At 40.1% G+C, this 121,896-nt stretch overlaps 10 protein-coding genes across 23 annotated transcripts; 6 read left to right on the forward strand and 4 right to left on the reverse strand.

Moving 5' to 3' along the window:
* Window positions 1-3,630: 3,630 nt before the first annotated feature.
* Window positions 3,631-23,379, forward strand: LOC134867258 (follistatin-related protein 1-like). The gene is made up of 11 exons (XM_063887687.1): window positions 3,631-3,869; window positions 3,978-4,034; window positions 15,911-16,012; window positions 16,149-16,278; window positions 17,979-18,011; window positions 18,302-18,432; window positions 19,000-19,118; window positions 19,509-19,621; window positions 20,314-20,424; window positions 20,548-20,642; window positions 22,005-23,379. The coding sequence occupies exons 1-11, from the start codon at window positions 3,867-3,869 to the stop codon at window positions 22,044-22,046; spliced, it is 936 nt and encodes a 311-aa protein (XP_063743757.1). The 5' UTR covers window positions 3,631-3,866; the 3' UTR covers window positions 22,047-23,379.
* Window positions 23,380-24,332: 953 nt separating this feature from the next.
* LOC134867156 (leucine-rich repeat-containing protein 58-like) lies at window positions 24,333-30,384 on the forward strand. The gene is made up of 4 exons (XM_063887513.1): window positions 24,333-25,088; window positions 27,913-28,041; window positions 28,186-28,463; window positions 28,661-30,384. The coding sequence occupies exons 1-4, from the start codon at window positions 24,616-24,618 to the stop codon at window positions 28,852-28,854; spliced, it is 1,074 nt and encodes a 357-aa protein (XP_063743583.1). The 5' UTR covers window positions 24,333-24,615; the 3' UTR covers window positions 28,855-30,384.
* Window positions 30,385-35,238: 4,854 nt separating this feature from the next.
* On the forward strand, window positions 35,239-45,882 carry gpr156 (G protein-coupled receptor 156). 5 transcript variants are annotated; one of them, XM_063887508.1, is made up of 10 exons: window positions 35,239-35,373; window positions 37,981-38,133; window positions 41,336-41,463; window positions 41,546-41,681; window positions 41,760-41,870; window positions 42,170-42,295; window positions 42,513-42,608; window positions 42,731-42,967; window positions 43,599-43,757; window positions 44,011-45,882. In XM_063887508.1, exons 2-10 carry the CDS (start codon window positions 38,017-38,019, stop codon window positions 45,343-45,345), a joined length of 2,445 nt encoding a protein of 814 aa, XP_063743578.1. In that variant the 5' UTR covers window positions 35,239-35,373; window positions 37,981-38,016; the 3' UTR covers window positions 45,346-45,882. The 5 variants fall into 5 exon arrangements, with proteins under 5 accessions (XP_063743578.1, XP_063743580.1, XP_063743577.1 ...); XM_063887507.1 differs by having other exon boundaries at window positions 35,245-35,490; XM_063887510.1 differs by lacking the exons at window positions 41,336-41,463; window positions 41,546-41,681; window positions 41,760-41,870; ... (3 more) ...; window positions 43,599-43,757; window positions 44,011-45,882 and adding an exon at window positions 39,394-41,190.
* A 2,199-nt stretch (window positions 45,883-48,081) lies between these two features.
* On the forward strand, window positions 48,082-77,796 carry gsk3ba (glycogen synthase kinase 3 beta, genome duplicate a). Of its 2 annotated transcripts, none has more exons than XM_063887090.1 (11): window positions 48,082-48,927; window positions 56,242-56,435; window positions 64,106-64,189; window positions 69,320-69,430; window positions 70,794-70,924; window positions 71,657-71,763; window positions 72,442-72,539; window positions 72,688-72,795; window positions 73,953-74,139; window positions 74,284-74,382; window positions 74,790-77,796. In XM_063887090.1, exons 1-11 carry the CDS (start codon window positions 48,840-48,842, stop codon window positions 74,858-74,860), a joined length of 1,278 nt encoding a protein of 425 aa, XP_063743160.1. In that variant the 5' UTR covers window positions 48,082-48,839; the 3' UTR covers window positions 74,861-77,796. The 2 variants fall into 2 exon arrangements, with proteins under 2 accessions (XP_063743160.1, XP_063743161.1); XM_063887091.1 differs by having other exon boundaries at window positions 72,688-72,783.
* Window positions 77,797-78,327: 531 nt separating this feature from the next.
* On the reverse strand, window positions 78,328-86,557 carry nr1i2 (nuclear receptor subfamily 1, group I, member 2). Of its 5 annotated transcripts, none has more exons than XR_010166087.1 (10): window positions 86,414-86,551; window positions 86,146-86,318; window positions 84,940-85,130; window positions 84,490-84,620; window positions 84,117-84,286; window positions 83,815-84,041; window positions 83,583-83,728; window positions 81,870-81,999; window positions 80,075-80,180; window positions 78,328-79,047 (listed from the first exon to the last, which is right to left on the reverse strand). XR_010166087.1 is itself a non-coding variant. In XM_063887088.1 (10 exons), exons 3-10 carry the CDS (start codon window positions 85,122-85,124, stop codon window positions 78,891-78,893), a joined length of 1,239 nt encoding a protein of 412 aa, XP_063743158.1. In that variant the 5' UTR covers window positions 85,125-85,130; window positions 86,059-86,318; window positions 86,414-86,557; the 3' UTR covers window positions 78,328-78,890. The 5 variants fall into 5 exon arrangements, 4 of the variants coding, with proteins under 4 accessions (XP_063743158.1, XP_063743157.1, XP_063743156.1 ...); XM_063887088.1 differs by having other exon boundaries at window positions 81,883-81,999; window positions 86,059-86,318; window positions 86,414-86,557; XM_063887087.1 differs by having other exon boundaries at window positions 81,883-81,999; window positions 86,051-86,318; window positions 86,414-86,557.
* A 962-nt stretch (window positions 86,558-87,519) lies between these two features.
* Window positions 87,520-92,841, reverse strand: cfap91 (cilia and flagella associated protein 91). Its single transcript, XM_063887085.1, is given in 18 exon segments — window positions 87,520-87,815; window positions 87,931-88,022; window positions 88,112-88,260; window positions 88,397-88,618; window positions 88,700-88,846; window positions 88,987-89,058; window positions 89,148-89,267; window positions 89,343-89,482; window positions 89,596-89,772; window positions 89,873-90,030; window positions 90,454-90,466; window positions 90,469-90,630; window positions 90,828-91,006; window positions 91,100-91,156; window positions 91,315-91,374; window positions 91,489-91,646; window positions 92,485-92,561; window positions 92,666-92,841. Coding segments are annotated over 18 exon segments (2,262 nt in total). The 5' UTR covers window positions 92,754-92,841; the 3' UTR covers window positions 87,520-87,624.
* Window positions 92,842-95,117: 2,276 nt separating this feature from the next.
* Window positions 95,118-100,649, forward strand: si:ch211-214p13.9 (cell surface glycoprotein CD200 receptor 1-A). 3 transcript variants are annotated; one of them, XM_063887650.1, is made up of 7 exons: window positions 95,118-95,431; window positions 97,521-97,574; window positions 98,073-98,381; window positions 98,679-98,945; window positions 99,140-99,230; window positions 99,317-99,374; window positions 99,457-100,649. In XM_063887650.1, the coding sequence occupies exons 1-7, from the start codon at window positions 95,362-95,364 to the stop codon at window positions 99,544-99,546; spliced, it is 939 nt and encodes a 312-aa protein (XP_063743720.1). In that variant the 5' UTR covers window positions 95,118-95,361; the 3' UTR covers window positions 99,547-100,649. The 3 variants fall into 3 exon arrangements, with proteins under 3 accessions (XP_063743720.1, XP_063743722.1, XP_063743721.1); XM_063887651.1 differs by having other exon boundaries at window positions 95,119-95,431; window positions 99,317-99,359; XM_063887652.1 differs by lacking the exon at window positions 97,521-97,574.
* A 292-nt stretch (window positions 100,650-100,941) lies between these two features.
* Window positions 100,942-104,562, reverse strand: si:ch211-214p13.7 (uncharacterized). Of its 2 annotated transcripts, XM_063887656.1 has the most exons (5): window positions 104,507-104,562; window positions 103,734-103,826; window positions 103,036-103,052; window positions 102,913-102,947; window positions 100,942-102,341 (listed from the first exon to the last, which is right to left on the reverse strand). In XM_063887656.1, exons 2-5 carry the CDS (start codon window positions 103,751-103,753, stop codon window positions 102,153-102,155), a joined length of 261 nt encoding a protein of 86 aa, XP_063743726.1. In that variant the 5' UTR covers window positions 103,754-103,826; window positions 104,507-104,562; the 3' UTR covers window positions 100,942-102,152. The 2 variants fall into 2 exon arrangements, with proteins under 2 accessions (XP_063743726.1, XP_063743725.1); XM_063887655.1 differs by lacking the exon at window positions 104,507-104,562 and having other exon boundaries at window positions 103,734-103,876.
* An 878-nt stretch (window positions 104,563-105,440) lies between these two features.
* si:ch211-214p13.8 (uncharacterized) lies at window positions 105,441-108,261 on the forward strand. Its single transcript, XM_063887654.1, has 6 exons — window positions 105,441-105,868; window positions 106,315-106,632; window positions 106,722-106,760; window positions 106,845-106,994; window positions 107,086-107,126; window positions 107,509-108,261. Exons 1-6 carry the CDS (start codon window positions 105,769-105,771, stop codon window positions 107,785-107,787), a joined length of 927 nt encoding a protein of 308 aa, XP_063743724.1. The 5' UTR covers window positions 105,441-105,768; the 3' UTR covers window positions 107,788-108,261.
* Window positions 108,262-110,451: 2,190 nt separating this feature from the next.
* On the reverse strand, window positions 110,452-120,702 carry zgc:113337 (uncharacterized protein LOC503741 homolog). Of its 2 annotated transcripts, none has more exons than XM_063886997.1 (7): window positions 120,479-120,702; window positions 119,831-119,943; window positions 119,404-119,724; window positions 118,428-118,757; window positions 114,372-114,656; window positions 113,762-113,863; window positions 110,452-112,358 (listed from the first exon to the last, which is right to left on the reverse strand). In XM_063886997.1, the coding sequence occupies exons 2-7, from the start codon at window positions 119,910-119,912 to the stop codon at window positions 112,351-112,353; spliced, it is 1,128 nt and encodes a 375-aa protein (XP_063743067.1). In that variant the 5' UTR covers window positions 119,913-119,943; window positions 120,479-120,702; the 3' UTR covers window positions 110,452-112,350. The 2 variants fall into 2 exon arrangements, with proteins under 2 accessions (XP_063743067.1, XP_063743066.1); XM_063886996.1 differs by lacking the exon at window positions 110,452-112,358 and adding an exon at window positions 112,365-113,494.
* Window positions 120,703-121,896: the final 1,194 nt, after the last annotated feature.

Raw genomic sequence — 121,896 nt, forward strand, 5'->3', positions numbered from 1 at the left:
GTGTGTGAGTGTGTGTGTGTGTGTGTTTGTGACCTCAATGGCTTCTCTTAAAGAAGGTGTCCTTTATTCTCATGGGAACATCTGTATGTGTGACGGTTTAAGTTTAAGGTGTGTGTGTGTGTGTGTGTGTGTGTGTGTGTGTGTGTGTGTGTGTGTGTGTGTGTGTGTGTGTGTGTGTGTGTGTGTGTGTGTGTGTGTGTGTGTGTGTGTGTGTGTGTGTGTGTGTGTGTGTGTGTGTGTGTGTGTGAACACTGAAGGGTTTTCTTTAGTCCAACTGCCTGGTTAACGAATGAGGTCCTCGGTAATGGCAGTCAGTAGAGGCCCCTTGGTCATATTGACTGAGTTAAAAGAGACTGATAGGCAAGAAAAGAGAAGATTGCTTTCAACAACTGCAAATTAATCCCATCAGCATTATCTTATTTTCCTTACATTTAACAAAAAAACCTTCCAAACCGCGTGTCTTCACACGACAATGATCAGAACTGATTAGCTGTTTGGAATGAGTTTGTTATCCCTTCTTCCTGCTCTTCAATACTTGCAACAGGGAAATCATGAGGGCGCAGCAATATAGTGAGCACTTCAGATGGAAACTGCAGTCCTTATGCATGATCATATTGTCGGATTCAGCAAGTTCTTCCTACACACAAATGCACCTACCACAGGAAGCCTCAAACCTTAACCCTAAACAGTCACACATAGACATGTTGTCGCTCACAGAGAGTAAAGGACCCCTTGTTTAAGAGAAGTCCTTGAGGTCCACACACACACACACACACACACACACACACACACACACACACACACACACACACACACACACACACACACACACACACACACACACACACACACACACACTCTCCTTCCTGAATACTGTATGATTCGCTTGTGTGTGCATGCTTGAATTCAAATCAGTAGTAGCAGAGAGCATTGCTTACTCTTAAGGATTGGAAAGGGAATATGTATTGTTTGTTAGATGTTACAGCAAGAAGACAGATTTAATAGTTTGTCTGATTGTCTGAAGTATTCATCTTCTCCTGGCTGCTTGCAGATTCAACACAGTGAAAGCTAATCTGCTGGAAATATGTGTAGTGTTCTAATTTTGTGTTTAATATTTCACACATATACACTTGTGTATGTGCAGGCAAAGTTTAAGAAGAAAGATTGCAAAAACAGAAAAGGGCATGACAGGATCAGCTTTTACATCACAATTTGCTCTTAGGAACAGGCTGTTTGCTTTTTAGTGTTGAGGTTTTTTGGATGGTAAAATAACAGGAAATTAACAGGGAAACAGAAAAAGGAACAAACATATATGGTGTTGATTTCAATCCATTTTTAAATGAACACCTTTTTCTGGAGCTATATTTGCATCTTGATCTTTCACACAACTTTTTTTCTTTGTTCTGATGGACACGTACAAAGCACAGGACACCAGACCAGAGCGGGGTTTGCATATTGAGTTTTCCGTGTGGTTAAGTAAAGGCAAGATGGTTTTGGTTTTGAATGTAAATGGAACAAGTTTCTCAGGCCTCGTGACACTTTTGACTTTTTCAAAATGTAACCAATGACTGATTTGGATGTGTGAATAAAACAATGAAATACAGTAACAGTATGCAGTTGTTGCTTCGGGTAATTTATTAAAAGAGTGGCGCAAAAACTCAGAAAATACCTTTCCAGTGAATGCTTTGGAAATAGGTTAAAATAGTACTTGACAGACTCACCTTTACAACATTGTTGGACCAAAATTTCCTAGATTTCGCTCAGCCCTCTCTGGGGCCACACGTTTGAAATAGCATCCTTGTTGCAGTAGTTTTCCACAGTCTGACTGATGTGTAAAATCTAAAGAGTTTAAGAATGAGCATTTTGCATCAGGGTCTAACCTGGAACGTAAGTAGCAAACACTAAGTCACCACACCATGATGCTATTAGATGCTTGCTTCACTGTTCAAGTTTTTTTTTGCAACTCCCAATGGGAACGGAAAGGCAATCAAAGGTCAGAGAAGTCAGTCAGAAAGTATTTTTAAATAGAAAATATAAAACAGATATGATATGCATGCATTAGTAACAGACAACTTAATGCAGCATGGTAAGTCAACTTCATGTCAGGTAGAATAAAATCACAAATACAAAAAAAAACCTGGTTGTAAAATAATCACATCATCATTAAACAGGTGGATATCCTTATAGGGGATAAAGTTTTATATAATTGATGGCTTGCTGTAGAAAGAAAATCATTAATCATCTGCTTTCTATTCAATATGCAGTGTGATGTGGTGTTCAATGTCTTACACTGCTCTTCTCAATCACATTTACAGTAAATTAGCCTTCTCCTCGCTTGAGCATGCACATGAATGATGGTGAGTAATCATGAAATACTTAAATCATCAGAATATTTAAACTTTAATCTTTCAGTACGAGAGCTTTCTACACAATATTTTTATTGGATGTAGGATCTGATTGGAGGAAATTGCTAGAAAGATACTTGAGCTTGAACTGGCTTTTAGATTATTGATGTAACAGCTGAAATGTGATTTTAGAGAGAAATACTGAGACACATGAAGGACCTGCAAAGGAAATCTAAAACAAAAACCTATCTTTTTTACCTCTTAAATAGTATCAACTATTGTGAAATAAATGGGCCCTAGTCAAGTAGAATCAAAAGAGACACATTTTAATACGATTTATTATCCCATTCAATTGCATCTATTTTAGACAGAAGCTACAACAGCAACACAGAAGTATTATTGGCTTAAGGGTAACCTTTTTATTTTGGCGATTTTTATCTGCATTACAGATACGTTAAATAATTAAATAAATACCAATCCCTTCTTATGACATAAAAAGTGGCTCCTAGATTTTAGCTGGATGAATAAAATATTGAGAAATGTTCAGTTTTGGTCGGTTTTAAACATGGAATTATATCTAAAATTAAATAAGGATGGTAACATTCTTTACAAGCTGTGTTAATATTGCAAAAGGACAAGACACATTTTAAATATACTATGGCTAGGTGTAATGTGATCTTGGTCTTTGTTGTGCGTGTAGTTTCATCCTCTCCTGTGTCTTTATTGTTTTTAAGGCTATTTCAAGCTGCAGTACTTAGAGAGTTTAAGCTAAAGATAATATCCAAACATGAAATGTACATTTAATGTTTTTAATGTCTACTGGCTACGCAAATACACATTTGACTGTAGCCATGCTACTTCATTCACAAGGATGTGCATCTCTCAGCTTGGTTTGTCTGGTTATTCCCCCCCCTAGTGGCTAAACAGGCAGTTTAGTCAATTTATAGGCAATTTCTACAGATTCAACTAAGACATGAAACCAACTTTTACCATTGATTACTAATAGCACAACTTCAAAAACACAAATACCTGATGGTTTGACAAATGTTTTAAATTTTAATTTGCATAGAATAAATATTGGACCACTGGAGGCATGTGATTGTATCTGAAATAATGGTCCCCCCCACGCACACGCGCAACAGTAATAATAGTAATTGTTCAGGAGAGGTTTAAACACAATACACACACGCACACACACACACAAACACACACACACACACACACACACACACACACACACACACACACACACACACACACACACACACACACACACACACACACACTTTCCTCTTTTCCTCCCCCTCTTTTCCTCCTCTTGTGTAAACGTCCTCGGAGGACTCCAGACGTTTTGATTGGCCGCGGCGGGCAGAGAGGAGGAGGAGAGACTGACGGACTGGCACGAATTCCTCAGTGCTCCTCAAATTTCCTGAAATATCGGAACCTCCTGCTCGCCTCCGACAAACGTCCAGCTCCCTTTTTCCCCCGACCACAGATCCGAACCGAGCAGCTTCTACAAAAATGGTAACGTAGTGCAATGAATGTAGCCTTTTCCTTCAAGTTTCCTAATCATGCTGAGGAACTGGTTTGATTGATTTGCTTAACTCTTACTTTTTCTTTTCTCGTGTCCAGATGTTGCAAAGTGTCGCCGTGCTGCTTCTGCTGGCTGTAGCTGTCTCTAACGCTGAGGTAAGTTTGGCTAAAACGATTTTTCTTACTCTGAAACTATAGTAGTTTTCTTAGTGGGATTACAGCAGCACCAATCGTTGCCTTACATCTCTTCTAAACGTCTGCCACAAGAAACTCTGGAACGTCTGGAGGCACATTAACACCGCAGCTTTGTTAACAAAGCTAGATGAGCTAGAAAACATCTGGAAAAAGGTCTGAGTCAGTATATTAGACGACACAACCCGGTGCTGTGGGGAACATTACACATTTACAGCTCACTGTGCTTGTCATAGATGTAATGTAGTTCTCAAGGAGAACCATTTATGCCATTGTTGTTGCCATGCACGCGCAATTGTGAAGACAATCTGACTCAGGTTTTAAATAAATTGCCACTGGGACGTTTTATTTACATAGGGACTTAATTCTTAACCCTGAAAAGTTTTGCACAAAAAGGCCTAATGCTGTTTCATAGGCATGTATTTGTGTCTGTAACCTGAAATAAAAACGCACATTTTGCATGCTGCTGGACCACACACACAGACACACACACACACAGACACAGAAATAAACCTAGTCTCAGTTATATTTTGTGGAGTTGTGAAGTTAACACAGCAAAAGCTGCAGTAAGAGGACACAGGAGTGACAGGCAGTTGTGCAAAGAAAAGAAAGGAGGACTGGAGTCTGTGTACATCTCACCACAACCTCAGCGCAGTTTCATAGCCCTCATCATCAATGTTAACGGATGCTTCAGCACAAAACGCTCCGCCGACTGGCAGCTGCTCTGATGGCAAACAAATACTGTGTTTGGGTGGTCAGTCTGAGAGCATGTGTGTTTGTCTGTGCACACTCAGGGGTTGTGAGTGTGCTCAAGAGCTGTGAGAATACTCACCTTATTGGTCTAACACTGCAGCCCTAAGTAGTCCAACCTCTGAGTAAACCCAGAGATAATGTGCTGTTAGATTATCTGGCCTGATGGCACAGAGAGATGTACACCTCCATATTCTCATTAAACTGCTGGGGAGAAAGTGAAAATACATTTTCCTGAAATGTCAAACTTCTCTTTTGAGAAACAGAAACACACTCGCAAACACACATACACACACACACACACACACACACACACACACACACACACACACACACACACACACACACACACACACACACACACACACACACACACACACACACACACACACACCAGGTGGTGGTTGATGGTCTTAACCTCATCTGACACAGCTGTTGAACACCTGGTTTTGTGTTGACTCCACTGTTGACCTGCTCAACAGATGCATGCTGAGGAAATAAACAGGGGGAATAGCTTCAGCCTAATTAGAGGATAGATCTTTCAAACAGCTACACCAAATGTGAAACTCTAGATAAACCAATTGTTTGCTGCAGTCTATCTTTACAGCTTCACACAGATGGCCATTAGTGTCTCAGCTATGACATCACTCATAGCCTGACATGCAGGCCCTCCCCACTGACCTTCAACTGCTTTCCCTACCTTTGCCCAGTGGCTGGAAAATATGCCATTGTGTTCGCTTTTATTGGATTCATGACCGTGATCTGTGAGGTATGGCATGGTAAAGACAGAGCACACAGCAGAGTCTGTTGAGTGTGCCCACCAAGTTAATGGGGAGGCATTAGAAAGGCATCTATTCTCCAAAGGTAATTACCCTTATAATATATGGCCTGTGCACTGGTCTGTGGGAAGGGCCTGTCCTGGCATTCCTGTATGTCATCTAAAAGAGGTCAACAAGTCTGAGCAAAACTGGACCTAATAAGCTTGCAGGGTGTATTTAGGTTAAGTAAGGGAATGTGTGTTACATAAACAGTATGGAGAAGCTGGACAAACTGCTGGAAATAGGGCTTGTGTGTGAACTGATGTGTTTATTTTCAGGATTTTAGTGAAGGGTATTAAAATCTGGACACTAACTAATATTATGGAGGAGAATGCCTGTGTGCTTCCTGAAGTGAGAAATTGCACCGTTTGATGAAAAGCTGGGGATGGGACTCTGCATGTGTGCAGGCAGGGAACCAGATACGCATGTTGTGAATAAAATGTTGATGTTTTACTCAAACACGCCGGGAGCTTGATATGCAAAGGAGGTCGAAATGCAGGCGTAGTGAAAGTCATAAGAGTTTTCAGCCTCTGGGGATATGTTTGCGCACACACTTGCATATATAAAGAGAGAGAGAAAGCAGTGTTTACTTTTCTTGTTTTGTGACATGCAGTGTTATTGTTTTATCCTGCATCCTCCGCTGTGACAGGGTGGAATGACACAGTGGTTAATTTAGTTATCTGCAGCGGCTCTGGGTCTTGGAAAACACAGATGGCAGGAAGAAGTCAATGCAACAAACTCTCTTTCCTCTTAGGCAGTCCAAGAGTTGAGACAATTAAGAAGACAGTTTGAAATATTCGGAGCTGGTTCCCTTGTTGAGGCCCTGAATCTGTAGCCGACTCTGATTGAGTGTCTCTTGCACCCCGCCATGTTGCCATGTTGATGCCTGTTCTCGCTCATTCAAGGTGGGCTAAAAATATCTACCCAGGTGGAGGGAACATGAGGGGACGCTGTGTCCTCTGTCTGTATCAGCCTGCTCTAATTACTGTAGCCCAACATCCAGTCATAGATCCTGCGCAGGGATTGTAGAGGGCGTGATGTAAAACAGAAAGGAGATGGAGCCACAGTCATGCAATTATAGCAGGGGAGATTGGGGGTGAGGTAAGACTTGTGTAGTGAGACAGAAAGAAAAGGGGGGTATACTTGTTTCATCTCCCTGCAGTGTGTTCTCTTCACTCTTGGCTTGGCTTAAAAGGAGTCCTCATTTAGCTTACCAGCTGTACTGGTGTCTTATCATTACCGGCAGTCTGCACTCAAAGACACTACACACATAAATTAACACACACACGCACGCACGCACGCACACACACACACACACACACACACACACACACAAATGACAAGGAGCTACAGAAAGTCTACTAAAGGCGTATGTGGAGAACAGATAATGAAAATGTGACATACTAACTCATACAGAAAGTTAAAACGTATAGTGTATGTAGTAAAAGGGGCCTCCCTTTTTTCCCCTCTTTGTAGCTCATGGGCAACAGCAATGAGTTATGATTGTGAAGTGTTAAGTAATAGTTTGACGCTCTGATTTACTTCAGTTCAAAATTGCCTGGAAAAATTCTGAGTAAAAAAAACTTGTACTCTAGATTGACTTCCACCACATATCATCGTTGTTTCCAGCAGCCCGTGTAGGGCACGCACCTTGAGATGAGGCGCTCCATCTCAAATGTAGTTTGGTGGTGAAAACGGGGTCATTGAAGAATGAGTGATTGACTGGCATTATTCTCTGCAAATGTCACTGTTAAATGTTTCTACCATTAACTAGAGAGCCTCGACAACTGCTACAGCTTGTAAGTGTCTCGCTCATACACTTTTAATTCTGAAGTGGTTTATTCAATAGATGCCTTTTCTCTTGTGATGTGTTATGACCAGAGATGTGTGCTATAGCTCGGCAGCCATTCAAAAAAAAAAGTATTATCCAGCCATCAATGTCAGCTACAGAAAATACTTTTCAAACTTCAAAATAATAGAACACACTTAATATAGTGATTCAGTTTGTGAGCAGTTCAATATATGTTGGGTATTTAAGCCACTTCAAAAAGGACAACATCTAAAAAGTCAATATTTCTTTGTTTGCAGTATTTAGAACATTTATTCTGCTTTACCTTGCCGTAACAAAAAGCCCTCTCAGGCAAGGTACCACCATACTCCATTGGGAACAAATGGGAATTGCTGGTCTACCACTGCCTTGAGTGTTTAGTTTGTTTGTGTTATTGTGTTGCCATGGTTTTTTTAAAAGGTGAGTTAGAACCAAAGTTAACACTGTAGTTAAAACACTTCTTACTGTTTAAGTTCCTCAAACAATCTCACTTTAAAAAAACAAGCTAAACTATCTCTTTGTAAGGTAAAGTTGCAATATCATACTTTAAAAACACTTGATTACAAGGAAATGTTTGTTTAGTAAAAGTAAAGTTTTATATAAGTAACTTTTATAAACAAGGCATGGCCCCTGTGAGTTCAACATTAGGTCAGAATCGCTAGGAAAACCTTTAATGAGAGTCCTGTGGGGATCATAAATCCAGTCTCCAAATTAAGTTAACAAGCTTTCCTCTCAAACGATTAAGATGTTTAAGCATGGAGCTTTCCTGACCTCTGAGTTCATCGTACTAGCTTTTCTGAGCTTTAACCGCATACTTTATTTAGCAAATGGAGCTGTTTTAAATGTGTTGTGCCTATACAAAATATGTTGTTGCTTTAAAGTATACAAAAGTGTACAAGAAATGCAAAGCAGAGTAACAAAAATGAATGATTCAGTAGTATGGAACAACATTGATAAGGTCCATGAATCAATGTCATTACTGAGGTTTAAGGCGGAGTAGACGCTGAATTTAGGATCACACTTTTGCAAACGTTTTTTTATTATTGATGAATTGGCTTCGATTTGTCAAAGTTGAACCCAACATAAAAGATTTTCTAGAAAGTACAGGAAACAATAAGATGCAAACATGCCTTGTTAGAGTTGATGAGAAAATGTCTTTGTTCTATGGATTTATCATCACATCCCCACTGTTGGACATGCACATGGTAGAGGTCTCTAAACACTTTTGACATGGCTTCACACATCCCGCAGTCTCTAAATGAGCCTTTTCCTTCTACAAACATGTTCCAGTGTTTAGCCCCAATTCTGGCCTCAAAAAGGGAGCAGAGAAGAGGGCAGGGAATATACTCATTCTCTTGGCCTGAGCCTAGCGTGAGCCTTCCCTCCCTCCTTCCTCTCTCCTTTCCTGCCAGTGGAAAAATGCCCAGAACCAGCAGGGGTGGGAGAGTAAAGGGGTGGGAGAGGAGGGTGGGAGAGGAGGGGGGGAGGGGGTAAAGGTGGCAAAGTACATGGAGGACATGGGGAAAATTAGGTAGGATTATTGGATCAATTATTAGAGAACAAACAAACACAATCCGTACTTTATGTAGAAAAAGATGACAAGTATAACGTAGATGACTTGAGGATTGGACGGATTAAAGTGTTATAGTTCTGTCGGGGATTTCCAAGGTGAGGTGGTGAAGAAGGGACACTTTTTGTCCCAGCAGGGTGACAACAGTGTGCACAGGGGAGGGGAGGCTGGGGCCGGTGCTGTTCATAGCATTTTATGTTCTCCGCTGACATTTTAACTGCTAGCAGATGTGGCTGTGCCCAGAATGTGACTAATTTCCTGCTTTTCTTTATTTTCCCTCTCTCACTTTCACTGTGTTTTACTTTATCCCTCTTCCTTCAACCCTTCCTTTCTTTGTCTGTTCTTCTTTTTGTTTGTGTTCTTTTCTGTTTCTTCAGTTTCTTGTCCCTCTTTCTTTCAGGGTGTAGTTTTACATTTCAGCTCTTGAACAACGGGGCCTGTGGGTGTAAAATAAGAGGCTGCAGACTGGGTGACATCATCCTGTCCGTTGGTGCATTCCTTTCACACTGAATAAGAAACACGGAGAAGAAAACAGGCAGATCTGCGTGTATACTGGTCATTACCCAGAGTCCCTCTGTTTCTGCAGGTTTAATCTCAGACGTCGCCCTCTGGAAAGCATTCCAGATCACTCCTACTGCTCATATCTTTAGTACACACTCACATTAATCTCACTTTGGCCTCATTATGGTGTCGTTGTTGGGGGTTGAATGAGTATTTCTGTATGTCTGATCTCAGGAGGCTGAGAAGTACAAAAGCAATGAGGCTCAAACCTGATTTGGTATATACAAAGATACAGTTGAATGGTTTTACATGGAAGAAAATGCTTGTCATTTGAGAATGAAGTCACTTGAATTATTGATGGGAAATGCTACAGCTTTTAAAAACTGGAACCGATGATCGTCTGTTATGTTTCTCCCCTGTGGGATGGATTAAGTCGCAAGCTAGTTTAAATTCCTTGTGGTTTTTAGCAAGTGTAAGAGTGGTTCTTATTCTGCTTTGGCTGTGCTCCACTTCTCTTCTGGTTAGAAGGAAAGAGAAGTGAGAGGGAGACGCAGACGAGGCCTCCCTGTCTTCTCGTTGCTCCTGGCATGATCCTACGTCTCATGTAGTTGACAGAGCTGGACAATCTAGATCTGGAGAGACAGAGGGAATGGAGGGGGAGCCGGCACCTCTCTGACCTAGATACTGAGGAGATTTTGGCTCAAGACGAAATCTGTCGGACCCCAGCTGAGGTTAAACAAAGCTCCGGAATGTACACCCCCTACCTCCTAATCCTGTCCTTCACCTTGCTTCGTGTTTTTCCACCTTCATTATTTCTCCTACTGAAAACAGGTTTATCAAACAGTGGGTTGCATTGCCTTGCTGTGCGTGCATTTTTCCGTCCATCTGTCCGTCTCAGAAACATTTTTGTGCCAGTGAAGTACATGATGTAGGAAATAGTCAAAGTCAACTTTATTTTCAATCTTTCAGTTTGTATGTACAGACAGAGAGATCGAAATAATGTTTCCCACAATCCCAAGGATAAAAAATACAAATACCAAAAAAGAAAAACACAACAGTCAATAGGATGTGGATGAATGTGTTACAGCAGCAAAACATGTAAATAGAGTCATTATAGTTCGGAAACAAACATTCACACTTAAACTCTTTATACTTGTCGATACTCTGGACAAACTGCGTACAATTCAAAGAAATAGTTCCTACAACTTGGCGTTTTTTTCTTGCTTTAAATGTTTTGACTTTGGAGGTTTGTTCGTCGAGAGTCAGGCTAGCTGTTTACCCTGTTTCCAGTCTTTCTGCTAAGCTACTCTGCTGCTAGCTGGAGATTTATATTTAATAAACATGAGAGTAGAATTTTTCCTCTTTACTTTCAACAAGAAAGTGTTAAAGTGTATCTCCCAAAATGTCTATGTATTCATTTAATGCCTACATAAGTACCAAATATTAATTTGTGATATAAACAACCATATGAAATCAATTATACTGCACTTTTCATTAATGGCAGCTTAACATTTTAATTGAGACAGGACACAGATGAACGCTTTAATGCCTACTATGACTTAACAGCCTCATCTGCTCCTGTCATTGTCATTGTATAAACTCCCTAATGAGTTCTGAAATATACTTTATGTTTTCGGGAGTAAGAAGCCTGAAAAACATCTTAACCATTCTTAAATCTTGTAATCATTTATTCTTTTCTTGTTTCTGTTGGCAGTACTTTAACTTTTTCATAGGGTGGCATACAAAATGGAAATGTATATTAGTGGCTGAGCGAATAGAAACCACATTAATCTCCAATATTCTTGCACCCTTCTGAGATGATTTTGTTTTAATATTTCAAGTTGTCAAAAGCGTGATATTTTATTTATAAAAACACTCACCCGTCTTACTGTACCGTAGGGGAGAGAGGAGCATGTTTTTTTTCTTCCGCTTACTTGATACATCTAGCTTCATGCAATACATCTCATAAAAAAACAGAACAAATCATACCTTTCTGCAGCTTATTATATTCAGTTAACGGAAACATCGCATAGAGAAAAAGCAAAAGCTAAAGCTGAACCACTTTTCACCTTTTCTGTGATGTGTTACAATTCTACAACCACGGAAAGTAAAACCTCCACAATGAGCCAGGCGCTGAATCAACATCTCTTACACAGTGTGGAGAAAGCTCAATAGGAACAGCGTTTACTGCTGGGCTGTTGTATTGGATTGCATTAAGTGAAGCTCTGTGTGCTCAATACACCAATCAAGCTGATTAAACTGATCTTGATTGCTACAGAAAGTCATTGTGTTTTATAATTACTAACACAAAGTTTGATTGCAGCATTTAATAATTAAAGTTAAGTATTGTTTTTTAAAGTTATGTCCAGTAGGGTGTTTATCACTGCAGGCTCATCCGGGGAAGGGTGTTTACAACCCGTAAATCAATGTTGTCTATGTTAATGAGGGGCAGGGTGCACTGTAGGAATGGATTCACCGTGCCTCTAAAGTGACACCCATGGGAGAGAAGCATCGATTCACCGGCTAGATCAATGGAGCGTCACCAAGATACACACCAATATGCACACTCACACACACAGTGACACACAAACACATATGCACAAAACATGCAGTGAAGGGCGGATAGGCTTCATTACTCATAAGGTTGTGCATGGACAGATGAAAGACATGCAGAATGATGTTTTAATGTGTTTGTGGGGGCAAATTTAACCTTTCTGTGCAGCCTGCACCCTTATCAGCAGTGAATAATTAAATAGGCTTTTTAAATTTTTTAAATGAAGCAGAAATATATTGCCCTTCAACTACAGTCGGCCTTAGCATGAAGCCATTCAACAAGTAGAAAGGGTGGAAATGTACCTTAGAGCGCACACAGTCTCCTGCCTATCGTCTTCACCAGCTACCTGTTTCTTCAGACTTTATTTTTATCCTCTTCTTCCTCTTTTTGCTATCCAGCCCTGAAAAACTGGTCTCGGATCACTGACATGTCTCTTGCAGCCTTAAAAGGGCATGGTACTGAGAGTAGGATGACAGGACAGAGAAAGATACCGCAGAGTGGAAATAAAAGTAGTCGACTTGAATTGTAAGACACCACGCAGAGATAGGAAGATTAAATGATGCACTTAAGGGTTTTGAGAAATATCACTTGTATCTTTTAATCTTCTTCAAACCTTTAAATAATTTTAACGTCTTGACTAAAAGATCAAAACACAAAGAAATTGAAGAAAAAGGACTCAGGGAAATGAGCTGTGAAATGTGTATACAGTATATGCAATCAGTTTAATGCTTGAGGCAGCTCTCTGTATTAACGCCTCTGTTTAATCTATTTTGACTCAACAGTCACTTACCACAGCCACAGCTCCAGTGATTGGTTTTAAATGTGAAGGAAAATATGGAATCATTTGTTGGCTGTAATGAAAAATGTATATCATTTAAGTAGGACACAAACAGCGGGTGTGCGTTGTTTTTTTGTGCTGAGTTTGTAGATTTTGCTTTGATGGTGATTAGGTTAATGAATGTGTTGCAGGCGCTCTAGCATCCTAGTCATGGTGGGGTCTGCAGAGAATACTAGTTGAGTGTTTCTGCATGTGGACATTTTCGTCTTAATCTTGGTTTCTGAAACACAAATTACCTCACTCTTGGTCGAAAGACACCTGAATTTGCCATCTTTTGCTGTGGTAGAAACCCAGGATACTGTCCTGCTTTAACACCTTATCCTGTTCTGATCATTGTATGCAATGTGTGCAGGAGTGAGTTTAAAAGCCTCAATTCTCAAACTCTTAGTCTTAAATACGGCTACAACAAACTGCTATTTTCTCTCCGGTTAATGGATAAGTTGTTTGGTCTATAAAATGCCAGAATGATGAAATCTGTGATCATTGTTTCCTAAAGCCAGAGAGGATGTCCTCAACAACAACTCAATTATATAACCCTTTTCTGTCAAAGAAGAGTAATGAAATATGAAAATATGTGAATTTTGACATGCTTTTCAAACTGAATGACAGAATATGACAGAATTAGAGTCATACATGGATATAAATATTTTCTAGGTTCCATGTAAGCCTTGAATTAGGATTGAGGCAAGGTTAGGAGCAAAAACCAGGGCAACCTATGTACTGTAACTGTACTTGATGATGATGTGTGTCTGCCCACTCCTGTTCATAGTAACAATGAAGGCTTCATGCAGGCATGATTTATGTCCACATAGGGCAGCCTAAGGCCCCCTTCCCCGGAGTGTTGAAGAATAATTTGGTGACATTACAGTCCATTGTCCATTGTTTTTGTACAGTCCGTGTCAATAATAAATCCTCTGCTGTGATACAACTATGGGGCTTGGTTCCATTGGCCTCTTTTGATTGACACCTCTGTGATCTTTCCAAAACAGGAACTTGAACATGCTCTCACCATAGCAACAAACCACTTGAATCCTCCAGAATAAAAAAGCGCTTGCCTCTGTATTCATCAACTCAATGTCAGGGAACCTCTGCAGGTTATAGAGGTGGTCAGAGCTCTACGTTTATACCAGCTTTATCTAAGCTGGCCATCCATTATTCATGATCTCATCGTAGGTTTCTACAGGTTTCAACAGGCTTCTAACCCAGCTGTGTCAAACAAACTGAATTGTCCAACATGCTCAAAGCCACAGGGATCGCTTTGAAGATTTTCCATGACTTCAACTTCTGAGTTCAAATGTGTGCGTGTCTCAAAACTATGCATAGAAATGAACCCAAACCCTACAATCCCTCTCCTCTCACCACTTCAGGGTTAACGCTGCTGCACTGCAATACATGCATGTGACTGCCGCCCCTCTCCCAGCATCCATCTTGTTATATTCTTTCATTAGTGAGCTTATGGGCGTTTGGTCACAGAAATCCAGCTTCAGGTTTACCTACATACCAGACTTTGGACAAACACACACAGCAGCTTGAAAGCCAGCTCACGTGCACTCACACACAGAGGGCCAACTTTCTGTCTCGCTCTTACAGGAAACAGCGGCTTAAGGAGGAGGAGGGGAGTCTAGAGAAACAGGGAGGTGAAAAGATTTCACTGAGCATGGGAATGGGCCCAAAGGAAAACACAGCTCAGACTCCAGATGTGGAAACACCCTGTACACACGCAAACACAACTCCCCCACGCACACACACCAACACACACACTTATATAAATACAATTACACACACATAGGGAAGGGAGAAGTAATAAGGGTCATAAATGGAGCTCTGCTTGCTTGGCGTCTTATGATTGGTGGGTCTTTAGCTCCAGTGAGCTCATTTTTTGTCAAGTTCTCTGGTGATATTCAACAAACAAACAAAAGACAAAGAAACAAAGGCAAGCGTCAACAAGAGAAAATAAGACTGACTGTATGCATTAGAAAATAAAAGTTTTACTGACACATGTAAGTATCATCCTGCTTGCCTCTCATTCCGCCTTGAGTCTTTGTTTCCCATACTACTCAAACAGAGATATGTTGACATCGCTTTCTTAATCATCAACAGCATATTAGGACTTCGAAAGTAGGTGAATTGAACTCCCAAGTGAGTCCGAAGTATAACTGTAAATTAATGGCATTTTGAATGTACCATATTGGTAAGGTAGCGCCTCCTAAAGGGGAGATGATGTCATTTTTTTCAGGATAGCTTAGAGTTGATTTGTGTGTTTTAATGTTTTTGATAAAAACAATAAATGTGTTGAGGATATAGACAACACTTACAGTTTTATGCTGGGTTGTCCAAGTATGGTATGTACCAAATTGGATGGAAATTAGATAAACATTGTAGGAGTAATGCAAAACAAAAAAACATGTATGTGTTAGACCAATAATTTCATGAAAAAATAGACACTTCCAATTCAGGATTTATAGTATGATAATTCAATTATTTTTATTTGATATTTCTATTCTAGCCACTCCTTTATTACTACTTGTTTATGTTTTTTTTTATCTTTCCTTTAGTTACCATTATTTATATGTATGGCAGCTACGTGTTTGTGTGTGTGAGGATATGTTGAATGTTAAATTTCATGTTTCAGGAGCTGCTCTTCAAATGTCATTGTCCAATGTGTGCTATTTCAATAAAACAACTGTATTCTATAGGAGTGTCTTGCTCGATAAAAAACAGAAAAAAGGGAAATGCTTAAACATCTTAATTTCTGGATTTAGTGAAGAGGAAACGGTCAATGTCCACGTCTGTGACGGAAGAGGAAGTTTGTATTTAGTTCATATTTAAAATGTGGTGATCACCTTTTCAGTGCGTTTAAATGGGTCTGTTATTGTAATGGGGGAACAGCGCCGCCCTGTGTGTAAAATCTGTAGAAATCCCTACACACATCCAAATAAGTAATTATAATAACAGCTTTAAATGTGTTTCCTATCTTTCAGGAGCTGCAGAGCAAGAGCAAAGTGTGTGCTAATGTGTTCTGTGGGGCCGGCAGAGAGTGTGCTGTCACAGAGAAAGGGGAGCCCAGCTGTCTGTGTATAGAGGTGAGTGTTGAGTATGTGACTCTGTAGAGACCCAGGGACATTACTTCATCACATGGAGGAAGTTGAAATGTGGTAACATTTCAAAAATGACTTTCTCCCTAGTTTTCAGTTGTCTTTTCTCCCCATGTTTTTGCAGAGCTGTAAGCCCCACAAGAGGTCAGTGTGTGGCAGCAATGCTAAGACCTACAGGAATCACTGTGAGCTCCACAGGGATGCTTGTCTGACTGGCTTGAAGATCCAGGTGGCCCACGATGGACACTGCCATGGTGAGAGCACAGCAGCACACAACACGAAATGTCACAATATCAAAACTAATGTCTAAAAGAAGCTTTCAGATGGAGTTTACACAGTAGTCAAGGATTCATTAATTAAAACTTTTCTGTGAAGCTTTAACAACAAGTTAACATCGAAAGTTTGAGTAACATAATCTATGATGCCCATGCTTTATAAAATGCATTCTAAAAATAGTTGTGATCTGTTTTTTGGCATTTTGATTTTTGTTACATACATTTTTAGTCAACCTTAGTATCATCAACTGCTTTATCAAATGTCCCTTTTACTATCCCAATAAATTACACCTCCAAGTGTGGTTAAGACTGTATTAACGTTATCATTGATTATTAAAACTATGTTCTTATCAAGGGCTATTAAGTGTTCTGATAGTCATGGGTGCTTTTTCTACATTAGAAGAAGAATCAGAGGATGAAACCCTCTTTATTGTCACATACATGCACACAGCAGAGCACACACAGTGAAATTATCCTATGCATTTAACCCATCCTAGTACTAGGAGCAGTGGGCAGCTACCGTGCAGCGCCCGGGGCAATTCTGATGGGGATGGAAGAAGAGGGGGGCTTTTTTCAAATCATATTCACAGATTATTTTTTTTAAACCCTGGGGTTCTAGCTAAGAAACACTCCTTTAGTTATCATGCTATTCAAAAATGGAATGAGGCGGAGTGAGGTAGCTGTGCCCTTTACCCTTTTTATGCTTTCTCATTCAATACTGACATTGTTTGATTCAGTGTGACAGATACATAGCCCGTCAATAACTAGAATGGTTAGCATGTTACTGGGTAAGCATGTAGCGATCAAAGTTTGCGCACCTGATAACCTGCTAATGCCCTCAATGATCCAATATCAATGCTCTGGTTTTCTAAATGTAATAATCCTCTCTGCATATAACCCAATGAAAAAAAATCTGTAAGAAGGTATGAGACCAGGGACTCCTGAAACTAAAACTTAAGGTGGGGGCCTGTAATAACATGTTATGCTATTACAAGGATATGTGGGAAGTCAACAGAGGGTAGAAGCTCAAATATAAGTCTAACCTTGTTATTGTTTGGTTATTTCAGCATTCGCCCAATGTGGACCCTCAGCTTCTCAGTTAATTATCCCAACACAACTTCATTCTCACTCTAAACAATGAAGCAGCCATTTGAATCAATCCACACACACACACACTTGAGAATCTCAAATATTATCTAAAAGTCCGTTTGTTTCCTTACATTGGATGGAATTTGGCTCACTTTTTGATTGGTAGAGGTGCTGATACTGCTGTTTGGAGTTAATTGAACTGATGAGTGTGTGATCTCAAAAGCATGCCTTTTTTCATGGACCTGATACCTGAAGTGATCGGGTTGCTATTGAACCATATAGGGCCCGCCACATGTCCCTGTTCACCCCTGGCCTTGACTTATCTATTAAATCATCTAATATTAGCTTCTTATCTTGAGTGAACTTTAACCACTGACACTTGGTGATATCCCACTTTTTCCCCGCTGAACCGGACATTGATCAGTGCTGTGGCAGAAAAAGTATTTAGGGAAAATAGTTACATCACACTCTACTCTATGCAGAACTTTGGCCTAATTCTTTGTCACAACCAAGTTTATCTCCATTATTCTGAATCAAGTCAATGCATTCTTTTTCTTGTTGTAAATGTTCTTTTCTTTCTCTTGCTTCAGAGAAGAAAACAGAAAAGGCTGCTGCCAGCCCAGGTGAGTTTATGTATTAGTATATTGTATAAAATCTCATTTCAATTATTTTTTATTGGTTCACCTTTGGTGTTTGGATTAAGTCCAGTTCCCAGGTGGGTTATGGGTATGTTCACTATGTCCGTGCAATAACTGCATTTTATAGTCTTATCTTGAAAGCACTTGATTAATATGGAAATACTGACAAATGCACTAATGGACACAGGTCAAACATTATAGCTTACAAGATAAATGTTACCCTTTGGATTTTTCATTAATGCTCCTGACCTATGGAGATGTTCTCTCCCCCGCAGTGGTTTGCTATGCTGCTGACCGCAATGAGCTAAGGGGTCGTGTGATCCAGTGGCTGCAGACTGAGGTGGTCCCAGACGGATGGTTTGTCAAGGGATCCAACTTCTCTGACATCCTGCTCAAGTACTTCAAGGTCAGATTCATCTCTCTTTACAGGACAGAATGAACCCTAGTTTCAATTAGTGCACTCAATTGTTCCCCAGTTTATATATTCATGCAGGCTTTCTACAACCCCCCTTCTCCTTAAAGCCGCCTCCAACTCTGTGTAATTGTTTATGTAGCAGACCTTTCAAGCACGTCAGCTGGAACCCTTCCTCTATGTGTTAGTACATGAATGGTATTTGTTCTTTAAACAATTTGTGCAAACCGCCTTATTCATTTTCTTTTTTGTCCCAGCATAAAAATATGTTGCATTATTTGAGACTATACTTACAGTTAACTTTAGCATCTAATGGTCTAAACCTTAGTTAAGCTGCACACTATCTCAGAGCCTTGAGGTTAATATGCAGCTCTGGTGTTAATTTAATTCATTTGTTCTTGTTCATTTGAATTTGTGTGTTAATTTGTGTCCTAGACTAATGTGTCTATCAGAAACACCAACAAGTAATACATTAAATGTGAATACTTTGTTTGATTGTTCATATTTAATGTACACAAACATGAACTGCTTCTTTCTCATGTTTTCTGTACGTTTCTGCAGTCATACGACAATGGTGATTCCCAGCTGGACTCCTCAGAGCTGCTCAAATTCATCGGACAAAATGACTCTGTTGTGGAGTTGCAATCCTACGCAGACCAAGAGAGCAACAAGCTGCTCAGGTCCGTGTTGTTGTTGGTCTGTTTTTATACTTAAATGAGTTTGTATGAGGGCAAGCAGGGTAAATGAAAAACTGCCACTGTTTGCAAAGTTCCACCCAAACTATGTCAAAGTTTTCCGCTGTGGCAATGTTTGCACATAGAGATCCATATCTGTGTGGGGCTGTGCTATTTAAAGCTAGGCAGGGAAATTCATTGAAATCTTATCTTGCCAGTGCAAACTATGCTGAAGGCCTCCGGTGGGAGACTGCACTGGAATGAACACCTGTACTCTGTGGGATACAGACCTAATTATTCTTTCTTCTGTACGCTTATTTTCTTTGCAATGTTCTGCCACTGTAGGAGGAGCTAATATTTATCCAATGTTTACAACGTGTATATCTGTCTTCCCAGGAGCCTGTGCGTGGATGCCCTCATTGAACTCTCTGATGAGAACGCTGACTGGAAGCTGAGCTTTGACGAGTTCCTCAACTGCCTGAAGCCTGGCTTCAATCCACCAGAGAAGAGTGAGCTTAGAGTGATAGCCTGTGTACTTTGACATAGTTTAACAAAGAGTAATACAGCGGTAAATAAAGTTTATGGATGCATTGACATAAGCTTACTTAGGCATTCCTGACACTCGGCAAACTTCCTGAAATTGCTAAATAGCTATGGTTCACATTACACAACTTTCAAAGTTGTCAGATCACTATGCTGTTCATACATCACAAGATGTTATTGTGCCGTGTGGAGTCTTGAAGTTAGTTTGAGACAAAGTCTTGATTTCAGTCTGCTCAGTCATGTGATGCAGCTTAATGTGGGATAAAGTTCACAGGAAGCAGAGGGTCTGTCACTGAAATAACATTCTGGATGGAGCACTGAACCCTGTAACTTCACCAGACTCAAGGACATGCACACACACACACACACACACACACACACACACACACACACACACACACACACACACACACACACACACACACACACACACACACACACACACACACACACAGCTTACTTTTGTAAGCAAAAACATGCCGAAGGCCTGCAACTTTAAAATGAAACTACTGGATGAATGGATGATGTGGCATTTTGAAATGCTGACAAGACTTAGTTATGCAAATTGATTAAAGTTAAAAGTTGGTTCTATGATCACCCTGCTGCAGTCTGCTATCTGCGGTATTGACTGATAAGTTTGCCATGTGTCTTTCTGTAGAATGTGCCTTGGAGGATGAGACATATGAGGACGGAGCAGAGACCCAGGTTGAGTGTAACCGATGTGTTTGTGCATGCGGCAACTGGGTTTGCACTGCTATGACCTGCACTGGTGAGTTCAAACACTGGAGATGATCTTTATGCTATTTATTCTTTTGGGAGTTTTAATGACACAAACAAACACATTGAGATAAAAGCCTTGTGGCCATTTTTGACTATTTTGTTATCTGTGCAGACAAAACAGCAGCTGTGGATGAGTCAGTGGATGCTGGGGCAGAGATGACTGAGGAGGAGTGGAACCTCCGTGTGGCCGAGCTCAACAAGCACCAGGTCTGTTTTTGTAATCTGAAAATCCCTGTAAATAAGCAAACACATAATGTGCTCACCGTATAAATGGCACGTAAATTAGAAGTCAGAAAAAAAGCTTTCAAAGTGTATTTCAAAGCTCCGTCACTGCCCTCTGCTCATAAGAATAAAGTTATTATAAGGTCGATGAAATATCCCTTACACTGAACCATAACCCAAGTGTCTGCTTTTATATTCCTTCAGGATACAACCTTCATTACTTGCAATGTGTTCCAGGGCAAAGAGCGTTTGAATCAAACTGCTCAGCCAGCAAAAAACAATTCGCATAAGAATTGCTAGACATACATTTTTATGTGAGTGTGTACCAACCTTACACAGTCCAGTGAGCCAGGGCATCAGCGTATATATGAATCCGGACTTTTAAAGAGCAGCAATAAATGAAAAGGCTGGGAAATAAAGAGATGTTTTCTAAATTGGTTCGATAAACTATGAATTGGCCATGGATAGGAAATAAGGGGAAGATGGCAGAGAAAAAAATGATCATTGACATCTTCTTTTATTGTATGGATTGGAAAGTGGCATGTCCTAAACTAAGATTTTGTGTAGGATTAAGAAATGTAAATGATACAAAATCCAACAACACAATCCCTTGACATTGCCACACAGAAGTAATACAAATTATGTTAAAATAAAATCATTATGGATTAAGTAATACTAAAACATGTATAAAACTAAGGTTAATCGAAATACCAGCATTAACATGATGTGATATGTTAAACAAAGGTGTCAGAAGGGAATATAATATAAAGGAATAATTCTGCCAGTGTTAAGGAAACAAACAGTTGTCTAAAAAGAACCTCTGGAAACTCCTGGACAACAAATAAAGATGTGCAGCCTCTAGAACTGGACAAAGAATTGTAATCTAGAACCTCTGTAGCCCAGGAATGAAGTTCTAGAACCAAGGTCTGAAAGTCTTTCTGGAACCTCTACAGTCAAAATATTTTTTGTGGCATTTCTGCTTATATGTGCTTGCTTATTTAGGTAGGTCTCTGGCTTGGGTCCATGGCTGAGTCAGCAAGGTCATGTAAACTCTACTCCAGAAAGGGCATTTTATGAGGCATTTGTAAACACAACTGGCTGTGTAGGTGCCAGTTTGAGGTGACCAGATGTAGCTGCTAGGTCATAAAGACATTGTTCGGAAAAATGTTCTTTTCGTGACTAAAGCATTCAATTGGAGGATTTTTTTAAATGTTAAGAAACAAAACAAGGCTTACAGATTTTTGTTTTAAATATTTCCTCACATTAACTTAAATCCAGTGTTTTAAATAAATTGTAAACTGTATCTCACTTTCTTTGTCCAATCTTTTTCATTGTTGGGGAAAACAGGAAACAGTTGAGAAGATGAAGTCCAGCACAAAGGAGGCCTAAATAAGGAAACAATGACGGAGAGGATTCACGTCATCACCCTTTCTCCATACTTGATTTATTTAGCAAACATGTGTTATTATACTGACTTTTCCATGTTTCTCGCTCTGTTAATTATTATACATTTTTTTACGATGTTTAAGTGTTTTTGTTGATGTTTGTTAGATTTGGGGGCTATCATAGAGTATTATAGGATTCCCCTGTGTTCAGTACTGTCATATTTGATTGTATTATTGCCTCTACACTAGCGCTGGGGCTATTTTTTACTACAATCCTTATATTTTTACAGTTATTATGAAAAAAAAAACAAGTCAAGTTTTCACTGTTTGGGAGTCGTTGTTTGAGAAAGTATTGATGTAAGGAGCTAGGAGAATCTACCTGTTGAAATGAGGGAGCTGTCAGAGATCTGACTGCTTGATCACTGGTGCAGAATTTCTTCTCCCCACCCTAACAGGTTTTAGGATCAACATCTCAGTTAATGAAGTTGGGACAAGAGGGTAAAGCTACTAGTGATGTTGATGTTGTTGCCATATAGAACTGCCACAGTAGGTCACTAGTTGACCAATGCACTTCTCTTTCTTTCCTTCCTAGCTTTCTTATGCTTTTAGTTCAAGTCTATGTACAATGTTTTATCAGCTTGAGTTGGAACCTTTGTTTCCATGTTATGCTCAGGCAAGTCTCTCTGGTGCTTTTTTGTTCCACATTTCTGTCTGTGTCTTATATTTCTGAGAGAAAGACGTAGTGGTCCAGCTATCACTGTGGGGCAGCACAACTGCATCAAGGTGAGACCTGACCTTTGAATATAGCATGATGAAAACTAAAACCAAAGTTTTGATGAAATGTTTGAATAATGTAAAAAAATCTCCAGGTAAAACATTACTCTGGACCCAGCAACAACACTATACCTGTGCTTTCAAAATCACTAACAGAAGGACTAGCCTCAGCTATAGTAGCGTAGAGCATCAATAACCGGCTGAATATGAATTGAGTGTGTGTGATTGTGTGGTTGTGTGTGTGTGCTAACGAAGTGTGATGCTGAGAGTAGTTTGGTTTGTAAAATGTGTATTTGTTAAAATCCTGTATCTAAATTGGAAGGATTGATAATAAAATCAGTGCCTTAGACCTGCAAAAAGTATGGTTTCTACCTTTGCCTGCACATAGGTGTTCATGCCCTGAGTGTGCTTAGTTTAGCAGTAAACTAGTGCTTTGTGACTCCATCGTTGATAAATGTCTGTGTGAAAGTTGCATTACTAGGTTCAAGCTAAATCTTTATATTCCACTAAAAGTGCAGAGACTGTAAGGAGTATGTATGTACAATAAAGCCCAATACATCATAGCACAGCTTTGTCACTTTGTTTGTGTGTGCTTTTACCAAATTACACTTTGAAATACTGAAGTGAAAGAAGAAATTCCCCTTCCGCCTGTTATTCCTAACAAAAGCAAAGCATAGGGAACTTATTACTTCACTGTTAGACTCTCATTTGACTGCCGGAGAATCCAAAATTTCTGTTATTATCTATCAACCGAAACAGTTTCTCTCTCAAATATATTTTCCGAAATTGATCAATACTATTATTTCTGTAATATCTTATGTGTTGCCGTAGCATTGGCAATGTTCTGCAAAGCTCTTGCTGAATCGCTATACATTTACATTGATACTCTATTTTAGTACATTGTAAAGGTATTATGAGGGCATGGGGCATTTTTAAGCTTTTCCGATTTTCACATTTGAACATCTTGTCTCAGTGCATTTTAGTTATAGTGGTTCTAATATAACTACAGCAGTCATAAGCAGTTTCTCAAGACTGTACATAACTTGAATGTGCCTTAATTCTCATCATAGAGTAGGCTATAACATGAACGGAATAGACCAATGACAGGCGTGTGGATAGATTTGAATACAGTTGCAGCAACCAAATGATCCTGTACTATATTCTCATTCCATGCACACACAAGTCAGCGTGAGTAGCCTATTGCATAATGCAACAGAAGAGGGGTGTTGCATAATGGCAGACAAGGTTGGACAGTTGGCATGATGGCAGGATGGCATGATGGATCATCGGCCATCAATCTTCTGTTGTAACTACACTGAAAAACATTACGCAATTACACAAAGCAACGTGGTGTTGTACAGCTATAAAAATATAAATAAAAGGTGCCATAAACCTGTTACAAATCTCTTGACTAGTACTTTTGTAATATGACGGACTGGGAGACTAACCAATCAACGTGAGCGTGGGCGGGGTCAGTGTCAAGTATTAACCAATGTCTAAACATGGACGCAAACTATTCAGTCAAAGAACGGCTGCATTGTAGGAGAGCCACACCACATTCAATGTTGGATCATGTAGCTACAGTAGCGTGTCCTCAGCAAAAAACTAGTGACCTAGATTTCCCTCTAGAGTTGTGGTTAGGTGCTACCGAGCGGCTGTGTAGAAATCTCCCCATTCTCGATGTCCAAAATAGTCAACAAGTCCTGGAGCTAACTCGCGGATTACGGGGGCGTTCAGCCTACAGCAAAACTTCTGCAAGTACTTTGTGCAGAGTTTAAATTCACGCTAAAACTACCAAAATGGAGATTCGCGAAGGGGCAGCAGCAGCAGCAGCAGCAGCAGTAGGCGACAACGTGCTTGACTACTCCCGTTTGAGCTTGGACTCTTTCTGCGTCGACAGTGTAAGCGACGAGAGGAAAAGGGACACAAAACAGCTCTACCTGAACTACAACCGGTTAGCCTCGCTGCCCTCGTCGGTCAGCCTATTCTGCAACATCGAGTTTTTGGACATCAGCAACAACAGACTGTCGGCCATCTGTGAGGGGATAACACGGCTGCCCAGGCTGAGGACACTGCTAGCCAAGAACAACCGACTCGACGAGTTTTCGCTGCCCAAAGAGTTCGGCTCTCTGCAGCTGGAGGTGTTGAACTTTAGTGGGAACAGATTTGAAGAGATTCCACTTCAGTGTATGAAGCTGGTGCGCCTGCAGTCGCTTTCACTCGGCGGAAACAGACTGAAAAGTATACCTGCAGAGATAGAAAATCTAACCAGGTAGGTCTAGGAGGGTAGCTATATTCTATACATAGGCTAACCCACAATATTCCAAATATAGGTCATACGAGGTAGCTTCACAGCAGTGAGCGGGATATGAGACGTAGAATCCTTCCACGTGTATTATTATTTTTCGGAGAACATCATCGAGTTTAGAAATGTAAATGACCGTTTTCACATTAATTAAGGTCGGTTAATTAAGGTCGGTTGAACTGGTTGATCGCTTCTGTACAACATGGAGCCCAGCGATGTTGCTATGGTTACCTCACTTATAAATGATTGGCCCGTACAATAATGTTCAAACTGTCGCTGTATCTAAAATAAATACAAATGTTCTTAATATTTATCTTTTGAAGCAAAACGTGACAACTATCTGTACATTTTAAATGGCAGATATCTTTCAGTCGATAAATGTAATCAACAAAAAGTTAATGTTGAACAGTTCTGATCATTTATTTTTATTTAACTGTATATAAGGCCTAAGTGATTTGAAGCCTACCTTCTGGACTTTATATTGCCAACTGTGTCTGCTTTACATTGGCATCTTTCACACATTTCTGACCTGTAGTGGACCAAGTTATTTATCAAAAGACTGATCGAATAATTAGCAGATAGTGAAAATATGTTTACATTGGAAACAAAAGTAACATTGGAGTAAAAGTAAATAAATGGCGTACGCATTGTTGCTGCATACCCCCCTGACACTGGGTAGCTGCACCCCTGCATACAGACAAAGTGCCTTAAGGGCCTACATTGGTATACACTCATTCAATGCTATTCCTCTAACCATTTCAGCCTTGAACAACACGTGTCCTCACGTGGGGTATATTGCAAAATTTGATCGTGAACTGTGCTCCAACTAGAAAGCTTTAAACCACTTGTTATCAATTGTTTATTTTAGAAAGTAGGCTACTGAAAGCTGTAAAAAGTAGCCTACTTCTAGGATCATTTCCAGTCACTCTGTCTTGTAAACATCATGATTCATAGGATCATTTTTACTACTTAGTTTTCCAGTAACCACCCCAAGGCTGTTGTTTATCATGGGGAAGTTTGGGAAAAGTGTCATGGAATGTTTTTCACGTTCATTATTATATTTGTATTGCGATTAAAATCAAAAAGGAAAAAACAAGAGCAAAAAAGAAGAGGCCCCTCATCGTAAATACTAAGTTACGTTTTCAGTATAACTGACAATTATTTAAAGAATATGCAAAGTATGTTAAATAACATGACTTAATTCAAAATGTATACAAACTAAGCAACTAGAACCAAATGTCTCATTGTAAAATGTTTGGCAGACATAAAGTATGTGTAAGTGGAAGAAAAGGAGGTCAGTCCTGACATCATTACTATCTTATCATTTCAAGACTTTAAAAGTAGCATGTCACAGTGACCCATTGTCAGGCCAAAGATCAACATTCAAGTCTTTTTTTTGCTTCATCATACAGGCTAACACATTGGTTTGGCACATTCAGTAAGAGGCCAAAAATAAAAGCCACTTAATGTACTATAACTTGTAGTAACCCTTTCCTGTCAAACTTCCCATGGTTCCCTTTTAATAAAGGAAGACAATGTGTTTATAATGTTTCTGTCACAATGAGGCTTCAGTGATGTCTGAAATTACTTTATTTAACTTCAATAGTCAAGCCAATAATATGTATTTTCCACTGTTTTTAGGGCAAACATTTGCATGTTCTTTTTTACATTTTTTGAGATTTTTTTTTACATATTTTATCACAAAACACTCACGCATATAAATAAAGCTTCAATGAATACTTTGTTAATGTATAACATCTTCATGTCTTGATTAGTTTAAAGAAAAAACCTTGACCCAGTTATTCTTGGCAGGGGACATGGCCCAGAGAAAAAGATTGATTTAGCTTACTTGAGAAAGCTTTTTATATTGTCCCTGATTCACACGTCTGCTAACCATTAATAATACCCATTTGTCACTGTGTGTTGTGAGGCCATTAAGGAGACCCCAAATCTCTCCGTTCCTAACACAGAGGGGCGCAGTGCTCAGCCACCAAGGACAGTGTAATGGCTTCCTGTCTCGCTGTGTCATCAGTTCCAGCAGGCAGATGGCCGTACAGCTTACTTTTGCTGACCAGCTATCCATTTCTCTCTCCCCATCTCTCTGTTTCACTCCCAATTACCCCCCCTGTGTACTCCATACTTCCATTAGCCTACCGGCATCCTTTTGTTGTCTTGATACAACACACGTACACACTAAACATTGAAGCAGTTTTTTCTTCTCGTCATCAAATATCAAAATAGGTTTGTCTTTATTAAGAGCTTTTACATAAATGTACATGTATTGCAAATGTTATATTTGCACACTTGATGCAAAAAAAGTGTGTACTGTACAATCATGTCCTAATGATCAGAGATATTTTGGACCTATTGTTGTATCTGTGCCCTTTATCTTTTTGATGATGAGTAGGCCCCCAAGTAAATTACAAAATAAATGTAGAGACATCGAAACGTGCACGTAAACGCTCAAACACGACTCCATGCATCTTTAGCTCCCCCTTGTGGTATTAATTTTAACTTGGGGACACTGTTTTGATCATATACAGTCTATGGTTTTGATTGCCAAAAATGTTCCCTTCATTATAACATTTTTACCTCATGTAAAATCATGACCACTTTGAAAATGAAGCAAAGGTACAACTACAAAGTTTGAAGCTAAACCACAAAAGGAAGGTTGTGTGAAATAATTAAGAATTCATCCCTCCTAATTTTGTGTTTCCATCAACAAAACACAGTACTTGAGTTCGATGTAGCAAACCTATAATCAACTCCTTTTGTCCCTTTTTTCTGTTAGTCTGGAGCTATTATATCTGGGTGGAAACTTCATCACAGCCATTCCTCCAGAAGTGGCTAACCTGCCGTACCTCAGCTACCTGGTCCTGTGCGACAACCGCATCCAAAGTGTCCCCCCGCAGCTCACCAGGTAACTGCACATACGCCGCCAGTGTCTTGTAACCTGCAGTAAATTGTTTCCAGATTACATAAAAGCCAGATTTATATGTGCATGTATCTAATAATTCCTGTAGTCAATATTTGTATGTGAAAATGTTTCTCTGTGCCACTCCAGGCTCTACTCGTTGCGGTCTTTAAGTCTCCACAACAACTTGCTCACCTACCTGCCCAGGGAGATCCTCTCCCTTGTGCACCTGCAAGAGCTCAGTCTCCGTGGTAACCCGCTGGTGGTGCGCTTTGTCAAGGAGATGACCTACGACCCTCCGTCGCTGCTCGAGTTGGCAGCACGTACCACCAAGAGCCGAAATGTTCCCTACTCGCCCTGTGACCTGCCCTCAAACCTGCTGCACTACCTAGACCTGGCCAGCAAGTGCCCCAACCCCAAGTGTGTCGGTTAGACACTTTTATTACATTATATGAAGAAGATGCGCAGATTGATTGAGTTTTGTTGTCTATGTGTGCTGTTTTGCTAACATCTGAGTGGTGATTAATGTTGTTCTATTTAATGTATAGATACATTCACCCAGAATAACACAAGTAACTCACCTGCCACCTAAACCTAGCTTTGTTTCTTCTGTCACTTTCTCCAGGCGTCTACTTTGATTCATGTGTGCGCCAGATCAAATTTGTGGACTTCTGTGGAAAATACCGGCTGCCCCTCATGCACTACCTGTGCTCCCCAGAGTGCACTTCTCCTTGCAGCTCCAACCCCCAGAGCGACGCTGAGTCAGAGGACGAGAGCAGCGTGCCTGCCTACCGCCTGCAGAGGGTGCTGCTGGGATAGGACGTTATGGAGCAGCCTCTGAGCCTTGCCAGTCTTGTCACTGTGTTAACCATTTATACAGGGATGAAATTGGCTGTCAGACTATTCTACACATAAACTCAGACACATTTATTGTCAGCCTATGTGGCCGTGTGTAGAACAACTTCCTCCTGCGGACCTGGAAACTTATTGACTTCCTTTTAAAGAACTTTATAGAAGGAATCCGTTCTCTCACCACATATAACACGATGTAAAGTTAGTGAAGAAGACCTAACTCTTCCCAAGGAGCCTTGACAACCCACAATCTGTCAAAGTGCTGGTCTAATGGTCGAGCATAGGATATCAGTGAAAATGAATGTGAGTGAAGGAGCGACAGGGCTTTTTTTCCCTTTTCAGTGCAGCAAACGTTATCTTCTATGACACTTGGTGCTGTTTATTAGCTTGTAGTACATAAGTGAATATTTTCGGAAAGTTTGGATATGAACAATTATGTGTTTTTGTCTAGCTACTAGTGACACACAGCCCTCCTCCATCAGGGTGAGCATCAAAGCTGCTATACCAATTAGGATGAAAAGTCCATTAATTTTTACTCTACATAGTACAAATTGTGAGATGGTCTTATTTACACTGTGTGTGGTTGTGCTGTCCCGCACAAAATGAAAAGATCAAGGTTTATCTGTTTGTCAGAAACATGGTCATCACACACCAGCCTTGATAAATTGTTTTGCCCTTAATGGCATGGTACATTTATCCAGTATATGGGTTGTGTGAGGTTGCAGGTGAAAGCTTGTCCAAGCCTTACTCACAGGAAGTAGATGTGGGGTGGACCTGTGAAAACCATTCACTGTTTGCAAAGTAACAAAAGCTATTGAGTGTGACACAGTTGCCTTCATGTTTGTGTTCAGGTCAGTTTTCTCTTGACATAAGAATATAAATGTGTGTAAATGCATCCCAGAGTGCAGAATTATTCCGAATTGAGTCGTTTTGAGAAGGAAACAGGAAATGGCTGTTTCTGTTCCTGGTTACATCTCTGCTTCATCTTCACTGTTGTGAATAAAGCTGGGAGACATCAGACAGTTTGTGTTTTTAAGTGAGGAGTGAGGAGCCTTTGGCTTCACTTTAGACCTTGTTTAGTAAACGGAAGAAAGCTCCTCTATGTTACAGTAATACCTATACTAGAGTAAACAAGTGCCTTACTAATGGTGAGTTCTAACAGAGTGAGAAGAAATGTGATATATGCACCCTGAAATGTGACAAAATTAACATTATAAATTAATAATAAAGTCATTTTTTTATGATTTTGTGCTCATCATCTTAACAGCAAAGAGAACAAATACCTTTTTATAGCTAAATTAAATGTTTTTATAGAAATTATTTTACAAATGATAAATAAACTGCCTTTTGTTAAAAAGCCTGCAGAATAGATGACTCTTGAGCAGAAAATATATAAAGATATATTAATTGGATTTACTTGTACCCCATTCAGATAATGTAAGTAGATTGTACAAAATATAATTACAATAATAAAGACTGATTGTTATATCTTTAAAATGTGTTTGTATTGTGACATTTGTAGATTTAGTTAAAGCTGAGAGTATTCTAGTAGTAGGACATTTTTATTTCATTTCAGTTTGACCTCTTTTTTCTTAATGCCAGTTGCTAAAAGGCAAGCTATTCAGACAGTCTGTTTTTTGTGCGCAAAAAACCAATGGAGGGTTTGAAATGTTACTGTTTAAGTTAACCCATCCAAACAGTGTGTGGTTTAAATGTGTTAAGGTTTAATTTGCATATGAAGGTGAGTTCATTCTTTAGTCTGAATGCTGAGAAACCTTTTCTGCCAAGTGTTTTCAGCACAGTCTGCTAATCCTCTAACATCACCTGCCAACAGCCACTAACCACTTTATTCCTCTTCTCTTGTTTCTTTTCACAGTTTGTCTTCTATCCTAGCATTTCATTTATTTTCACCTTTCTTTTAGTCTACACTGACAAGAAAGATCTTTTGAGTGCATATTTTGTTTTGTTTTGAATGGTCTGACCAAGTCACGGCTGGGTTCCAGTGTGATTGCACTGTTTCTTTTGCCTTTCAATCTTTCAAACACATGTTCACATATAGGACCCAGTGACCAACAGCAGGCACATAGGAACTCTCCAGTGAGACTCTAGCACATTATGAGTTACGTTTCATGCTTGTGTGCACACACGCTTACACTCTGCATGCTTTGTGTTTGGCAGGAGTGTACTTACAAATGCAATCTGAGATGTAACTGATGCAACCATGATGAACTAAGCAGTAAATTATGACGAGCAGTTGAAGTCTCGCAGAAGGAAAATGCTGTCTCTGTTCCAGTAATCTGCAACTCTGCAAGGTATATGTTTCCCTCTGTAGTCATATAGTCTGGTTATAATTGAGGATTATTTGCGTCTAAACTATGTTTTTGGTTACTTAATTTCATAGGGGCACTTCACTTTCGACAATCACATTAAATTCAGCACTCCAGGTGATCAGCAGATCAAACAGCAAAATTCTTTGAAATACAGGGTGCTTGATACTGTAAGCCTCTTATCGCCCCTGGTCAGAGTCATAATGGCTAATATCAGCTCACAGTATAGAGCAGTGTGCATTAACTTGCATGCCAGACCTCGCACATGACGAGTTATCATTTTACACTCAGCTGAGCCTTTACACACGACAGCCACACACTGCAGACGCCCTCACACAACCAGACATTGTCCTCAGAGTAACGCTGCTAATCCCAAAGCAGAACGTCTGGTTCAAGCCCATAGCAATGAGGAGGTGGTGGATGGGGTTAAAGGGGGAGAGATAAGCAATGGGTGAATAATAATAGACCACTGTTTTAACAATGTTTGATTGCTATGCTGAATATCTTGAGGCTTTAGAAGTGTAATGCTATCATCGTCATTTGACCTAACATAATCCCGTTATCCATTAGAATTACACCACAGAGGGAGAATAGTTTCCTCCAGCTGTCCGATTTAAAAAAAAAACAGCCTTGTATTGAGGCAGAAAAAATATCTGGGGAGGGAATAGGAAGTATGTACCAGTTAGATGTTGCCGTTTACATGAAAACACCTCTTAAAATCAAGGTTGAAACATTTCCAGATACGATTGTACTTACAGTAACTTTTCCTTGAGCTTTCAGAACGTTTTCTTAATTTTCCCTCCAACTCAAGTAGGAAATCAACTGGAGGAGATAACACATTTAATTGAAAAAGCTAGCAGGTGGACCTTTAATTTGAGATTTGTTTTTATCAAACAACTGCTGAAAGCCTTGAAAATGCTAGTAGGCGGAGCCTGGTGGAAGATGTTGTTGGTCAAACCACTGTTGAACGTTTTCGATAAAGCTTGGCATTGAGGAATTCATTTTACCACTTTGGAAATTCTGAAATTTTCACATGAAAATAATTGCTAAATAGACCCAGTGTTAACATTTTTCACAGTTTTCATTGGTACATGGCACATTTTCTGGCACTAACTGCTTTATTAGTTTCTATACTGCTTTTTTTCCCGCTTAAAAACTATAATCAGCTGTGAAAGTAGAGTGAGTAGAATGATGCTTCCCTCCTACATTTGTTTCAGCAGAAACACAACGACTGGAGCCTGCAGGTTAGCTTTGAATCAGCACTGCTAATCCAGGTCCATAGCAACCCTGCAGGAGGAGCCACAGCCTTCCATAGAGGGATTTGTCTTTGTATGTTAGTGGGCAAACCTGGGCATGTCCCAGGGGAGCGTCCAGGTTCTGCCAAGGACAGTGTAAGACTAGAGTGGGTAGGAGATGCTTCACACACACCGAACAATGCCTTAACACCCACACAGTCTTACACGCTGCAGAATACCAGCGCAGGCTGGCACTCTGGTCAGGTATTGAATCATAGCTGCTTCCATGTTAGGAAACGGTGCTGCTGCTCCCTGTCAGGAGGGGCTCAACAGGAAACCGTGTGTCACTGGACTGAAAGCCTCACTTGTTTTTTATTGTGGTTGGCATACTTCCAGCTGATATCTGCACAATATGGCAGTGCACAAAAAGTTGGCAACTGTATGTGTCACCTGTGTTTGTTAATTAGAACACCTTGATGTTAGAGTTGATCCCAGGTAACCTCAGTAGAGCATCCTGTTTCATGCAGTCCACCTTGCCTGCCAGCTTATGATTCTTGACTCCTGCTTTTTGCCTGAGCCCCGGTGTCACCAGATGAAATATTCAGGATCCTGGTAATCTGAGCATTGGTGCAGTCCAACTGCTGCTGGTACATCTTGAACCTGATCTTGGAGGAAACCTGAGAGAGATTGCCATGCTTTGGGTGTAACAGAGCTGGCAACAGTGTTTCAGTCCTTCAATGGGGTGGTGTCATTTGATCAGACAGCAAAGGTGATGTTGAGCAGAGAGGCAGCTGTCTTCTTTTCTTCCAGAGTTCACTATTTCTGTGTCACGGCTTTTCAATTTTTATATGCTGATTATTTTGTCATTTGTTTTGGCTTTTCGGTCGTGTTTTATATGATTATGGAAGTCACAGTGCATACTAATAGAGGACCCATCAGTTACAGTACCAGCATTAGTTAACAGAATAATAATCTCAGGTACACAATAGCACTTTTATTTACCTTTTCATGAGAGATCATATTTACTAGCTTGTGGTGGTTAACATCATGGCGTAATATGCCCAATGCTTGTTCCCAGCTCTTTACAGATTGAACTAAGAAGAGAAGAATGTTCACATCTGTTGTATAATCCTGCATACTGAAGTGGCTTCACATAAAAAAATATTTTGGCACTCTCAACGGGGTTTAAACATTTTAATAGCGTTGCATGATTTAGACCTTTACATCACATTTACATGTTGTGGCATATTTTTGAATGGAAAAGTGCATTTACTTGCCTGCTTGAATAGCCAAAAATAGTGCAAAAGTCCATCCTGAGGGAAGCCACGGTTGGGGACTCATCATAAGTTAAACTTTTGGTTGGATTAATGTTAACCCTCTTGTTTTAAAAAAAAATACTTACCATATTATTTAAATTCCTGAAGGACTCTGGGTTTAAGCATGCAGGGAACATATTTTCTCAATACCAAACATAAAGAGAATAAATATTAGCGCAGTATGAATTGAAGTGCACCTGTGTGTGTGAGTGGTGGCATTGATGATAGAATGAATGAATATCTGCATATTCTCCTCTTTGTGCCTCTGCTCCTGTCCTACAGCTGTCAGTGGTGTGACACTACCTCATCAGGAATGACCCAGTTTGTAGGCTCACACTATAAATCTCTTTGACATCTTAATAACACCTTTATGCCTCTGACGACTGACGGAACAAATGCAATAATATTTCTGCTTGCTCACTGCTCACAGAAAGGAGCTATTTTCTGTATTTCTGCGTGATTTACCAGTCAGCCATCCATAATGAAAACCTGCTGTTGGAAAACAAAATGTGTGTTTCTCTTTCCACTAAAACAACTCCTGTTTTTCAGTGTATTTATTTGCACTGTGGACACAGAGTGTACCGCCCTGTCCCATATGCCACCCAGTCCCCTGGGCCCTGCAACATGCTGTACCCACACTGTCAAAGCCCTGCACATGGATCACTTCACACTCTGAAAGCGATTTCGGGGCAGTAAGAGCTGAAAAGGTACACACACACACACACACACACACACACACACACACACACACACACACACACACACACACACACACACACACACACGTGAAGTCCAAATTGGCAATCTTAAGCTCTATATCTGCATATACTGTATATATATATATATATATATATAAATCAACAAGTTTAATTCGATTTTGCAATACACAATTATGTTCATACATGTCTTCATTGTAGTAGATCTTAACCTATTTTACGTGCGTTTTGTAGTTTTTATTTCATATTTGCTATGGAAATGGTACATATTTTCAATTGAACAGAGTAAATGTAAACAGTCATGGTCAAGCTAATAAAGCGATTTCAAGAGAGGTTTCAAGGTTTCAAGGCTTTATTGGTCATATGCACAGCATATACAACGTATATGTTGGCAATGAAAATCTTATGTCGCGTGCTCCTCCAACAACTCAACATACATGGTGCAAATAAGATAAATAAAATAGTGCAAAAAGAGATAATGGGAGAGGGAGAGAGACGTTGGAGAGAATGAGAGAGAGAGAGAGTGAGAGAGAGAGAGAGTGAGAGGGGTGGGAGAGAGAGAGAGAGAGAGAGAGAGAAAAAGAGAGAGAGAGAGAGAGAGAGAGAGAGAGAGAGAGAGAGAGAGAGAGAGAGAGAGAGAGAGAGAGAGAGAGAGAGAGAGAGAGAGAGAGAGAGAGAGAGAGAGAGAGAGAGAGAGAGAGAGAGAGAGAGAGAGAGTGAACGCGTGCGCCTCCCTCCTTCAGAGTTTAAATGAAAACTCAGTAGTCAGTTCGGTTGAATTTTTCCTGAGTGACAGGATCTTCTTGTGCTCTGGACTGACAGTTTGACGGACAGATTAAGCCGTGGAATATATTACGAGAGTGCGGCTATGGGACCTCTTCAGCTATGTTAGGTAACATATTATCCAGTCATTTCATTTCAAGTTTTACTGTAAAGTTTCTGAGTCTTGCGCGATGGAGTCTGGAGCGGGACGAGACGATGGGATCCTACGTGCGCTTTGGAGACCGAGGTTTGATCTCTTAAACTTGTTTTCTACTACTTTTCCCTTGTTTTCTTTAGCATAATAATTAACTTCATAATGTCTTCTTCTGCGAAAAAAGGTTGAAACTTTACAGTGCTTTAACTGTATCAATGCAACCGAAGGTGAGCACATGTTGATACGCGTCTCCACCAAACCGTATCGCTAAAATAAACAGTTAATTAATCAGCCGCTGATGGAGATTGCAACTGATAAAGACATTGCATGATATGCACTTTAGTGGTTCATATCGTTATTGGGTCTACAAAAGCCTAAAATGGTGAATTTCTCTTTGGAATACAATACTATTCATAGTATCTATATAAAGATAGAAAATTACTATTTTCCCAATCGCATTTCGTAAGGTGTTTTGCTTTAAATTGTATCATACAGCAGAGGTGCAGACTACATATTCAGATCAGAAATGACGTTTGAAAAATTGGGGTGACTAATACTAAACAACGCAGGCTGTGAAATGTACCATGTGGCTGAATTGACGTGTGCCGTGCCTGAGGCGGGATTTCAGTGCAAGCAATTGCATTCTAACTCAGCTTAACGAATATATTTATAAACGGATTATTTTCTGCAAGGAATGTTTCAATGTTGGCCCTTGAACCGGGCATTAGGCTACAGCTGGCAGCGACTGTGGAGACTTTCATCTAATCTTAAAGGAGAAACATATAGGGACTGACATGCGATGAATAGGCTTTAATTGTTTTATTAAAAGTATGGTAAAAGGTATGTCAATATCAATTCGGTCCCTCTGAGCCCCAAAGGTGTGTAAAAATGGGGGAAATAATATTGCAATAAATGTACTATTACATTTTAGAGCCATTTCAACCAATTAAAGTACACAAGTTGTATGGTAAGGCTCAAGTGGATGTGAAAGAGTGAAAGCTAAGCTGCACAGGTAAGGCCCACCCTACATTAAAGCAAGACATTCAAGGCCACAAGTAGCTCAGGTATTACTTGCGGTTTAGCCTTCAGGACTTCAAAAGACACTCCTCATGACTATTCTGAGCTGTCAAAACATGTCCATAAAACCTCAGTCAGCCTGGGGAAGGGCCCTACTCCTGCTGCTTACACCGTGACCCCCACCATGGCTGGATGTTGGCCGACCTTTGTTGACACCTGCAGGGTGGTAGGTTTTCTAACAAACTGAAAGCTACAGGGGCAGGATTTGTTTTTAAGAAGGAAATGCCTCTCTCTGGCGTCTTTTCCTGTGGGAAGCAGCAGAACTGTGATCTAAACTTGGAAAGTGACGACAGGAAATGAACAGGAACTCCAGACATTTCCCAGATATGCTGCCAAGGGGGCTTCATTGTTCTGTTGACACCATTCATTTATGGAAAACCATCGCTGGGATTCACTCAATTTTGTGGGCCTACACCAAGGAAATCTTTCAGGTCTTCAATTCATGTTGTATAGTTTCTTTCCAATGTTAAAATGCTAAGACTTCCCATACTGCTTTGTTTTGATTGAATCTCCCACTTTCCCAGAGCGCTTTGGGTATCTTAGTCATTCTACAGACAATGACGATTCGTGTGCTGTCTAATAACACACTGGTAGTGTAAACAGTCACCTGTCTGCCAATCTGTATCGATACAATTGGTCTCACATGGTCTCGAAAACATAGCTGAGTCACTGCAACTTTCAGTGATCAGACTCCCAGTCTGTTCTAGTTACAGCTCAGAGTATCAGGTGATACCTTTGTGCATAATTAAATCTGCAACATGTCAGTACACATGGTAGCTTCATAAAAATGCCTGTGGCAAGAGTGACAAACAGTTATTTGGTGATGCTCTTCAAATTGTACGTCTTCATTCTCAGAAGCCTTATTTATATAACCTGGTTGATTGCAGATTGAGCAGCAATCGGTTTAAAGTAAGTTGTAGCTTTGGTAATTTGCATTTGTTACATTTTATTTATTTTTTGCCAATCCCACAAATCAGTGTCATAGTTGGCTGGTTCCCCTCAGTAATGACGTATTGCTAGTGGAAATTGAGGATAAGCAGAAACAAAAGGCTTCCTGTCACACAGAGCGAGTCCTGGCCTCTCAGTTTGTTCAGTTGTGGTACATATTTTACTCTTTATTTGGGGATTTTTTTATTCTAATGTATTTTACTATTAATTCAAAAGAGTGTCTGTTAAGTTTATTTGTGGTTATGATCTAAAGCGTTTTCCTTGCTGTAAGATCACATATGCTGCAAAACTGCATGGATGCTACCGTCACTAATCCACTGTCCGAGCACCACACTGTGGTGGCTAAAAGTCTTGCAACTATTTTGTGAGACCTAGAAATAGAAGCCAGACTGCATATGAAGCGTGTATCCCCGGGCTTTAGTGCTTCCTGTTACTTTATGTGCAGTAATTTTTTTTGACTTAACCGGGAATGTATGTGTGAATGCGAAAGTCGGTTTTACATAGAGTTATACAGTATAATCGTCAGATGAAAAAACACATCATCTGTTTGTTCTTCAGGATGTGTGTGTGAAATTGGACAGACTGGGGTCAGTCATGGAGCCTGAGCTGAACTGCAGCTCACAGTGTGATTCCCCACTCTGCTTCATACACCCAGGAGTGAACAGACAGGAGGGCCTTCACATTCTGCAGAGAATATGCAGTCTCAGCACGGTAATCACACACACACACACACACACACACACACACACACACACACACACACACACACACACACACACACACACACACACACACACACACACACATACACACACACACACACTCAAACACATGTTGGCAGACATAGCTATATTAATTCCTGCATGGTTGACGACCAACAGAATATTTTTGGCCCTTCAAAAGGTTAAAGAGTTAAAACATATCCTATGTTTTAAATTGCATACTGTATGTCGTCTGTTATTTTGACACAAGACTGAAATACATACAATATAACTTTAATATAATATTAACAAAACATTTTAAATTATTTTGAGTTTTTGATCACAGCTTTTGTCAACACAAAAAGGGGCTGCAAGATTATTATTGATCTATTTATCTGCTGATTATTCTTTTTGGAATGATAGAATTAATCTTTTGGTCTAAAAAAATCCGAAAATAGTTCAAACTTGTCTATCATATACATTTCTTTTTTCCGATGAGATGACCAGTCCTCTACAGTAGATAAACTTTGGCCTCGCTTAGGATATAGGGAAAATCAGTCCTAGTTCGCCAAAAAAAACCCTATACAAATTTATAGCATCTAAAGTAATACACTAGTGTTATTTACCACTTCAGAAGTCAGAGCAAAAGAGGATATATCTGGAAATTAAATGCCATTGGACTACTGGAGCTATTTTTAGTATTGCCTCAGTCACTGGTGCCTTTAAGAGGCGGGCACAAGAACGTCTAATGTGACTTTCCAAATAGAAACTAAAGTAGTAGAGCGACTGTTACAGGGAACACAAACACGCTCCTTTAGACTCCCTTCCTCTGGGTGCTACACCACAGAAAAGCAAGGTAGGTATCCTTTTGATTTCTTTCCCTCTTTGTGATGTGTATTTCTTTATCAGTCTCAAAGTGGAGAAATTCCCTTCACTTAATAGGAAAGGGAACACTAAACTGTGCTGTATTTGCTTTGTTATGGTAAAAGATTTTAATAAGATTGTATTTTCATGTAATGTTTTATTATAATGTCCTAACAATTCAAGTTTATTATTGTTTGTAAACTCAGTAAACATGTAACATGTTCAGCAGCTAGAATGGAATCTGCTTTGATGAAATATAACACCATGCATTTGTTACTATTCATGGACGTAGACATCTCGCGAGGCACAACTGCCTCTTAACCTAATAGCTTAGTGTAAAGAAAAACATGGTAGGACAACTTCTTCCTTAAATCCCACCTGCTTTTCTTTCTGGATCTGTTCCCAGATATGGCTACTGCTGTCAGTTTGCTGACCGAGGAGCAGCTTCTTTGCCCCATCTGCCTGGATTTGTTCAACCAACCTGTCTCAACTCCTTGTGGGCACAACTTCTGCAGAGACTGCATACAGGGATACTGGCAGAGCGCTAATCTGTCGCAGTGCCCCATGTGCAAGCAGAAGTTCTACAGGAGGCCTGAGCTCAAAGTTAACATCTTCATATCCGATGTAGCTTCCCAGTTCAAGAAGTCATTACAAAAGAAAAAAGAAGAGGAAGCCAGTTCTTTGGACCAATATTCAGGTCATAAAGGCAACGTTTCATGTGATGTGTGTGTTGGAAAAGGGGTCAAGGCTCTTAAATCGTGTCTTGACTGCTTGGCGTCCTTCTGTGAGACCCACCTGGAGCCCCATCATGTTTTGGGCACCTTCAAGAAACACCATCTAATCAACCCTATGATGAACATGCAAGACAGAGTGTGTACTAAGCACGAGAAACTCCTGGACCGGTTCTGTAACACGGACCAGACTTGTGTGTGCCAGATGTGCATCAAGAGAGACCACAATGCTCATCAGACTGTACCTATAGAGGACGAGGGCAGAGACAGGAGAGCTCAAATAGGAAGGATTAATGCAGATGTGGAAGAAATGATTCATGGCCGACTTGAGAAAATCAGCAAAATCAATCAAAGTGTTCAGCTCAGTAGAGGAAACACAGAAAGAGAGATTGAAGAGAGTTTGCAAGTCTTCAACAATCTGCTCCACCTGGTCCAGAGAGGTCAGGCTGAGGTGGTGGAGGCGATTGGTGCCAAGCAGAGACAAGTTGAAGGCAAGGCAAGAGGCCTCATTCTGGAGCTGGAACAGGAAATCGAGGAACTGAGGCGGAGAAATGCCGAGCTGGAGCAGCTTTCGCAGATCGAAGATGACCTTTACCTTATCCAGAGCTTTCCAGCTTTCTCCACATTGTCAGCTACCAAAGACTGGACCAGCATCTGCGTAGAGAGTGCTTTATATGTGGGCACGGTGAGGAGAGCAGTCAGGAGAGTAGCGTGTCAGCTGGAGGAGACAGTAAAGGCCGAGGTGAAGAGGCTATGTGAGACTGAATTTAAGAGGGTTCAGCACTGTGCTGTTGATGTGACTCTGGACCCTGATACAGCGCATCCCAAACTGGTGCTGTCTGAAAACAGGAGACAGGTCCATCATGGGGATATAGCCCTGAGACCCACAGACGATCCGGAGAGATTTTACCCTGGGGTCAGCGTGTTGGGAAAGGAGGGTTTCTCCTCTGGCAGGCTGTATTATGAGGTCCAAGTGAAGGGCAAGACGGAGTGGGATATTGGAGTTGGGCTTCAGTCCGTCAACAGAAAAGGAGGGAATATACTAAACCCTGAAACAGGCTACTGGGCCCTGGGGATGAGAAAAGACAAGAGTTACTGGGCCCTCAGCAGCACTCCCATCCGTGTGCCGCTGGTAGGGAAGCCCCAGAGAATTGGGGTGTTTGTGGATGTGGAGTGGGGGCAGGTTTCTTTTTACGATGTGGAATCTGCTTCTCATATCTACTCATTCACTGGATACTCATTCGGTGAAAGACTGTTCCCCTACTTTAACCCTCGGCGAAATCATGGCGGGGTCAACTCTGCTCCTATGATCATCTCGCCTTTCAATGTCTGAAATCTGACATTTCCTCTCTTCCTTTTGCTTTATTGTTTTTCAAACATTTTAAAAATGTATTATCTCATTATCAAAGGAAAGCTCTTGCTGCATGTTTGCTACTTTGTTTGTCACAATAAAGTTTGTTTATCCATCTGAAGCTTTGTACTTCTTTTTGGTGATTTTATATCTATCTATATTCTCTATTATTAAAACAATGTTTAAGTAATTCATTCAACATTCATATGATCTACACCTGTCATATTTTAGTCTTTATGTTAAGCGGTTTGCATGTGTGTGTGCAGTTGGCCGTGGAGCTCCCGAGGCAGTCTCTCTCCCCAGTTTTGACTGCTGTGGCGTGGACGCTGCTCTCCTGTGGCATCCTGCTGGCTTTCTGTTTCCTCCTCTTCACCCTGCGCTTCAAAAACAACAGGTAAACTACAAGACGAAACACATTGAATAATACCATAAAAAGATATTTACTGAATGAATTGATCCATTGTGTGTTTTCTCAGGATAGTGAAGATGTCCAGTCCCAACCTGAATGTCCTGACTCTCTTTGGGAGTGTCCTCACCTACAGCAGCGGCTTCCTGTTTGCCGTTGGGGAACGATCACACTCACACGGTGGAGCATCCACAGCCGTACTACAAGTAAGCCTCCCCCTCAATCCCTCATTATATTACCGGATAAGTCCTTGTTGGATAATCATGCAGTGCTCTCTCCTACAGGCTCGGATGTGGACTCTTTGTATTGGCAGTACCTTGGTGTTTGGCCCAATTTTGGGGAAGACATGGAGACTGTACAGAGTGTTCACCCAGCGAGTGCCTGACAAGAGAGTGGTAGGCATGCTCCAACCTTATCTTTTTCTAAATGTTATTTTAACACTCTTCTTTGAGAAGGATAAATCATGGCAGTTTTCAGGTTTTGAACTCATCACATTATGTTTTCAAAAAATGTGGGCCAAGGCCAAAATCATTAGCATTTGTTGTAAATTCAGGAAGTTTTGAAAACGTTTGTATTTTGTTGCAAAACTGGATTCACATGCAGAATGATTTTGTACACATATGGATGAAATTCCATGAAATAATTACAGTTGTATGTTATCGACGTGATTGGTGACTTTACTTTTTGTTCTCAGATCATCAGAGACATCCAGCTGATGGGCATGGTGGCTCTGTTGATCGTGGTGGACTTTCTGGTTCTCACGGCCTGGAACCTCACCGACCCCATCAAGTGTTCACGATCTGTAGGAGCTGTGGTCAAGGTAGAATTTAATAGTGATTATGTCGGGCTGATTTTTTATAATTACAGAGAAGTTTGAGTGGCAGGACACAACTTACTTTATTGCCAATAGAATTTTTCATCTGATGCTTGTTCTTACAATAAATCAACACCAAATTACAATAGTTTGATTTTCATAAAATTGCCACCTTAATTCTGTTTAAGCTTACTGATTATGAAACTGTTTCTTCTTGAACTAGGTGGTGGACAGAGACATTTCCTACTCGTTGTCTCAGCTGGACTCCTGCTCCTCTTCATACTCATATCTGTGGGTTATCATTATTGCTGTTCAGAAGGTTAGTAATCTCAATTCTATTGAAATGCAATTCTAAATAAAACACAGTTTTGCATTCCTTTATTTTTATGGTGGTATGATGTATTGACTTATTTATTCTGTGTCCTTTACTTCGTTCCTTAGGGTTGTCTTCTCCTCTATGGGACGTATCTAGCTGGGCTGACCAGTAACGTCAGCCATCCTCCAGTCAACCAGTCTCCCACCATCATAACAACCGTCACTTTGGTCACCCTCTTTTCTGCTGTAGCCATTCCTGTGTCCATCTTCCTGCAGGCCTGGCCCAACCTGGTCTACAGCACTGTGGCTGGAGCCATTTTTATCTGCACACTGGCTACCAACTGCATACTGTTTGTGCCACAAGTAAGAAAATAACGCTGGTGATACACAGGCTAGGTGCATGAAAAACATGATTTTAGATGTAAGCTTCGGAGAAGGTGGAAGAATTTTTTCCCTCTTTACTATTTTTTTGTTAATTGTGATAACACGGGGCACTTTTGGAGTATCTTTAAAACAGAAACCATGAGAGAGGGGGGTTTTATTTTTAGGCAAAATAACTGTCATCTAATCATAGGGCACTATGTCTGGAAACCTTCATTAAAAACCATCAATCAGACAGGCAGAAACTTAAGATAGACAAATGGATGACAGATGGATGACTTCTTCCCCTCTAAAATATATGAGTGAATGTGGTGCCCACACCTCTGCTCTCTGTATGCCTTCCCATTGCCATGTCTGTCAATGTACTGTGACTCACACAGGAGGTGTGAATGATTCAAAACTGCGTGGGATGTTGCAAACAAGTTTATAACTCTATGTGTCTGGCAGTAAGTTGATATCAGGATAAAAGAATGCTTCTTCAGTTCAAGGAGAGGAAATATTTGAGTGAGCAATACGCTCAAACACACCTGGTCAAAAGATCCCTTGTCAAATGGTTCCGGTAACATGAACTACAGGTATATGTGTGTAATGTTACTATTTTATGATTGTGCAGCTGACCCAGTGGCGGCAGTTTGAAGAGGACCAGAACAACCCAAGTCAGATGGCCAAGTATTTCAGCAGCCCCAGTAAGAGCCTGCCCTCGGTGTACAGCCAGGATGAGATGTATTACGTGTTGGGGGAAAACAACTCCATGAAAAAACTACTTAATGAGGTACCGTATCTTTTTGTTCTTCAACTGAATGCATTCAATTAATACATTTCTCCAGGATTAAGCTAAATAATTAATTTTTCAATTGAAGCCAACAGTGGTGTCAAACTGACATAAAACCCCTTAAAAATGACTGTTGTTTCTCTTGTTTCTATACAAAAAATCCAAAGGTAGCAGAGTTGTGCAAACCTTCTGTAATGTTATTTGTCTTTATATGACAGAGTATTTAAGCTTGTGTTTTTCTTACATTTTCCAGAAGAACGCTGCGATTGACAGTCTGCAGGAGCAGGTGAACAATGCCAAGGACAAACTCTTGCGGCTCATGTCAGCCAGCCAGCCCCCCGAGGACATGGACTCTTCCAACACCAATCTCAACTCCTCTTCCACTCAGACCACCGAGGTTCAGTCTGACGGCCCTTCTTCTTCTTCTTCTTCTCTACCTCGAAAAGACTCTTCATCCCATCTCTCGCCAACACATCTCTCCTCTCACCACACTGCTGTTACGATGTACTCTGAGCCTCCCTCTGCTCCAAGCTCCTCAGCCCCTTTTGCTGCTTTTTCTCCTCTCCCTGGTGATATTTATAAAAGTGAAAGCCAGACAGGCATTTCTACCGCTGGCAGAGACGCATCTGAGAGGGTGGGGGATCTCAAACAGCCTGCAGCCCTTCTGTACCCAGGCTCACTCAGGACAGCAGAAGAGACAGTAGACTTTGTCACTTCCCTACAATCCCATAGAGGGTTAAACCCCACTCAGGTTAAAACTTTCAACAATCGGAGTGCCCTGACATCCCCACTGGGGCCAAATGCTAGACCGACTGGTTTTGTTAGCAGCGAGCAGTTGCAGGAGATACTCCAGGAGCTGAGTGTGGATGCAGTCATGGAAATCGCACTTCGATCACCGGGTCAGATGTCCAGAAGGCCTTCTCAGCTAAAATTTCTGGAAGCCTCTGCACTCTCCCCTCTCTCACTGCGGACACCACGCTCCCCTAATCCACCAGTTCTCTTCCGCTACCCCAGCATCTCCCCCTACACAATGAGGAAGCGTCGGCCACCCTTCCACTCCCCCAGAAGAGGGTTGAGCCCTCCCTGCTTTTACTCAGCCTCAGAGGCTACTGCCTGTGGAAAGAAAAGGGACAACCAAAATCCAGGAAGGCACCCTGACGGGGTCACTGGGGACGGCGTCCTACTCCAGGTGCACAACACTGAACTAAATCTAGATGAGGAAGAGGAGGATGCAGAAAGGAATGAAGGGATAAGAAAACGTCGGAGGTGTGCTTTAAGGTCCCACAGATGTTCACTCTTGCCAGGTGCAGATCACATGGCTCCACTGGATGTGGAAGTGGGTGGTGATAACGAGCAGCACCACAGACGTATTAGAGACTCCTGTGGGTACTGGGACTCAGACTCTAGCAGCTCAACAGACATCTGTTACTACCACCGTCCCTACTGTGACTCCTGCCTGCAGCGGGGCTCTCTGATGTCCTCAGAGAGCTCCTCAGACTCTGACAGCGAGTACGAAGGCTACGCCAGCCTGTACCGCTCCCCACACCCTGTAGTATTCAAACAAGACCTCAAACCCACCTTTGTATGAGCACAAGTTCACTGCACTTTACATGTTCATCCATTTGCATCACTTGAATTTATTTCTGAAGAAACGTCATAATTAGCTTTAAGGAAAAAGCTAGCACAGGTTCATTGTGCATAAAGCTAATGTGCTATCTATAATGGGAGATCATTTGACTGTTATATGTTTTATACTCATTATGAACAGAGTGTCTGTATTATTCATTTGTGGGACATAGTAGTTATTTGATTACGATAATGAAAACTTGGTGGAAAAACAAAATGCTGTTGACCTTTTAATATTACTCAAGGCATTCTTTTTTGATTGCTGATGTCAGAGGAAATGCTGTACACTCCAAAAATGTTGAAGTAGGACTTTTAAAATACATAAACACCCAAAGGTATGGTTTACACAGTTGAAATGTGCTCTTTGTTAAGTATTGTGCAAATGCTGTATTTATTTTAATATTTATGATAAGATATCTGGATGTACAAAAACATTTACTGTCCCCTTTCTATTGTATTACATTGTCTTACACATTCCTTAAAGTATTGTTTAACTGTATGGTGGAAATGTTGTTGTTTTTTAGGCTTGCTTACATTTGTGTATACAGTACATTTTTTACAAGGTCTACGTGTGTTATCTATAGCTGGTTTACGAGACACTATGCCCACACTATCTGAGTTAATGGACAGGTCACTGCTATGCTTTGACACACTTTTCTTATTGTTATTTTCCGATTAAGAGTATTTTGTGAGCAAAGTTCACAGTTATCTTGAGTATGTGTCTCGTACTTCTGTGTGCGTGAGAAACCAAGTGTGCCTTGCTGCCTATAGATTTCTGAGCCCCGTTTCTTTTAAAAAGAAACTTCCTACCACATCCTCTTCACGTGCATCTTTTTCTATTTTATACGGTGGAGTAGAAGGAGCCGCAGCAGGAAAATCCAAACAGAAAGTGTACAAAGCTCTGGCTTTATGTAGGCTTGGATTAGCCTGCTAGGGGGCCACAGGGCAACAATTATTCCGTATTAATCCTCCACGCTCACATATTTTCCCACAGCTCTATGAAGTAGCAAACCAGCACCCCACAATGCCCCAGGTTTGCTGTAAGTCAATTACTTATGAAGTTTTAAAAATAGTCTTGCAGCACAGACACAAACAAAATCTCTTCACTATCTTGGCCTCACTCTTATTTCCTTCCACTATCTCCTTTTTGTCTCTCTTTATTTTTATCTTCTGCTAATGGGCCAATGAGTGTTTGCCAGAGGATGTGTTGCTATATGAAGGGAAAACAACGTCTCATGTTACTTCTGCTCTGCTGCCTGTTTTTGAGACCCCACCACTCTGTTTTCTGCATATGAACCATTGAAGGGCAGCGTAGGAGAAATTCCCTTTGATATAGAGCATAACAAACTATAAATAAACCACACAAAAGACAGACTACCAGCATCACTGTGTAGGAGGAAGGACTTCCTTGCCAAGTGACCTGCATTCAATTCAAGTTTAGCAATACTAACATATTGAGATATTATATTAATAAAAATCGTTTCCATTGCAAAACGTTTTTTTAATTGTATTAATGTTGTAAAATAAGTTAAATCCTCATTCACCCAAAGTGTCTTGTGAAATGTATGGGATTATACAATACTTATTTCTAAAGACTGACTTCTCCAAATTGTTCTTTCTTCTTGAACTCAGAGGCAGAGATCTTTACATACATACACACTACTTTCCAGTTTCATTCCCATATATTTTGAGGGTTTGTTCATACATCATCCTAAACCTGATTAGTATAAGACCTTAGTCCTAAAATGAAATCAAAAAGATTAATTAAAAGCTGATCTATGTAACAGTTCAAGGTTCAGCTGTTTTGTTATTACACAATAGAGGAATTAAAGATTATGCTTTAGCCCAATCCAGCCTACGCAGATCAAATGAACAAATAAAATGAAGAAACGATACAAACTTTACAAAGGAAAATATACGGTTATGTATAACATCACTGCAATGTGTAGATCCTATATCACTGTGATTTTTGGTTCAAAGAATTTAGGTTGTCACAAAGGGAGTGTTGCGGACCAGATAATGATTTATTTTATTTTATTTTATTAGGTTCATCTTATAAACCTTTAATAAAGCACTGTACTAGAAAGCAGTAGTTTACCCTACCCTGTAAACGTTAACATGTAAGGTGAAATTGTTAACCTGGATAAAGGGCTGTTGTGACAAGGCAGCCATGCACATATGAGCACACACATTATTAAAATTGCTAAGTATTATGGCACTAATTAAATGGTTAAGTGCCAGAGGGCTGCGTGAATGAAAAAGTGAAAGAGAGATAGTGAACGTGCCTCTGTGACTAACATAGCAACAGTGCTGCATGACCACAGGTGCACTGTGACAGCTGGGTCCATTCGACAGGCTGGTTTTGGAGCTCCATTGGCCGAAAAAGTCATCAATCCTGGGAGCAGATCCGCCCATTGTCCCTGTCGCCGCACGGGGAAAAATCCTCTGAAGTCATGGGGGCGGTGCCAAGCAAATTATGCCATGTGGGGCTCAAGAGCGGGGTTCTTATTGGACCACATGAACATGATAAACGCCCATTTCTGAAGGATACTCTCTGTGATTGGCTAATTCGGCCACCCCAGGTTTGCCGTTTGCGCGTTCACTGTTGATCTATTCTCCGTTGCGCTTTACGTCAACAGCGTGAACCTTCTTCTATGACAGCGGACCAAGCCCTGTAACCTTTTACGAAAATGGCGTAGCAATCGTGCGCAACGACAAAGACAGCGAGCCGAAACCTATGGGGAAGGAATAAAAAAAGAAATTCAGTAACGTCGCACTCTGTACCTAAGGACCATCATTTTCTGAAGAGGTAGCTGCCCCGGAGCCTCGGTGAAGACACCGAAATTTGACGGCAACGAGGGCGGATTTTAAATCGGCGCTGAGCCTTTGATTTCGTAAAGAGAGACTGTGGCAACTGGCAGATTTTCCGTTGGACGGTCTAGCGAGGGAGCCGCCATGGCAGTCGGATCATTGAGCCTCCACATCGGGATATGAAGAGGAACTGCATGTGTCCTGAATAGTCAAGAAAACGCCGCATTTCCCTCTGATCCGCAAGGGATCAGCTCTCCTAACACCTGATCTCACCCTTCTTCGTCTTTGTGAAAGTGATTTTGCAACCAGAAAGAAATCGCTATTGGTTTTAATCGGGGGGCCACAGGGAGAGGCCAGATTCATGACTATTTTAGTCGGAGACGTTTCTTCAGAGGCCCGCTGAGTGAAAAACCTGGAATATAAGGAAGAAATGCTGCTCTAATTGACTGTAGGTGGGCAAGAAAGGGTAGTTTATTAGGAGAAACGGACTAAAGTGAAGGATAAAGGGGTCGCTTTCTGCCTGTCTTCCCTGTGAATTTCATTTACGGTCATCCTTTTTGGATGAGAAGGACCGGCAAATCAATCAGCCCTGCCGTATAGCCAGTCACAGTCTCCGAGTCGAGAGAGAACCAGAGGGATTGGATCATGTCGGGTCGGCCCAGGACCACATCCTTCGCGGAGAGCTGCAAACCAGTGCCGCAGCCCTCGGCTTTCGGCAGCATGAAAGTCAGCAGTAAGTACAGCCCTGTAAAGAGCAGCTTTCTTCTTCTGCATGCACCAGGCCCAGTGTGGTTTACAAATCCTCGCTAAATGTCTCACCACTAACCAGGCTTAAAAATGTGTCAAGCGAGCATGACGTTAGCTCCGGGTAGCTTAGCCCTGCCATATATATGTGTCATTGGCTGTGATTGACCAGGGCTCAGTGGCACACGCACACAGCTGTGACGCGCCGCCCCGGGGCCGGTCAGCCTGACCCGGGTTAGCAGGCCGCGCCAGGCAGGGCCGGACTCAGAAAGGCAGGGCTGGCACCGACCCAGGTCAAAAATCAAGCCTTCCTCATTGTACTGCAGGTCTGATCTGATAACTGCCCGTTTGAATATAGATTAGATCTCACAGCGGTATTACTACATAGTACAACCGTATGCGTAATTGAGTTAAAGCGATAGGGCCGGCCTATTACGCAACTGTCAAAGCAGAAGGTGCGCCCACACTGACGGAGAGGGCTGGATCAGTGGTCCCATAGTCGGTGGGCCGTGTCGAAATTAGACGTCGCGACGACTCGAGGGAGTGTGACACCCAGTATCCTTGATGAGACCACAGTGGCACGGTGCCGGAGGGTGGTTATAGTCTGCCTGTAGAGATGGAGTTGGTACATATCTTTTTTATTTCTGCCATGATCACTGCTACTATTTCAAGTCATGTCCCACCCACTCAAATTTCCACTGCAGGTTATATGTCTTATTTCCTCTTTACAAGGAGGACTTTTTTTTCCCATTGAAAGATGCATCTTAGTGTATATTAGATTGCACAAAGTTGAGTATTCAAGGGTCCCTAATAAAGCTGGACTGTATCTGGTACTAGACTAAATATATTTGAGGTATTGGAGTTTATTTAGAAATTATATCAATTAAATGATTGTTGAACTTGTGTGACGATCATATGAGTGTAATCTAGTGTTCAGGCTTTTTGAAACCAATTATAGATGGGAATTATTAATGACTGTCCTGCCTGGAGACGTCTACTGTACCTGCCCTTTCTTATCTTACATGCAGGCACACATTTGGGTGTGTGTGTGGGGGGAATGAAGCAGTTGAGGAATGAAGGTGGTGCTTCAGGGCTATGATGTGACCATGATGTGTGTTAGTGGGGCAAGGATTGATGCTGAGGCTCTCCTCTGGGCCTAGGCACTAGAAACCACTCTGTGGACTAGACACACACACACACACACACACACACACACACACACACACACACACACACACACACACACACACACACACACACACAGATGCTCAACCAATCCCATAATCTGAGTACCTGTCTTGCCCCAGATATGTGTGATGAAGCATTGGTGTGTTCCTGTAGTGTGTAATGTTCATTTTTATGCTAAAAGGAAAATGCTGTTTTAAGAAGTGCTAGTCTGTAAGTCAGCTAAATGTAGTCCAAGTACTCTCTGAATCTTTAGCCTAATTGCCGGTCAGACATAAGCCACTGAAGTAGCACCAAATGCAAGACTGACTTTGTGGACTTAACATTGCATGGGCTTTACACGAGGGTTTTGCTGCTCTGACCGTTTTTCTCAACACATAATCATCAGCCGTCACAGGCGTTCCTAGTAGGAGTGGACTAATTAATTGTGTGTTAAGTAATTTCATTTTTACCAGCTGGTGTTGTTCAGCCCCAAAGAGGAGAGTGTTTGATTGCAAATGCCACTGTGATAATCAATAAATGCATAAAGCAGCAGTGGTTTCTCAAACAGTATTTTAATTGGATATGTTTAAGGACAAGTTTACCTGCGTTCAACAGTGCCTTGCGTTTCTTTGAAATGTTGTGGAATTTCATTGATTGATTGTGATTCAAAACTTAACAACTGAAGACAATTGTTTTTTTGTCGATGCATCTTCATTTATTCTTCACATTTGGGAAATACTCTGGTTAACTTGTTTGTGCCAGATAAGACTTTACCAACTGGAGCCTATAACGGTTTTTAAATGGGCACTCTGAGTCCTAAAACAAGGAGACCAGCGACTTGGTGAGCAACTGAAAGTCACTATTCAATTGATTTAACACATCCATGAAATGAAGTGGAAGGGTAACGTGTTATTAAGGGAAGCGTTTGGTTAGAGTTACTCATTGAAGCCGTTTGACTTCTCCTTCAATCTTGTGTTCACCTGAGAAAAAGGTTTCAGGAATTGGCTTGATGACATGCTGATCCTTCAGGTATGATATAAAAATACAACATATACGCAGCGCCTGTCACCTACTCCTAAAGACATTAATTGACATTTGCATTTTGATTGTTTGTCACAAATATTTCAAATTAAATATTAATTCAAGGCTCAGGGGTTGCTTTGTAAGAATAATGTTTTTCCTATCGAGAAGTGACTGCATGGTTTTTAATGTGCTTTTTAAAATATAAAATCAGATATGACATTGAGAGAAACATGATTTACAATTTTGCTGCCTCATGATTGTATTTTAGACTGAATAATAAAACATCAGGTAACTTTGTTAGACCTATTTTCCCTTTCTCTCTTCCAGTATGTCATTGCCCATTACCCTGACCTCCACCAGCGTGCACACACACACACACACACACACACACACACCCACACACACGCGCACACACAACTTTGCCTCTTATCTAAAGCATCTGTAGTCCTAGTGTATAATCCTGGAGAGACAACCCTCTTACTACAGTTACACACACACACACACACACACACACATGCATGCTCACACACACACATATGCATAAGATCACACACCCACATGAGCACTCTGGTTTTGTTTTTGGGGTGAGGCAGCTGGCCAAGAACAATGAGCGGCCTGTTTAGCATTTCAAAGCTGCGGCACTCTCTTTCTCTATATTTTCCCCTTCCTCTCTGTCCCTCACGCACATATGATAGGAACAAAATGAACTAATTATATGTTTGATTCCAAACGGTAATGAAAGGAATTGCAGATAAGAAGAACCAGTAGAATCAGCTATAGGATTTAAATGAGGATGAGTATTGGATGGAGACATGGGAAGATGATCAATCTCTGAGCAGTCCGTTAGCTCTGGTCAGTGTGGTTGCTGGACTGGCACTGCACATCACCAATATCCACACTCTTTGCAGCCCCATCTTTTCTGGTCAGATCCCCACTGAATCCAGGATGTGGATAATCCACACCTTGCTTGGCCAAATGTCCCTGTGTGAGTGTCACTCGCTACCCATGTCAGTAATGTAGGGACTTATCCCATCAGCCTTGTAAAAGTGGAGGAACACTTTGTAGGAGTATCTGCACACAATAACACAATGTGTCATTTGCTCCTTTTGTAGTTTGTAGGAATGTCCCTGCCCTGCAGTCCACTCGGTTACATTCTGCGCATTTTGTGATTTGAGAGCTATTAGGCTGTCCAGCATACTAACACCATCTTAAGGTAAGTAAGAATGTGCTGCAATCAGCCTAAGTGTTTGAAGTAAAAGTGCGTTACATATTATCACTTAACTCAAAAGCCAAGCAGTTAGTAAATGCTTTAAATAAAACTGGACAAGTTTGACGGATTGATAGTGAAATGTCTCATTTGGCAGGCACATATTTCGCAACATACACTCGTAGTGGTTTAATTTAACATGAAAGGTGTGAATGTTATCCCTCATCTTACAGTAAATAAAAAATCTTGTTCAGATAGAGTAAATTACCTGAATTGTTTCAAACTGTCTAAGTATAAACATATTTCCATCTCTAGGCAGCTATTTAGTACACAGTAGTTTCTTTCCACACCAAATAAGACTTAATACTGTTGGTTTGTTTGGGCTTATGTCTTGGCAAGTGGGCACACAATATGCCGGAATGTCAATCTCTACTTTAAGTCACCAAAGATTTATAGGCTCAAATAAGCGATAAGAAAAAGTTGAGCTTGTGAAATGATGTGCAGAACTAACTTCGCAGCCTGTCATTTCACAACACCTTTGAATTTGTGGTAGAAATACTGCTACTGTCTAGAAAAGATGTGCATTGGGTAGTATATCAGTTCTGTCATGAAAATGGACAAACTTATAACTTTAAATATTGTGTTACCAGTTAATGTGTTGATAAGTTCAACATAAATGGTCGGTCCTCTTTACTTAAATCATTTTGGAATTCATTTGACTGATGAATTTGATATATTAAGGTAGTTATGGCGTTGAGACAGCTCTTTTAGAAAAACAAGTCAATTTCATGTTTTGATGTCTGTCACAAAACTGCTAACTTTAAATCTTACCAACCCAGCATGTGTCCTGCAACTGCTAAACAGTTTTTATGACCCTATTGCGTAGCCTACACATGTTGTGACCTGAATACACTATCGACGCCTGGCTGAAAGTTTCAGCAGCTGTCACTTTGTAGCCGAATAGTGTAGCATATGCGAGTGAAATTTGGTGCTTTGATTCGCTAATTTTCTTCTCATGGCAAGCTAATTGAAAAAGCAAATCAGTCGATGCTACAAGCACATGTTGCAAGGAACTCATTCATAATACTTAATTTAGCACATTGCTCAATTGGGGATTATAAATGTTAATGAAAAGGCGCTCCCAGCCTAAAACCAATAAAAACATGACTTCATTGGTTGTGATAGTGACAACTTTGTACCAGTATAAAATGGTGGGAACTCTGTGTGAAGATTGACGGATTGTTCTATAGCTCTGCCAAATTAATATGTAAAGGGTCTTGCTTCACAAAGATTGGTAATTATTCATTTGAAATGCCTAACATTTGAATTGCAAACTAATTGCTTGGTCATTCCTTTTTTTGCCCCAGTTTGAGATCTGAGTGTGAGCTGGTGTTCAGACATTTCTCACGGTTTGAGGAAGTGCAGAGGCGTCATAGAAATGGCCCTGCAGGAATATGTAGGCAGTCATACTCGTCTCTCTTACACCCCTTCTCTATCTCTCTCACACACTCTCTTGGAAAGTCTATTTCTGTCATTACAAAATCTGTCTTTTTCTTTCTAGACTCAGTCCTCGAGAGTGGTTTCTCAGACAACTCGGCTCCCCTCCTTCTCTCTATCCAAATTCTTTGATCATTATCACAATTTAAAGAATTGGACCACTGACTGGTCACACAGGGACAAAAGAAACGTGCACAAATAAACATATTTTATGCATTGGACCATGGAGTGGTAGTCTTTTTTTTTTTGCTTGTGTGAGATAGTGCGTGTGTTTCTATGCAGTCAAAATCAATAACCCTGATGGAAAATAAGCCTAGCGCACCGGTCAAAAATGGATAAGGCCAGTAAAACCTGTACTCTCTGTGCTACTTTCTCAGTCAAAACGTCGGCTTTCTTTCTAGTGTTATAATTATTCAGGCAATTCAGGGTTAATTATCCAAATCACTTTCTTCATTTAACAATCACCCACAGAATCACTGGTAGTTTGCCAAGAGTCAGCATCAGACGGTCACCTCCTCCCGATATGGACAGGACTCTGTGGCCTGCCAGTGTCTTCCATGCGGAGGTGGTCTGCTACCACAGCATGCTGCACAAAGTTTCCATGAAGTAACACCATGATGTGGAACAGTCACGGTTATTAAGCAGCATTAATTCTCACATCAACATGATTTTGAAGCCGCTGCGAGCTGTTGATAAATGAGTTTGACTGCCTCAGCAACTCCAAAATCTAAGTGTAGACACATTTCACAAATATAATTTGATGATTTTTAGATGTGTGGGTGTTTTGGCTCATCCACAGCCTTTTCCTGTTGCATCTTGTTTGAAAGGGGAATATGCTAATAAGGCTAATTAGTAGATTTGGAGGGGGGGGCAGGTGTTGCAGTAGGATTTAATCGTTGGGTTGTGCAGAAGTTTTGCAGTTAATTTAATAGCCTGTCCGAATTAAAGTTGCAGGCACACATCTGTGGCATGCGACACAACTCTTGCCTAGTTGTTCTTTAACTGTCAGCTACTATTCATTTAGCTCCTTGACACTTATGTGGGGAGGAGAAGGTCGGTCAGAGGGGAAAAGCCTCCATCGTCTTCTCAGGTGCTCAGAGCCAGCTCCTGAGAGGAAGGCATAAAGAGGAGGGGGAGGAGCATGTAATGGCAGATTCCGATCTATAGTGCATTAGCATCTGATAGTCCTATTAGCTTATGACTCTTTAGTGATGATAATCCTGGGAATTGCGTTGGTCCGTCTGTACACCATTGTCGGTGTGTCTATCCAACCTAATGAATGTTATCAGTAGGGGTAGTCTCAGAAAGCTGCCCTACTGAATGCTTATCTCTCTGATGCATTGATTTGGATAAAAATACCTATCCTTACTGATATAAAGATAATGACCCAAAGCATTACAAAAAAGTATCATTCTGTCTGTAGCTAATTTAGAACGGGTTTACATATGTGCAAATGCTTACTTCTAGATATTTGAATGTCCTACATCTCAAAGTAGAACTGACCATTTCACATTATTTTTTGTAGAGAGTCTTATTTAGCTTTGGTGCTCTGTATGAGCACAGCCACGAATCCCACTCAGTCAGTTAGCTGGGAGCTGACCAGTACATCCTCTGTTTACCACTAGACAGTTTTTCCAGGAATACACAGGGGTTAAACTGGGTGTGGCTAAAGAAGGGGGCTGTGTTGTTCTGTTTCTCTGTCAGGACAATTGTCAGCAGGCGTTCAAACTTACAACCAGGCAATAACAAATTTGCTTCTATAACAAGTAGTGTATTGAGTCTTTTAGATGCTGTAGTCTGACTCTACGAGACAGATGAGCAAATGATGACTGTTTTCTTCTTCTTCTAAATAGAGCAGCAACTAGGGTGCAAAATTAACCTTTTTTTGTCCAGAAACCAAATGGTTAATGGTTTATGACAGCCACTCAACAGATTACCACTTTCTTTTTTTTTGTTTGGCTGGTGAGTGATGCAAATCTGATAGCTTCTTTAATATGTTGCCAGAATGTGGCTGATCAGTGGTGCTCATGTGTGCCCTGGCCGCCACGATAAATCCCAAAAATAATCCCTAACGTTTAATGGTTTGTCACTTTCCATACAAACATTTATGTTTATGCCTCTCAAATATTGAGATTTCCTGCTTTTCTCAGCTTTGAGTTTTTGAATGACAAAACAAGACATCTCGTGGAACTTTGAGAAACTGACCTTTTTAGTTGGACTAAAACTGAGTTTGGACTATGGGTTTGGCTTTACAAGAACCCTGTTCTTTCATGTTTGCTCATAGTTTGCTCTCACTTTGCTTTCCCATACCCCTAAACACTAATCCTGGATGTATGGTGCTCAATTTGTGGACATCATTATCACTCCAGGATTCAAATGTTCTTTATCTCTCCCTGTGTCTTTCTTCAGGGGATAAAGATGGAAGCAAGGTAACAACAGTTGTCGCCACTCCGGGTCAAGGCCCTGACCGGCCACAGGAGGTGAGCTACACGGACACGAAGGTAATCGGCAACGGCTCGTTCGGCGTGGTCTACCAGGCCAAACTCTGCGACTCCGGAGAGATGGTAGCCATCAAGAAGGTTCTGCAAGACAAGAGGTTTAAGGTAAAAACATGTACACAAACACCATGTATTACTCAGCTTACTCAGATCCTTCTGTTTCCTTGTCTACCTTTTTTTTCCTTTTCTCAATGGAACCAAAGTACAGACATTTGTATTCATGAATGACCGAGTGACTGTGAAAAAGACATGAATGGAGTGATCTTTCTCAAGAACGGTGAGATCAGTGAAGCTGCGAACAAAGAGACAAAGGAAAACTTAGTCGCTTTTGTCATTGCCACATCCTTGCTTTATGTGTATATGTTCTTGCAGGAAGTTGTGTGTGTGTGTGTGTGGTAGTGGATGGAGGGTCCCATCTCTTACAAACACACTTGAACCCATTAACACTAAGTCATCTGTCAGGTTTAGTTCAGGTCCATCGTGGAAATGTCATATTTCCATCCATGCAAAGCTCTGCTGGAATCCTCCTTCTGTGCTTTGAATAGATTTGACTGGTGGCTTGTTGTTCCTTGGCTGGGGCGACTTTGTCTGTTCTCCCTTTGATGCCCTCTTTAGTTTGGGATGGCCTCAGTGTTCCCGCTGCGAGCTTACAACCCATAGTTAAAGAGCCGAGACGGAAAAGCCTGCAGAACAGCTGTTTAGTTTCTCATTAAGTTGATGGTCTTCAGAGCTGTGGGTAATGGCTGCACAGTGTAACAGTCTTATTATTTTTAAGTATGCCTATTATATACAAATACACACTACATTTATTAGGTACACCTAGCTTAAAATAATGCAATGTAATGCAACAACTTTCTATTAATCCTATGTTATAATATGGAGAGGCTAATATGATTTGTAATACCTTCTATGTTGTACAATATAATTCAATAGGACCAAAACCTGCAGTCTCCAGAACAGCCTTAAATTGGCCATAGAATTCATCTATCTGGTATTTTAAATTGTTCTCTGATGTCTTCAAAGAAGGTATATAACTTTGGTTGATCCCAAAAATGTCCAGATGTGGTTTTACAGGCTCCTTTACAACCCCATGATTTGGTCCTAGACTGACACAAGCTGAATTGCCTTATTTAGGGGCTCATTTAAATAATTATGACGAGCTCTGCTCTGATTGGTTGGTTTACAAGGAGCAATCCATGGCTGCCTCAGAGCCCACAGAAGTAAGTGAAGTTTGCGAAACTGTGAGAGATGAACCATGGAGGCTATTGGCATCCAACCTTACATGTTTGAGCCTTTGTCGGAGGAGGAAACCGATGAATTTGAACAGCCAGTTGAGCAACGTTACGGAGTGGTAAGTGTTAGCGTTAGTGTTTCCAGTAGCTGGTGTAAGCAAATGTTGGGGCTGGACTACCGTTTGTGACGTAACACACAGGGATTGTTGTAATTCGCCCGTTTTACCGCTGTGATATGCATATTCATGATTTGCACGTGAAGGAGGAAACAATGGTGTTTGAGGTTCACGGTATGTCAGTTCAATGTACCGAACTCTCCTTATTCAACTATGCCAAGGTAAATACAGTTTTCCATTCTATGGCCCCTTTAAAGTTGCATCCAGGTCTCTCAACTTAAACCTATAACCACAATAACAGTAAGATATATTGCAGTTGTCGGTATAATTCTAATAGTTTATACGATGCAAATAATACACTGACTATTTTTAATGGATTATATATCATTTTCAATGCATTTCACAAAACCTTGGTTGGATTTAAGGAAGCAGATATTCCCTTGTTGTTGAAATAGCTTTAGCTTGAAGCAACATTGTGTCAATCATCATTTTTCCACAGATGTTTTAAAGAATAACCTGCCATAGAAAGAAAGCAAAGTTTTTCTGAATGTTATGCCCAGGGCCATAATGATCACTTCTACACACGCAACATTTTAGTTTGTTGTGTCTATCACACATTCCCTAGCCTTCAGAGAACAGGGCATATGCAGCCGGAGTACACAGTTAAGATGATGCAATACAATGTGTGGCTATAATCTTTTCCATGTGGGCTGAAAACCTACAAGCTGTGTCTCTGGTCTACACAAGAGTTTTGCTCATTTAAACATCTTGTAATTAGAATAGAATAGAGGAGATTAGAAGTCGGTAAGATGCCTGAAGGAAAAGCTTGGTAAGTAGGCTTTCTTGCTAAGAGTAATATGAGGGGGTCGATACCAGTCTAATGTCTGTACTGGGAATATGAAGCTACAGCCGATAGCGTGGCACAGAAACTGGACAGAATTATCTCGGCCCAACCCTCACAAACCCACCCACCGGCACCTCTAAGGCTCACTAATTAAGACGGTATATATTTTGTTCGAAGTGTAAAAATAAATGTTGATGTGCTACAGTGAAATATTGTCTCTCATTAAACCACTTCTTTAGGGTTACAATTGCTGGGATGTGTGGCTCTTATACCCAGGTAATTTGGGTATGAAGTGTGTCAATCAATGGATTACCTTGATTTTAATGGGCTCAAAACGAGTCTCCTAAATCACTAGTCTTCCAAAAGAGTAGTGCTCCTTGGTCTATTCTCTTCCTCTCTGGAGAGTCAGGTTGAGTTAGCAGGAGAGAAGGAGAAGAGTAAAGGCAGGACACATTTTGGTGTTCCCTGTTGCCTCTTGGACTGCCAACCCTTCAGCTTTATCCCCTGTGGGAGTCTCTGAAGTTTAGTCAAAGCTGAGTTGGATGTGTTTGCTTGAAGCTTTTTCTCCCTAGGACATTTTTTGCTGCACAAACTTGTTCAGCTTTATACTTCAGCAGCTCAGTGTCCCAGGTTCGGCCTTCCTGGAGCATCAGCACAGCTTTGTCAGTTGGTGCTGGTAGTCCTTCACTTTCCAAACCTGACTTATGGTAGCTAACTTAGTGGTGAAGGTGTCAACCATCCGTCACAAAGTACAAAATGTTTAATAGCGACACAGGCAAACAATTGGGACTCTATGCTGGCCATGATGAAGTCATCTTCTGCTCTCCCTTGCCTGTGGTTATCATAATACGCTAGCAGGTAGCATCTTTAAACAGTGGTCAGCTGTGATCACGCACATTGATTTCACTATGTAAGTCTCCTTTTCCTTTTTTTCATTTCTCGCTGCTTGTACTCGAACAGCTTGTTACGAAAAATGAAGCAAATGAGTGCTAAGACTCCTCACATGACTACCAAGCATGTGCCAATAAGTGTGTGTACACCTCCCCCCCCCACACACAAAAACCCTAACACCTGCGCTCTATTTTCTTCGTATTCAGTCTCATCTTCAAAAGTATTTTCTGTGCACTTCTGTTTTTTTCTCTTACGGATGATTTGGCGTTCTTCTGTGTCATGGTGAGCATACCCATGCTAGTCTAACATGTGTGAATGCTTTATTTACACACACACACACACACACACACACACACACACACACACACACACACACACACACACACACACACACACACACACACACACACACACACACACACACACACACACACACACGCAGGCAATTCAAACAGGGTAATAATGTGAACAGGCTCTGTGTTAGGATATAGATGATGAATGTGTGAGATAACCTTAGTGGTCTTACAATCCTCTCCTGGTGCATTATGGGACAGGACGACTCCACTCCCATCAGAGGGATCATATATCATCCTGATGGAAAATGGATGCTCCACTAGAACCACACATACATAATCAGAGTGAGCGTGCCTGGTGGCAGCTTTGCTTGCAATATTGATAAAGGCTGAGTCTGGTGATTTTCTATATATGTTTTAACATACATTAGAGACACCAACAATCTAAAAGGTCAAATGTATCTGTGTAATAATTTTCAGCAGACCATAGTACCTCATAGGTGCTGTATTTACATTTGATTGAGTAACTTTGGCTAAAATCTCTAGCTATTTAAGGAGAAATCTCGATTTGGCCATAAAGTGTTGACTATGCATTTTTTCACATGTATGTCATCTATATTAGTAAATATTTTTGAGAGTCTTACCACAAAAAGTACAAGTGTTTAGTAAATACAGTCTATGAGTTACACCAGCAATCCTTTCATTCCAATGCAGCTGCTTGACAGGACTGACTTATACACAAGTTTATAAGCTGCCTGTCCGCAATCAGCTCCATTTAACCTTCTCTGTCAGAGACGGAGTATTAGCTGTTCTGCCAAAGCGACATGGTTTACAGACTGTTATGGGACAGGAGCTGATGGGACTAATGCGTCTTTAATATAAATTGTGTGAACTTATTGTCCTGACATCGACTGAGCTCACACATTTAGAAAAACAAAAGAAGATAGTCCTGTCTGCAATAACTCTTTACTGAATGTCATAATGTTCGCACCTGAGATCAAAAAGGCCCAAGTGAGTTACAGGTCAAATATAGAGGAGCTACTCATGACCGACAAGTAGGCATGTTCCCTGTAGGTTAGCATGTTCGTCCTTAGCTCAACAGATTCTTTAGTTCACCAAATATATCTCTGCAGTCACTCATTACCAAGCCTCAGGTATAGCCTCTGGTACCACGTAATGTTGTGTTTTTCGTGTGTGATCAGGGCTTTATACATTGTTTGTTTGGCAATTTTCTGGGATTTATTGACAGTAACACAAATACAGAAAAACACAGTTTTTATCATTTAGCTTTGATCCACTGTCTAGTAAGCTTTTACGTGTGTGTTCTTGTGTGGGTGGGCGGTTAGCAATTCCTCTATGCTCTTAATCTTTTTTTTCAAACTAGATGTGGTTTTGCCTGACAGTAGGCTTACACATTAGCACCATGACAGTGTAGCACTTCTAGCAGCCATCAGTTGAAGTGTTCTGTCACTTTCTGTTCCTCTCTCTCTGTCTGTCTCTCTCTCTGTCCGTCTCTCTGTGTCTTTCTCTGTCTCTGCCTGTGCTGCTGACACACTGGAGGATGTCAGGTCAGCAGGAATGTCTGCAGTATAACTGGAGCTGGGCAGGGCTTTACTGAACAGCCTGTCTGCTCCTCCTCCATATGGTACCATCTTTTCACACATTACACACACACACACACACTTAGGTGCACTCTTAAACACTCCCACTAAGCCACTGCAAGAAGACGAGGGCGTTGCCTGCAGTGCACAGTGCATTTGATGGCAGGTCTGTGACCCACACGCTATGATGTCACTTTATAATGGGGGGGGGGGGGGGGGGGGTGTGTGTGTTGTGTAAAGGGTGAAAGCATGGGAAGGACTATTGGAGTATTTGTGTCTGCCTCTAAGTGAATTAGGTTGGGATGGTTGTCTGTACAAGGCCATTGGTCTGCAAGATGCTGCTTCTGCTGAGATGATGATGATGATGATGATGATGATGTCTTACTTAGTGGAACGACAGCTCGCTCTGCTCTGTTAAAAATTGAATGAGCAGGGATTAAATCATCACAAAGTGGCAGCAAAGTGTTGAAGGACAGCAGCATTTATCCCTTCGCCAACCAGTGTGGCCCTGACCCACATAACAGGTGATCTCACTGAGTCACCGAATCACTCAGTGAACACGGTTGTATTTCAAACATATTTACAAGGCAGCTTTTTCAATGTACGCTATTTCTCAAAGCAGTGCAGCGGAAACATTTACCAAATTCATTGATTTTTAGATTTCTTTTTAAGCACAATACCCAAAACGTATTTCTCAATTGCCAGTATTAGCAGATTTTCTTAATCTTCTAGGATGTTAACCTGAGTATCTTTGGGTTTAAAAGAAACCATGTTAACATTTCACCTTGGACTCTGCTATCTCGTGATGGACAATCTCATTCTTTAAGGGCTCAAACTTCTGATGACTTTATTATTTATTTATCTGATGATATTTTTGTCAGTTGAATTCTTTAGTTGTAAGATTTCATGTCGTGGTGAAAAAAGCACCAAATCTCAAAGTGTGTTTCTCAAATCTGTTTTGATTTTCCTTAATATATTCAGTTTACTATTCTTCCGCAAAAGAAAAGCAAAGTGGCCCCAATTTAGGTGCTGAAACTAGGAAACGGCTTCTTTGCTTGAAAAATAGCTTGAACAATGAAAGATTTCCAAATGGTTGACAATAAATTCACTTTTTGAATTAAGTCATGAATAACTGTTAGTTGCTGCACCACATAACTGTAAAAATATATTAACTTAACCTTTATGGTTTTCTTCCCATTGTGTTCCCAATGAGCAGCTGATATCCAATTATCATTAGCATTTCCTCCAGCAAAAACATCAAACTACAATTTAGTTTTTAATTAAGTATTCATAACTGAACTAGAAGAAGTGTGTATTTCAGTCTTATTGTTTTAACATTTCACAATTGATCTTGTGACGATGATGTTGATGATGATGATGATGATGATGAAGTTTTGGGCCAATGTTAACCAGAACAGGATGACCTGTAATATTTTTTCACAGCACACTTGAACCTTGTCCTAAACGAAAAACACATCAGATGATGTATTGAGTCATTGCCTGCTCTGCGGTCGGCCAGTTAATAGCACATCCTGTAAGAGCCCGATCGACCCTCTGCCACCCACACAATATCCAGAGTTTAGTTGATGGCGCAGAAGAGGAACTGTAGTAGGTCAGTTAGATTAGAAGTCAGCTAAACAATCATGCTGTTTCCGGTTTTATTTTGTCAGCCATTTAGCTCTGTATTAACTTTTTCAATGGGAAATGAGTCAGCATGCTGGACTACTGGTTAGTCACTCTCGTTGGTTTAATTAAATAACTGAAGTTTTTAAATGTTATATTCTGGGTATTGACATTATTTATATTCTGCACTTTCTTCACATACATTTAAAAAAAAAAATGATAATGCAAAAAAAAAAAAAGGACTTGAAAAAATAGTTCCATATCGTGCCGATTTCATGATCCACAAATGCAATGGTTTTACGTAAATTTCCTCCTGATATCTTTGCTGTCATAAAATCATTCAGAGAGTTACAATGCAAGTCATTGCCGTCAGTATGGGTGCTTCCTGCTTTCATTGTACGCTAATCAATCGTACAGAAGCCTATAGAAGGTGGGGGGGGATTTATATGATGAAGCTGTTAAAGCTTCATGTAATGCTTTAATTCCTGCCCTCCCTTGATAATGTTTAGGTCCATATGCACAACAGTGTTCTGCATGGACACACTGTACTGTATATGAAGACCACTGCAGGGTTTAATGCTTACATCTCGTCCCTTTGAGAGCCGGCGGCTCGTCACACCACAGGCCCCAAGGCAATTTTCACTCGACACGTATCATTTTTTCCCAGAATTGTTTCTACTCTTTGTCTGTGTTGTTGCCTGGCTTTCCAGGGCCTTTTTTCTTGTTCATCATGTTTTAGCCCGTGGGATTTATCATATCATGAAGGAATGGTGACCATTTTTGTTGTTGTTGCTGAAACCATTGAATTTTTCTGACAAAGTGGCACAGCTTGTGACAGTGGCATGGTCTACAATGAGATGATTGTTTCACAGGATGTTTAGGGGCATATGTGTTTTCTGTCAATATATGGTGATATTACACCATTACAGCACTATTCTATAAAGCCATAATGCAGCTATTACTGTTGAACCATTCAATATGTCATTTGTAACATCTGCAGTATTAATCTAAATACCACTTTAAGCAAATTGTCCCTCATTGTTCTGTGAGTCCAATAGAAAGATTTGAGGTCTCCAAAAGGGCCACAGAACCTCTTCATGAACCATGAGCATAACACTTGGATATAATTTGAAACTAAAATGTAAATGTGTCTTTTATGTTTTTGTTTTGTGCAGAATCGGGAGCTGCAGATCATGAGGAAGTTGGACCACTGCAACATAGTCCGCCTGCGCTACTTCTTCTACTCCAGTGGAGACAAGGTCAGTGGACAGTGTGTGTGAGGTTTGTCTCTGGGCTGCATAATTAAGTGTGTTTAATAACACACAGGAGTTTGAGTTTCAACAAATGGAATATATCTTTTTAAGTGCTCACTTTTTCATCCTTAACAGCACTTAAGTTTGCTTTGCTTTTAAATGTTTAAATTATTGAGCACTTGGCTTCAACTAGAGGAGTAAAATTGAGCCATTAGTAATAAGCCATAGTCTTTTCTTACTTGTGCCTCTTTTTGTTTTTTAACATGTCTTTGTTGCCTTGTTGATGTTCAACAAAGACTAATGTTAATTGTCTTGTTAAATCTTTTTGTCACTTAAATTAATCTTCAGTAGCCCACAAATGTAAACTCTCGATTCCAGGAAAGTTGAAATGCTAGCTTGGACTCATGAACTAATCAGTAATGTGCAACTCTCAGCTAAGATGAGATGGAAGCAACATGGCTCACTCCTTACTTACATCATCTTCCCCAGAAAGAAACAATGGGTTTAATTTTTTCACCACAACAGGAAAGTGGGCAATGCTTACTTTTGAGGCCAGTCTTCCTGTCAGCTTCACCATCAATTGCGTTATTCCTGGCCTTAATAAATTCATTAGGAGACTTCTCTCTCTCTGTCTGATTCTGTCGACCATTGGAGCTCCCCTGGAGAGTACAAGGCTGGACTATGTCATTCAACTAGCAGAGAATCATGTTTTAAATATAGACACCAACCTGGCAGACACACTGTTGGGACTATACCCATGACTCGGCAGTTAGGAATGCTCCCATGCTGCCCACCTACCGGGGCCAAGGCAAGCTTCGGGGGATTATAGAAGGAAGGTGGGGATGAGAGTGGTTGGGAGGAGGGACGTTTGAGGGAATGGTCCTGAGCACCTATTTGCCAGACCAAAGGGTGTTGGTTAATTATAGTCTCCCCTGCCTTCTGTAAACTCCACCCAGTTCCCCACCCCTTGCCTCATGCCATGTGCTCACTGACCTCTGGGAATTGCACCTACTTCTTGGTATACTGACACACTGACAGCGGAAAATGACCTTACACCTTCCCGATTTGACTCCTGCAATCACATGATTTTTTTTTGTTGAATTGCACAACTTGTGTTTGCGATCTTTATATACTTTCACATTTTAAACCTCCCCCCACCCCTTCTGTGTGTCCCGCTTTCATGTATCCATTTCTTCTCCCTCCTCCTCTTCCCCCCTTACCGTATCACTCTAGGCTAATTATGGAGACTGGCACCGTGTTGTTGGTATGGGGATTTACCACCCATTGAGATCGACTTAGAAAAGGGGGGCGGGGGGAGAAGGGGGGGGCGGGGGGGGCTGGAGAAGTAGGCAAAAGGTAATGCCCCCTAGAAAGGGAGGTCAGTGAAAGCATGGAAGGTTGCAGACAGCTTGATGTATGGATGACAGATTTGTAAAATAGCAGAGGGTGAGTCAGATAAGATGAGGTCAGGTGTGTGGAGGTGTAATTGATGTCCTTATGGGGAGGGGGGGTCATGCTGGGTGCAGCTGTGAAGCTGCTACTGCTGCTACTGTAGCTGCCACCATGCACAGGTAGTCTTATGTAACTGTTGGCATGTGGCTTGCTCACACAGTGGGGTTTTGCTTTTACCCTTTAACCCTTTGTAAAATACTGTTCAAACAGAAGGCCACATGTCCTAACAGCGTAGGATGGTAGACAAACATCAACTGGACTTTTACCTCTTCTAAAAACGCACTCGAAAGTGCATGCTGGTGTTGCCGCTCAAACTCACATCTGTGTAAACCTAAACCGTACGCCGGCGACCCGGGTTCGATTCCCGACCCGTGGTCCTTTCCGGATCCCACCCCGACTATCTCTCCCACTTTCCTGTCACTCTCCACTGTCCTATCCGATTATAAAAAAGTCCCCCAAAAATATCTTAAAATATATATATATTATTACATTATATTACATTCAAATGAAAAACAATGTTGGGTCCCCATTGACCCCCACCTGGTATCAAATTCAAATAAAGTCTAGTGCACCCAGCAGACTGAGAGCCTAATTATTATTCCCACAGAGACTCGGAAACCAACCAATGTTAATACTGCCTGACCCCAGATTCCCTGTGTGATTGAACGGTATGGCAATTTGATTAAATACACTCTTATTTAGGAATAAGCAACAATTTAAACATAATATAAAATAGAACTAACCTAAAACTAACCTAAAACTCTATTTAGACATAAGGCCATGAATTATAGGTAATAATAGCAAACCCACAAATTATTAATAACTTCACTGTTTCAGATTTCCATAAAAATAATAAGTCAAATATCATAATACCATGAAACCTTGTTGAAAATATGATTTTCAGTTGAGGGAGGAACTGCTTAAGCTTTCAGTGCCACTAAAAACTTGTATTTCGGCTGGGTAAGCAATCAGGCGCTGTCCCAGGGCCCCAAACCCTCAGAGGTCACCGTCACCAGGTTCACTGTGTGGCGATTAGATTCTGGTAAATTGGGGCCCTGCATTCAAATGTAGTTCTGCAGACTTTTAGTTCATATTGTGTTGACATATTCCTAAATAATTATTTCACACTATTTTGTTCCTGGGACAGAATAGTTGTATGGTTGGTTCTGAGTCTTCAGGCAGAATGACTCAAGCTGCTACATTAACATAAACAGATGTCAATAGGCAGACTTTGGTTGAAACACATCAATTCTGGGTTGAGGCCAGGACGTGTGCAGTCGGCAGATCTACAGGATTCACTAAGTGAGAGTTTATGGCACGGCCAATTCCCAACAGAAATCTGGTTTTGGCTACAGCACACATTCATTTCTCAACACTTTTCGCTAAAGTATGGGTCATTTATTCAGTTCATAACCATTTATCATATAGATTTATACATTAGTAACTTACAGAATGATCTGGGTTTGCACATAGCCAGGAAGCACAGACTTCTCTAGCTTCATGTGTGGAAACTAGCATATTTTTGTGTAGTACTGCACACATTTCAACTTGTCATACACAATGAAGCATGTTGATTGTTGTGATAGATGACTGACACAGTTGTTCAGGTGCAAGCAGTTTTTCCCAGCAAATTAAAGACTGAATTATTTAGCCAGGGAGTGAACAAGGAGCACAGCCTCGCCTGGCTAACCATCTGGGAACAAGCTGAGGAAGTGGCTTTATGGTGAGGCAGGAAGTGAGTCATCACTGTTGCTAGGCTAAATATAGCTTTGATGGCACTAGCAGGAGGCGGAGCAGGCCCTCTAGTCGTCACAAATGTTATCAATGGGAGCTAGTGGTGAATGCACACTCACACTCATCTACAGGAGAGAGACACATAGAGAATGAGTGATATAGGGGAGTGTAATACCAGTGATGGATGAGAGTGCACACAAAGCTACCCGTGTCTGAGAGCTGTTCTGGATGCCGCTCATCTTCACTGATATCTGCATCTGTTTGTGTTAGCCTGTCTCCCAAGTCCTCCTGGCCCTGTATTTCATTCAGTGTAATTGTCTGAGTGTGAGCAGGAGAGAGCAGTCAGCACAAAGCGGGGCATTGAGCTGACAGAAGTGAGCCACACACTCTGTCTGGGAGCTCTTCGCTGGCCTAGCTCGCTCTTCGTGCTTTGAAGACTTGCAGTGAGCCAGTGATACTGACTTTTAGTTCCAGAACAAATTGAAGAATAATTTAATTAATTAAAGTTGGAAGCCCTGTCATATTACCCCAGGGTAGTTTGTCTCACAGGAGTGTGTTGGGTTAGACACTGGTCACATGAGGCAGGAGCTCTCTAGTGCTATTCCTTCAAACAGAGTGACCACAAAACACATTTGTTACAGATATGTTTCTATGTGCCAGTGTGAGTCAAAGCAAATGACCACTCCTGGCTGTATAGCAGTGATACAAAAGTGTGTGTGCAGTTGTGTAATTTTAATTTTCCTTTTCAGAAAGTAGTCCACAAATGTCCTACTTACTACGGTTGAATTAATAACCGCATTGCCCAGCTGTTTTATTACATTAATGAAAAAAATAAACATTTAGTTGAATAAACGAACAGTATGGACAAATGGGCAGGAAGGATGAATGGGATGTCACGATTTTGCATTTAAATTTTTTTTGTTGAAAGAAGATTATGTCTATTATAATGCCAGACTCATTTCTCTTGAGGGAGTGTCCAAAGGCACTTATTCTGGTGATTAAATCCGCCCAAAACTCTACTGTTCCTATGGTGAGTTCACATGGGATGAGAAGTACTTTTGTTTTATTTCATATATCGCGAGTACATATGAAGTTAAAGCAAAGACGCCAATGGCACAAATTCAGCGGCACGAATGAAGCAAGTGATGCTAACCCCTTGTTTGTATCCTCATGGAAATAAGCCCGCCTCCACTCAAGCGTGTCTCATTTAAGCGACGGGACTTAAACGCACCAGGTTGCAGCCTGTTGCTGCCCAGTCATGTTTAATCCCATCACACAACCCTTCATCTGAACCAAGTGTTTTATCTGAAGGCTCTGCTGTCTCTCCGAATAAACCATTGTATGAATGAGCTATGAATGGATAATGTGTGATTTGGACTTATCTCAAACAATGGATCCACAACAAACACCCAAAGACTCAGTGCAGAATCAAAGGAAAAGAATGGTTGGGTGGAGAAGCCTCAGATACGGTATCCTTGAGTCAGTGCTCCAAGATCATGCACAACCCCGCCCTCCAACACTGACCTCCCCCAACCAGGAAATGAGGAAATGATATCATTGTCTGCAGCCACTGTTGGACTGCGGGCCGTTATGACGCATGGCTGTTTGTTTCCTGCCCTCGGGGATGAATCCTATACAATGGATCCCCAGTTAGTCTGTGAAAAAAACAGCTCACAAACAGCTACTTTCAGAAAAGCAAAATGCCACATAACTGTAGACACAGAGAAAACGCATTTGCGCATTTCTAGCTCATGAATGGGATTTTATTTATTATTGTTTCTGCTCAAAATGTCTGGGGCTGTACTGAAGGATGATTTAAAATGTGAATATAACACAATAAAGAAAGCTTAAAAATATGAAGTACAGACTATTATTGCTTAACATTTCAAACTATGGAATATATTTTGTACTAATCTCCTCTGTCTTCATGTTGCTGCTTCACTCCAACAGAAAGATGAAGTGTATCTGAATTTGGTTCTGGATTACGTTCCTGAGACTGTCTACAGAGTGGCCAGACACTACAGCCGAGCCAAACAGACCCTGCCCATGGTTTATGTCAAGGTATATAAATATGTGTGGGTCTGTTATTATCATGACAAGGAGTGGTATGCTCCTCTTTTTTTAAGCAAAACTTGCAGGAGATTCAAAATCCCATACTATGTGATGCCTATTTTAGCCATAGTACTATCACGGTAGAATAAAGCACGAAGATGTATTAAACAGAATTGGGATATAGGTGCTTCATTGTGTTGCGATAAACTTCCATATGCTTTAAGACCTGAACCCAAAGAATCCATGAACACACCACACATTATTTTAAATTCAAATCTTTCCTTCACAGTAAAATCTGCTGTACTTCCACTGAGGCCTGCTATAAGCTTTATATTTGCTAATATAATAATTAAACTCAGCTCTCTGAGCCGTGATTAAGGTTTAATACCTGCACATATGGACTAAAAGCAATAGAATATGTAAAGTCATCTTTGATTAGCATTCACTGACACTATTCACCTATTCTGCCACAAAAAGTGTTTTAAGTTCCACTTTGACATTTGTATTTCATTTATTTGAGTTTCCTTCACTTAGTTAAAATAATCAAATTGTTCTTGCTTCACTGTAAAAGAAAATATTGTGCAGATAAAATGTGCAAATAAAATGTCACAACATTATTAGTTCAACAAAATATGCATAAAATAAATGGGTGAGCAGACCTTTTCACAGCCCTTTATATTACCAATCTCTGCCTCTCATGTGATGTCACTGTGTAACACCGTTGGTTGGTTCTAATGCATGCCCTGTGCTCAGATTGTTTTATTAAGTTTTCTTCTGGCTGTGATTGTTATTTGAGGAAAATGTGAGATGAATTGCAAAGGAAAAAGGCATTGCACATTTCCTGTCACTTCAGTTTAAATTACATTCCGATCTCTTTGAAATGATTGGAGAAAAAAAGCCCAGTTAATTAGTCCCACAGGACGGAGGTTACCTTTTTAACTTCACACACATAAACATTCATCAGTACAGGTTATGTGGGATGAGTATTCACACAAAGTAGCAAGAAATAATAAACATGTCGCCTGCTTTTTAAAAGAGATGAATAGTAGCTAAACATATTTGGCATTAACAACCTAAGAATCAGTTTTTGTATACATACAGCTCAAATCAACCATATCACATGTTTCTGATTGAATCTGAGGAAAGAAAGACTTCCTTGCAGTGGCAGAAATGTTTCTTGTAATCTCTAACTAGCCACGTTAACAAAGTTCAGAAGTTGAAGAGGCGCGGTCGTGGAAACATTTGCTGATAAATGTTGTACTTGACCGGGCTTAACTGAATTCTTGAGTGCTTGTTTCCAGACTTTAACCCTGTTATAAATACTGAGCTTGCAGTGTGTGTTGCTGTAACCTATGTTTGATTCTGTGTGCAGTTGTACATGTACCAGCTGTTTAGGAGCCTGGCCTACATCCATTCGTTTGGGATCTGTCATCGGGACATCAAGCCCCAAAATCTGCTGCTAGATCCAGAGACCGCTGTGCTCAAGCTCTGCGACTTTGGCAGGTGAGACTCAGAAACCGGGTCATGTTCAGTTAAGGTTTAATGTCTTTTAAAAGGAATATTCTGGAGGTTTTTAGAAATGGGCTTATTGCCTCTTTCAGAGAGTATGATTCTATAGCCTCCAGTGGGTTAGCTTAGCTTAGCATAAAGACTTCAAATGGTAGAAAGCTAACGTGGCTGTGTCTAAAGGATTCAACACTCAATAGGAGCACCTGTAATGCTTAATACTTAACACATTATACAGTAAATAGTTTCTACCTGGAGTCATTGCATTTTGCCTGTTATGCTGAAGACGAGACTCCAGAAAGTGACTGCACTCGTACAAGAAGAAGTCTGGTACATAATCCCAGTAAGACTGCTACATGTTGCGTTTATGCTTCATTTATGCAATCAACACATGTTTTCTGTTATCCAGCTTCTGAGGTGCTGGAAGGTTCATTTATTTACCTTTTGGATAGAGATTAAAACAGCTTTTACCTATTACCTTTACCTTTAATAACTGTCTTTTAGCTGGAGAGATTTATCCTACAGAAATTAAAGTGGTATCTTTCTTTTCATCTTGAGTTCAGTTTCTATCCTGTAGCTTTTAAATGCAGCAAAATCTTCATTCACAATTTTAAGCAATTAACAGAAAATGTTACCCAAGGCTTTTCTCAAGGGTAATTTAACAATTTTTTCATCCAAAATGCAGCACAAAATGTTGAAGGTGATCATTTGCTTTGACTTTGTGTGCAGTGCTAAGCAGTTGGTCCGCGGGGAGCCAAATGTGTCCTACATCTGTTCTCGCTATTATCGAGCACCTGAGCTCATCTTTGGTGCCACTGACTACACCTCCAGCATAGGTAAGCTGACTCTAGCTGCCAAAGAAAACACTTTAACCCTAAAGCCACTAAATAAGCTTAAAGAGACACTTTAAGCTTATTTATTTTACCTTGTTACCTGCTGTTGTTTTACCTGCTGTTAATCAATCTAGATTGTTTTGTTGTGAGTTGATGATATCGGCTAAAGAGCAGTCTGCCTTCTCTTGAGTATTCATGTAGGGACGATTTTTTTACACCAAACATTTTTGCCTTCCTCTTCGGCATACCTGTATTGTGGGTTAGCCTAGCAAGGTCTTCCTGGGCTTGATTTCTGGAGAAAGACATTGCTGTTGAGTTTTTGAAATATATTTTTGATAATCACAAGCGTAATGCCATTTAATTCAATTATATTTTAGTAAAGGCAGACTTCTAAGTATACTAAATTGCCAACCCCGTAGCAACTCACACCAAAACAATCTTGAAATACAAGTATAGTTTTTGTTGTTATTGTGGAGGGAATTCTCCGTGTAACCTCAGCTGATGTTTATTATTATTAATAATAATACTATTATGATTTTTCAATTTTAATGAGTGATGAATTGGTTTTGACCAAGAGAATTAAATACTTTCAGATCGGATAAGATGTAAAATGAGATTGTTTTCCCTCCTTTGCTTTTTTCTGACGTCTTTCCTCTGGGTGACTTGTCTTCTCCTCTCTAGATGTGTGGTCAGCGGGGTGCGTGCTGGCAGAGCTGTTGCTAGGGCAACCAATCTTCCCTGGTGACAGTGGAGTGGATCAGTTGGTTGAAATTATAAAGGTGACGACTGGGGTTGACCCACCGGATTTATATGTCCTCATGAACGATTTTTATATGATGTATGACACTATGATTTCTTGTTCACCAGTGAGGAGGAGTTCCAGTTAAAGAATATTGTTCCTGTTCTTGTCTGTCCTTTCCTCTCCAGGTTCTCGGCACCCCGACTCGAGAGCAGATCCGTGAGATGAACCCCAACTACACCGAGTTCAAGTTCCCCCAGATTAAGGCACATCCTTGGACTAAGGTGAGTCAACAGGTACAGGAGCCCTTTTACTTCTCTAAGATCCACCGCTTGTCTCCATGCTTGTGTTTCCCATCATACCCGCATGCCATCCTTCATCCAACTTCATGACATCCACCCAACAGAATCGATGAGGCTGCAAAAGCTTCTCTGAGTTTATAGACTCTGTGAAGAAGGACGGATAAGTTACAGGCTAAATACTCAACCGCACACATTTGTCATAAAACTCGATTTAAATCGTTTTCTGCAGTTTAATGCAGTTAATGGCTAAATACATGACGTAATGTTTGGCAAATGCTTTTGACTGTCTGTTAAACATGTTTTTAGGTTGGCTCATTCAGTCCTTACTTTGCTCTGCTGTATCTGTCAGTTTATTAAAGACAGATTGACCCAGCAATGCCAGAATATCCCCTTAGTTCTCCCTTTCCTGCCCTCATCTGGTGCCTGTTTAAGTCGTAGTGAAGATGAAACAGGTATGATAAACGAAAGGGACATTATCTCTTCCTGACTCCACCTCAGCAGTCCCACCCACAGCTCCTGCGTTGGATAAAAAAGGCATCCAATCAGCAGCAGCATTAGCGGGTCCTCCTGTAAGCCTCTGAGGCGCCCCGCTGTGGTCGCTCTCTGCAACTGCGCTCCGTCACTTAGACTGTTCACTGCTGTGGCAGTCAAAGTCATTCAGTCATACCCTCACTAACTGTTGCATTAAAGTAGAGCAGGCTTCATCATTTACACTAAATGTGACGCCCATGTCTATAATGCATATAAACACATTAGCAATGCGTTTTAATCTGCTTATAGCGCTATATAATTAAAGTTACTGTGTACGCACACGTACGTCATATATAAAGTGAAAAGGCTTTATGTTATATTAATTGTAAAATACTTTTATAATGTGTTATGATTATCGTAAAAGAGCATTATAAGTGGTTATAACTATGATAATACAGTGCTGATGCAGACTTTAAAGCATCACAATTATGTTTAAAATGTATTTTAGATATGAGAGTCATAGAAAGTGCTTTCATTTTCGTGCACAAGTCCATTTTGTCTGTGTGTCTCTGTCTGTCTGTATTTGCGTAAAAACAATTGAATTTCTTCAGTTTTTCACTTGAGCTCAGACTTCATGTGGTCACTGCTGACATCCGTGTTGGTGTCTAACTGTTGTTCAGGTGTTCCGGCCGCGCACGCCTCCGGAGGCCATCGCCCTGTGCTCTCGTCTGCTGGAGTACACCCCCACCGCCCGCCTCACCCCTCTAGAGGCTTGCGCACACTCTTTCTTCGACGAGCTGCGCGACCCCAACGTCAAACTACCCAACGGGAGAGAGAAGCCCTCCCTCTTCAATTTCACCACCCAGGGTATATTCATACGTTTTAGAGTCTAGCTATTAGTGTGATTGAGCATTACTACCTCCTCACTTATACCAGCCTTCTATCGATGGCTTCCATGTTTCGTGATCTCTGCAGATTATTTTAAAACATGACCTGTTCTTGTGATTTTAGAGTTATCCAGTAATCCCTCTCTGGCCTCCATACTCATCCCTGCCCACGCCCGCAGCCAGGCCGCAGCCTCCACCCCCACCAACACCTCTGCCACCACAGGTTAGAGACACGCTTCCACTGGCACTCTACTTTTATCTCTTAGAAGTACTGGTTTACACTGTAACACTGTATGTTACTCCTACTGAAACAATAGAAGTCTATATATTTAACTTTTGAGTTCTGTAGATTTTGACTTTGCAGTGTGGGCACTAAGCTCTGCTGTGCAGGCGGACTGTTTACCTTTACACAACCAAATACATACTTTTACACATTTACATTTCGGAGTTGCCCAAAACAACCATTAACAGCTTCAGTTTAGTACTAAGGAACTCATAATAATAATAAAAAAAAGTTCAAAACAATAAATAATGTAAATATTTATAAACCATTCTTATGTCCGATTTTTCTTTATTCCTAAAAACTTTATTCAAGTATTAGTTTGACTGTAAATCTGCTCCTTTCCACAGATGGCAGCAGCACAGAGCGAGGCCCCAGCACCAACACCGCCTCTGCCTCGGCCTCCAACTCCACCTCCTGAGCCCTCAGACGACCCGCCCTGCCCCGCCCCGGTCTCAGCCCCAGCCCACGGCCTCTCCATTGCCCCGGCCAGGGGGTGAGCTCCGCTCAGCTCTGCTCTGCACTGCTCTCCTCCCTGACAGCAGCGGAGCGATGCTGACGCAGTCTGGGTTCAACAGCTAGCCGACAGCCCCATGCCAAAACCACAAAACCAAGCCTCCCTAATCCCTGATCTTTTGTCCCTGACTGGCCCTTCATCCAGCTGTTTGAACTCTAGTCCATCCTCCGTCAAAGACGTCTCTCCGTGCCCTTTCAACAGGAAGCAAAGCGCAGGGCCAGAGGTGTTGTCGAATGTACTCTCGTTAAAGTACACTGTACATGTATACACAATGCTAGCCTGCTAATGTTTGTAAGAGGACAATCTGTAGAAAAAGTCCTAAGCTGTTCCCCTTGACCCTCTCTGGCCTTCCCCCTTTGTCCTCCTCAACCTTGTCCCTTTTTTTCTGCATCCTTTGACCTCTGACCCCGATGTGTCCCCTGGCCGATCCCCCTTGGTTCCTCCTGTAGTGCATGGCCTGAGTATGGTTAGGATCTCCCGGGGGTCTCCACACCCTCTCACTTCTGAACTTCACTTCCGCAGACTAGGCATGAGGCTCACGCACGGGTATACACACATACACACTCACAAACACACACACACACATCCTCACACACACATGGGTGCATGATGATCCTGATGTATGTGGAAAGAAGCAGTCCACTTGCGGGGGTAACGTTTGGACAGGGTTCTTTTTTTTTTTTTGCCCAGGGTTCTTTTTAAATGGTCAGAAAAGCTGTTTTACGCGACCTTGTTTTAAATTGTTTTGTACTCCTGGGCAGATGTTTTTGGATTGCCATGTGCGATGGATGTGACATGTATCTGGTCCTGTGTGCTTGTATAATATATACATACAAAACAAACTTGCATACATACACAGTTTATATATTACTTTTCCTTATGTATAAAAAGTATATATAGATATATGTATATTAACTACAATGGTTCAGAAATCATTTATGGTGAGCTCATATCTGGCAGAGCAGTGGCAATATTTGCTGCTGCCTAAAGACAATAGATTTAGATGAGGTGGTGTTTTTGTTTTCTTTGCTGGAGTGTTGTTAGATTCCAGCAGTCTGCCCTGTGTTGTCTGTATGAAGGCTGTAGATGGATTTAGAGCATTGCTCTATTCCTTGTCTTTGTACCGACTCTGTCTGTAACAGTGTTCCTGTGACAGTGCAGTTTCTTGACAAACATCTTCCCCCCCCGTCCTCTTTCTCTGTGAAGAATTCAAGGTGTTTCTTATCACTTTTCTTTCTGTGAGAAGTCTCGGCGTCTGTCCCCCTCAGCTCACCTCTGACTTTCTCCTGTTTTGTAACCACTGACTGAAGTGTTAGCCTAGCGTTCTCGCTCCTCCACCCGCCGCACATAGAGCCCCTCGGTACAGTCTGTCCAAGCGTCTTATTTACAGAGAATACTCACTACATTTAATAAAAGAAAAGAAAAAAAAGAAAGAAAAAAGCAGAATTTGTATATACAGTATAAATGCTCCTCACCAAAATTCTGACTTGTACGAATTGTTTGTTTTTTTATGTTTATTTTTTTTCCATGTTGTGTTCAAGGTATGTATATATGCAGACCCATGTACTGTTTATGAGCAAAAACAAAGATGAAAAAAGGTAGGGAAATGAAAGAAAAAAATATGAAAAAAACAATCAGGGCAAAACTGATGTTTATGGATATTGATGATGATGATGATGATGATCAGCTTTATCCAGCCATATGTTCAATCTTACCTGTACAGTAGATGACAGCTGTATTATTGTAACAGAACTAGTCATGTATAGTGTAACTATAGTTTGGAGTGCCTTTGCTTTCATACACCTTCGCCTTGTTTCCCCTCTCACCCGCCTCCCCCTTCCATCACCCACCCCCTGACTGGGACTCTCCCTTTGGTGCTGTTGAATGTCCTGCAACACATGCATACACACATATTGACACATTCTCCCACCTGATTTTCAGTCCCCCCTCCACTCGCACCTTTTTCCATTTTTCATTGCACACTTAATGTAATATACAGACATTGTTAATTATTGTAAGGATTAATTTTCCTTATATGAAGATATGAGTAGACGAGTGTTTATTTTAATAGATGTTTTATCTTGGACACACATGCACGCGCAGCACAAACTTGTATACCACAGTCCTGGTACAGGCTCCGGGGCATGAAGTGGGTTTCGGGGATGGCAGCAGGGGTTGAAAAGGCCTCGTATACTGTAGATAGTCAATACAGTATCGTTTCTGTGTAACTCACAGTGTTGGTTCCGTTACCAAAGCCAAACTAAGATGTAGTTGTGATGAGCCATCCTCAGAGGCAGTTATGTAAGTATTCTGTCTCCTGTTTCCTCTCTGGATATTTTTTGTCCTTTTGCTTGTTCTCCTTCCTGTCTGCACACTTCAGTAGCACCTAAGGCATCGAGTCATGTAGCCTCTCTCCTGTCTCCTGCTTGCTGTAATTTCGCATTCATGAACGTGTTGCTACCCTCCACAAGAAAGATTGACCACCTGACCCTACCCCCTAACTCCAGTTCAATAAAAACACCACAAAGGTTACCAAAAAAAGGTTTATATACGAGTATAAAATATTATACTGGCATATACACAAGTTTAATATGTTAACTGGGTCTAAAGAAAAGAAGAATCAAAGAGAATACCACAACATCCTGTATAACAGTACTACTACTTGAATGCCTCCGTTTGTGACTGAAACTTTTATTTCATTTGTTTTGTTTTATCTTTTGTTCTGTGAAGGTATGCTAAATGTGCACCTCTGTAAATATCCCTCTGCGTGCTCTGAGGAATAGTTCCCTGGTACTGTAATTTGCATTAAATAAAGAGTAGGATAGCCTGGAAATGATCAAGATCTTTGTCGGCTCCATCTTCTTTTAGTAAGAGTGTGGTAAATGTAAAATACCTGGTCAGAGGGTTCTGGTGGTAAATGTTGTATATTGAATTGCTTAACATTTAGTTGGAATGATGAACTTAAGTTGCTTAAAGATACAAAGTATGTCCCTTTACTCTCAACACAAAGAAGTTTACGAGATGGTGGCTTCAGCATGGATATAATTAAATGTTTACATTTGCGTTTTCCTCTTTCGAACCATGCCGCTAGCATGGCTAAAAAGTTCAACAATGACTATATAAGTTAAACTGTGAAATAAAAGAGAACTGTTGAGTTTTCACTGACAATGACAAATAGCAGCAACCCATTTAATGATTATAAATTAACAGTAAATCTTTACATATATAATGTATACAATATTTTTATTTGTTGCTCGTGCCCTCTGGTTTAGGTCTTACAACTTCGACTAACAGGTCAATATTGGCACAAGTTTTATTCACCTCAGCACAGATTTTTGCGTTTTATACAGAATGACCACAGTGGAGCAGTGTTTGTCTTAGGTTTATGGCCATAGAAGCCCCACCACACAACTCAGTTTTATTTAATATTAAATAATTGAAGAGCCTTCTTGTTTCACATGAATACATCAAACACTAAACATAAACCTGAGGGAACAATGATTGTCTTTGCAGCTACAGCTCTGACTGTTCTGAGAAAGTTCTCTCACAATTCTGTGTGCGACTCTTATAGAAAACATTAAACTTCACAACGTTATGTCAGCATTCATTCATACACAAAGTAAACGTACTGTAGGTAAAACAAATGACACATACATGTTAAATCCAACACAATCCAGTGCCACTGTAACCCCTGAAACCTAATGCTGTCCTTCTAATTAATAGCTTACTTGACCTGCGGAAAGTGAGCGGACACCAGATGATAGTTTTTCAGCAGGACTTAATTATCTTCATCTGGATTTTGTGCTTCAGACTATCACATGATGTAAGTGCATTATTTAGTATTTGGACACATTTTACAACATCAAAGACAGAAGACTTCTTCAAATGAATGTGCACATTCAGCTGGTTCGGCTATGAACAGTAGATGTCACTATCAGAAGTCAGTGCAGGGATTTTTACTGACCACCTCCATTATGAGAGGTGAGATAATGTCTGGCTGGATGTCCTGGATCTGCAGAACCTGTTTGCTATACTCCTCATTCATTGTTCTCATCTCAGTGAGGCAGGACATCACTTTGGGGTACAGCAGGCTGCCGGCATAGAGGAAACAAAGGGGATACGATCGAATAGTCAAAAAATCAGCTCATATCGTCTATTCCTATCTACTATTCATTGACTTTTGTGTGAAACGTCGAGCGGTTAAGGAATAGTGGATAGAAGAATTCAAAAGGATTTAGGAAATGAGACTGCGGTGCTTTGAGAATCCGACTGCACTTACACTATCCCACGTATTTATGATGCGCCAGCGGACGTTATTAATGTGCGTCTGCTGTGGGGAAACTACAGTTTCTATAAAGCGGACTACACCTCGTGCTCTCTGATGGTGTTGTTTTATGCTTTATGAACGTGGACAACAGTGAGGCATATCTTCTTCATTACAAAGGTTGGAATTGAAATAAAAAGGAAAGTGAAACTTATGCTTGTCACCCTCACCCTCCACATGAACATATTTAAAAATGAATACAAATGTATTTATAATAAACTAGTTATGCCTTAATCTATCACTTTGTATATCACAATTCAAACATGTTTTTAAACGTTTAAGAAACCCCACACAGCTCAGTAACCACTGTGTGAAATGTGGACTTTATTTGATCATTTCAGTAAAAGGTAACGTTCATTAGTTGTCCTTTTGATTAATATAGGGCTGAACGTTCAAAACAAAGCACTTTACGGCATACGTTTTAAATTGCTTAATAAGCACCGTAACTTTCATGAAACGCATTTCTCGTCACCTTCGGCTGTTTCCGTGAACGGCCGAATGCTGTGCCACGGTAAATGCTGCGGCCGCAAGGCATTGTGGGACAGCGTTTTCTCCTTTCCTTTCGTAAAGGAAGGTCCAACGTTCCCTAAGCTAAAGCTAGTTATAAAGGAAGTTTAAGAGCTAATTTCCTAGACAATTCGAACAGCTCTTAATCATGGCTGCCACTGAGGTACTACCGGGTCATTCGCTAACCTTCCTAAACTAAACAGACTATTCGACCGTACCCAAAGAAAGCAATCTGAGAAAGATTTTAGAGCGAGTGGTCTGAGGGTGGAGCTATGTATTTCACTCACTGTTTTTCTGGCCCTGTCCTCCTGCAGTCAATCCAGGACTTTAGAGTCACCGCCAAGTTTTCATGCAGCTCGTCAATCACACGGTGCTGCTGCACACCTGGACGGTCTGATAAAGCAAATAAAAACATGTTTACTATTCCAAAAGTTCAAATGCGCACTATTTCTAGGTTTTACAGTGAAGGAAATAACTATTTGATCCCATGCCGTTTTTGTTAGTTTGCCCACTTACAAAGAACTGAACAGTCTATGGTAAGGTTATTTTAAGAGTGAGAAACATAACATAACATACATTAAAAAAAAAACAAGATAAATTGATTTGCATTTAATTGTGGGAAATAAGTATTTGATCCCCTTGCCAAACATGACATAGTTCTTGGTGGAGAAAGCCTTGTTGGATAGCACAGAGGTCAGATGTTTCTTGCAGTTGGTCACCAGGTTTGTGTACATCTCAGGAGGGATTTTGCTCCACGTCTCTCTGCAGATTCTCTCAAAAATCATTAAGGTTTGGAGGCTGATGCTTGGCAACTGGAAGCTTCAGCTCCCTCCACAGATTTTCTCTGGGATGGACGTCCGGAGACTGGATAGGCCCCTCCATCAACTTAATGGGCTTCTTCTTTAACCACTCCTTAGTTGCCTTGGCCTAATGTTTGGGGTCATTGTCGTGCTGGAAGACCTATCCATGTCCCATTTTCACTGTCCTGGCTGAGGGAAGGAGGTTATCAGCCAATATTTTACGATACATGGCCCCCTCTATCATCCCCTCGATGCGGGGAATCGCCCTGTCCCCATAGCAGAGAAACCCCGCCAAAGCATAATGTTTCCACCTCCATGCTTGAAGCGGGGGATGGTGTTCTTCGGGTCATAGTTAGCATTTCTCTTCCTCCAAACACAACATGTCGAATTGATGCCAAAGATCTTGATTTTGGTCTTATCTGACCACATCGCCTTCTCATAAGCCTTCTCTGAATCATTCAGAGGTTCTTTGGCAGACTTCAGACAGTACATGTGCCTTCTTGAGCATGGGCGCTGCAGGATTTTAATCCATTACGACGCAGTGTTACCAATAGTTTTCTTGGTGACTCCCAGCTGCCTTGAGATCATTAACAAGTCCCTCTTGTGTAGTTATTGGCTGTTCCCTCACCTTTCTCATGATCATTGATGCCCCAAAAGACGAGATCTTAGATGGTGGAGCCCCAGACCGAGGGCGATTGATGGTCATTTTGTGCTTTTTTCTAATAATAATAATCAAACCAGTTGTCTCTTTCTCACCAAGCTTCTTGCAGGTGGTCTTGTAGCCTATTCCAGCCTTGTGCAGGTCTACAATCTTGTCACTGATGTCCTTAGAGATTAGTTCCACCATGATCACAAGACCTGTCTATGGTCTTGCCCTCGGTGGAAACGTTGTAATCTGATTTAGTGACTGTGGACAGGTGTCTTTTATCCAGGTAAAGACTTGACATCAGGAATACTTTCTTAAAGCGAGAGGACTTATTTAACCGGTCCGTGGGAGCGAGAATTCTTGTTGGTTGCAAGGGGATCAAATACTTATTTCCCACAATTAAACGCAAATCAATTTGTATCTTTTTTTTGTATGTACATTTCTGGATTTTCTTTTGATATTCTGTCTCTCATTGTTAAAATAAATCTACCATTAAAAGTATAGACTGTTCAGTTCTTTGCAAGTGGGCAAACTTACAAAATTGGCAGGGGATCAAATACTTATTTCCTTCACTGTATAAATTCACAGGTTTCATAAATGATTGATTAGCAAGAAAGGGGAGGAACTGATGAAAACCTTGAGGTGCTACCTGGAGAAAACAGGGACATGGCTTGCATGAGGGCATACTCTTCGTCCTGCAGGCCCAGGTTGCGCAGTGTGTGGTGAAATTTGAGCAGAGGCTCCAGCAGAAGAGGCTGGAAACCCGCTATGAGAGAGATGTTAAGAAATTATAGACAGTGACACAGTGAAAAACACGAAAATTAACTTAGTGTGCTCAAGTGCCTGGCCTGAATTAGTTTAAAACATTATGAGGCACAATGCATTGCAAACCATATTGTTAGTTTGTTGTTCATGGTTATAATATGTCCTTGTTATATACAGCTCTGGAAAAAAGTAAGAGACCATTCCAAATTGTTCTTAAATCTTTATCTCTACATGTATTGCAGCCATTCCAGTGTCTGTAAAAAATAATTTCACTCAAAGACATACCTACAAGAAAAAATGATAACGCTGAAGTGGTCTCTTAATTTTTTAAGCCAGAGAAAGACTAAGACCTACAGTTAAATGTGTATAAATATACAGTATAATATTAACTTTTATGTGAACACCAGGCCGACACAACTGATTTTCATCCTTGTGTAAATACTGTCTGCTAGCCAAGGGATTACAAAGCTCGGAGAGACATGAATGTACAGTCAAAGCATTTAATTTGATCTCTGGAAAAACGAGCAGCCAACACCGGTTTGGCAGCATTCTGGGAAATGCACCCCCGCCGTGTCACGTTACACCTCTTTGAGCATTAGCGTAAGAGAAGTTCAACAGCAAGTGTCTAACTTTAAGATAAAGGACTATTGATATTTGCTACGGTGCAACTTCATATAACGTGGTGCCTGTATAATAGAAACCAAAACAAGTGAAGTGAAAAACTGCCTACACATTGATCCCTTCATGAGGTCAAAAAAAGGATTTGGCAAAGCTCATGCCAGAATTGAAATTTGCAGGGGTTGCTTTTTTATCTACAGTAATGTACTGCACCTGTAAATCAGTAATACTTGACATGAGGCTGCTGCTGTTCTGTTTACTTTTAAACAATGTCACAGGTACCTATATGCTGCAGAATATATAATCAGATCATATTTGAAAACACATGCTAAAAAACACATTTCATAATCCTAGCTAGTTAAGCTGCAAACATTAAAGTTAATGATAAATCTGTTGTTCCTTTGAACTCTTCGACTCTTCTTGGTGTGTCTCTCTGTAGTTGTTGGCCTCTCTTCTTGGTAATTGTGTCTCTTTGGTATTAACTCTTTGTTATTTCTGATTGACTGCTGAACCGGAAATTCTAAACTAAGGCTCTGAACCAGGGGCCCAAGTGATTAGTCCAGCGTTTTCCCAAGAAAGCTCTGTTAAACCCACAGTACACTACCTGCTCAGCAGCACTACACAGCAGAAACATACAGCAACCGGTAAACATTAAGAGACCACTTCAACATTATCATTTCCCTTGTTTTATTATTTATAGGTATGTCTTTGAGTTAAATGGTTTTATTTTATTGTATTCTATAAACTACTGACAATTTTTCTCTGTGTTGAAATTCAACAGACACTGGAATGGCTGCCCTACATGTAGAGATAAAGATTTAAGAACAATTTGGAGTGGTCTCTTCATTTTTTCAAGAGCTGTATATCATACTTACTCTGTACATTTTCAAGCTGTATAGAGGAAACAAGTGTACTCTTATTTATATATATAGGATATTTAAAATAACCAATACTAAGTGTTCTCACCTCGTACAGCATCATTTATGCAGTATGTTATATGGCCACATTCCCAGATTCCTGTTTTTGTGTTAAACACCATATTGAAGCGTATCTGCATTATTTCAAATGTGGCTCCCTTTAACAGAGAAATTTGGTCCTCTATGTTCAGAGATCTGTAAGAGAAACACACTTAAAAGTGAATACGGTTTTCCAGATATTTAAAAAACATGAAGGAAAATGCATTAAGGTACCCACTCACCGGAAGTCCCGGAGACTTTTGGAGAAAGTGATGATGTCCTGAATCATGTAAGTGGTCAGGTCAGCTACATGTGGAAGAGCAGTGAAAATACTGCTTTTTTTTCCGGCCTCTTCATGCTCTTCGTTTTCTGGTGTTTCAAAGGAACCAGAGAGACTGGTGGAGGAGAGCGAGCAGTTCTCGCTTTCAGACTCATACTCACCTACAGGAAGGACATTTCTGTCCATAGGCTGAAAAGAAAAGGTGTCAGTGAGTAATGATCAAACAAAACAACACCTCTAACATGTTGACAGACATTCACGCACCCTGAAGCCACTGAAGCGATAAAATGCTGAGTCGAACGAGTGGTGGTGGCTGCAGAGTAGCTCCTGAATGGTTTCCTCTTGTTGAGTTGAAAGCTCCACTGGTACATCTAGCATCTTCCTGGTCTGGATGCGGAACCTCCTCTCCTTTACTTCCTTCTCTGACATGACCACTACAAGGACACAAAAGTACATGCATGTAAAGAAATCTGTTTAAAACACATATAGATACAATATAGATACAATATAAATACCATACTAATATGCACATTCAATAAAATTAGAACATCCCTCCAGCATTTTAATATGAGCTCCTCCTCCACAGGCTGCCAGTAGAATAACACAAGATCATTCTTTGCATCCGGATGTTACTTACTCTCTTGGCGCATGCCTATGGCCTGGCATTTACGGAAGCGGCAGGCTTGACACGACCGTCGGTTGTTTTTAGTTATGTTGCATTTGTTCTGGAACCTACAGCGGAACTGCGTCGACCTCTTTATGGCACGTCTGAATTGATTTTAAAATCCACTCAGTAATAACCTCAAAAAACAATCTGAAGTTCAAAATGCATTAAAACACATATCATTTATTAAAGTATTACATTGTATGTGACGACAACAGACCCAAGAGGAACTTTACATACTTTAATTGTTATCAGTTCTCAACTATTGTGGGTGTGTATCTGTTGATCTGGGTGAAAAGCTGTTGCTTGAATAAGTGGTTAGGAGTTTAATTCAGTTGCATTTATGAATTAATTTATTTTATAGCATAAATAAGGGAGGTGCTACAGCTGCATGTGTGAAAGACATAATTGAAACAACATCACCTGAAGAAGCCCTTGCAGCCTTCACATGTCAAAGCATTAAAGTGGTAACCCTTGGCCAGATCTCCACACACACCGCAGGCTTTGGGCTCCTCATCTTCTGTTGTGTCTCCTTCCAGGATTTCTTCCTCTTCATTGTTCCTTTTGAGCGCTTCTCGGATGCTCTGTTCTCCTGTGGCCTCATTCATTCTCACCTGAGGACAGAGGTGTAAAATACCCAAACACATGTACTAAAGTACTGTACTTAAGTACATGTTTGCGATACTTGTACTTTACCTGAGTAAAGTAAAACCATGTTACGCTACTTTGTATTTCTACTCCACTACAACTCAGAGGTAAGTCTTGAACTTTTACTCCACTACATTTATTCAATGCCTTTGCAGATTTGGATTAATGACGTGAAATATAATCAACACTTAAATCATACTTTAGTTACACCTGGAGTAAATCTAAAAGTTACCCTGCAGTATACAAAGTTATTAAAACCAGCTATGGTACTATTATCCTGAAATGGACCAATCTGCATAATAAGTACTTTTACTTTTGATACTATAAGTATATTAACATGCTGATACTTTTGTACTTTAACTTGAATAACCTTTTGAATGCAGGACTTGTACTAACAGAGTATTACTACACTCTGGTATTTCTACTTTTTAAAGGGTTTTTCAGGATAAATCACTTCCTCTTTACTGCACATGGTTTATGACAGTAAAAAAAAACAAAAAACTGAGTCATAATGTGTATTTTTGTTTTTGTTGTATGTCTGTGTTAATCCAGTGTGTTTTTAAACTGCACAACCTGATCCATTACTTTCGCTTACATGGCTATGTGACAACGATTTCCCGGAGGAAACATACGTATCGATTACAAATGAAAAGCATATAAAAACATCTTCTTCTTAGGGTGAAACACATCTATCCTAATGTATTAGACTTCATTTTTAACAATAACCTAGAGACACATACAATTGCCATGTTTAAGGAGTTATAAAGGTGTGTATTAAACTCTTGAGTCAGCCTTTAGAGACTTTAAAAACACCTAGACTACCTTCTCTGCCTCCACTTTGCCCGGTTAAAGGTCGAGTTTTAATCAAATAGTAATCCAGACTGACCCACTCACTTGCTCGGTGATTACAGATGCCCAACAGCTGTCTGTGGTTTCCGGGGGTTAAGCCTTGCAGTGGTAAATCCAAGAGCATTCACTTACTGTGAATTGAACAGGTGAGCGAGTATCGCACAGCTCTTCCTGCTGGCCGTGTTGTTTGGTGTTTGGTATCGGGCTCGTTTCTACAAGTCTGCTGGCTACAGCCCACAGGACGGGCCCGTCGCCAATGTGGGGAAAGGTGAGCTGGGGGGTCCTTCGCACACCCCTCAAAGTTCCTACATTAATTGTCAAGCAAATAGTGACTACAGTTGATGCAATTACTGATTTTCTGTACATTGCCTTTACAGTATTTGGTAAAGTTTTCACTGACCTGTTGTGAGCAGCAGGTTTACGATATATGTGTTTGTATTTTGTCCTGCAGTAATGAGGCAGAATGGCTCATCGTTTGCAAAAAGCATAAAAAACATATTAAAAACACCAGCTCTATTCATGTAATTACGGTACGGGTGCTGGGCGTGGTCAGAAAGGACGAGGTTGTTCCAACGTTCACATAGCTACAGAGGTGGGAAGTAACTGAGTATATTTACTTAAGTAAAATGTTGGGATACTTGTACTTTAGATGAGTATTCCCATTTTACGCTACATTGAACTTCTACCCTACCAACATTCAGAGGTCAATCTTGTACTTTTACTCCACAACATTTATTTTGTACCTTTAGCTACTTTACAGATTTGAATTAATGATGTGAAATATAATCAACATTAAATCAGACTTTAGTTACACCTGGAGTAAATTCCAAAGCTACTCCGTAGTATACAAAGTCCTTACAACTAGCGAGACCTTTACCAGCTTTGATAACACTTTTATGAATTAATAGTTATAATCAAAACATATCATATTATTCTGAAACTGACCGAATCTGCAAAATGAGTACTTTTACTTTTGCTACTTTAAGTATATGTTGATGCTAATACTGATGTATTTTACTTGAGTGACATTTTGAATGCAGGACTTTTACTGTAATAGAGTATTTGTACACTCTGGTACTCAGATCTGGTAATAAGATCTGAGTACTTCTCCCACTGCTGCATAGCTAATAAAACCATGGACAACATGCTTGATGATGTCTTTTTATAAACGTGATTAATGTATCCATATATTAAAATGAATTCATGTTATTAATGTTCTACTAACCTCTAAGTAAAATTACTTAAAATTGTATTTGAGATCACTCAAATATTTATATTATATTATATTTGATGACTTCACACATTTTTGGTCACCAGCTATAAAATTACAAACACTTTTAACAGTACCTGCCTTAGTCTAGGGCCCATATCATAGACCCCTTACTCCTCTGTACCGCCACAGTAGTCTCCAGATGTAATTGGAGTGATTGTCAGAAAAGGTGTGCATTGCAGATGTAAGGAGTGATAATTGAAGGACTTTAAATCAGCGCATAAAAACTCAATGAGTAATTTTAATCTTTAATAATATGAATCAACAACACATTTAGACATAAGACTGCATCTCAGTACACTTTGTATGCTTAGTCATCTTTACTCAGTTTTAATGTGGTGCTACTCTGTCTCCTTCCCCTTCTCCTGCTCTGCTTGCCCGAGCATCTCCTCGAGGACTCGGTTGGACGCTCTTTCAGAGGGACAAGTGTACTGAGAAGCCCCCAAAGTAAGAGGAAGGATCCCAGAATGCTCTACAGTCCCCTGAATGATGCTCCGAGTCGCCTGCAAGTGTCTATGCTGCCTTTGGTGCACTGAGAGAGAGAGAGTTTGTTTATGTTTAAAAAACGGTCTAAAAAGTAACAGAAACATTCTTTCTTGAGATATTCTTGGATAGAAATACAGTGAAAACTGAAAAATGTCCCAAACCTCTTTGTCTGACGGTGATCTTCTCCACCTCTGGGATAAGGAAACTGTACACCAACTCTGATACAATCTCCTCCGACTGAAGATTGTTCTGGCTGCCCACACAACATTAATTTAGTTAATTACCATTACGTTTAAATGTTTCAATTAAATAAAAGAGCAGATATGCTGATTAATTTATTACCTATCCTCCATGGCATAAGCGATGTCGTTGACCTCCTTTGCTGTCGTTCGGATCTCCTCCCTGGCCTGCTCATCAGCTGACTGCTCCAAGGTCCGTAGGATGATGTCCTCCAAATATAAATCCACAGTTTCCTGGTGTACCTGAACCACCTGACACATTGTAAAGGGCAAAGACATGCTAAGCATTAAACCACTCACACATACAAACACATCTGCATACACACCTGTACTATTCAAACTAGTCTCTTTTGCACTCTTGTAGATTAAAAATGTCCCATGTACGCACTTGTCTGAAAATCTCATCTTCTTCTCTGCGTCTGCGCTCCTCCACCTGTCTCCTTCCACTCTCCTCAGCCTCTCGCATGCGACGGTCTCTCTCAGCCAGGAGTGTGAATGCATGTATCCTGCGCTCCTCCTGGAGATGAATCAGCTCCTTGGACAAGGTGTCGAATATATGTTCAAGCTCTGCACCTACCACTCTGGCCTGGGACGCCTCCTCTTGAGAGCTCTAGCGGGGGAGAGAGAGGGGGGATGTGAGATTGTTTGGAGTTTGTAAATCTTTGTATGTCAATGTTTTTCTCTGTTTTACCTCATGGGTATGTTTGTTTCTCTGTGTTTTAAGGCTCATTACAAGCCCTTTGTCAGCTTTCTGTAGCTCTTGCTCCTCCCTCTGGAGTGAATGGACGGTCCTCAGTTCATGGATGAGGTCCAGATGATTCTCCTTGCCTTCAAACATCTGTACAACAACACGCATAGAAGGGAGTAGGAGCGTTCTTACTACATGCAACACATCAAAACAGTCCTATATGCACTTAAACAATAGAAAGGTCACGGACATGCAGGTAGAAACACATTTCCATGCAGACAGGTTATTACCTCATATTGGATACTTCTTCCTCTTAGAAGTTTTTGCAAGTGGATGACCGCAACCTCTCGCTCCTCATCTCCCTAATGAAAACCATATAAATGTATTAACATGAACAAAATAAAACATGTTTAGTGAGCCAGGTCAATTAGAGTCTTGGACGTCAGCTGACCTCTGGTGGCTCCTCCACTCTGGGAGTGACAGGACGAGCAACAGGCTTCTCCCTCTTGAGAAGAAAACGTGAAGATTTCTTTTGCATCTGCTCCTCTTTCTCACGCTCCTCTTTGAGAGCCTATGGAGCCACAATTAATAATTAATGTGTATTAGAACTGAGAAAATATGCTTGAGGAAGTTCTGTCTGCTTTACCTTGTATTTTATCATCAGGTCAACCTCTCTGCACACTGGGGGCTTGATCATACTCTTGAGGATGTGGACTTTGGGTTTTGTTTTTTTCCCCCATGTCTTAAGGACAGAGGCCGAGATTCCTGCCTCTAGCTCCACCAAACCTATATTGGACAAAAAGTTGAAAGTTACCTTAACAATAAAGACATGCTATTTTCTCTGAAATGCTAGTATGGAAATGATCTACTCAATTTGTTCAGAAACATTAGACTCAGACCTTCATATGTATCTAAGTAGTGGCTTTTTAACTCCTGGCTTCGGTTGTTCCTGTTGGGGAACTTATCACTGCGGCTCTTTGGGGCATATGCCTGAGAATCTTTCAGTTCTTTCATAACACCAAGACGCTCTACCTTCCTCTCCATATTTCGCCCCTTAGCGTCCAGTTTTCTCAATTCTACAGACAAAATAACAATGAAAACAAAGAAATCGATGAGAAAGAATGGAAGGAAGCTTCACATCATACATTTATGTTAAAGAGGCAGCTGTTGTCCTACCCCTGATGTAGTCATTTTGAATCTTGTGCAGCTTAGACTCTTTGTCTTTTTGTTTCTTAGAATATATCTGGTTCAGTCTGTCATTTGTGACTTCTTTCTGGGCCTCATCTCTTTGTCTCAGGAGGTCCTTCAGGACAGAAAGACGTGTCTCCTGCAACCTGGTCCCCCCATCACAGAGACAGAGAGCATTGTAGAAGGGCAGGTTTTGCAAAGCATAGACAGCAGAAGCATAAAGATGGCTTAATCTGGTTTTTTGTTAGACACATACAGTATTAACCCCAGAAGTATATGATTGTGGCATTTTGACAAGATAAACTGCCTTAACAATGTAAGAACTTGTTCAAGCCCATTTTCCATCTTTGGTGTCTATAATGGTAGTATAGAAGAAAACAGCAGTTAACTCCATACACAAGTTTTATCGTTTTCTGCAGGACAATTGTGATGGCTTAAGGAATAATACTACTTGGTCAACAGGTGCATGCATTTAGATGGTTAAATCTGCTGTTTAATCCTCTATTTATGTTTTTTCAAGTTTGTTGGAAAATGTTAAAGAATAGCAGTTTATTTGCAGTATCGCTTACTTCTCGATTTCTCCTCTCTGAAAGCCCACTCTTTGACCTCCATCTCTTCCATCATTCTTCTCCTTTTGTCCAGCTGACTGATGTCATTCAATGGAGGAAGAGTGGCCTCCCAAGCTCTTTTTGCCCGTGCACGCTCTATCATTTCCACTTCTGCCAGGCCTGCAGGCAGACCACAACCTGAGGGGAATTGTCATGAAGGAGGATATAAATGAAATATGCAAATTGGTAGATCAGAAGCATTGGTAATTATGAGACGCTAAAGGTACAGTTAGACCATTTAGCTGAGTACAACAGTGATGAGATGTATGGTTTGAAAAAGGTAATTATATAGTATAGTTTATAACTGGTAAAGATATGAACAGTTGATCATGTACCCCAAGTCAAAGCTGCCAGACGAAGGAGCTCTGAGGGAGATGGCCCAGGTTGTACCACATACTCAGAGCTGTACGGGTCCGTCTGGGTTTCACTTTCCCTGTAGTCGGTCTGGACCCCCACAGTGACGTGTGTAGGCTGTTGCTCAGTATTCTTTCCACCAGAAGATGCAAACTGTTCTCTGATGAGACATAACAGAGGATATACCCTCTACCAACAAATGAGCATAACAGAAATGTCTGGAAAATAAAGAAGTGTAAACTGTCAAACGTACTTAGGCAACGCAAAAATAACATCCGGGGGAGCATGCTGTGCAAAAGGAATCAGCGGGCTAAAGGAAACAGAATGGATCACCACGTCAGAGTCAATATTGTATGTCAATATTTAATGTGGAAACTGTGGCAGCATGACAGTCAACTTTAGTAAACTTTTTATATGATTGTATTACACCCTATTCACAGTTTCGGAGTGTATGCTGGTTAATCAAACCGTTTAAAGTATTTCCAGCTATCAACTCCGGTCACAAGGCACTCGGCAGTTGGAATAATCCTGTCAAGAAGATAATGCCAAAAGACAACGTTTTTATTTGTTATGACTGACAGAAATGAACCATAAATACAATTCAATGCTGCTACTCATTAAAATGGTGTCTGTTTGTGGTACCCAGCCAGCTGCTGCAGAGCCTCTTTACGCTGATCAGTGTGGCCCCGCCAGCAGCGATCAATAGAGGTCGGTACCGGGTCTGCAGGGTCCAGGTGAACAGTAAACCGAGGGTGGTGGGACAGGTTACTGAACATGGACTCATACTCAGGCACTCTTCTCTAATACAGACGGAGAGAAATGCTATCAATGAGTGTATTTCACATTCAGTAGGTTTTTAAAATGTTTTATTCAACACAAATCTATCACTGTTGGAAGAAGTACTCAGATACTCTACTTAAGTACAAATACTATGGTCTTAAAATACTCCACTTCAAGTGAAGGTTGTGATTTCAAAATTCTACAAAAGTATTAGCATCAAAATGTACTTAATATACAAAAGTACTCAATCTGTACCATGAACCATTTCAGAATAATATAAGGTACACAAGTATTATCAGTTAAATATAAAGCAAGTAAAAACAAGTATCAAAAGTAAAAGTAATCGTCAAGCAGAACAGATCTTTGTATTATTATGGTTTTTGTATTATCCTGTTTTTAAACATATAAGCACATTTAAGTATTGTAGCTTCTCTGTGTGGACCAAATGTAGAAACATTAAATACTGTGTAAATTAGTTTTGCAGTACTGCAACCATATCAGCATATCATGTGTTTGTGTACAACGTAACTGTGTGTTGTATGTAGTGGAGTAAACATTTAAAATATTGGCTTTCAAAATGTATTGGAGTAGAAGTATAAAGAAAAAGATCATATATACATAATCTCCAGTACAAGTATGTCAGAAAAGTGCTTAAGGAAAATAATTGAGTAAATATACTTAATTACTTCCACCACTGATATACACCTATGATGATAACACTTTAACCCAACATACGTGTGCAAATAATGTCTCAGAACTTGTACTTATGATGACTAACTGTCAGTTTTTTGATGGCATTTCCTATAGGTATTGTTAGCAACACAAACAATGCATGACAAATTAATAGACGTAACTTACGACTCGGTCCTTAGACGCATAGGCCTTCAGATAAGATCTGGCATGGTCTACCTCCGATGACACTGTGTAAACTGGATCTATTGGGTAAACGTTAGTTAATTCCAATCAAATGAGCTAATGTTTAGCACGTTTTCAAATGAGATTAGCTCAGGTCAGCTGGCGTTCGGTTTAGTTTGCTTACCGTACAAGTGGTCATACTCCCGCTGCCGCGTAACAACTTTGTTGCCGTAATTTTTCTTCGAAATTGTGCGAGTGACAGATACACTCATTGTCCTATTTAAGCAACAAAAAAAACGTGTTTTGAGGTTGAGTTTCTTCTCCAGTAAGTGATATCAAAGAACTCTGCGTATTGTCACCATGGAGACGGTAAACATAGCTTTTGAAAGTGGGAGGGGGTATTTCATGTTCTGCGTTAACGTCATGGTTCAGTCATCGCCATAGACTGGTCATGGAAGTTTTTCAAGGTTTCAAGTTTCAAGGTTACAAGATTTTATTGGTCATATGCACAGCATATACAACGTATTTGCTGGCAATGAAAATCTTATATCCCATTCTCCTCCAACAACTCAACATACATGGTGCAAATAAGGTGTTGTAGAATATAAACTGTAATTCGACAAAACCTGAAATGTGGAAGCCAATGTACCAACAACTCATTGAGAAGTCAATGACGACGTCCAGGGACTCTACAGGAATAAACCAACCTAAAGGGCAAGCATAAACAAAACCCCTTCCTGCGAATTACTCTTTTTCCAATAGACTGCGACTGGGGCTGGTGGGTAATGTAGTTTTAAAATGATCCGTCCCAAACCATGTACCAAACAGGCGAAATACAACGACACGATTTAGTAGCAAGGAGATTCGTAGCTTACTAATGTCTAAAGCATTAACACATCATTAACACATCTTTTAGAAGATGGGTCTACATATTATACTTATTTTTTTATACTTTATTAAAGTGCTATTCTAACCCTTGTGCAGTAAAAAGAAAATTGTTTTTGTTTCATTATATATGTATACAGCCTACTAGCAGAGAGTCAGAACATGTTAATAGCTAGTGCCTCAAAAATAGCTGCAGTGAGATCGTTGTACAGAATAAAGTGTTACTTTGTTTCTATGAAAGCAAACCATATTTTTATGAAGTTGGTTGATAATCAGGTGTTTAAAATGGCAAACAATAATTTGTTTTAACACATTTAACATCTGCGAAGTCCCTTCTTACTATTTAGATCTTATTAATTTCCAGAAGATCTTTTCTCTGTTTCATTTGATAAATGTACACGTTTTTTCTTTACCCTTCACATCATTTTAGGTCTCCAAAGAAGTTGATTTTGACACCAAAAGGAAGTGTGTCTTATCAGAGGGAAGCAGTGCACACGCACACACACAAGCACATCGAGGAAGTTTGGCAATTCTTTGGATAAATGTAGTTTGTATGTGCCAGCTCATAATCAGCTGAACTTCTGTTGCTTTTGTTGAATAAACACTGTCTAATAATAGATCTTAGAAAAGGAGAACTGCCTAGTGCCTGGATAAAGCTTATTTTTGAAAAGTTTACCTACTCACATAAGTGTTATTACTGTTTTTTTAAATCAGTGTTTAGCCATAACATTTAAATCACCTTTCTATTTGTGTAAAATGTGTGTCTTTATTGAACGCTAGTGTTTATGTAGCAATCATGGGCAGAGTCATAGTGCACTCAAGAGAAGGAAAAACATGTTTTTACATCCTATTCAATCTTATATGAATCAGCCAATAGCAAGATCTCATTGCAAGATAAACTTATTAACCACACGCACACAATCGACATAATTCATCTATGATGAACTGTCGAACAAATGTGGCTTGTAGCCACAGGCGTTTGATGCTCTGAAAACAACACATACAAGCAACTCACATAACTGTTATAGAGCAAGATTTTCTTACACCAGCATTAGACCTTTTAACAAATAACACTTACTTGGCATGAAAGATTTATTCTCTCTAATCATTTCAGTGACCAGGTTGTATCTGAAATATGCAGTCTAATACAATAACCTGGCAAAACGTCCTACTTTCATGAAGGTTATAATGTTTGTGTTTTGATTGTGTTTGTGATTTGATTAAACTTCACATTAGGTGTTATAGTTGTTGCCCATTGTGTCGGGGGTCAATGAGATGTTAGAGTTATTCGACACCATTATAACAATACAAAATAGACTAAATGTTATAAACACCCACAGTGCAATGCAGGTCCAAAGCGCCACAAACTACAGTCTCCAAACTGTTAATAAAGTCTACATCTTAGTTTAGTCTTAGTTTCATTTCACCGTTCAAGAAAGTCTGATTTATTGCAGGGCTGGTGTATAGCATTTCATTTTTTTTTGTTACCCCAGTTAGCAAGGCAAAGAGTCAGGGAGTCAAAGTTGAGAAACATTTGCAAATACAAATTATGACTGTGTCTAATATATCTTCTTAATAATGTTGTCTAGCTTGGAGTGTTCACACATACTGCTTTGAAAAAAATGTGATCTTTTGACAAGCAACAAAGTAAACTGGTGTCTTGTCATATGTCATCCTGTGTGGTAGAATAAGTCAGATGTTTTGGTGGAAAGGGAAGGAGGGAGGGCTCTCAGTCACATGTCCTTTTTATTTCTTTTTATGTAGGGTGTCAAGGAGGTTCGGTTAGTCTGGATAGGGTAGAGAATTGGCTTAACTCAAACCCTGAGATTATCGGGGATACATAGTGAAATGGAAAGTGCAAACAGTAGAACAGCCCAGACAAAACCACACAACAGTGTGTTGTTTCTTTAGACAGCGTTCAGGACTGAGGATTTAAAGACTTGATGTGTTTCTAACTAGTGAGCACTGAGGTTGCAGTTTACTGAAGAACTGGAGATGAAGGACATTACGTGGATTTATGCCATGCTTGTTTTCTTGCTGTCTGAAGCACAGAGCATCAAACCAGGTTTGAACATTAATACGTTTTGTTGGCATGTGTTTTCAGCATTTCAGATGTTTAAGTGCCATACAGCTTTATACAGACATTGTTTTTTAAAAATGCACTTTAGTGCCTAAGGAGTTGTCTTTATAGATAATAAGTAGCAAAGTATATTGTGCTTCGAATGAACAATTCCTCTTTGTATCTTTTCTTCATACTGTACGAATGTGCTATTTGTGGAACTTCAATGGACATATGTTGTGCTGTTAACATGCAATTTAACACAAATATCATGCAGTGTTAATAATATAGTTATTTACTATAGAAATCCATGACATTTTGGTAACATTTTGATTCAATGTTACACATGCGGTTTACCCCTCTGAGACTTCTGTTATATAGTCTGTGGTATGACTCAGTCAGTGGAAAGAACATGCTCGGAAGTGGGGTATTGCAGAAGGCATGTTAATCTTCCATATTTTCTAAATGAACAAGAAGCCTCTTTCGTTTACAGTGGAAATCATGAGTTTTGATCAGGGTAACACTATGAGGCAGCTTTTTTCGGTGGAGGAGGCGCTGTGGTTTAAGCTCTGTGGTTTTGCCATCCCACCTCTTGGATGGGGTTTAGTTACATCTGTAAGATGTAAACAACTTTTAGAACCGCATAACACTTTACAGTAAAAATCAGTCAATGGTTTATTTTTAAAATCAGTTTATTTAGAAAAAGCAAAATAATCTAATTTATGTTAAAAAACCTTGTGACACCAGAAAATGACAAATACAATGGTCAAACACTACAAATGAAAGAGCACAATATTTAGGTGATGTGTAATAAAAGAACACTTAATGCATAGAACAGGCATAACTTAAAGCACTTTTAATGACAGATAAAAAGCAATTACATAGCCTGAGTTACATTTTATCCTTCCTTAAAAATGGACTTGAAACTCCCCCATAGTAATCAGCTCTGACAATGTTTGGCTCTTGTGTACATTTTACCAGTAAGAAAGAAGAAGCTTACTTTTTGACAATTTAACAATTTTGCATCAGTGGAATATTTTGGGAGCGCAGCCCAAATTGACTTTGTTTTTTTATAGATGGCAAAACAAAAGTCAGCAAACGTAAACAGATGGCCATTTCGAGCAGTACACAAAGAACAGTGGAATGTCCAGCAGTGGCTCAGTCAGTAGGGGCTTGGACTGGAATCGTAGGGTCGCCGGTTCAAGTCCCCGAACAGACTTGAAATATGGAAGGTGGACTGCTACTTGGAGAGGTCCCAGTTCACCTCACAGGCCCTGCTGTGGTGCCCTTGAGCAAGGCACCGGACACCTCCAATCCCCCCTCCCCATTGCTCCCCGGGCGCTGCACAATAGCTGCCCACTGCTCCTAGTACTATGATGGGTTGAATGCAGAGGACAAATTTCACTGTGTGTGCTCTGCTGTGTGCATGTATGTGACAAATAAAGAGGGTTTCATCCTCCGATTCTATCTATCTAATACAGAATTTCCAAAGCCAGTAAAAAAACATAAAGCACAATGTAATAAAGTATCCAAATGATTTAGGCAATGGCCATGCATACCAGGTCACTGTAATCCATTCAAGATACAAATGCTTAAACATAAATGTTTTCTTGCTTGAAGGGAGAACCAATCTTTTTTTTCATACAGTATACAATTATGCTACCCAAATCAAGTTTAACTCGGACCAAGGTTTTCAATGTGTGATTTCAAAATCTTTCATTTTAATTCTTTGAGCTTTCAAGAGAATTCAGATTGGGTGTAAAATGTTAGTCCTCAGCAGTGAGGATATGGAAATAGGGGATTGGACGATAAAATGTTCCTCTATTTTGGGGGTGGATTTTTGCAATTACTAAAAACTGGAAATGGTGCAGTTTCTCTTTAAACTGTCTGTGATTTAACCCTGCTGCATTTTGTCATGCCGGACCAGAACTTGCTTCACTGCTGATCTCACAATGAAAGATAATAACATTTAACAAATAAATCACCTTGATTGTCACTTTGCTGATTAAAGACCTACAATTCATAACTAACTGCTGTTTTCTGATCAAAAAAATATCAGTTTTACTAACTCTTTCCTCACCTCCATTTCTCTCAGGTACTAACCAAAGCACCTCTGTGAACTTCACCTCTTCTTCTCCTCAGTATTTTGGTAAACATATTTTCCATCTATTTCCTACTTATATTTTGTAGTATGAGTTGATAATAAACAAAGACTATAGCAATTAAGTTTTTCTTTTCATTTTTTCTTTTTTTAAATTATGGCTATACTAAATATTTGCCCAGCTTTTGCCAGTATGTCTTCGATTGAATGCTTGATTTTGTTCTGCATCATTGCTATTAATCATTAGAGATATGAACATGACTTCTTAAATCAGAAGCTATTTTATTGTCTGTACAAAACTATGTGATTTATTTTATAGCTGTGTTCTTATGCTGTGATACATGCTAGGCTATATGCTACATAGTTTGTTTTATTGTTTATTGTTATACCTTTTTGTGGTTGCACATCCATGTCCCATGCAGAATTGAATGTTTAATTTTATGATTTTATTGTATTTTGGTGTTTAATATTTTAGAGTAGAATAAATCCAGATCTGCATAATCATTATACCACTATCAATAAAGCAACTATTCTTTTCTTTTTCAGTGAAAATACATAAAGCCTTTACGCAGGGGAGTGAAGTTAACCTGACATGCAGCAATAAGACATGGAAAGACATGATGTTTGTTACCTGGAATATAAACTTGAGAGAACTGAGAGAGTGTAGAATAGCATTTGATAATCGTGGCGAAATCAAAGACTCCTGCAATGATGGCAAGTCTCTTCGAAACACATCTAGTGCTCAGTCATACCTGCACATCCCAAACTTCTCCAAGGATGACATGGGGGTCTACAAGTGTAATTCTGTTTACAATGGAGGAAGCGAAGACTATGAGATCAATGTCACTATCAGAGGTAGGACTTTTTCCTTCACAAGGATATGATGTAATAATATTTGTTTATAGCCTGTTCTTTAATATCTAGTCAAATGTGTAAACCCCCAAAACAATACGCCTTTCCACACTGACAAAGTCCTTGTTACTCTGGACAATATTTCTGTAGATTTTAACTTGAACTCTTTTATACTCAACATAAAACCTACGCTATCAAATAAAAACTACTTGGAAGGTTTAGTAGTGTATTTGCTAATATATATATGGATTGAATTTCATAAAGTATCCTGAGAGTCTGATTTCTTTTTTTTTTTCTCAGTTCTTCCAAGAACAACAGGCTGGATAGAGCATGTTGGCAGTAAAATGACGGCAGTGTGCAAAGCTGAAGGAGGAAACCCTGCTGCCAACCTCAGCTGGAGTCTTTTTGGAAACTCTTCAACTGTGACCGTGACAGGCTCTCAGGATGTTTTTACAGTGGAAAGTCATCTAGATCTCCTTGAGGGAATGGAAAGAGGAAACCTGAGTTGTTCTATCAGGCACCCGTTGTTTAAAGAGCCAGAGATTTTAGTTCCAAAGCTCAAAATAGGTCAGTCTTTTGCTGAGTGGATGGCATACGAGAAGACATTGTGTGTACTGCAAAAACAATAACATGTTTTAAAATGATTGCATGTCATTGACGAGGTATATTACAGTAGCAATTACAACCTTAGAAATGTATTATGCTGTATTAATATTCAGCAGATTATTCACAAACCTTTATTATTTATTCTTTCATGGCAGGTTATGGTCCCTGGCTCTACATCCTTACAGCTGTGGTAATCATTGTGTTTTTGGCAGGAATTTTATTTTTTGCACAAAGGAAACTATTGAGGTGAGATAAAATGAGATAAAAAGATGATCACAATGTGTAATTGCAACCTTTTTGTTAAATAGTTGGGTTCTGTGTCAAACTTTTAGGCGATGCAAGCTTTCCGAAACATCACCATCCAAATCTCCACCGGTGGGTTTCTCGCCTGTATGTCAGCAGTTTATTGTTCCGTTGTTTGTGCTACAAAATGTTAACGTTGTTCATAATGACACTTCTCTGGTTTTGACAGACAGAAGATGTGGAGGAAGTGCAGCCGTACGCCAGTTATGTTCAACGTGTCAACTCTATCTATAACTCATCTGCAGATTTGTTCACATAGAATCCTGCACATGCATCATGCTCACACACACACATGCACTTGGCTCATGAGAGCCTGAAGGATGTGAAACTGAGAAATGATGCAATAGTAAAGATAGCAGATACTAAGTTAGACAAAAGATTTCCAATGAGAGACCTTTGAGTGTACTGTGATTCTTCCCTGACTGAACTGTTGACCGATGGAACAGGGGATGTACTTGATGTAACACACTGGCTCTCATGTACAGCATTCATGCATCTCTAATTTGTGCGTGCCATGGAGACCATTACCCACAAATGCAATGAACCAGCGGATCAAGTCTATGGAGCTTTTTCATGAAATACATGGACTACAATTATATGATCAGTATTATATTTATAATAATACAAAATATTTATAGATATAGTTATGCTTATTTTTTTTAATGATTCTTGTTGAAGTCAATCAGGTAAAGGAGAGAACACAGGTGTAGTATTACCTCAAAATAATGTGGACAATAGTATGTGAATTATTCATGACATGTGTTAACAACATCATTTTGTAATGTGTTAATTAAACACACATTTGAACACACTGGTGAGCTCTACAAAAATGTAAAAGAACACTACAAGTAGTACATGAGGAGAAGTACAGGATGTTGTTTTTTTCCGAAATGGAAGTTTCCATAATGGTAATATGTTAATATAGTTGCAGTAGCGTGACACAAATTGTAAAAAGCACCACGTGGTTAATAATAATAAAAAAAAAAGTCCCGCTGGGGTTAATACTGAAACAGATCAAACGCCTAACCAGTTTTTAGACCTGCACGAAACTGATCATTGGTTTAACCTAATCTACGTTTTGTCGTTACTTTTTTGATTATCAGCCTTGAACTGTCCAGTTAAATGTTGATTATATGAATTTGATGCAATACTTTCATGACGAGTGTAAACCCAATTCTGAAGAAACGTATTACAGTAAGAGGATAGGAAATGGAAACTGTCAAAAGAGACTGTTCTGCCATCTACTGGTGGAGATCAGAACATCCATGGTCATGATGGTGTATTGTTTCACAGTCGGATAATTATTAATTATAATTCTATTCATTCAGTGTTTAATTAAATTAAACCTTTTTTGTTATGTGCCTCCAATGTCATTGATTGGAGCTGAGGGTTCCTTTTTTTGCGGAGCTTGGGTATTTCTGTTTAAATCCTGAGATTAAATCCAAAACTTCAGCTGCTATAATGTTTCTAAATGCCTCATTGATCATTTGGTTGAACAGAAACGATGAAACTGAAGACTTAACTTCTGTCTAAATGAAACTCTTTGTTTTTCATGACCTTAGTGAAGATTTCATTTTAAATTAGAAGATTATTGATACAACTTCTTGCCAATGTATCCAGCGATGCAGTTGATGCAACACACAAAGCTCTGTAATAGTAGTTATAAACTTTTAATCTCTGAAAAAATATAAATAAAAATAAAACAAATGCAACCTTCACCAATATACTATGCATCCAATCAATCAAATAAATAATGATATAGGTAGACAAGGCTATAGAGAAAAATTGTAGGCTACACATTTTCTGCATACACATACAAAACAAGGACAAAATAAAAGTTCTCGAGCATTAAAAATCTATTTGCTATCTATTTGCAGTAGTTCTAGGAGCACTATTTTACAAAATGGGCACACAATCTGGAAAGCAGTTTAAGATATGTGTTATGCTTTATGCTTACTTTTTTTCTTAGCTGCTATTCCTTTTCCTTCCATTGTGGAAAAACAGTCCCTCCACTTGTGTAGCAACTCTACACCACACCTCTCAGTACTGAAGATAACACAATTAACACAGTAATTATCAAGACCCAATCGTCTATAAACAAAAACATATCAAAAACAGTTTAAAAATCATTACATTCTGGCTTTTAGGTTAAGATTAAATTAGTTCTTCCTTTCTCAGGTCATGCCATAACCAACAATGGTTTGTCAGAAGTTTGGGAGAATTGGCTTTTTTTTTTAAGATGTTAAAACAAAAATAGCTGCTGGCATTCACATCCAAGGGCCAAATATTATGTTCAAAATGTATATTACATACTAATTGTATACTGTATCTATGACATACTAGTCATCAAAATATACTTCAGCATTTCCTACTAACAGGAAATGACACAATCCATGCAACAACCGATATCAGTTAAATCCTGACTTTGGGCAGCTCATAAAAGTTTTGTGCAAACCTGTATGCAGTTAGAAAAGTTCTAAAGACTTTAATTAAGGTCATCGTGTGAATAAGGGGCATGTGAAAACCTACTGGATTTGACTTTTTGAGACTTGCCCTTCATATGATTGGCAAAAAGTAAAGTCATACACCATTATTTTCATCTGACTTAGTGATTCCAGATATACTGTGGTCATGACTTTTCATATCTAACTTAAGAGTTGCACATAATTGTCCAGTTTGAGTTTCTAAAGTTCAAATGCGATGCAAGTATGTGTCCTTGAAGAAGTGAAATCCCAGTCCTGTTCAGTCGTTTTGGGGCTTGTTTCTGCTGCCAGCTGAAGTGGAATTTGGATGATCTCCTTTTTGCAATATTAAATACAAGTCTTGCATCGTGCAATAGCCTGAATGAACCCGCCTCGTCTCCGTTCACCCCATCAGTACATAATCGTCTGCACATTCATCTTTAGAGGAGCACTGAGACACACACTCGGGCTGAGGTGGTGCTGGGACAAAAACTGTTGCATAGTCACAATCATCGTCAGTGATAGCCCTGGCTCTACTCGGTCCTTTGGCAGTGTTGTGGTCAATAGAGGCATACAATACGTCCTCCTTAGGCTGTCATGAGATGATACACAGAGTCAGATATAATTCCTGAACATACAACCTTGGAAAAAATCAAAACACCACTTTAGCATTATCAGTTTCTCTTGTTAAATTTTTTATAGAGATGTCTTTTGAGTTAAATGATTTTTAAATTTTTTATTTGTTCTATAAACTACTGGCATTTTATTTCTGTGTTGGAAATTCAACAAACACTGGAATGGCTGCCATACATGTAGAGATAAAGATTTAAGAAAAAATTGGAGTGGTCTCTTAATTTTTTCCGCGGCTGTATGTCACACATCAATCATTGTATTATTTGTTTACATGCTATATCAACCAGCAGGGTTTTTTTTATGTGGGTGGTGGTTAAAACTTCCTGCATGTGAAATAAAGAGCCTCAGTTTCTTTTACAGTAAAGGCCTTACACTCATATTCCAGTATGCAAATCTAACGAGGCAGCACCTCTGGCTTGACAAGATAAAAGCACAGGAACACACCCATGTTCCATATAAAGCTTATACTGATAACTATGAAGCTATATACTAAACAAAAATAGACTCAACATTGATGTGGGGAGGTTTACCTTGCTGTCTGTGCTGTTTTCAGCTGCAGAATCCCCTGAGAAGAGAACATGTAAATATATGAAATTAAAACTGTTCAGCGTACTATAAATATATTCCAATTACTATAATTACTAACTACTTACCTTTCCTTTTCTTCTTCCTGTCAAAAAGAGCAATAAACTCATTAATGTGAGAAATATTCATTGCTTGAAAATGTTTATATATCTTGATGTGAGCTTCAGTGAGATGTGAATAACACCATAAAATACCATAAAGCATAATCTCAGACATCAAACTACGTCTTTTTAAAGGTGTAAGTTTGACCACACCAGTGTTTCCTTGACAGCTCAACAGATAACAGTGTGTGCTGCAACAGGAAACACTTTGAATATGCAACCCACATCTTTCTATGACCACCTGTATTTGTCAGTGATTAACTACATGTGATGAGGCATTTTGCATACTTCTAGGACAACATCTTATATCATGTTAAAAAACAAAAATGTAAAGGACTGTAAGAGAAGTCTTTATGTTTGATCCAGCTGATACCAATTCTGTTCTGAAACCACTATTTCCTCACTGAAGCAAATGCAGAAGCTGCTAAATACAGTGTGAACATGCAACCATTTTTCATTTAACAAGTGCCACTAACTAATTCAAATTATTCTATAAAAATGATGTCTTGCCAATATTTTCCTCTAATTAATCAATCAAGTCTTCTGTACATGCAGCATTTTCATGCAGCATTTTCAAGAAAGCTGTTTGAGCATTATAACCACCTGATGAAAATGTCTTAGTGTAGTGCCCTTTCCTATATGTGAACCAAAGTGTCATTACTTACCCTGAAGTGCAGTTTCCCATGATTCACCCCACAGAATCCTGATGTTCACAGGGTGTTTGTCAGCAGGCAACAGGTCTCTGTTGCAACCCTAAGCTTAACAACAGAAGTAGACACTGATCTCACTGATCTCACTCCTGATGTGTCTGAGCAAACAGGCCAGAGAGAGAGGGAAGGGGGAAGGGGGAGAGAGAGAGAGACAAAGAGAGAGAGAGAGAGAGAGAGAGAGAGAGAGAGAGAGAGAGAGAGAGAGAAAGAGAGAGAGAGAGAGAGAGAGAGAGAGAGAGAGAGAGAGAGAGAGGATACAAAGCCTTTTTTGTGTGCCATTTTTATTTCCTGTGCACTATTTTTAACACTCCATCAATATTGGGTAAGTTACTTCCAAAATGCAATACAGTATAAATAACACCTATTACTGTCTCATTAATTAAAGCTCTCTATCTATCTGGCAGTACACATGCTGAAAATTAGGAAAATAGTTAGAAATTAAACTCATGCTCCATTTAACTGGGGTAAATAATATTTGACACCGGTAACATTACGTCGCTGTTAATGGTAGTGGTGCCTCTGCATGCCCTAGTAACCTGCTGTATATGAATGAATCTCTAATATGGCAACGTTAGCCCACATTGTCATTGGTGTCCTAACGGGGATTTGGCTGACAAGCTTTCTAAAAGCCGGCGATTCCACAGCTGACAGAGGCTGCATATCTTCAACACTCTGCCACGAGTCTCTTAACTTCTCGGGGTTCAAGCAGCAGACCCAGAGAAAGTTACCTTCTGTTGCTTTGGCTTGCGCACACTCGTGTCTTTTTCTTTTCTTTTCTCTGAGCCTGCAGCTCTGCATTGTGAGTCTTCAGCTCTCCATTGCGAATCTTTTTCTGCTGTCCTCTTAACCAATAGTAAACAGGCTTACTGCGTTACTATTCTACCTGCACAATTATTTCTCTGGTGTCGGAATGTCTCGCGATGTTTGTGAATTCTTAGAAACGAAACATCATTTCGGGTTAAAATATGTTGTAAATGCAGATGTTTATTATTTTTGTACAAGAGCAAACCGTTTGGTAGAGTCTTCAGTATCATTTGCATGATTTTGCAAATGTTGTTGATGAGTAATATGAGGAAGTCACTGACCTTTCTTTCATATCAAGAACAAATTCCAGTTCACTTCACAGGCTGTGTCATTGTTAAGAGTGTAGACTTGTATGGATTATGAATGGGTTTCTAATATGCAAAATGTAGTAAAGTCAGTTTTTGACTGAAAAAACCTCTGATCTGAAAGTGTAGATTGTATTAACATACACGATTCAGAAAACATTTATTCATGTCGGTCAAATGTAGTACATGGTACTACATTATACACTAGAGGGTGCTGTTGGAGCAATCTGGGTAACAGAACTACTACATAACCCTGAGGATAACCTGTCCTCAGTCTACTGCGGAAGAGCAAGTGTTAATATACACAAACAAAAGAGTAAAACAAAGCCACAACTTTTATTATGTAAACAAGATAATGCAGTTCATCCAGAGTCACCAATCATCTACACCTGGGATAAAAAACTAATAATATCTATAGTATGTCGTTTTTAAATTAATTTGTTTTATCTAAGCCCTCAGTGTGACTTTGAAGCCAGCATTTCACAACTTCCTACTAGGCTCTTGAGACACTTTAGGACTACGTAACAGAGTTGTTGAGATGATGAATATGTGCACATTACAAAAGTGCTCCCCAGTCCCCTGACACAAAGTAACAAGTCAACTCAATGACATTTAGAACTTGTGTTTCCACTTTTGCATAAAGGATTGCCTTACATCTGTGTGTTTCTGTAAGGGTGTATTTCAGAATTAAATAGCAAAGGTAGGCACGCTATTTTCATGGGTGTGCACATCCTGACCTGTGTTGTCTTGTGACATTTGAGAAAACACATGCAGAGTGGTCTTTTATATATGTGGGAGGAAAGGAAGTGGTGAGCTTGAAACAAGTGAAATGAGCCCAAGCAGTAGTAGTAGCACCAGTGTAAGATAAACTGTGAAATCTCATGGCCATGAACACATCAGGTAGAATGGATAGACTACCATACATCCATCTGCTGATATTTTGCTGTTTTAGCTTCGTCTGCATCTCTGGAAAAGCTGACGGTAAGCCTCTTTTATCTTATGATTTGACCTTCAATTGTTGGCAGAATATAAAAATATAATATAACTTAACTTACCTAGGTTCTTTACTTAGTTACAGTTTTAAAAACGTGTCCTTTACTTTACTACATTTATTTGACAGATTTAGTTACAAGTTATGTTGCAGATCTTGATAAGACTAAATAAAGGTTACTCTTTAGATTACAGCATGTGAATAAGTATTGTGTAAATTGTGTTTAATTTATTATAGGATCCCCCTAAGAAGTTTTAAGATATTTCCAAGAAGTTTATCACACAAAAGATGGATTTTTTAAAAATAATGTTCCGTAATCGAGAGGTTTATGTTATCTGGTATTTATTCGTGACATTATAAACAGCTTTGTTGTTTTATCACATGTAAAAATGAAAAACAAGACTAGGATATCTGATTTTTTAATGTATTTTTTCAGACTCTTTATGTGCAGTGATGGTCCGAAGAGGCGCCACATATAAAACTGTCCCACAACACAATTTGACGGTCAACTGTCCCGTCAAACACTGTGGAGAACGAGGCCATGTCACCTGGTGTAAACTGCTGGACACAAATGATTGTGATCAGATTAAATACAAAGAGAATATAGAAATAACACAGACTGACATTAAGGATGGATTCATCTCATATCTGACCTTTACACGTATTTCCTCTCTTGATGGCGGCCTGTACAGATGTTTTTTAAAAGGATACAAGTCTGAGCAAATCAGTAACAGCATCAACATCTCAGTGTCAGGTAGGCGGTTTGGCTCACTTAATAATAGTGATAATAATAGATTTATAATAATCCATTATTAATTAAATGCAATTTCTATTCATTTACAGATTTAAACACGGACGGTAATGACTCTGACTATAGTGCAGGTAAGAAGTTATTATTTTTTCTCGAGTTATACACATACGGTTTAACGGAAAAAGACTAAAACTGATCTGTTTATTCTTCTATAGATGAGCTACCAAGCACTACTACTCCTTCCGTTGCACATGCTGCTGCCACTGAGGTGTCCTGTCTGCCCTACTTCTACATCTGTGTTGGCATAGCTCTTCTGGTTTTCACACTGATAGTGTTAACCCACATGGATTTTTATGGCTGGAAACGTAATAACATTATCTATTCCCAGTTTGAAATACAGTAAAAAACGTTTTCTAGATCTTTCTAAATAACCATTATTGTATGTCTTCTTTACAGGAATACTTACCTTCAACCAAACAAAGGGAAAGGTGTTGCAGGTAATACATGTGATGGACACCAAATGATCTCTAGCACTTTAAAATGTACATCCTATTTGAGGCTATCGTTCTTGCAGGATTTTTACTGTTCTGAATTTTTATCCTCATAGCACTTATTGTAAGTCACTTTAGATAAAATTGTCAGCTAAATGTTATGTATAATAAATAGTTAAGGGAAATAAATGAACTTCCTTTCTTGCTGGAAGTTAGATGAGAAGTGTGATAGCACTCTCAGGCTGTTATTGGACATCTAACTCTAGCCTAATTACCAAAAATTTCAAACAAATCCTTCAACCCAGATGTTGAAGAGTCAAAATGGTGTCAAGGACAATCACTTTTCGGGCTTATTTCATCCTAAATCTAGTGTTTTTTTGTGTCATAGGAAAGATCGAGTCAGATGATACCTAACCTCCCCAGTGCGAGTGCTCCTTCCACTTTTTACTTACATGAAATCAATTACTCTCCTGCGGACAGACCACCATCACACCCTCCCCCGATGATCAATGGGCAGCAGCCTGCTGCTGCAAACATAGCAGCTGGAGGTCAAGTGTCAGATCATGCAGTGTATGCAGCCATCATACACAGGTCTCAGATACCTGCCGGAGAACAGCATGTTGTGACGAAAAAGAACACAGCGTATGCTGCCATCAGTGTTTCCTGAACATTTTAGATTTGCCATAGCAAGGCATGCAGATGGAAACATGGATGGAACATTTTACAGTTAAGTGTTGGTGTCATGGAACAGCAATCAACCGCATCTCACAAGAGGTTAACAGATGAGGCTTTTGGTCACGCTGGTGCACAGCACACTCACTCATACTCACAGCACACTCATGGTAAATGAACCAGGCGAACCAAAACCACAGGCAGCATTGAATGTCTTTTACAGCCTCAGGTTTGTTCCAGGCATGGCTATACTCATTGTATTTACGTGACTTGGAGGGCCTTTTCTACTTATTTCCTTTTGTTGGCCAAAGCTTTGCTGTTTTGTATGAAAAAACCCATAGTGAGTAAGTAGATGTCTTACGTGCAGGAGCACTAGTGTGCATTATTTCTTTCTGATTTTGTATGAAGACTGAAGTTTGGGAGGTTTCTACATCTTTTCAAAAATAAAAGCTTTCACAGTCACAGTTCACCTAAGTATTGTTTTGTAATTTGTTTTTAAAAGTCATGACTGTGGAGTCCTTCTTATCTACTTATCTAATAATTGTTACTTTTGGGGAAATATTTCTACCTGGGAGAGATAACATCTAGAGCAAATTCTCACACATTGTTCGTTCCCACACACAGCGTACTGTTTTTGTCTACCTACAACGGAAACACGGAATCTGGCCCTTTGACCTCACTAGTGTGGCTAGGGTTAAATTATATCTTCACATCATTTTTGGTGGAAGATGTTTCGCCTCCGCTTAACCAAATGTGGTTTAGATACTGAGATACTCTAGGTTTTAGTTTTACCAGTGGTGTTATTATAATAGTCACACATTCAGCAAGTTGAGTAACATACGAGACGGAGGTGAGGATGTCAAATATTTTGCAATTTACTATCTGACCTTGAGTGGACCTTGAGTTTCTGGTCCCCAACCTATTTAAGCTAATGACCTGAAAGAATCCCAGAGCCAGGGCCTAGTGTGAGTAGTTTGACTAAAAGTGATTTTCCTTTCAGATTGTCTAATTTGAAGGATTTTAATTCAAAACAATATTTTCTATCAAGGAGCCTGTTCTTAATACAGCTATCAGCAAATTCCTAAATGATAAATAAAAGACATATGTATGTGCTACTAGGACACATAAACTTTAAAAAACTGATTCTGAAGTTATTTGGCTGCTTCTAGAATAACTAAAGGAACAGCGTATGAAAGTTCGAATGCATGGCTTCACTCTCTGTTAAGTGTTGCCAATTTGATCATGTCAAGCCTGCCTTGTCATGATTACATTGTGAAATATTCAGTTGTTTCTTCCATGATTTCTCATTGTTTAGTCATTTAGAAATGACTGGTAAGCAAAGCCATACACCGACATTTTGAGTACCTACACATACGTATTTGTTGACTTGAAGAATGAGATTAACCCTGGTGCAGAAAACTAAATGTTTTGAAAGAGGACAAAATTAAGAACAGAACCAGAAAAGCAGGGATGCACTGCCCAACATGCTGATAACACACACAGTGCCATATTGACAATCTGATAATTTAGTTTTCTTTTTAGATGTCAAGTGGAGCACAGTGTCCCTGTGCTCCACTTTCCCCATGCTGTAATCCAATTACAGATGCTTACAAAAGGCCCTTTCACCAAGGAACAGCATGGGGAAAATGTCATTAAATGCTTCTGAATGACGTGACCCGGATTGTATAAATAACTTACAGTTTATTCACTGCACACACATTAGAGGAAGGTGAAGTGTTGTCCTGACAATCATTTAAAATGACTCTTGTAATTATTTTACTCTTTGAATAAAACATTCTCATCTCAACAACTCTCTGTGGTAGTTACATCCAACCCTGCAATGCAACCTGTTACATCCCATACACAAGTTCAGCGCTCTCTCTCTCTTTCTCTGTCTCTCTCTGTCTCTCTCTTTCTTGCTCACACACACATGCACATACATCAGGAGTTGTGGTTATTCTCCGGTGGACAAAGCCCTGGTTCAGGCCACAGAGAGATGGAGGGTGTGGAGGCTTGTGCGAAGGCAGCATTTGAGATGGGCCTGATTTGATGGAGTCTGAGGTCACTGTGGTGTGTGTGTGTGTGTGTGTGTGTGTGTGCGTGTCTGTACTCTGCAGCACTGTGACCAAAACACCTGACAAGGTAAACAGGGGTGCCGAATGATTGTGATCCTACTTGAAAATCATAATTAAAAACAAACATATTTCACATTTTTCTCTCATTGATGCTGTTTAAGGTTCAATTATTTGATGTAGCACTGGCTGCATTAAGGTCATATTTTATGAATACAGCTTCAACTTTGGTACGGAGTAAGAGAAGTGAGCAAGCAGTGTTTTAGGTTACATACACACTCAACATATCTAGCAGAACTAATAAATACTGTATGTTATCCTAGAGATTATGAATATAACATTACAGGCATGTGCCGCAGGCTCTGGGAGTGACTGTGTGTGTACAACATGTGTGTTTTTTTGGCTCTGTGAGCTCAACCATAATCCGTCTGGCTTGGGATGAAAAAAGCCTCCAAAAATGAGCATCTGGCATCAATATTCGGCACAACAGAAAGGAATTTCATGTTTTTCCTGAGAGGTACAAAGCTGAGCTGAAAAAGCTGAAAGCATGGCAAGATTCTAAATTGATAAAGACTCAGACACATAAACATTTTTCAATATATTTATTAGTCTATTTGTTGCACTTATTGCATAAACTTTACATAACTGGTCATAATGCATCGCCTCATATTCATTTCTTCTTCTATTCGTGACTGTAGCTGCAGATAGATACTATGCATTTGTCTGCTTTATAATACATTTTCTTAAAACCACATTTCAGAATTATTTTAATGAAAACTCTGAACTATGCTTATAATGAAGGCTGTCTAAACTTTAGTTAAGGGGGAGGAATGAGGTATGCCCGATTAAAGCAATATGTCTGAAATCTGCATGTCATTCTGTTCATTACTTACAGATTTGCATCATCTTTCATTGATATACAAGATACTTTCATCTTTTAACTATAGGTTATATTTATTTGAGATGTCTGCCTTTAATTGACAGAGCACCCATAGAGAGAAAGGTAGAGAGACCGGGGATGGGGGGATACTAGCAAAGATAAGACTGTGGTATTTGAGTCACACGCAAAACCAGGTGAGCTACCGAGGGGCCCAAAGCTTAGATTTTTTCATATCCCTGTACACATGCAAACATTAGTTATCCAAAAAGCTTCATAACATTATATTTAAGGTGCCACTTTAACAAACGTACAAACAAGAAGTCCGGTTTAAGTTTTTGTTCAAGAACACAGTGTGGCTCTAAGCATTTCACTATTATCAAACCTCTAAGATAAGTTGCTACTGAACCTGTAAACTCACCATCACATCTTCACAGACACAAACTGTCCTGAATCTAAGATGTAGACATGCATTCCTGTCAGGGGCACCAAAAAGGTTTTAGTGTTACTCCCCAGGGGAATTGATTCAAGATATCTGACCGTGGAATTTAGCCTCAAACAAATATGCACACACACACACACACACACACACACACACACACACACACACACACACACACACACACACACACACACACACACACACACACACACACACACACACACACACACACACACACACACACACACACACACACACACTTTGAAACATGTAGCAAAGTTTGCAATAGGCCTACAGTAGGTATGCAGGCCTAGCTGAACACATGAAGACCCCACCAAGCTTTAACAATACACAAAAGTGAAGGAGGTCTTCGGCTGAGGTACAAGAAGTAAAACCTTAATGATTAGCTCATCATTTCAATTAGCTAGGTTATTTACTGTAAAGGATAAGGCTGGTAATATTCTGTATTTTCCCTAGTATCAAATGTAACATAGGAGTGTAAGTCAACCTCTACAATAATATAAGACATGAATACATTTTAAAATGAACAGCTGGCGACTGTAGTTTACAGTAAATGTTACTTATAAATAGTGAGTATCCAGCCGGAAATAAATACACAATACCGGAATTAAAGTGCAGATGTTCTGGTCACTGGTGCAACATGTTGCTCAGTACTTTTTAATTGTTTTTTTAGGCAACAATCCAGGGGTATGATACATCAGACTTTTAGTAGCAGAATCAATTGATTGTTGTTTTTAGTCTTATTGTTGAATAAGAAAAAATAGAACAATACCAACCATATCATTTCAGGACTACGTAAAGGAAAGAGACAAACAGAGGAAAGTATTTTAGGGACATGCAACGTTTTGTTTGCTGTGCAATGTGGAGAGTGTGGCCATGAACTCAATCCATTACAGAGTCGGAGAGGAAAAATTATCTGCTCAGCATTTCCTCATTGACTTCACGTGAAGACAGCCTGGAGATTATATAAGTGTCAGATGCAGAAGAGCTGAGATGAATGTCGTTGTACAGTTGGCGCTCATGAACAGGATTGTATATGACATCCTATAAAGTTGTGTCAGGACATCTTTCCTTCGTACCAGGATAATGATGATGATGATGATGATGAAGATGCATCCTCTTTTTAGCCTCTGGTCATCTTGACCATTAATCGGCTGAAAAGCAGGAGAGGTAATGGAACAAAACGTAAGACTGTAAAAAATGTCAATATTTTCCTATATTTACATTTTCTAGGTAGAAGAATATGATTTAAATGTGACTTGGTGTAGCTATGACATAACAATATTACTACAGTCTAATAGTAAATAAAAACTGTATGCACTGATTTTTACATTATAACTATACAGTTATACACTATAGTATCATTAGAATTTGTGCTTTTTGCCACTAAAGTATAAAAGGACTTTTGTTTACCTATATTTGACTTTTGCGTAACAGTACTCTCACTTTTTCAGATCCTGTCTAAGGCATCAATTTGAGCGCTGCTTTGGCCAATATGCAGGTATTTCCTCTTTCTATATAATTCATATTGCACTGTGCAGATTCATAGTTGATTCCCTTCATGCACCGAGAGAAAACATTGATTACACAGGCGAATAAAGTGCAGATGGAGTGCAGGTAGCAAAAAATATGGTTGCCATTAGCAGGTAATCATGTGACTAAAAAGAGCTGTTAGCTCCTGTTGGTGTATACAACCTCAGCGAAAAATAAACAAAAAGAGGCGTTGTAGAGCTGAGCAGAACTGTTCCACATTTTATTAAAAATTTAATTGATTAGTTTAGCGATAAGGTACATTTTGGGGTAATATTACTGCCTGTTTCCAGACAGAGTGTGACGCCGAAGTGAAACCAGGGATCTGTTACCGAAGTAAAAAAACATTATTAAAAATCCCTTTGACTTTTGTCATTGCACTGTTGCCTAAACTACTTTCTCAACAGTGTGTCACCGAGATTGCTTAATATATTTAGATGATAATGCTAGTTTGAAAAAGAAACTAAAAAACATCTGGTATTGTTTATACAATATGAATATTTTCTGGCAGGTTTTAACAAACACTATCTCTCATAAACCCCTAGATGATCACAGCTGAACAGAAGAGGTCCAGAAGTATATGTACTTTGTACATGTTTTCGTGAAGGTATTTGTCTTATTAGTCTTATTTGTCAAAATTCAATCCCAGAAACATGCTTCATTTTTTCAGAAAGACAGATGTGAAAAAAAGACTAGCCAGTCGGTGTTGCAGCGGCACATCCCAAAGGGCTGATGTTCCTTTTCATTGTTTCTGTCGAACCTGGACAGTTTGCCAAAACCCACAACAGGGAGAAAGCTTAAAACAATATTTAATGGACTTTAAATCATTGAATAGATCTGCATAAATGATACCAAAAAATCCAGGAGAGTTTCTCCCCACTGTGTTCTGCAAATCTACACATACGGTATATAAATGAACTGGTGTGTAAACATCAGATGTATGGGAGTATGACACTTGGCAAGATCTTTTGTTTACCATTCATTCTTAATATAATGTAAACCCTGATATGAGCAAACATGATCTTACCTTCTTTGCGCAAGAAACACTTCCAAAGGCAGAAGCAGAGAGACATGACCAACAGGGCAGCAACCGTAGTGACGGAGATCAGTATGGTGAGAGCTGTCCCAACTAGGAGGTAGAAAAACAAAGAACTGATCAGCAGCTTTGTTATCTTCAATATCTATAAAATCTGTAATATCTTGTATACTGCAATTGCAGAAACCAGATTTAAAGTCCTGATATGTCTTACAGTATGTGTGTTTGTGTACTATAAGGCTACATTAGACACAGCTTCCCTTTTATGGCCCATCACTGATTAGATTTAAGATTTAAACTGTTAGCAACTAATTCCTCTAATGGGTGCACTCCTGACCCGTGAAACCAAGGCCAACTTAGGGTTATCAGCTAACTAAGGCAAAGCTACTTACACATATGACACTTATGACCAAATGTAACCTTTACCAATTATTAGCAGCATTAAAAATAATAATGTTGTAGTTGTTGTACTTTCTTTGTATCCTTTATAGTCTCTGATAATCTGTTTTCTTGAGTGTCCTTTGCTAGTAGGAAAAAGATCTCATGTTATGCTATCAAGTACTTTTGGAGAATTCCAGGAGTCTTAGTGACACAAACTCACTTTTAGTGTTCATGGATACAGCAATCGGTGACTCAAGCCCTTTGTGGTGCACCAAGCATTTGATGGACACGTCTTTCAGCAGCCCTGATTGGACGGTCAGCGTACTGATGACCAGAGTGGTCCCGTCGTTTTGTGGGAGCTGTGTTGTCAAAGGGGGGCCCATGGTGCGGTTATCCCTCTCCACGTTCCATACTATCTCTGCAGGGGGCCGCGAAACTGAGGTGCAGTTGGCTGCGATCACACCTGGAGACATGGTCTTGTAGCTCACCTGAGGTTTGGGCAACACTGGGAGAAATAACAAAAAAAAGAGTACACATTTCCAAACAAGCTTATACTGTGCCAGATGTACAGTGGGGCAAAAAAGTATTTAGTCAGCCACCAATTGTGCAAGTTCTCCCATTTAAAAAGATGAGAGAGGCCTGTCATTTTTATCATAGGTACACTTCAACTATGAGAGACAGGATGAGAAAAAAAAATCCAGGAAATCACATTGTAGGATTTTTAATGAATTAATTGGTAAATTCCTCGGTAAAATAAGTATTTGGTCACCTACAAACAAGCAAGATTTCTGGCTCTCACAGACCTGTAACTTCTTCTTTAAGAGGCTCCTCTGTCCTCCACTCGTTACCTGTATTAATGGCACCTTTTTGAACTCGTTATCAGTATAAAAGACACCTGTCCACAACCTCAAACAGTCATACTCCAAACTCCACTATGGCCAAGACCAAAGAGCTGTCAAAGGAGACCAGAGACAAAATTGTAGACCTGCACCAGGCTGGGAAAACTGAATCTGCAATAGGTAAGCAGCTTGGTGTGAAGAAATCAACTGTGGGAGCAATTATTAGAAAATGGAAGACATATAAGACCACTGCTAATCTCCCTCGATCTGGGGCTCCACGCAAGATCTCACCCCGTGGGGTCAAAATGATCACAAGAACGGTGAGCAAAAATCCCAGAACCACACGGGGGGACCTAGTGAATGACCTGCAGAGAGCTGGGACCAAAGTGACAGAGGCTACCATCAGTAACACACTACGCCGCCAGGGACTTAAATCCTGCAGTTCCAGACGTGTCCCCCTGCTTAAGCCAGTACATGTCCAGGCCCGTCTGAAGTTTGCTAGAGGGCATTTGGATGATCCAGAAGAGGATTGGGAGAATGTCATATGGTCAGATGAAACCAAAATAGAACTTTTTGGTAAAAACTCAACTCGTTGTGTTTGGAAGAGAAAGAATGCAGAGTTGCATCCAAAGCACACCATACCTACTGTGAAGCATGGGGGTGGAAACATCATGCTTTGGGGCTGTTTTTCTGCAAAGGGACCAGGACGACTGATCCGTGTAAAGGAAAGAATGAATGGGGCCATGTATCGTGAGATTTTGAGTGAAAACCTCCTTCCATCAGCAAAGGCACTGAAGATGAAGCGTGGCTGGGTCTTTCAGCATGACCATGATCCCAAACACACCGCCAGGGCAACGAAGGAGTGGCTTCGTAAGAAGCATTTCAAGGTCCTGGAGTGGCCTAGCCAGTCTCCAGATCTCAACCCCATAGAAAATCTTTGGAGGGAGTTGAAAGTCCGTGTTGCCCAGCGACAGCCCCATAACATCAGTGCTTTAGAGGAGATCTGCATGGAGGAATGGGCCAAAATACCAGCAACAGTGTGTGAAAACCTGGTGAAGACTTACAGAAAACGTTTGACCTCTGTCATTGCCAACAAAGGGTATATAACAAAGTATTGAGATGAACTTTTGTTATTGACCAAATACTTATTTTCCACAATAATTTGAAAATAAATTCATTAAAAATCCTACAATGTGATTTCCTGGATTTTTTTTCCACATTCTGTCTCTCATAGTTGAGGTATACCTATGATAAAAATTACAGGCCTCTCTCACCTTTTTAAATGGGAGAACTTGCACAATTGGTGGCTGAGTAAATACTTTTTTGCCCCACTGTATATGGCACATAGAGCACACAATCACAAAGGAGGACTGACATATTTAACATATTATTTTCATCCAGAAACAGGCCAGTATTCAGATTGTGTCTTTGGGTAAATTTGCTGAGATTTCCGCATAAAAATCTTTGGATCAGGTGAGCGTCTGAACTCCTGCAATCTTATTATCCTTAAGGCAATCACTGGCTGTTTTCAATTCCCTGCTCTCGGGGCTGAGCAAGGAATGTGATTCACTGGAAGAGTGAATATTTTTGTTGGCAAGATCATGTTCAGCCACAAATATTTAGCCCTCATAGTTTCAACGTCTTTCTCTGAGTTCTAGGGTGCTGAACTTCACCCACAATGTGTCTGGATTGTATCAGATTTCAGGGTGGGATGTCAGGGTGGGTTACCACACCAGTAAATTCCTTAAAAGAATCCAAACTATAATAACCTGTGAACTAGCACAACGCAGGCATGAAATTGAGCTTCTCCCCCAATTTTTAAAAAAATTTAATGTAATTAAATCACTAACCCTGTAACCCTTTATTAAAGTGTCACAATCATTATTTTTAACCTATAGATTTAGCCACTTTAATGTTTTTCTACACCTTAGCCAGCACTGATATGTAATGTTATAATTTCCTCTAATGTCAAATCTAACCCACTGAGAGCCTTATTCATGGCGTGATTACGTTAACGTTTGCAGAGGAATAGCATTATGTAATTTAGGGGTTACTAAAATGTTTATTACTCTTGTGATTTATGTTTTCAAAGTTTAAACCTTGTATACTTAGTGTTGTTTTGCTACTAACGAAAATAACATTTAAAAGACACATATTGTTATATTTCAATGATTTCCTGCAGTTGAATGGTCACATGCATTTGTGCGTTTTAGCGGTCGCTCTCTGTGGGGGAGGGTGGGAGTTACAATAAGGAGGAGGCATCCCATCATCTGGGTTGGTATAAGGGTGGAAGACTGTTGGCAGCAATGCAAAAACATTAATGCTAATCACGCTTCTCTACTAAAAACACCTACTGTACTGTACAGTTCAAAGTACAGTTCAATTTCAAACAAAAGCACATCTGTTTGTTGAGATAACTGAGAGAAAGCAAGGGGGAGAAAATGAGCAACGAGAGACAAAGCACAGAGGGGACCACTGTCTTCCGCAAACACTGACACAGTCATGCATCAGGACCTCACTCCCTGCCTCCATCACTCTTTCGAATAGTCCATTCTTCACATCGAGACAATGTTCTGTGTTTATATGTCAAATATGTGCCGACAGCCTATGCTTACTTTTTCATGGAAGCATTCAGATGCTACAATAGGGAGGAAAACAGCATTCCAATTCAAATCCCGGATGTACCTGTCTTCACGGTACACTCAAAGACCAAAGTTAGTCTCCTGGCACTCGCAAACATTAGTTTGTCTCTTCCACTTTCCCAACAAGATACTGTTTTCCCAATTTGTAAAGCTACTATAGGACATATTCACCCACAACAAAAGCCCTGCAAAAATTGGTATCTGAACTATGTTTACCTATTATTTATTTTTAAAATAGAAAATCTGCCAGTGGCGTTAAAGCAAACAAGACATCATTGTGACAAAGAGAGAGTAAAAGATGAATGACTCCCGTAACAACAATAGCAAAAGTTTTCAATTTGATGGATTACCATGAAATTGGTTGTGTAATTTGGAACAGACAATCAGTAACACTTATTATGACTCCATTATGCTGAGCTTATAGCGAACCATCTACTGGTATAAGGCACATATTGTGTGGTATGAATCCTGTTCTTTGACATTTTCTACAAAAGCTAAAAATAACATATCCAAAAATGTCAAACTTTTCTGTTAATAAGCCATTTAGCACACAACAAGGAATGTGATTGTTTAACATTGGAGTTTTAGAAAGGGTTTACTCTACCGCCACTACCTTTGTTTTAAGTAGTAAGTATTCTATCTAGCCTTATTTCTATATCGCATGCTAAAAAAGTACGCTATGTTGTACATAACCTGCTTTTTCCAGGTGAAGCTCAAGTTTTCCTCACTCATGTTTCTGTGTTGGCCACACAATAATAATCAGCCATTATGACAGGCTTTGAAAAAGAAGGTTACCATAGGTGTCGAGACAAACTGTGGAGGTCTTCGGCCCATCAGGATGTGTTTTGAAGACGCAGGTGTAGCAGCCTTCATCCTGGATCGTGACCGGCTGAATGGTGAGCTGACTCTCGGACAGGGAGGCGCTCAGCCACACTCTCCCCTGGTACGGTGGCTCTATCATGGGGTCACTGCGCTTTGCAAAGGAGGCAACCTCTGTGGCTTCTCCTTGAGCAGAGGTGTGTCTCCATATTATCTGCTCCACCTTTTCAGGCAATCCATAGGAGCACGAGAGAGAGGCCTTCTTGCCACACACTGCTGTTTTGTTGCTATCAACCGTAATATGCGCTGGGAATAAAAAGATGATGATTTACAAGAAAAGGTAAGCAGAGAACAGGAAGATAGAAGGGGGGAAAACTTGATAATAGTAACATTCAGAAATATGAGGCTACCAAACTAAAACCAGCCACTGGAATCTGGAGCAGCTGCTTCTGCTTAGAAAATGAGCCCCCCCTCCTCCTACAGCTCCAAAGTTCTTTATTAACATGACTGGCTGAGCCTCAACAGGCTCATCCACATGTGTTCAGGGGTTCAGGGAGGTAAGGCACTCTGAATCATATTTAATCTGTATTCATATAATTTCTCAGTAAATCCCCAGAGAAGATTGATATTGAGGGAGCTGTCTCTAGAGTCTACTCGAGGATTGTTTTTGATTAATTTTAAAGGGCGGGTGCAAAGGGCAGGCTTCCAAAATCAGTTATGCCAATTCAAAATAATATGTAGTCACAGGAAATAAAACATCTACTCATAAAGCAAAACAATAGTTTCAATTGTGAAAGCTAATAGGAGTAAAGATAATTCCTCACTTATATTTGCTATTTTAAACAAACATCACAACAAATCTCTTAATTTCAAACACATTGTTACATCTTTCTTCTCTAATGGGCAGAAACCGCCTCCTAGTTCATAAAATTAAGCTGTGGTCATAACTCACTGGTAACAGAGAGGCACGTCTGGCCCTGCTTTGAACCAGAGGGATGCATGTCAAAGATGCAGGTGTAGCAGCCTTCGTCACGGAAGCCCACCCTGCGGATGGTGATAGCCGAGGTGTCTTTTGGAGAGACGGCAAGCTCCACATACTGCTGTCCGCTCACACTGTCTTTGTTACCAGGTTGGTAGCTCAGAAGGGTCTGGTTCTGGCCATCCAGCCAACGCACCTGCCTTAGAGTCTCTCCCCGTTCCCTCAAAACACTGCAAGTGAGAGTGAAAGGCTTCTCCAATGGAGCTTCCAGACGCTCTGGTGCTGTTACCCGGCCTGGAACATCATGTATTATATAACATGTAAAACATTATAACTCGGAGTGACATGAGTTATTGATTTGAGATTTTCATGTTTTATAGCATTGCCATTTAGCACTCACCCTGTAATCTTCCCACCATCAGTAAGTACAAACACACCTGCAAACCCTTCCTACAGGAGGCCTGGATCATCATCTTCTTCATCGCTCATTTATTGGGAGGAAGAAGAGTGGTACTGAGATGTGGAGAAATAAAACCCAATATGAAGTCAACCTCTCCTATAATTCAAACATTTGGTAATCCAACAGTAATACAGATTGAATTTCGAAGCAATAAAACATATTTTTTCCTATTCCGAGAGGAGCCAATTCAGTTCATGAGTTCAAGATGCTGTCCAGCACATTGAATCGTCCAAAACACAATTCAGTCTGTTGCAATCAAAAACTAAAATCATCAAGTGTAATAGAATCACATTTTAAAACATGTTTCTAGACGCAAAAATAAGTTATCAATTCTGTAGGTTTGAAAGTTATATTTGCTTTTCAAAAGGGAACATGATTTGTTCAGCCACATTACCAACTGGCATCTAAATCAAGCACAACGATTGGATTAACCAATTATTTACACATAAAGGTAGCCTATAGGCTAGAAGTTAGTTAGCAGTCCTACGTTTTTAAACAATCATGTGTAGTAAATATACAGAAAACGTAATTATGTATTATTTTACATATATATTTTCGATTATACAGGACACACATATAGCTACTTACCTACAGGCTACGTGTCCTAATGCAAAAGGTAAAAGCCAACAGTCGAAAACCTCTGCAACATCTCGCCCGTCCTTATGACCCAGCAGTCTTTTGAAACATCACTCCAGACCGAGTGAGAAACTATTTTTATTCCTGCGTGTGTTTTCTATTCTATGCATAGCAGCACAATGAAGACCAGCCGGCGGCAGCTCCAAACTTTAGTTTGCTGGTGAGCACGGAGAAAGGGGAGGGGGGGGGGAGAACACGCGAGAAGAAACATACCCTCTGAACATATCTTCCCCTGATGCTCCTGACTACGGAGAGCGATTATAAAAGCATTGCAACCGTGAACACTGACCGTCATAGACGAAATAAAACTTAAATGCATAGTTGTCATTGAAGCTGGGGACACTTTGAGAAAGATTTATTTGCACAAGAGACTTTTGGGGGTGTATTTCTGGGAACCCAACTGGGACACATTTTATATTAATAATTGAATAGGAATAGCGTTGCAGCAGCGTAGCATAGTTACGTCATTAGTTGTCAAAACAAGTATAAAGCACATGCATGTTTGTATTTTTGTTGCAGAGCGACTCGTTTTTTCCTGAGGGTTTTTGTACTTTTTACCCTTAGAATGAATTATCTTGCAATAATAGTTAAATATAACACGTCCTTATATAAATGCTTTATGTGATGACCCTGTTTTAAGATGTTAAACAAAGGCGTATTTGCCTGATTAACACTGTATGTACAGGCTGTTATACCGAAATACAGGTAGCATACTGATGTAAGCACTAACACATTCATCTGGTTCACAGTCAAACTTTATTACTGTCGTGATCCTTGTTTCGTATCTGTCATGTCTTTGTGTTGTGTGTTTTATTTTGAAATGTTTCCCCTCTTGTTTCATGTTAAACTTCACTTCCTGTCTGCGTTTCCCTCCTGTGCCTGATTGTGTCATTGTGTTCACCTGTTGCCCCTGTGTTTTTCCTCCACCTTCCAGCTGTCTCTCGTCAGGTGATTACCCTTGTGTATTTAGTCCCTGTTTCCCTTTGGTCTGGTGTTCGGTCGTCGTCATTTCTTCACTGATCTTATCCAAGATACCTGCCTGTTCCTGTCGCACTTAATGCCTGAAGCCTAATGCCTAAGTGTTTTTCATGTCCTGTGTTCCCCTTGATTCGTGTTGTCCTCAACAGCTTTTGAATAAAGCTTGCTTTTTGTTTTGACCCTTACCTGCTTCCCCTTGATTTACTGCACTTGGGTCCTGTTTCCCCAACCCTGACAGAACGACCGAACCTGATATGGATCCAGCAGTACGTTTTGAGGATTCTTTTGTGGAGTATTCATACCACATTTTATGTATTTATGGAGAGTGGAGGACAGCAGGTTCTCAAGAGGCTCAGGATGCAGCTCTTCTTCGTGCATGCCGGGAATTGGCA

Source organism: Eleginops maclovinus, chromosome 7 (assembly GCF_036324505.1).
Source record: "Eleginops maclovinus isolate JMC-PN-2008 ecotype Puerto Natales chromosome 7, JC_Emac_rtc_rv5, whole genome shotgun sequence".
NCBI lineage: Eukaryota > Metazoa > Chordata > Actinopteri > Perciformes > Eleginopidae > Eleginops > Eleginops maclovinus.

Coding starts and splice junctions, on each gene's coding strand:
- LOC134867156 (XM_063887513.1), top strand. CDS start 24,616: ATGGAGATTCGCGAAGGGGCAGCAGCAGCAGCAGCAGCAGCAGTAGGC. Junction 28,042..28,185: donor GTCCCCCCGCAGCTCACCAG/GTAACTGCACAT, acceptor GTGCCACTCCAG/GCTCTACTCGTTGCGGTCTT. Junction 28,464..28,660: donor CCCCAACCCCAAGTGTGTCG/GTTAGACACTTT, acceptor CACTTTCTCCAG/GCGTCTACTTTGATTCATGT.
- zgc:113337 (XM_063886996.1), bottom strand. CDS start 119,912: ATGAAGAAGATGATGATCCAGGCCTCCTGTAGGAAGGGTTTGCAGGTG. Junction 119,725..119,830: donor GATGGTGGGAAGATTACAGG/GTGAGTGCTAAA, acceptor ATGATGTTCCAG/GCCGGGTAACAGCACCAGAG. Junction 118,758..119,403: donor GACGTGCCTCTCTGTTACCA/GTGAGTTATGAC, acceptor TTTTATTCCCAG/CGCATATTACGGTTGATAGC.
- si:ch211-214p13.7 (XM_063887656.1), bottom strand. CDS start 103,753: ATGGGAAACTGCACTTCAGG. Junction 102,342..102,912: donor AAAACAGCACAGACAGCAAG/GTAAACCTCCCC, acceptor ATCTCATGACAG/CCTAAGGAGGACGTATTGTA.
- si:ch211-214p13.9 (XM_063887650.1), top strand. CDS start 95,362: ATGAAGGACATTACGTGGATTTATGCCATGCTTGTTTTCTTGCTGTCT. Junction 98,382..98,678: donor GATCAATGTCACTATCAGAG/GTAGGACTTTTT, acceptor TTTTTTTCTCAG/TTCTTCCAAGAACAACAGGC. Junction 98,946..99,139: donor AGTTCCAAAGCTCAAAATAG/GTCAGTCTTTTG, acceptor CTTTCATGGCAG/GTTATGGTCCCTGGCTCTAC.
- nr1i2 (XM_063887086.1), bottom strand. CDS start 86,534: ATGAATAGAGCTGGTGTTTTTAATATGTTTTTTATGCTTTTTGCAAAC. Junction 84,621..84,939: donor GGCTGCAAGGGCTTCTTCAG/GTGATGTTGTTT, acceptor AAATCAATTCAG/ACGTGCCATAAAGAGGTCGA. Junction 79,048..80,074: donor AGGACAGGGCCAGAAAAACA/GTGAGTGAAATA, acceptor CTATGCCGGCAG/CCTGCTGTACCCCAAAGTGA.
- LOC134867258 (XM_063887687.1), top strand. Junction 4,035..15,910: donor TAGCTGTCTCTAACGCTGAG/GTAAGTTTGGCT, acceptor CCTATCTTTCAG/GAGCTGCAGAGCAAGAGCAA. Junction 16,279..17,978: donor CCACGATGGACACTGCCATG/GTGAGAGCACAG, acceptor CTCTTGCTTCAG/AGAAGAAAACAGAAAAGGCT.
- si:ch211-214p13.8 (XM_063887654.1), top strand. CDS start 105,769: ATGGCCATGAACACATCAGGTAGAATGGATAGACTACCATACATCCAT. Junction 106,761..106,844: donor TGACTCTGACTATAGTGCAG/GTAAGAAGTTAT, acceptor ATTCTTCTATAG/ATGAGCTACCAAGCACTACT. Junction 107,127..107,508: donor CAAAGGGAAAGGTGTTGCAG/GTAATACATGTG, acceptor TTTGTGTCATAG/GAAAGATCGAGTCAGATGAT.
- gpr156 (XM_063887508.1), top strand. CDS start 38,017: ATGGAGCCTGAGCTGAACTGCAGCTCACAGTGTGATTCCCCACTCTGC. Junction 41,871..42,169: donor GAGTGCCTGACAAGAGAGTG/GTAGGCATGCTC, acceptor TTTTGTTCTCAG/ATCATCAGAGACATCCAGCT. Junction 42,968..43,598: donor GCATACTGTTTGTGCCACAA/GTAAGAAAATAA, acceptor ATGATTGTGCAG/CTGACCCAGTGGCGGCAGTT.
- gsk3ba (XM_063887090.1), top strand. CDS start 48,840: ATGTCGGGTCGGCCCAGGACCACATCCTTCGCGGAGAGCTGCAAACCA. Junction 64,190..69,319: donor TCTACTCCAGTGGAGACAAG/GTCAGTGGACAG, acceptor TCACTCCAACAG/AAAGATGAAGTGTATCTGAA. Junction 70,925..71,656: donor AAGCTCTGCGACTTTGGCAG/GTGAGACTCAGA, acceptor CTTTGTGTGCAG/TGCTAAGCAGTTGGTCCGCG.